Source organism: Vigna unguiculata, chromosome 6, assembly GCF_037176805.1.
Source record: "Vigna unguiculata cultivar grain cowpea cultivar isolate G323 ecotype 2 chromosome 6, ASM3717680v1, whole genome shotgun sequence".
Taxonomy (NCBI): Eukaryota; Viridiplantae; Streptophyta; class Magnoliopsida; order Fabales; family Fabaceae; genus Vigna; species Vigna unguiculata.
In genome coordinates this window covers 39,970,097-40,106,199 of record NC_140797.1, presented here as the reverse complement: position 1 = coordinate 40,106,199, position 136,103 = coordinate 39,970,097, and the positions used below count along the sequence as shown (strand labels likewise).

At 32.1% G+C, this 136,103-nt stretch overlaps 20 protein-coding genes, 2 non-coding genes and 1 pseudogene across 38 annotated transcripts in view; 8 read left to right on the top strand and 15 right to left on the bottom strand.

Moving 5' to 3' along the window:
* The first annotated feature begins 2,801 nt into the window (after positions 1 to 2,801).
* TUBG1 (gamma-tubulin) lies at positions 2,802 to 9,473 on the top strand. Its single transcript, XM_028074485.2, has 12 exons — positions 2,802 to 3,103; positions 3,680 to 3,880; positions 4,698 to 4,809; positions 5,205 to 5,605; positions 5,840 to 5,893; positions 5,969 to 6,073; positions 6,885 to 6,959; positions 7,049 to 7,093; positions 7,271 to 7,399; positions 7,530 to 7,634; positions 7,708 to 7,784; positions 9,115 to 9,473. Exons 1-11 carry the CDS (start codon positions 2,975 to 2,977, stop codon positions 7,774 to 7,776), a joined length of 1,425 nt encoding a protein of 474 aa, XP_027930286.1. The 5' UTR covers positions 2,802 to 2,974; the 3' UTR covers positions 7,777 to 7,784; positions 9,115 to 9,473.
* Positions 9,474 to 11,586: 2,113 nt separating this feature from the next.
* AGP20 (arabinogalactan protein 20) lies at positions 11,587 to 12,615 on the top strand. Its single transcript, XM_028075797.2, has 2 exons — positions 11,587 to 11,921; positions 12,305 to 12,615. The coding sequence occupies exons 1-2, from the start codon at positions 11,795 to 11,797 to the stop codon at positions 12,403 to 12,405; spliced, it is 228 nt and encodes a 75-aa protein (XP_027931598.1). The 5' UTR covers positions 11,587 to 11,794; the 3' UTR covers positions 12,406 to 12,615.
* Positions 12,616 to 14,909: 2,294 nt separating this feature from the next.
* On the bottom strand, positions 14,910 to 18,799 carry LOC114186740 (Mitochondrial substrate carrier family protein). 3 transcript variants are annotated; one of them, XM_028074730.2, is made up of 10 exons: positions 18,500 to 18,797; positions 18,332 to 18,406; positions 18,144 to 18,257; positions 17,490 to 17,549; positions 17,208 to 17,378; positions 17,054 to 17,135; positions 16,748 to 16,839; positions 16,513 to 16,662; positions 15,670 to 15,728; positions 14,910 to 15,558 (listed from the first exon to the last, which is right to left on the bottom strand). In XM_028074730.2, exons 1-10 carry the CDS (start codon positions 18,647 to 18,649, stop codon positions 15,426 to 15,428), a joined length of 1,086 nt encoding a protein of 361 aa, XP_027930531.1. In that variant the 5' UTR covers positions 18,650 to 18,797; the 3' UTR covers positions 14,910 to 15,425. The 3 variants fall into 3 exon arrangements, with proteins under 3 accessions (XP_027930531.1, XP_027930529.1, XP_085530481.1); XM_028074728.2 differs by having other exon boundaries at positions 17,039 to 17,135; positions 18,500 to 18,794; XM_085674355.1 differs by lacking the exon at positions 14,910 to 15,558 and having other exon boundaries at positions 15,687 to 15,899; positions 17,039 to 17,135; positions 18,500 to 18,799.
* A 5,964-nt stretch (positions 18,800 to 24,763) lies between these two features.
* On the bottom strand, positions 24,764 to 25,917 carry LOC114188549 (ethylene-responsive transcription factor CRF5-like). The gene has a single exon (XM_028077122.2). The coding sequence runs from the start codon at positions 25,907 to 25,909 to the stop codon at positions 24,986 to 24,988; it is 924 nt and encodes a 307-aa protein (XP_027932923.1). The 5' UTR covers positions 25,910 to 25,917; the 3' UTR covers positions 24,764 to 24,985.
* A 4,498-nt stretch (positions 25,918 to 30,415) lies between these two features.
* LOC114187739 (ubiquitin-conjugating enzyme E2-17 kDa-like) lies at positions 30,416 to 34,319 on the bottom strand. Its single transcript, XM_028076091.2, has 4 exons — positions 34,084 to 34,319; positions 33,098 to 33,225; positions 31,549 to 31,653; positions 30,416 to 30,854 (listed from the first exon to the last, which is right to left on the bottom strand). Exons 1-4 carry the CDS (start codon positions 34,151 to 34,153, stop codon positions 30,711 to 30,713), a joined length of 447 nt encoding a protein of 148 aa, XP_027931892.1. The 5' UTR covers positions 34,154 to 34,319; the 3' UTR covers positions 30,416 to 30,710.
* A 1,751-nt stretch (positions 34,320 to 36,070) lies between these two features.
* Positions 36,071 to 38,962, bottom strand: LOC114188945 (Late embryogenesis abundant (LEA) hydroxyproline-rich glycoprotein family). The gene is made up of 2 exons (XM_028077621.2): positions 37,783 to 38,962; positions 36,071 to 36,984 (listed from the first exon to the last, which is right to left on the bottom strand). The coding sequence occupies exons 1-2, from the start codon at positions 38,595 to 38,597 to the stop codon at positions 36,969 to 36,971; spliced, it is 831 nt and encodes a 276-aa protein (XP_027933422.1). The 5' UTR covers positions 38,598 to 38,962; the 3' UTR covers positions 36,071 to 36,968.
* Positions 38,963 to 43,604: 4,642 nt separating this feature from the next.
* RRP41 (3'-5'-exoribonuclease family protein) lies at positions 43,605 to 49,185 on the top strand. Of its 3 annotated transcripts, XM_028074774.2 has the most exons (13): positions 43,701 to 43,824; positions 44,660 to 44,678; positions 44,938 to 45,003; positions 45,666 to 45,712; positions 45,797 to 45,857; positions 46,003 to 46,038; positions 46,134 to 46,201; positions 46,919 to 46,997; positions 47,085 to 47,121; positions 47,242 to 47,358; positions 47,481 to 47,566; positions 48,718 to 48,807; positions 48,909 to 49,185. In XM_028074774.2, exons 3-13 carry the CDS (start codon positions 44,950 to 44,952, stop codon positions 48,954 to 48,956), a joined length of 723 nt encoding a protein of 240 aa, XP_027930575.1. In that variant the 5' UTR covers positions 43,701 to 43,824; positions 44,660 to 44,678; positions 44,938 to 44,949; the 3' UTR covers positions 48,957 to 49,185. The 3 variants fall into 3 exon arrangements, with proteins under 3 accessions (XP_027930574.1, XP_027930576.1, XP_027930575.1); XM_028074773.2 differs by having other exon boundaries at positions 43,605 to 43,824; positions 44,660 to 45,003; XM_028074775.2 differs by lacking the exon at positions 44,660 to 44,678 and having other exon boundaries at positions 43,694 to 43,824.
* A 1,391-nt stretch (positions 49,186 to 50,576) lies between these two features.
* Positions 50,577 to 54,645, bottom strand: LOC114189054 (Galactose mutarotase-like superfamily protein). 3 transcript variants are annotated; one of them, XM_028077756.2, is made up of 10 exons: positions 54,087 to 54,645; positions 53,914 to 54,009; positions 53,143 to 53,356; positions 52,916 to 52,990; positions 52,411 to 52,467; positions 52,165 to 52,328; positions 51,872 to 52,006; positions 51,522 to 51,624; positions 51,195 to 51,294; positions 50,577 to 51,111 (listed from the first exon to the last, which is right to left on the bottom strand). In XM_028077756.2, the coding sequence occupies exons 3-10, from the start codon at positions 53,251 to 53,253 to the stop codon at positions 50,903 to 50,905; spliced, it is 954 nt and encodes a 317-aa protein (XP_027933557.1). In that variant the 5' UTR covers positions 53,254 to 53,356; positions 53,914 to 54,009; positions 54,087 to 54,645; the 3' UTR covers positions 50,577 to 50,902. The 3 variants fall into 3 exon arrangements, with proteins under 3 accessions (XP_027933557.1, XP_027933556.1, XP_027933558.1); XM_028077755.2 differs by having other exon boundaries at positions 54,124 to 54,447; XM_028077757.2 differs by lacking the exons at positions 53,914 to 54,009; positions 54,087 to 54,645 and adding an exon at positions 53,549 to 53,580.
* A 5,276-nt stretch (positions 54,646 to 59,921) lies between these two features.
* On the bottom strand, positions 59,922 to 65,958 carry GBF3 (G-box binding factor 3). 5 transcript variants are annotated; one of them, XM_028076332.2, is made up of 13 exons: positions 65,720 to 65,958; positions 63,944 to 64,080; positions 63,801 to 63,863; positions 63,052 to 63,150; positions 62,864 to 62,938; positions 62,453 to 62,494; positions 62,202 to 62,362; positions 61,930 to 61,978; positions 61,746 to 61,794; positions 61,142 to 61,377; positions 60,912 to 60,989; positions 60,595 to 60,720; positions 59,922 to 60,509 (listed from the first exon to the last, which is right to left on the bottom strand). In XM_028076332.2, the coding sequence occupies exons 2-13, from the start codon at positions 64,004 to 64,006 to the stop codon at positions 60,267 to 60,269; spliced, it is 1,284 nt and encodes a 427-aa protein (XP_027932133.1). In that variant the 5' UTR covers positions 64,007 to 64,080; positions 65,720 to 65,958; the 3' UTR covers positions 59,922 to 60,266. The 5 variants fall into 5 exon arrangements, with proteins under 5 accessions (XP_027932133.1, XP_027932135.1, XP_027932136.1 ...); XM_028076334.2 differs by having other exon boundaries at positions 63,055 to 63,150; positions 65,720 to 65,955; XM_028076335.2 differs by having other exon boundaries at positions 61,142 to 61,374; positions 65,720 to 65,954.
* A 12,859-nt stretch (positions 65,959 to 78,817) lies between these two features.
* Positions 78,818 to 82,912, top strand: LOC114188955 (BTB/POZ domain-containing protein POB1-like). The gene is made up of 6 exons (XM_028077634.2): positions 78,818 to 79,171; positions 79,902 to 80,027; positions 81,159 to 81,280; positions 81,354 to 81,417; positions 81,536 to 81,815; positions 81,926 to 82,912. The coding sequence occupies exons 1-6, from the start codon at positions 78,907 to 78,909 to the stop codon at positions 82,731 to 82,733; spliced, it is 1,665 nt and encodes a 554-aa protein (XP_027933435.1). The 5' UTR covers positions 78,818 to 78,906; the 3' UTR covers positions 82,734 to 82,912.
* Positions 82,913 to 84,155: 1,243 nt separating this feature from the next.
* Positions 84,156 to 84,927, top strand: LOC114189097 (eukaryotic translation initiation factor 1A). Its single transcript, XM_028077807.2, has one exon. The coding sequence runs from the start codon at positions 84,301 to 84,303 to the stop codon at positions 84,736 to 84,738; it is 438 nt and encodes a 145-aa protein (XP_027933608.1). The 5' UTR covers positions 84,156 to 84,300; the 3' UTR covers positions 84,739 to 84,927.
* Positions 84,928 to 86,843: 1,916 nt separating this feature from the next.
* LOC114187659 (uncharacterized protein At5g41620-like) lies at positions 86,844 to 89,747 on the bottom strand. Its single transcript, XM_028075966.2, has 3 exons — positions 89,239 to 89,747; positions 88,528 to 88,653; positions 86,844 to 88,435 (listed from the first exon to the last, which is right to left on the bottom strand). Exons 1-3 carry the CDS (start codon positions 89,590 to 89,592, stop codon positions 87,116 to 87,118), a joined length of 1,800 nt encoding a protein of 599 aa, XP_027931767.2. The 5' UTR covers positions 89,593 to 89,747; the 3' UTR covers positions 86,844 to 87,115.
* Positions 89,748 to 91,710: 1,963 nt separating this feature from the next.
* On the bottom strand, positions 91,711 to 94,249 carry LOC114188911 (Actin-like ATPase superfamily protein). Of its 2 annotated transcripts, XM_028077579.2 has the most exons (5): positions 94,147 to 94,248; positions 93,418 to 93,979; positions 92,882 to 93,037; positions 92,430 to 92,793; positions 91,711 to 92,081 (listed from the first exon to the last, which is right to left on the bottom strand). In XM_028077579.2, the coding sequence occupies exons 2-4, from the start codon at positions 93,970 to 93,972 to the stop codon at positions 92,446 to 92,448; spliced, it is 1,059 nt and encodes a 352-aa protein (XP_027933380.1). In that variant the 5' UTR covers positions 93,973 to 93,979; positions 94,147 to 94,248; the 3' UTR covers positions 91,711 to 92,081; positions 92,430 to 92,445. The 2 variants fall into 2 exon arrangements, with proteins under 2 accessions (XP_027933380.1, XP_085530429.1); XM_085674303.1 differs by lacking the exon at positions 91,711 to 92,081 and having other exon boundaries at positions 92,177 to 92,793; positions 94,147 to 94,249.
* A 2,181-nt stretch (positions 94,250 to 96,430) lies between these two features.
* On the bottom strand, positions 96,431 to 100,122 carry HWS (Galactose oxidase/kelch repeat superfamily protein). 6 transcript variants are annotated; one of them, XM_028076824.2, is made up of 3 exons: positions 99,795 to 100,122; positions 99,347 to 99,623; positions 96,431 to 97,880 (listed from the first exon to the last, which is right to left on the bottom strand). In XM_028076824.2, the coding sequence occupies exons 2-3, from the start codon at positions 99,364 to 99,366 to the stop codon at positions 96,647 to 96,649; spliced, it is 1,254 nt and encodes a 417-aa protein (XP_027932625.1). In that variant the 5' UTR covers positions 99,367 to 99,623; positions 99,795 to 100,122; the 3' UTR covers positions 96,431 to 96,646. The 6 variants fall into 6 exon arrangements, with proteins under 6 accessions (XP_027932625.1, XP_027932626.1, XP_085531408.1 ...); XM_028076825.2 differs by having other exon boundaries at positions 99,347 to 99,614; XM_085675282.1 differs by lacking the exon at positions 99,347 to 99,623 and adding an exon at positions 98,007 to 98,842 and having other exon boundaries at positions 99,795 to 100,121.
* Positions 100,123 to 106,642: 6,520 nt separating this feature from the next.
* Positions 106,643 to 108,176, bottom strand: LOC114188985 (Calcium-dependent lipid-binding (CaLB domain) family protein). The gene has a single exon (XM_028077676.2). It carries the CDS (start codon positions 108,032 to 108,034, stop codon positions 107,261 to 107,263), a length of 774 nt encoding a protein of 257 aa, XP_027933477.2. The 5' UTR covers positions 108,035 to 108,176; the 3' UTR covers positions 106,643 to 107,260.
* Positions 108,177 to 110,933: 2,757 nt separating this feature from the next.
* Positions 110,934 to 112,107, top strand: LOC114187338 (basic endochitinase-like). The gene has a single exon (XM_028075564.2). It carries the CDS (start codon positions 110,958 to 110,960, stop codon positions 111,858 to 111,860), a length of 903 nt encoding a protein of 300 aa, XP_027931365.1. The 5' UTR covers positions 110,934 to 110,957; the 3' UTR covers positions 111,861 to 112,107.
* A 31-nt stretch (positions 112,108 to 112,138) lies between these two features.
* Positions 112,139 to 112,210, top strand: TRNAG-UCC (transfer RNA glycine (anticodon UCC)). The gene has a single exon. It is a non-coding gene; the product is annotated as a tRNA-Gly (tRNA).
* Positions 112,211 to 112,322: 112 nt separating this feature from the next.
* Positions 112,323 to 118,070, bottom strand: LOC114186791 (protein ABIL1-like). The gene is made up of 9 exons (XM_028074808.2): positions 117,776 to 118,070; positions 117,527 to 117,609; positions 116,846 to 116,996; positions 116,663 to 116,762; positions 116,473 to 116,565; positions 116,285 to 116,372; positions 116,132 to 116,184; positions 115,924 to 116,030; positions 112,323 to 112,644 (listed from the first exon to the last, which is right to left on the bottom strand). Exons 1-9 carry the CDS (start codon positions 117,830 to 117,832, stop codon positions 112,486 to 112,488), a joined length of 891 nt encoding a protein of 296 aa, XP_027930609.2. The 5' UTR covers positions 117,833 to 118,070; the 3' UTR covers positions 112,323 to 112,485.
* Positions 118,071 to 118,506: 436 nt separating this feature from the next.
* On the top strand, positions 118,507 to 119,890 carry LOC114186792 (uncharacterized). Its single transcript, XM_028074809.2, has 2 exons — positions 118,507 to 119,003; positions 119,224 to 119,890. Exons 1-2 carry the CDS (start codon positions 118,663 to 118,665, stop codon positions 119,624 to 119,626), a joined length of 744 nt encoding a protein of 247 aa, XP_027930610.2. The 5' UTR covers positions 118,507 to 118,662; the 3' UTR covers positions 119,627 to 119,890.
* Positions 119,891 to 119,990: 100 nt separating this feature from the next.
* LOC114186790 (subtilisin-like protease SBT3 pseudogene) lies at positions 119,991 to 122,340 on the bottom strand (annotated as a pseudogene).
* Positions 122,341 to 125,091: 2,751 nt separating this feature from the next.
* LOC114189317 (small nucleolar RNA Z279/snoR105/snoR108) lies at positions 125,092 to 125,196 on the bottom strand. Its single transcript, XR_003605621.2, has one exon. It is a non-coding gene; the product is annotated as a small nucleolar RNA Z279/snoR105/snoR108 (small nucleolar RNA).
* A 2,080-nt stretch (positions 125,197 to 127,276) lies between these two features.
* Positions 127,277 to 131,622, bottom strand: LOC114188018 (uncharacterized). Its single transcript, XM_028076495.2, has 2 exons — positions 131,372 to 131,622; positions 127,277 to 129,342 (listed from the first exon to the last, which is right to left on the bottom strand). The coding sequence occupies exon 2, from the start codon at positions 129,239 to 129,241 to the stop codon at positions 127,412 to 127,414; it is 1,830 nt and encodes a 609-aa protein (XP_027932296.2). The 5' UTR covers positions 129,242 to 129,342; positions 131,372 to 131,622; the 3' UTR covers positions 127,277 to 127,411.
* Positions 131,623 to 135,952: 4,330 nt separating this feature from the next.
* Positions 135,953 to 136,103, bottom strand: part of LOC114187138 (putative F-box protein PP2-B12) — a 1,492-nt gene continuing 1,341 nt past the window's right edge. The window contains exon 3 of the mRNA XM_028075279.2: positions 135,953 to 136,103. This exon is cut by the window's right edge and continues 613 nt beyond it. The gene's annotated coding sequence lies outside the window, so the exon portion shown is untranslated.

Sequence of the window (136,103 nt, the reverse complement as noted above, 5' to 3'; positions counted from 1 at the left end):
GTAATAGAATAAATAAATTTAATGGCATATTAATACATTTAGAACATAATCTATAAAATAATTTAAAAATATATATAAAATAGCTTTTTGAAAGTTAAATTAAAATTAAAATAATAGATTATTACAATTATTTAATATATAAAAAAGTTATATTTTAAAATAATAATATAATAGAATCAATTATTTTACTTAATATTATAATTTAAATGAATTAGTTTTATTTATTTTTTAATAATAATTGTAAATATTTATTTATGTTGTATAATTATTAAGAAAAATCAAAGTTTCAGTTAAACATAAAACCATTGTACCATCTACATAATTCATTATATACTTTCTCTACGCATTTCTTAAGGTAATATTATTATTTTATCTAAATATTTTTTCTATTTTAAAATTTTCTCGTATCATAATAGATCTATCCTTTTTTATCAAGTGGAACAAGGAGGTGTTTATCTCTTTTTAAGCTTTGAGTATTTATGTTCCTACTTCTTCACATAAAAGAAAAAAAAAAATAATGGATGGAAACAAAGAGGGGGTTTATGTCTTTCTAAGTCTTCAGTCTTTAATGTTTCTACTTATTTGTATGGTTAAAATACTCTATTGGTTCTCGTTTTTTTAGCAAAATCTCAATTTGGTTCTCGTATTTTTATTAGTCTCAATTAGGTCCTCATTTTTGTAAATTAGTATCAATTAAGTCCTTTCCGTTAGTAGAGAACTAACACCGTTAAGTAGGTGCCACGTGTCGGCTTCTCGTTTTTTTGAATTTTTTTTTATTTTTTTTATTTTTATTTTTTTTTATTATTTTTTTTTTATTTTTTTAAAAAAAAAATATTTATGCCACGTGTCAAGTTTGTAGTGTGTCACGTGTCAATCTAATATGGTGACACGTGTCAAATTATTGAATGAATCTCAAATTGGTCTTCATATTTGTTAATTTGATTTGATTTCAATCCCAAATTTTTTTAAAATAATTTTAATTTCATGTGCTCCAAATTTAGAACAAATTTAATTTTTTTTATAAATGTAATGATATACTTTTATTACAAGTGATATTTCTATTACATATTTTTAACAACATTTAATTTATTTAAATTTATATTTTACATTAAACTTTATTTAAATTTTATTTTAAAATTATAAATATATAGATTAATAAATTTATATTCGAAATATTTGTATAATATTCAATATCAACAATATTTTAGAGTTGGCTTAAAAATAACAATTTTATAACTTCAAATGTAAAATTTTAAAATAATTTTATAAAAAATTAAAATAAATATATTTAAAATTTTAATATTAAATATAATTAATATTATTAAAATATTTAATGAAAATAATCATAACATTATATAAAAGTAAAATTTGGTCTAAATTTGGAGTGCCTAAAATTAAAATTTTTTAAAAAAATTGGGACTTAAATCAAATCAATTTAACAAATATGAGACCAAATTGAGATTCATACATTAATTTGACACGTATCACCATATATATTAGATTGACACGTGACACACTACAGAAGTGACATGTGGCATAAATATTTAAAAAAAATTAAAAAATCAAAAAAAAATTAAAAATTCAAAAAAAAAAATCAAAAAAAAAAATCAAAAAATTCAAAAAAACGAGAAGCTGACACGAGGCATCTACTTAACAGTGTTAGTTATCTACTAACGGAAATGACTTAATTGATACTAATTTACAAAAATGATGACCTAATTGAGACTAATAAAAATGCGAGGACCAAATTGAGATTCTGCAACAAAAATGAGGACTAACGGAATATTTTAACCTATTTTTATCAACAAAAACCATTTTAATGGTTGCTCAATTAAGCTCTTTGCCCTCTTTATATACAAGTATAACTTATTTTAAATACGTGGAGTTTAAGTATTTACTAGCTAGAATTAGATGGTTTTAAAATGTAACATTTTAGTAAGACTAAATTGTAGTCGTTGGCTTAAAGTTGTCTATAGTGTTGGACTAATATATCTTCTAGAACAACCAAACAGTAAATATTAATAATTATATAATAAATTTTAAATCTATACTATTTCTTGTCTCGATTTAAAAATATTTTGAACTTATATTTTTTAAACTTATATTTTTTTTTGTTTATTTTATTTCTTTATTAATAAAGTTATTCTCCAATTTTTTTTCGACCACGAGAGAAACGGTCAGCAATCTTATTAGAACTTGTTAACAGCAGAAAAGCATACAAAAGACTACATCATGGTTCCAGGACTAAATTATTGAACTTGTCTGAAAAGTAAAAAGGAAAAGTCTATTTTTCACGAATGGTTGTCACATAAAATAAAAGATTACATTTTGAGCAAGAAAGTTAAATTATTTTATCGCAACCGTGTCTGTATTTTGTTAATTTTTTTTTGCTTTTTCAATTTCTTTAAATTCAAATCCTATTCAATCTCTTATTTATTTATTTATTATTATTATTATTATTCTTTAGTTTTAATAAAATAAGATAAAATTTGTCGGTCTTTATAAATTTTACCCTATTCATGCTCTGTTCAAATATTCCTTTTAAAAAAGATTAAATGTATATGTTTCAAATCTCGAACAAAACTTAACTACTAGATTTATATGTATATTAAATTTTATAATAACTCACTTTAAATTTATTTTCAATTCATTACTTATAAAAATATTATATTTTCACCATATAAATTTAACTCTAAATGAAAACGCAAATATTTGTAGAAAAGTATAAAAAGCAAAAGTAATCCAAGAAAGACTCCTTCGAAAATAGAGATGAAATAAAAAAGAAATGTATGTAAAGAAATAAATGGAGAATAGAGTGAGTGAGTGAGTGAGTTGAGTGTTGAGAAAACAAAAAGAAAGGGGGAAAGGAAGATTGGAACCAAAGAAGGCATAATTTTGAATTGATTTGAGGGTCATTCTTGTTTTTGAAAAACATAGTCTTCCCCGCCACCAAACCCTAGCTACCACCGCAAAAATGCCGAGGGAAATCATCACTCTTCAGGTTGGCCAATGTGGGAATCAGATCGGCATGGAGTTCTGGAAGCAACTCTGCCTTGAACATGGTATCAGCAAAGACGGCATCCTCGAAGACTTCGCCACTCAGGTTCAATTTCAAATCTCCATTTTTGTTTCGGTCTTTCAAAACACCGTGCCTTCATTCTTAGGCTAGTGTCCTCTGTCCTGCGCTTGACAGGAAATGTTCGTCAATTGTTAGTTGGGGTGTCCACTCCGTGGATACGTGTGTCTCAGGATGATAGATATTTACCCAATTTCGCCATATTTGCATTTATCTCACTTCTCCAGGGTCCACCTTTGGACTCTGTTGAACTTTTGTTAATTTTGGACTTGGGAGTAGTGCCATTTTTCTTGTTATGGAGAAGGCATTTAAGTATCTTTTTTTTTTTCTTCTTCTCTTACGTTATTTTTAAAATGGGGAACTGGGCATTTTGTTTTTATGTCTTACTGTGGCTGGCTTGCTAAGTTGCTAGTTGCCATGAGCCCTCAAAATTGCATCTGCTAAGTTTTTTTGCTTCCACTTTTATGTGAACTTGATTTAGTTATGAATTTTGATTAGTGGCCGATGAACTATTAGAAGCATTCAATTAGTATGCACCGTTGCCCATCTTGTATTTGGTGGCTATTAGTTCTGCATTTGCTTGTATTAATCAGAATACTGCAGGGAGGTGATCGGAAAGACGTGTTCTTCTACCAAGCCGATGATCAGCATTATATACCACGAGCTCTCCTGATTGACTTGGAGCCAAGAGTAATTAATGGAATTCAAAATAGTGACTACCGAAATCTCTACAATCATGAGAACATTTTTGTCTCAGATCACGGAGGTGGTGCCGGAAACAATTGGGCCAGTGGATATGATCAGGTCTGTTACTGCTTACTGGAGCATTTTGTAATCAAGATTTTCTAACCATTCATTTACTTTGTGTCTTTGTTAACTCAACCCCACAAAACCAAGGTGAGGTTTGCAAGCATACTTTAAATTAAATTGACATGTTTGCACACTCTAAATATAGAGACTCTAAGTACTCTAATATGTTAAAGGGTAGGATTGGGACAAGAAATTAGTGAGTGGTCCGTTAGCGGATGGAACAGAATGTCCAAGAAAGCTCGCTAGGATAGGCTCTAACTTTGCTCTGATACCATGTTAGAAGTGGACTTTAAGCCTAATTCAACCCCACAAAACCGGCTTGGAAGGTGAGGTTTGCAAGCATACTTTAAATTAAATTGATGTGTTTGCACACTCTAAATATAGAGACTTTAAGTACTCTAATATGTTAAAGGGTAGGATTTAAGCCTAACTCAAGCCCCACAAACCGACTTGTAAGGCGAGGTTTGCACCTCACTTATATACTATGAAATAGCCTTAACTCTAGTCGATGTGGGACTTCCAACAATTTAAAAATATTGCTTCCCAAAATACATAATTTTGTTGGCCAAACATCTAGATATGCATAACATTTGTTTTTGTTTTCTATAACTAGCGATTCTCAGATGGTTTGACCTGATGCTGTCAGCCTTATACATAAGTAGTTTACTCTGAACTTGATTTACGCTTTTCCAACAACTTTACAAATGATAACTGACAAGTCTACCACAGGAATCATTTTGACTGTTTTTAAACATTTGGAAGAAGAAGCAAAGTTGTTGTTTAACTAATACGGTTGTTAGTATCTGTCCAGGGACAACATGTTGAAGAAGAAATAATGGACATGATTGATAGAGAAGCAGATGGCAGTGACAGTCTTGAGGGGTTTGTTCTTTGTCATTCAATTGCTGGAGGAACAGGCTCAGGTGTCATTTCCTCTCTTCTTTGCCTGAAAGAATTTTTGAAGTTTCTTCAGTTTCCCCTCTTCTTATTTGAGCATTTGTTTGTCGGCTACATCTGAAAAAGTAAAAGATTTGTGAAATGATCGACTAAATTTGGACCTGCTTCATACACTTTATTAAACTAAACAATCAATTAATTGCACCCTTAAGAGAGGAAATTGAACATTCCACCTTTTAGCTTTTGTCGGGCTAAAATTGCTTATAATACAGTGGTTGGAATTCCTATTTGCCTTTGAAATTTCTACATGTACAAGATGAAAGTTTTTGGAGATTTCTCAAGTATGCCTCACCTGTAGTTTTATTACAATTATTTTTTAATTTCTCTCGTGTACTGAGTACACTTCCTTGCTTGTGTGAAGGTATGGGCTCATACTTGTTGGAGACTCTGAATGACCGTTACAGCAAAAAACTAGTTCAGACATACAGTGTGTTTCCTAACCAAATGGAGACGAGTGATGTGGTGGTCCAGCCATACAATTCACTTTTGACACTCAAGAGACTGACACTTAATGCTGACTGTGTTGTAGTTCTTGACAATACTGCACTAAATAGAATTGCTGTGGAACGGCTTCATTTATCCAACCCTACATTTGCTCAAACAAATTCCTTAGTTTCTACTGTTATGTCTGCAAGTACAACAACTCTTCGTTATCCAGGGTACATGAATAATGACTTGGTTGGCCTTCTTGCCTCTTTGATTCCAACACCAAGATGCCATTTCCTAATGACAGGATATACACCTTTGACAGTGGAACGTCAGGTGAGATAACTGTCAATTTTTTTCCAAAAAAAATTGATTTTGGAGCATCAAAGTTTTCACACAATTTTGTGTCTTAACATGTAAAGATCAGCACAGAAATTATGAATTCATCTCTTCCGCCCTGTTTTACTCTCTTGTAATCTGATTGGTATATGCACCCATTTCTCATGAATGTGATTTTTCCTGTAACACTTCCAGAGAAACATTGAAAAAATTGATGATACTTCCTTGCAGGCTAATGTAATTCGTAAGACTACTGTACTTGACGTTATGAGAAGACTTCTACAGGTATTATGACTTCCTCAGCAGTTAAGCTTCGAAGTGAATGGCTATGTTCTTTACTGACAATTATATTCATGGCAGGCAAAGAATATTATGGTCTCTTCTTATGCTCGGACCAAAGATGCTAGCCAAGCAAAATACATATCAATTCTGAATATCATCCAAGGAGAGGTTGATCCAACTCAGGTAAGCAGAATAATTTTTCAGTATTATCTATACTTCTGAAATTCGCTATTTTGTTAATTGAAACCAAGTTAAACATAGAAAATCATCTTGGCAGCTATTTGCTAACTGCTTTTTTATACCTGTTTTGTAATCTATGTTTTTAATACAAAGAGACATATTTATATGTGTGCTTCTGCTACTGCTGTTTTGTAGTTGAAGTGGTACTTTTCTGCTTCTATTTAAATTAAATGTTTTGCTTCTTCTGTTATAGGAACTGATAGTCAGGAACAGTAATGACAATTATGTGTAAGAAACAGCCGCATTAGAAATTAGTTCTGTATTATGTATTACAAGTTCAAGATGGCAGTTATCTGTAGAAAATAATTGCTAGTAATTGGTTTTGTATTAGAAACTGTTGGGTATAAATTTTGTATTCGGAGTATACATTTAAATAATAGAAACTACTGTCTGTAGGAGGCTTCCGTCTCTGATACAGCAAGTCTATGACTGTAATGTGTGATTTCGATGTTCAATATCATATTTTATACTTCTCACTTGTTCTCTATCACATAAAATCTTAAGCAATTCTGTACTTCAGTAAGAATACATTGAAAAATTAGAAGTACTTTTTTAATAGAAATTATATTAACCGTCCTCTGGTAGGGAGAGCATTTCGAGTTTTGTGCTGATTTGTGTATTTTTGGAAGTTTTTCATCAAGTTCCCGCTTGCCTAGATCGATTTGTTATCATGAAGTATCATATATCTAGTATGTATATATTTGAACAGAGCTATTATACTATGTCGTGATTTTATCTTTCTCCATGGATTTAGGTTCATGAAAGTTTGCAGAGGATACGTGAAAGAAAACTAGTTAACTTTATTGAGTGGGGTCCTGCAAGTATTCAGGTCTGCACAAATTAAAGTGGTGTTTGGGTAATTTGTCTTATATTTAGTTTCATGACAATCTAATATTTCTTTAACTGCATGCCTGGTAGGTTGCTCTATCAAGGAAGTCTCCATATGTTCAAACTGCACATAGGGTGGAACTCTCATCCTTTTTATTTCAGTCTTTTGATGTTTATATTACTTCTCTGCTTTTTTACCTTATTATGATGGAGAAAGATCGATGTACATATTCTTTTTTAAGAATTTTGTTGAGGTTAAAAAGCAAGAAATCGGGTTGTGGAATAACCTATAGGTGCTGCTGCATTTGTTAGGTCAGTGGCCTTATGCTGGCAAGCCATACTAGCATCCGTCATCTTTTCAGTAAAACTCTGAGCCAGTATGAGAAGTTAAGAAAGAAACAAGCCTTTATAGACGCGTACAGGAAGTTCCCAATGTTTGCCGTAAGTGTGACAGTTTCATTTGCATAATCTGATATAAATCTGCAGCTGTTAAATGCTTCTTTGTCTTGTAGCATCTTCACCTAATACTTGACATATCATGTGATGACTGACATCAATAAAAAATGGACAGGATAATGACCTCTCAGAATTTGATGAATCAAGGGACATAATTGAGAGTTTGGTGGATGAATATAAGGCCTGTGAGTCTCCAGATTATATCAAATGGGGAATGGAGGTAGGTTCTCTGCAACCGTCTTACCATTTTAAGCACATCTTGCGAACTGCTAATTATTTACCCTCTGGTTTAGGATCCAAACAACATGCTAACGGGAGAAGGCAATGCTGCAGGATCATTGGATCCAAAATCAGTAGCGTGAAAAACCATGTAAGCTATAATTAAGCTATAATTTAGGCTTTAAGTTTCTGGATTTGGTTTTACTTTCCTTCTCTAGAAAGATAAATCAGACATCCACTTTTTATAAATTTAAGTTCACATTTTTTGACATGAGAATATCTCTTTATTCTTTTTCTCCTTGTGACATGTGGTTTTACCGTTAGCACTTATTTGTTATATTATTTAAAATCCTTGAATTTTTTTAATTGCAATGTTCTTTTTTGCATTAAAGTTTCTGTTATTCATCCTTCGAATCTCTGTTTTTATTATTTTATGTTAAAATGTTTTTTTCTTCCTACAAATTAAATACTTATATTTTCAACTCTAAAGAAAAAATATTTCTTTCCTCTAAATATTTTTATTTGTATATTTAGATTATTATGCATATTTCTCTTGTAATTTTAAATATATCTATTTGTACTTTAAAAAAATCACATATCAATGTTTCGCTCGTTGACAGGAAAATGAAGGTTGAAATTGAATGTTAAACCTGGATAAGTTTAAATGTCTGCCTTCTAGGTTCAATCAGCCAAGAGTAATCTTTTGGTCTGTTTTTCTTCCTGCAGTGTCTTTTACCCTGTGAACTGTGAATGCTTGGTACAGAAATGTTCTGGGTCTATTTTCCATAAAAATAAAATTTTCTTTTCCGTGTTATTTTCTCCAATCTACCTGGCCCCATCACATCTTTTCTCTCCCTGTCTGGCGTGCTTTCTGGAACATCCAAATATTATCATTATAATTGTGTTTGCATATTAAATTTTGCATAATTTTATTATGCACTCTAATTAAAGATATTACTAGTATGTTAAGCAATATATTAGATGTTCATATAAAAGTATGGGATGATGTTAAAGGATTCTAGTTCATCTGATTGAGCAGGGTGTCGTAAATCTCTTTATACCTATTCAATTCATAACCTGGGATGATGTTCAAGTACTTCAAATTATATAAATATTTTTGCATTTGATGTACTTTATGAGATATTTTTCGCACCCATTGAAAAATCCATGTCCTAGTCATTTAAAGTAATACTTTGTATTGTCCTATTACTCCAACTTCTCATCTTTTTGGAGTTTCGACTTAGAAAATTGGAATTTTACAGTGAACAATTTCTAAATATATCGATTTTAAATTTGATTATCTGATCCCCTGACAATGAAACCTTATGCTGTCTGTGCACAAGAAAGTGTCACATCACAGTAACTAATTTTCACTTGAAGTCCAATATTTTGAAAATTTCTTAAATAGGAAAAACCACATCTTTTGGGAATCTTTTGAATACTTGATAGAAAAGTGACGAGCCTGAACCAAATCATTGCAGGTACCAGAAGTGAAGCGTAAAAAAAGGAAATGATTTTTGTGTAAGATCAACAAGGTTTATAATGAAGTTTTCTACCATTTTAGGGATATGAGCTGGTTTGCGGTGTGATTATTTTGGTTTGTATCTGTTTGCTAATCATTTGTGTCCAAGGGAGATTGAGTACAGAATCTCTCTGTATTGGTTAATTTTTAGCAATGTAAATGGTTTGTTGGATGAACGTTTAAATGTTGAGAATTAAGGAACCCAGTTTCATCAACTGGATCTGGCGTGTTTGTTTGGTAATCTTGCTGTTACTTTAACATGAATCTTGATATATTTCAAATAATGTGGCCATAGATTTACACCATTCACGTGGTGCAGAGATTCATCTCTTATACGGTCCCCTTTGAATTGCTTTGGATTCTTCAATTATCGACACAGTGACCTGTGACCTTTGTCTACTAATAAATTAGAGAAAGTGACTTATTGAAAAAAAAAATAAAAAACAACAAATGTATGCATACTCTCTAAGACAACAAAACTGCATTTGGTTACAGATCAAACAAATATGGTAGAACGAAAAATCGGTTTGCCAACTAAGAAAAAAACGTTTTAACATTTAAATAATCTTAATTTTTTGTGAACAGAACAAAACTCTCATTGCACTTGTTAAGATAGCTGACGTGATCAACGGGAAAATGTCTTGCTCTTGGCCTACATAAATCCTTAACTTTTTCTAGGTGTCAAAGTTAGGCTGGGTACACTTGACCTTGAAATGAGTTTTTTTATTTGTTTTTTTTTATTTTATAATGTAAGATTTGACAATCCAAATAATCATAGTTATTTTTTAACCAAAAACATTTTTTTAACATTATTTATTTAAAATTATTTCTTGTGAGAAATAGTTTTATTAAAACCTAAAATAAATTGACCCATTGAGAATGCTGTTATTCTAGTTGCCGTTTGAATTGTTGTGGTGGTCATTTTTATGTAATTTGAACATAAAGGATGTTATTTTGTGCATAGGTGGTCAAAGTATAAATCTTTTTACAAACTTACCTTTGTGGCTTGAGAATGACAACACAAAATTATCTTATTAAACATCCTGAATAATAATTTCACAGGTCCCAACCCCTTTTTTTCCTCTAAACTTCTCCTTGGAAAAAAAAAATCTTAATTTTGAGAAGTACATTCTTATATCTATAACGAATTCTTGTCTTTTGTATTAAAGAGATGTTTAGGTAGAAAATGTTGGGTTGAATGGGAGAAGAAATTAGTTAATGCATCGGAGAAAAAAAATAAATAAATGTGGTGTGAGGCCATAATATTATGATTCATGAACACACGGGATGTTCTGTTTTCATGTTGTGTTCACCTTTAGACACGGATTTAGTTCATCTTCAAACATAATCTCCATTTTTTTTCTCAAACCACACTAACTAATCTAATAACCCTTCCAAACATAATCTCTTTAAACCTTTGGTCCACCCAACTTTCCATTCAAAATATCAATCAATTCGTGGTCCATGGTATCATAAAACTTAAGCTTTTGATTCCTCTTTCTTTCCACCACATATAGTCCATAACAAGTCAAATTTTTAAGAGCTTTCTATTTCACTAGTTTTTATTTTTTAAAAGCCTAAACTATAAACTCACATCACCGTTCATGGTCCTCGAAATCTTCGTCTGATACCTAAATGAATTTTGTTTTATTCAAACTAGATATAACACTACACATGATTATCTCACCAAAGTTCTGATAAATTTGGAATTGAAGTTCCACATTTTATTTGTTTATACAACTCAAACATAAGAACTGTAATACAGTAATCCAAACCTTCGAAGTTCATAGAAAAAGAAATATGTACTATTGTGATAAATGACCTGTTTATTATATGGATATTATCCTTACTGTGTGTTTGCGTTTCTAAAATTGAAACATCAATAATATTATATTTTATTTATAGTGATTTTTGTTGTAAAAAAATATTTAAAAAAAATTAAGTATAAATATAAGACAAAAGTATCATACATGTTAAATATAGAAATGAAGATCTCCATGGATTTTTATTTTAAAAATAAAAGTAGGATATACATCCCTTCATTTTATCCAGTCAAAGTTGTGAAAAACATTGTTAAAAAAAAATACAAAAAAAAAGAAGAAAACCCAACTAACATTAACTATTCAAGTAGTTGACTGTTATTTATTTAATTCCTAGTCAAAACAGTATTGATTGAGATAATAATTGTATAGAAAAAATGTTTCCGATATCAGCTTTCTAAAATTCAAATGGGTAGACAAAGGAATCCAAGAAATTAAAAAGTATATTCCACTTTGTTTTGGCAAACATAGAAGATTAAGTCTAAGACACATGCATGTGGCAACAAAATATAAGAACAAAAAAAAAAACAGAATAAAAAACTGGCACATGGCCTTCTTTGATCCATTTCAAAATAACACAAGAAAAGATGTGTCATAACAGTTGGTGGGTGGTCCCATTACAACATCGAAAGAGAAGGAAGAGAGACACTCAAATCTCTACAAAGATGCCATCATTTTTCATATCTCCTCACTCACTAACTGCTATTCTTTCATATAAAAGTGCTTCCATTTCAGTTTATATTCAACACTTATTAACCTCTTTCTGCTTTTGATTTTGTGTTATAGAAACATACACCCAAGTGAGAGTTTCAAACAAAAATGGCATTTTTCAGAGCAGCTTCTGAAGTTTTGGCGATCTACACTTTTATCTTTGCCATTTTTTCACCTCCTGTTCTTCAAGCACAGACCCTTTCTCTTGCTCCTGCTCCTGCTCCTTCCAGTGATGGTAAAAACCATTGAAACCTTTTTCCTCCTTCTCCATCTGAAAGAATCAGCAATGCAGTGCTGCATTGAATATTGAAATTTTTACATGTCTTTAAGAAACTCGTTTTAGTTCTAGGTTGAATTTGATCTTTCAGATGTGGAAGAAGTAGATGTTGGAATCTAGTTTAGTTGAGGAGATCTAGATCCGAACATGGTCCCTGAATTATCTTACATGTACTTGTTCACCATAGTTTTTTCAGTTGTCATAATGAAATTATTAATGTCAACAATACAGTGAGACATTTGAGTTCGAATTTAGTTTGCATGACATGACATGACATGACATGAAAGTTGGTGAATATGGTGTTTGTTTTTAGCTGATGTTTCTGGGTTTTTGATGTTCAGGTACTTCGATAGACCAGGGAATTGCATATATACTGATGCTTGTGGCGTTGGTGCTGACGTACCTCATCCACCCCTTTGATGCGTTTTCTCATCAGTTATGAATGAATTATATATCTGTAACTGTTTACCGTAGGAATTGAACATAGTAGGAGCTTGCAGAGGTTGAATGTATTACCATGGATAAGGATGTTTGTTCTAGTGAGTGTTTTTTTTTTCTCTTCTAATGTCCCTATTTTACATTCTGTTACCTCTTTGGTTGTTTCTGGTTAATGTTGGATGATTGTTAATGGAGGAAATAGTGTGTTTTGTCAGACCATCATTATCATTTTTTTATTATTATAATTAACAAATCAACATTATATTTAAACATAGTTTAAATTAGCTTCTTTTGCTTGGATAATATTACTTCCCACAATCAGAAAGTACAATAGAAATAACAAATTAAATATTATGTAAAAAAAAATTAGAAATTTATTATTTTGAGGTCTTGGGTTAATTGGGTTAAAAGTAAAGTTAATTCTTAGGTAAATTGAGATAAGGTCACATTCACATCTAAAAAAAAACCATCATGGTGCTTCCTGCTTCCAACAAGTTTCATTTTATCTGTCAAACCTCATTTGAACAGCTTGACTTTGGAGTTTTTGTTGTATGTTCTTCCCACTAACAATAATCATATTCTTCTATGAATTTGGAGTTATAGAATTTGAATTTTAAATAAATAAAATAAAAAATAGCATTTATCCTTTGGTTACATATTCTTTTATTATTTATTTATTTAAAATTTATCTTATTAAAACTCTGTCTTCATACATAAAAAATGTTAATATATTATTCTTAAACATTTTTTTTTTAATTATTCTTAAATTATTAAAGAAGTTGCATAAGAACAAAAGAGAACACTCATGTGGTAGTATATAAGAAGATAAAAGAATGTGTTCCGATATAACCTGAAAAAAAGACATATAAGGCATAATATCTTGAAATTCACTTTGATAAAATACCTTTTTTTATTGGGTATGGCTGCAAATATTCTTCAAATCTTCCTCCAATTAATTAGTCGTATACATTTTCTAGTTAATGGAGGATATAATTTTAACTTCGCACTATTTCATAGTTTTGATTTGAACTTTTTTGTGGATCCGAACAATGAACTACACATTATGCTTTTCAAATAATTTCACGTCAAAAGTCTAACATGCGTGGGTTGGATGGACCAAAAACATAGTTGGTGAAAAATATTACCAAAATAATTTTTTTACTATTAAATTTTGATAACTTTCTATTATAACTTTAAGTGACATCTTCTAAGTGATTTTTCATTTTTCTATTTTTTCATTCTAAATATTTCAAAATCATTTAAAAGATGACATCTTATGTTATAAGAAAAAATTATCAAAATTTAATAGTCAAAATAACATTATCCAAAATATTATTCACAAAATGCATGGATTTGCTTTGAAACAAATTAGTCACGTCATATGAAATAACAATCACCCATGTATTGAAAATTCTAAACTAAAACACAATGTTGGGCTCATATTGAATTAAATACATAATTTTAAGTTTAAGCAACTTTGTTTCTAGGATTCAAAAATTTATATTGAATTCTACTATTAATCTGACAAAAGATTAAAGTAGAATTAAGGTACGGGTAAATATGATGATAAGAAAACATTTAACTTTTTGTGATGATCAAACTTAAGTTCAATATATATTTTAAGGAACCAAAAACAAGCATTATTCATGTTTTTAGAATAAATATGTTCAAACAAACATTTTGCTTCACAATTAATTAGAACTAAAACTAGTTTTACAAAATCAATTTTACACATGCTCACCCAAACACTAAAAAGCGTCATCTTTTCCATTGCCAATTATGTAAATTACATCTTTATTCTTCTTTTTTTCATCATAATTACATGTTGATTCGTTCCATTGATATAATAAGATTTTAAAATCTCTCAATGGATTTACATTTGCGTATGTGTAAGACTGAAGACTTCTATAACACGCGATAACTTTCTATGGTCAGAAATTTTGGTTCAATATCTGAGATAAAATTTTAATATAAATATTTTAGAAAATTCTATAAAATTCATAATACCCAGTCCTTTTATTTGTGATAGTTCAAATCATTCTGACGTAATCTACAATCAAGAATCTAACGAATCTGGTAAACTTGAAAACTTGACAATATTACAAAAATGTAATTCTTGGATAGTCTGTATTTTGAAAAGAATTCATTTCTGCTAGTGACGTTAGAAACATCACCACTGTTAAATTATAAGAAACAAGTTTTGTTGAATGGTTGATTTTTCCCAATTTGTATAACTAATGTTGGGGAAATTATTTGTGTTATGACAATGCATAAGACAAGATCCAAGAAACTCACAGAATAAGAAAGGATATATCACTAAAAATAAAAGGACATGTACATACATTATGTAGTTGCAATACCCAACATTTTAGTACAGCTGAATCACTTTAAATGGGATTCATTCGTCCTAGTTTGTTTCTTAGTTTATACTGTGACATGACATTGAGAATCAATTCCAGAACTGAAGAAAAAAACAGAGACATACAATTCATAGTTTTGACTGGAAACTTAGCCTTCTGACTCGATCAAAACAACCAACGAAAAATGTTTTTTTAAATAATCCGACATGAGTATTTTTCCCTATAAAAGTGCCCTAGTTTACAAAAGTAATTGTCTAAGAAATTGAAATATCGAAAGAATCTTTGCCCATAAAAGTTAATGAATTGGGCTTGTGATAATTCATCAAATACAACAAATCGTGTGAATTTCAATTGAATAAAACAAGACCTATTTTGTATGTGCAAGTTAATCAACTTGCTGATGAAACTGACTGTATCAATTTGTACCATTTGTACAAAGGCATTTATTAACTTTTCTTCTGTGTTGCAATTGAGATCAAAATTATACGTCAAACGTATACAAGGGGGACTACAATTATACCGGTCTGTTCTGTTGCCTCTTGAGCTGAGTTCTTGAAACATCAGGATCATGATTCATTGGGCATGAGATTGCTGTCTTGGATGTAATTAACTACTAAACTAACTTGAAAATTGGAGTTAGAAGCCTACACCAAAGAAATATTTTCTATGAAGTGGGACGTGTATGCTGTAAGCCATACTTGACAACTTCGTAAAAGGAGATAACTATGCCAACCGATGGACCAGCACGTAATACGCGAGGACCAACACCTGTAAATAGTCCTCTTAATCCTCCATCCCTGTCCCAAGAAAGTGTTAGTCCCAAGGTCAGTTAACAAGCCTAAGTCCAAAATTTACCTCTAAAGTAATGTTCAGTCGTACCAATAACATGTTTAGGAAGATGCACATACCTCCAAATCTCAATTAATGTTGTTCTTGTTGTCATCTTTAACGCTCTTTCATGATTCTTCTGAAAAAATGCAAATAAGACCATTTTTTAGAAAGAAAAAAAAAATCAATCATCAAACTATGTATTTTATGAGTGCAAAATAATTCAATGTGTACATTATTCCCCGTTGAAATTTAAATATGGCGATGAGTGGATGGGGGAGAATCACACCAAAACATTGGGAAAATATCCCTGTAAAGAAAATGGTCGATTCTACATTAGGAAACTATCCCTGTAAATAAATTGCCTACTAGCCGTTCATTAAAGATTAGAGTTGCTCGAAAACCATATCAATGGGCAATTATACGACTTTTAAAGTTAATCTTACATATGACCAGAGCTTACTTTAATTTAACAATGGCTAAATATTCTAAATGGGTTGAACTTGCTTAGAATTTTTCATTAAATTTGAAGCCCGACGTCATATGTTCACAAATAATGACAAACAAGAACAGGTGAAAATATGCACATACAGCACATCCAACCCCTTGCAGGGCACTCTAGAAAGAATCAAAAGTCAGTAAAGTTGTAATAAACTTTATAATCTATTTGACATCAAATTCTGATTGATTTCTGAGGCTTGGCTTAGAGGTTTAAAAGCCAAAACAGAATAGCAACACAGGCTGTTTGACTCAGGACAGGAGCTAGCTGGTATTTTCTAAATCATAAATGTCACCTTCAACGAGAACCTAGGTTGATTACTTTTCCTGAAGATGCAAGGTCTAAATTTCTGCCTTTTCTTGGCAGTGGTAGGGTTATTAATGGAATAGAAATTTTATACAAAGTCGGGGCTTTGAGAAATAACCTCTATCTGTCGTCGAGTTTTTGCCACATCTAATGGACATGTGACAGCAGATGCCAAAGTTCCTGCAACAAAACCAGCAGAAAAATTTGCTCCAAGGACAGTGGCTGCACTTTCTTTATCCCCCACTAGGCCCAGAATGTTTTTCCTAATCTGCAAAATAAGTTCCAAAGTTAAGACATAATACCCTAAACAAAAACTAAAAATGAACTCCTCATTATATGTAACAAAATCTCACTGGCTCAAGGGTTGACCAACAAATAGCAGAGAATGGAACATCCCGAGAAAGTTGCGCTCCAAGGCCAGTCCACCAGAAACGGTACCTGTGAACTGTTCAGAAAATGTAATAAGAATAACAAAGAGTCAACCAAAAGAACACAGACATCATGCAGTCCAACAGAAACTGCAAACTTGGTCATTTATACGAGAAAGGTTTATGAAGAAAAGTACGCCTAATCAGTTATCACGTACAAACTCATAAATTAAATGGAGAAAGATTAATCAAAAAAGATGCCAAGAGTACACTAACAGCTTTGAAAAATACTTGTGCCCTTGTCAGGGTGAACGACTCCAAGCAATGTCTTCCACACCCCCGGAGGCTTGCCACTTTGGGTTATTCTAAATGCCTTAAGAATGAAAGAAAACACGTAAGAATAGAAATTCAACATACTCCCAACTTTAGCATTTAAAAATATTACCTGCATGCGAGTCCTTGCTAGTTCTACAGGATAACAAGAAATGCAAGCAAATGAGCGAGCAACTGATCCAGCAAGTAACGGAACATAAGGTGTTAAATTTGGAGCATTCTTTGTTGTAAACTCCTCCATCATGTTGCGTAAAATATCATAACAAGGCATGTAGATTCCAACCTATATGACAGCAGAAAAACACAAGACCATTAACATATATGATATAAGGAGCCTTATAAAGTAAACCGTAAATCATGGAACAGAAAATTCTAAACAAAAAAGATATCTTACAGTTGGTACAGCCAATGCTAAACTTGCACTTGTGCCTCTCCATAGTCTCGTAAAGCCCTCCTGCAAAAGTTAATCCTGTGAACCCTCTATTCGATGCAGACTTGAACAATTACTGCATTTGTGAAAACATGACTTAACGTGCAACCTCTTTACAAACTATTTCATCATAATATTATCAGAAACTTCATGCAAACTAAGGTCTAAGAGGATTATATGCCTAAACTATCAACCAAATTTCCATATTTTGTGCCTTGTCAAAGGCATAACTAGTTAACTAGTTTGACACAGAAATATACTTCTAACTCTATCCCCAAATGTTCTGTGTATCAGTGGTAGTTAGTTACTGTAATGCACAGAATTAGCATTGTCTCCTTCTTTCTCCCTTTAATGAGCAGTACTAAAAAACTCTAAGGAAACATCATTACGCGCAATCAAGGCTGAATGACAACCGACAAGACCACCTACACAACATGTCTTTATGGACGACGCAGTATAAATTTCTGATTTTTCATTATGAGAAAATAATCCGGTATACAGAACTAGTCACTATGTTAACTAATAACTATCTTAACAATGAGAAAATGAAGGTTTGACAAGAGTGGAGGGAAATTTTGCAACCCACCACAACTTAAAACAGCACATAAATGCACTTACATGTCGTATAACTTTGTAAAATACGTCTAATGTCCCTTTATAGGTGTAACACCCAGAAGTACATGGCCGAGATGGCTGGGAGCCAGAAACAGGACACATAACATCTTGTAGCCTCTGAAAATAAACAAAAGTTAAAACTGAACAAAACTCAATCCAGATAAAGAAAATAAACTTTGGATAATCGTTACCGTGTTCGCTTGGAAAGGCGTCATTCGGCAATCACCTTGGTAGGGAACACCTGCAGCCTGTGCTTGTAGTCTTGTCTGAAAGTAGAGTGGTATGTCACCATGACATTTCGTTCATACAATTATATTGGAACTGCTTTTACTAACGAAAACCAAAAAAATAATGGATACCTTGGCAACATCAAGGGGATTAACAAGAATGGCGGACAGGAAGGCGGCACCAGCGGCGGAGAAAGCTCGTTCTTCGATTCTCAGTTGCGTGTCGGAATCGGTATCGATATGTGGTCTTGACATTGGAGAAATTATTTTGGGAATCAACATCAGACACGGCGTAACGATGAATTAGGTTTTTGGTTTCTTCTTGCAGAGAGAAAGAGGGATTCGTGGCGTCAATTTGAGGGCGCCGAACAATACACCAATACACATGCGTGTGAGGCAGCTGTGTGTGGTTTGGACTTGTAGACTCCAAACTAAACCTGTTTTCGGACACGAAAATTCTAGAAACCAAACAAATTCTTTTTTTTTTTTCTATTGTTTTCTTTACAATATTATTCAATTATACTTTGCTGTACGATAAATATGTCCGAACGATTTTATTTCGGAGAGATAAGATAGAAAAATACTCGGATGATATATAAACAGTACTCTTGTATTTTTGTTATGTAAATATTACTGTAAGAAAGAATTTTAAATTTACTAAGGGTAGTCAAATATTTACAGTCAAATAAATATGAATAATATATTTATATTTTATAATAATAAAATGATTCTACACTATCTTTTAATGAAAAATATTCTATATTTTTGAGTTTTTTTAATTTTACGATAACAAATTTAAAAGATTACATAAATAGCTATTTTTAATATTCTATCGGTGCAAAAAAAAATTGTACTGATAATACATATTCACTGAGTTAATTATTTCTTTACACTATAACCTCATGCTAATTGTGATGTATTAACATAAAATAGTGATAGGCACAAATCGTTTTCAATTCAATTATATGATTCTGCGAAAATCTAGATTAAAATTCGATTTGTCGGTTTATTTAATTTTACACTTATTTTAATATATATATATATATATATATATATATATAAAACATTGTATTTTTAAGAAATGTAATATATTAATTAATATTTTTAATTAAATAAATTAAATTTATTTTTATATATTAAATTACTTTAATATAGTTAATAACTGAAAGCTAATTTATGATTATTAATGAATAAATTATAATATAATTATATGATTACATTTTCAAATATAAAATATTATTTTTTAAATTATTTTTAATTTGAAAAAAACTCGGTCCATGCAACCGGTCTGACGGTTCACACTGGATGCACCATAGCGGGCTTTAGCCCTGCCCTGGAGTCTGGCCCGCTTTCCTATTTGATATTAGTTTTCAGCGAAAAGAGGATATATCTAAAAATGTGACTTTTTGCTGTAATGAGACATTGACACTATAGAACATGAAAAGTAGGTGTTGTTGATTAAGCAAATAAAGAAAATAAGTTACCTAATTAGAATATAAGTAAATAAATCACAAAGGATGAACTCATCCCGTTAAGAATGTGATAATGTTAAAAGTGAACATAATCAATCATCTATTTAGGAAACCATGATCACAGATTTAAATTCTGATTTATTTAGTTGATTTTTCATAAAAACTTAAATCATAAAAAATAACATTTATTCTTTTATTATTTAAGAATACCAACCGTGAAAAAAAATGTTTAAAGAAATTAATATGAAAAAACTTGTATAAAGCAAAATTAGTTTAAAAAAGTTATTTGACTTATTTTTATTTTTTCTTTTTTAATATTATTTGTCATACACAGATACTTCAACTTAGATTATTGGTGTCAAATATGCATTTGCGTCTGATATATATGTATATTCGATTCTTTATGATATTTTACCTATATTTATCAATGAAGTATTTAATCTATAAAAAATTATTTTTATAATGATAATAATTTATAATTTTTCATTTATAATTTTAATTTAAATTCACACAATAACAATCGTATATTTACCATGTTTTTAAAAATTACTTTACAATGCATATATTGCATGTCATAACCTACAAACTTTAAAATAAATGTAACCTAATGTCGAACATGTTTTGTATGGAATATACATAATTCATTCATGCATTATAGATATTTATGAATAAATTTGTCATTAGCCATTATATAAGATTTAAATATTATTTAAAAGTATGTGAGTTTTATCTAAATATTTCTGAAAATTTCTTTAATATTTTATCTATATTTATTAATAAAGTATTTAATTTATAAAAAAAATAATATTTTAATGATGATAATAGTTTATATTTTTTATATTGATAACTTTTAATATATATATATAATAATAATTTGGATTTAAACAAAAATAATCGTATATTTATCACATTTATAAATAATTATCATAACTTTTCGATATGCATAATCAATAGTCAATATTTATCCATACATTATAGATATTTATGAATAAATTTTTCATTAATCATTATATAAGATTTAAATATTATTTAAAAAGTATGTAAGTTTTATTTAAATACTCCCAACAACTTCCTCTAAATTCAACCAATTAAATTTAGATAGTCTATGTCCACACAGACTTCGCTAAAATAATACTTTTATTTATCAGAAATTATTATAGACATAATAAAAAAAATCAATAACACGCCATAATAATATATAATTGATAAGATAAAAATTATTCACTCTACATTAACAATACAAATATAATAATCGACTTCTTTTTATATGAATATAGAATTTTCCTTCTCAATAAAATACAAATATTTATTTTCCTGCAGAGTAAAGATATACTTGTGAACACAAGTTGTATTGGAGACAAAGAAATTCTGAATGCACAAGTCCACTTTCTTCATTTCAACGTTTAAGTTCAAAAGCCAAAATATTTTCTTCCGATGAAGGGTCCAACGGGTGGTGGGGCCTGTAAAGTCACTCTGATGATCAAGTCAGTGACAGAGCAATAAATGACAGGAATAATAAACAATAACATGATTTCTTTACCTCGTAAATAGTATTTTTTATACTACTTTAATGAGCCTAATCCTATAGACCTAGGGTTTGCAGTGTTTAATTGGTTTTAGGTTTTATTAAATATGTTTAATTAATTTAATTCTCTTCTTACTGTTCCATCTTTGAACACAAATTTATATAATCCTCATTACAATTTATTAAGCAGAGGCATTCTCTACTCCTGTGCCGAAGTCATTCCGACCTATTCCCTGGTTAGTCACAACATCGTAATATTTTCGCCTGTCTTCACATTGTTTATCTATTTTTGAGAAGTACGCGCAACATGAAGGTTCCTAGGCTAGAGTGTATTCGAACAAACATACTATTGTATGTCAGGGCTGGTTGCTTTGCTTACCAAAGTGAAGTATACTAGGCCTTTCAGGTTGGAACCTCATCAGTGATTCCAAGTATCTTTTTCTCCATATGTACATTTTTATTAAGAATGAGTTTAAAAGTTCAAATAAATTTATTTATGGTGGAATTAAAATTATTAGACTTATTCACTATAAGTTTATTCATTAAAGTCTATAAAATACTGGCAGTATCTTTACGTCTGTTTATCGCAGAAAAATGTTTTCATTATATAAAATGTAAGAAATCAAATAAATAGATGTAAGGAACAAGTGATGATTTTAACTATAGGTCACTTTAAAAGCAGGAAGGAAAAAGCTTGCAGTTGCAGAAGGAGGCATCAGAAAGATGAACAAAAGCAGGAAGGAAAAAACTGTGAATAATAAGAGTCTAATAGAGATATTTTTTATTTTCCTTTTAAAAATATAATATTTGTTAAAAACACTATTTAAAACTAACATTTGGAAGTATATAGTGAAAAAGTTTTAAGTTAACTTATCAAATTTTAATTATGTGATAAATTATTTGTTAAATTAAAGTGATAAACACAATATCTTAATACGATATTATATATAAACTTTAATTTTATCTTATTAAGAGAAATTCGGACCATTTTCAAATTTTAATCTATTTAAAACTCCAGTGTTTTTATTTATGAATTGATTGTTTTAATTATATATTTTTCGTTTCAGTAATTCTGTTTATATTATATCTTAAAATCCATTGAAACTTTCAATCAAAATAAAAAAAATAGTATATTATATTTTCATTGTGTTAATTAGTATTATGTTTTTTGCCTTCTACATCTTTAATCATCTTCCATTTGGTCATTGATATTTTATAGTAATTATTTTTCTATTTGATAATATAAATAGAAGTTAGATTTTCGTATGCGATCATTGTCCTATGCTGATTTTTTTGATCTTTTTCTTTTGGAATTTATGGAATTGTATTTGCAATTTCTTTATTTGACATAATCTTAACTCACATTTACAAAAAGAAATGTTGAAAAAGGATGACATTCAAATATGAAATTTATAGTTATTAAACTTCAATAAAATAAATATTTTAACTGATAAAAACAATATAATTTTTATTTTTAATTTAATCATTTCGAAATACATTATGCTAGTTTAAAATTAATGGAAATATAGAGTCCACTCAAAATGTAAAAGATCAAACAAAAATTATTAAAATTTTAAAAAAATATTAGAATAATAAATTAAATATCGCAAATTATGTGATGGCTAAAATAAATAATATAGTATCAAAGTTTTAAAAACTAATAATAAATTTATTATATATCACTGGCATAAATACGGATATAAACACATACGTTATCATGTATTTTTGTACATATTTTTTTAAATACACAAAATATTATATTAAAAAACATTAATATTTTAATATTATTAAATTAATATAAATGAAAATAACAATTAATTTTTAAAAATTTAATAAATAATTATATCGTAAATTAAAATTACGAAATATAGATAAAAATCGAAAATCTCTTTATAAATCATTCAATCGTTATAAAAGTTATATATTATCACTATTTTATGAAATAAAAATGTTAAAGTAAAATTATATTATAATAATAATGTTTAAGTAAAATTATGTTCAAATAAAGTAAAATTATGTTAAACTTAGACTTGTATTATCTAACAAACAGTAATAAAAGAACATCTTTTATTATCTATTATATTCCAAGTAAAAACCTATTAATTGGTTAACATTAATATTGGTTAAGAACCATGATTTATAAAACAAATATTTCAATGAGGATGAAGAAAAGAAGAATGAGACAGTGTTTGGTGGTTGAGAGATGCTACCTTTGAGAGAAAAGAAGAACGCAAGTTGTGAGTAGCAGAGAGCTGCAGCAGAACAGTGTCATGGAAAAGGAGGAATTGGACATGCTCTTCATTTAATGCTGCTTGCTCTGCATTACACGACAATGAAAAATGCCGTTTTGAAATTTTGACCTAGGCCAGGTGCTACCTTGGGTACTGTCAAAATGGCTCCTCTGTCAACACTAATTATTAACCCTTCATCTTCTCACTCTCTCTTTCCCATTCTTACATACAAATTTATGGACACAGTAAAAGGTGTTTGAAAAAGGACCAATCAGAGGTTTTCATTTTGCATTGCATGAGTATTCTGGTTTTGAACACAACACCTTTGTTTGTGGGCAGGGCATGCAACTTGCTCTGTTCTCTTCTGTTCTTCTGTTCTCCTCTCTTCTGCCCTCATTTAAATCTCACCCCCTTCACATGTACACACAAAAGCACTCACCCGACAGAGAAAAAGTCTGTACCAACCTCAACCTATTTTTTCTCCCTAAACATTTGACCAAACCCAAAATTACTCATTTATAGTTCAAGAAGCGTGCTGTCATTTTTACCATAAACCCAACTCACCAATCTCTTATTTGTCTTACAATTTTAAGATCAAATGTCCACACTTCCCAATACACCGTGATCTTTTTTTGTTTCTAGGCAAAGCTAAGAAATTACTAGTGTATTTGTGCTGGAACCTTTTTTGTAACAAGTGGTTCCTACTGCATTCCATCCACACTCTTTTAAAAATATCATGCTGGTACTCCTCCATCTCCACCTCATGCCGACATTTATCATATCTATTTCAGGTGTACATCATTTTTTAACAGTTGTAAGGTGTCAGTTCACCACATGCCTCTACAAAGTTAATGTCCTCTTCAACACAAGACAAAGCAGAATAGTATCTTTGACAGAAATTCTTATAGCTATATTGATGATTTTTCCTACATCTTTAAGCAAGTTTTGTGAAAGTTAATCTTGCTTACTACCTTCACTTATCCTATTTAAATTGTAGTTAAAATGTCAGACAAAAAGACCATGTTTATTTTATTTCAAAGAAAAGAGGTTTTACCTCCAAAAGTGTAGCCAAAGATTATGTGACTGTGGAATACTTAATGGTCAACCAACACTACATGTGAGACTAAACTTTAGTGCATAAGTGGCAGCCTTTTACAATGCTCCTAATGACTAAACAACAATATTTCACCTATTCTTCAAACTTAATACATGAACATCAAGATATGTTATTCTTCTAATAAAGATCAAGATGTATAAGGGAGTCAAAACTGAAAATCAGAATACTAAGCTGGGTTAAGATTGTTACAGAACAAAATTGGAAGCATACATTCTCTGCATACATTCTCTGATGAGATGTTTCAGTACAACAAAATTGGAAGCATACAATGTCTTAAGGAGGAGAGAGATCATTGAAGTAACTATCTATATCCCAGTTGAATGATTGAAAATTCTCATTGCCAAGAGGGGAAATATCACACAGATTTTCATCAAAATGTTTTACATTAGTGTCAACCATCACATTCATGAAATTGTTTCCAGAATCAAAATCAATGGATGGTGAATATAAATCTAAAAAGGAGAAAGTATCTTCAAAACTTGGATCTTCTATAAACAAACCATCTGTTTCAAAAACTTCTTCTGACACAAGTTTCTCATGTTTCTCATGTTGAAGTCCCAGAACAGAAGTGGGTGAAGACAAATGAGACTCTCTAGTTGAACCAGTCCCACCACTCACATTCTCAACCAAACCACTCCAACTACCTTGAGATTCATCATAACAACCATATTCAAAAGAAACAGCATCCATGTGCATGTCTTCGCTTGTAGGAGTGTTGTGGTGCATGTCTTCCATTGCAGGAGACATGTCCATGTCTTCACTTGTAGGAGGCTTGATAAAATTAGTAAGAGCATGACAACCTCGAAAACTAATTGCTGCTTTGTCGTAAACCATGGCAGCTTCTTCAGCAGTGTCATAAGTTCCTAACCAGATTCTTGATCGCTTGACAGGATCTCTGATTTCTGCCGCCCATCTTCCCCATGGCCTTTGACGAACTCCTCTAAACTTTCTTCTACCAGGCTCTTTAGTTTGTTTCACTGTCACACTGGTGGAAGGTTTCTTCTCCACAATTCTGATCTCATTCACAATCTTCTTTGTCTTAAGAAGGTTAACAAATCCTTCATCTTCATCTTCATCATCTGTGGCATCGGGGTCCTTCATCGAAATCCGAACTACCTTTGGTGTCTGGTTCAAAATGCCATGGTCGACATGCTTGTAAATGACAATTTTCTCCTCACTCAAATTGGATTCTTCCATGGAGTGAATAAGGCAGAGAGAGTCTTAGGGAGGGAGAATTGTACTCCTTTTATGCTCCTTGGTCTCTGAATTTTATATAATTTGTTGTAGATTATGATTTTCAATTTTTTTTATCAAATGGGGAAACTCTACTTGTAATTTTTGTTTTTTTTTGGTTTTTTTTATTTATTTTTTTGAATAAGGTTTCTTTTACTTTTTTTAAACCATTAAGTCAATTTTATTTTAAACTTCACAAAAATGTAACTTTTTTAAACTTAATTACAAATACTATACTGTTAGATGCAATACAAAAATATCTATACTACATATTATATTATCTATACTTCTATAATGTCTATATTTCTATACTATTTTTTTATACAATTCATTTTTTACTCTTATCCTTAAAATATCTATTCTTTTTAAATTTTAGTAATTAATTTACCGATTTTTCCTTTTTATTAATCTTTTTTTAAATTTAATCATTTTTTATTTAATAGCTTTTTTAAATCAACCCTTTATAACCTAAAATAATTATTTACAATAAAATTATAAAAAATACTTTCTTAATTTTTAAATTATATTAATAAAATTAATTTTTTATTATCATATATATATATATATATATATATTGTTATAAAATATAGTTAATAATAAAGAGAAGAAGTAAAGGAAGAACAGAGGATGAGTAGATGGGAAATAATTTCTGTGTATTATTATTGATAGGAAGAATCATATCTATATATACAACATGTGATCTGTAGAGGAGATAAATCAACTAATTAATACAAATATTGACATTAAAAAAAATATATGAATCATATGAGTATCAATCATATCAATTATATGAATAGATCTATCAACTCAACAGATAATCATTAATTCATTATATATATATATATATATATATATATATATATATATATATTAAAATAACCGTTATTTTAAAATACTTTATATAAAATTATCACATATTTCCTTTTTTTTTTCTTTTTTTATATATTTATAATTTTTACTACTAACATTTAGTTACTTCATATTACTACTATTATTTTTCTATTTTATATTAACTTAATCAATTTACATTGTTAACTTATAATACACCTATATATTTATATTTATATATAAAAATACACATAATTTATTTTCATTAATATTATTATCAACTGATTTTAAAATATAAATAAATAATTGTTAATTGATTTTTTTAGAAGTAACCGATATTTCAAATATTTTTGACAAATGACTTTGTTTCCAAGCTTTTCCATAAGATATAAAACTGTTACAAGTTTTCTTTTTTCATATTTTTTATTATATATACCTATATATAAAGATATTTTTTTTTGGAATTCAGATTTCTATTTTCAATTTTACCCTTTAATAAATAACTTTTTTTTTAAATTAAAACAATCATTTTATCATCTTTATCTTCTAAGTGATCGTTTTGTTAAATTTAACTATTTCATTCATTTTCTTTTAAAATAATTATTTTTAAACTAAAATAAGTATTTTAGTCAAAATATTATATGCAAAATGAATAAATAAATATTTATTGTAAAATTAAACATATTATTTATATTTTTTTAAATTAAAAAAAAGTAAACACATGCATATAGCACATGTATTTTCACTAATATTTGTAGTTTTTATTACTAACATTTTGTTACTTCTTACTACTTTTCTCTTATATATTATCTTAATCAATTCACATGTATCATTAACTTATAATACATAGATACTTGTATATAGAGACAATATGTATATACAATTTTTATTCTCACTGTTTTTTTTAAATACAATTGTTAACTAATTTTTTAAAAGTAACAGCTATTTTTAAATCTTTTGTATAAAACTATCACATTTTTTTCATTTCTTTATTATATTTGTAGATTCCAATATTAACACTGGATTACTCATTTATTTCTTAATATTCATTAGTTTACTCTAAGTATTTAAAAGAGACGGATAACAGGATAATGTCTGTATCCACATTTGTTTCTCAATTTTATCCTTTAATTATTTTTTTTGGAACAAAATGATTCTTTTTATACATATTACCTTTTAAGGACGGTTTGTTTAAATTTAATTATTTTCTCAATTTGATCGTTTTTTTATTTAACTATTTTTTAATTAAAAATGATTTCTAAAATAAATAGAAAACTACTTAAAATAAAATTATAAAACATTTATATTTAATTTTTTAATTATAACAATAATAAGAATACTCATTTTTTTATTTTTTATTATCATAAAAAAATAAAGTAAACACATATGCTGGAATATGTTTTCAGTGATATATAATGATATATAAAGGAGATTTCGTTCATTTTTTTTTTAATTTTCTTACTTATATAAAAGTTTTTTTAATTTGAAATAGTTATTTTAAATTTTATCTTTCAAGTTACTGTTCTGTTCCTTTAAACTTAGCCTCTCTTTTTTATTTGGATATTTTTTAATCTTAAATTTTGTTATTTTTTATTATCATTAAACAAAACATGTGTGTTAGTTGTTATATAACAAGTTATTTGATCGGTGTATACATTTTTCCACTTTTAACCTTTAAATAATCATTTTTAAATTAAAATAATAGTTTTACCTTTTACCCTTTAGGTAACAATGTTACCTATTTTTAAGTGATTTTTTTAATTTAATATTTTTTAAACTAAAATAACTCTCTACAGTAAATTTTTAAAAATTATATGTATTTGTTTTTCTAGTTTTAGTAATAATATTTTTTTATCATAAAAAATGGAATGCCTGTGCATTCACTATAATAATAATAATATATATATATATATATATATATTATTCTTTTATTTGTATATACATTATACATGATAGATTTCTTTAAAACATTCAAATATTTGGACTATAATCTAATATTCTTAATATTATAATTATAAATTATTAGCATAAACACAAATGTAATAGTGTTTGTGTACTTATTTTTTAAATATGCATGATATTATATTAGTAGGTGATGAATAATATAATGTTATTAAGTTAATTTACAAAAATAAATTTATATTTATTACAAACAAAGTGAGATGAATGAAAAAAAATAATAGAAAGTAATTATTGATGGACATGTGAAAAAAAAAATGATAGTTTTATAGAAAACATTTAAAATAACTATTAATTTTAAAAAATTTAACAAAATAATTATATTATAAAAATTAAAATTAAAATTAAAATTATAAAATGTCGACAAAAAAAAGAAATCTATTTATATAATTATAGATATTTAAAAAGTTGTAAAAATTTTAAAAATAATATCAATCTCCTAAGTTATATATAAATATCTTATTTACTACGTACATAATAAGATACAAAAATATGTAAAAAAAAAGTACTGTTTACTGAGAAAGAATGGAATGACAATTTCATACCCAAAATTTAAATCTATAATATAGGATTAAATTTGCTAGATCTTTGTTTTGCTCATTATATCAATAATTTAAATTAAAAAGAACTATAAAATCTTAAGAAAAAAACTAATATCAAATTCCTAAGTTGTTTGTGTAGATGATACTAATCTGCTATGTGATAATATATATATATATATATATATATATATATATATATATATATATATATATATATATATATATATATATAATGTTTAGAAAATAAATAAGTTAATTGACAAAAGATGAGCGAATTTGGATCCTCAATGCAAAGGTGAATATTCAAATAGACAATATAGAAATAAATAATTTCATTAGGTTATTCTCTTCTGAGAAAAATAAATAAATTTTATGTATGTACGTATAGTGAGGGATTCGTATTTAAAATTACAAAACAAAATTTACATTAAAATCTTAATTTAATAATTTATTTTTTATTTTATTGAAAAAAGGTATTTAAAATAATTTTATAATTAATAGTTTATAATATTTCATTTTTAATATATTTATTTTCTTTCATGATTAATTTCTTAAAAGATTTGTGTAATTTCAGTTTCAAAACACTGTTTTTTCGGCAATAACAATAGTTATGAATAGTGTGTTTTCTCTGATGATAAATAGTGTTGATAACACTTCAGAAACAATTAATGTGTTTAAAAGTGAACAATTTTATATATAAAAAAAAAGTAAAATTAATATAACATTTTCAGACTATGGTATCGTATAATCAAATAAACAAGTCTTTCCCAACAAAATAAAAATAAATAGAATCACTTTCTGATGATAAATAAATAGACAAGATGATATAACGCGTTCTCTTTCTCGATAGTCAACTCAATGATAGAAATGACCCTCGAAATACTTTGATCCCTGATTTTTGTTCGGATGCGTTTAAAAGTGATTCATGTATTCCTGTAACTTTTGACACACCTTGATATAAAATAGTAAAAATAGTTGTTGGTGTTCGAAACAAAATAAACAAAACTAGGTTAATTTTATAGAAGGGTATCCATGAAACAACTTTTCACGAAACAGAACAGAAGATGATGATTCCATAGTGAATAACACAAATATAGTTTCAGTATATAGCTATTACTACATGTCATAAAGAAGTGAAGAATTGGTAAGGAATCCAAGTTGCAGGAACTAGGAATCATGATAGTATGCAAAGATAAATAATTGTGAGCAGAGTGAAGAATATCAGGAACTGATATTTCCCAGCACTCACAGAAGAAGTTTCATACAAACACACTAAAAATCCTCCCTATTGTCTTCACAGATGTATGTGGGCAACATGAGACCTATCCACGACATAAGTCAACAGCGGGAATGGAAAGATAGATTATACATTAATGTCTTTTAACAAATGGAAGGAACATGTCCTATCCTATAATATAAGGTCTCATTCCAACATACTAGCCCATTGCATACTTCTGAGTCCAGCTCCTAGCAGTTGTCTCATACTTGGACCTGTCTGTCTTGTACATATGAGCAATTTCAGGCACCAAAGGATCATCTGGGTTTGGATCCGTCAATAGGGAGCAGATGGAGAGCAGGACCTGAAAAAGGAAAGACAAACCCTTCCCACCCATTTAAAAAACAGCAATAGTCCAACAGAAACATCGACCATAAATAAAACATTGCAATGGGAGGCCTTCCAATGTTTCTCCCAGAAAAAGTTTCACAACAAGACCACATTAAGAAGTGTTCCTTGTATGATATATAATATTACTAGCCATAACTTAGGTTTTATAAGGTGAAACAGATGCATGCAATAAAATAGTATACTACAAGAATTGCAGGCAGTCCAGACCCCAGAATGTGAAATAGACCCAGCTTATGTTTCATAAGATGAGAAACGAAAGAGTCCACCCTACTCTTGTTGGGTGAAATTTATTAGAAATCATTAAATTTAGTGGATTCCAATTCATGATTTTACAATTTCCAATAAATTTTAACCAATGGCATAAAATGCATTAGAAAGAATATGTTGGTTGCACTTCCCCCATGCCATACATATCCGTCAATATTCTGGATTATGGACGAGATTCTCATATCACACAGACCACAGGTTTGCAACCTTGTACAACACTATGCTAAATTAACTGTTGGATTTCTCTACCAATTATTTGTATATTCTTTGCCTCAGAAATATTTGTGATTATAAGCATTGCTGCTGTATTGCAAAACTTCCTTTCCCTCACAAGTAAAGCCATAGAAGATTAGCATTAAGAAGTTTAGTGCAGTCATAACCTTAGATATTGTCAAGGCAGGGCTCCACTGCTCCTTTAAGATATCAAGACAAATGCTGCCATTGCTGTTGATATTTGGGTGAAAAACTTTTGTCCTGAATGCAACCTGCAAAGAAATAAAGTAGACATACAGAAAAAGAAGGGTTAAAGCATTGAAAAAAAAGGAGCTTTATGTGAATTGGAGGTCACGTCTAAAGAGTAGTGACGGTGAACATAAAAGTAAGTCATTGGAAAAGCTCAATCGATTTTCCTAAAAACAGAAGAGTTTCTAACACTAACTTTCTAAGCAAATAATTCAAATCTAAATTCTGAAATATCAAATAGAAAGAGTAAATCCAGATCACTGAATTAGAGAATTTATTCTGTTCTGTCTTTAAGGTGCAACCACACAATCTTCCTTTAAATGATTTGAAGGTAAAGTTAGAGTAACGATACCAGCCCTCAGTGACAGAAACCACACTAAATTTATTTGCACACATCACCACTCATGGTGAATTGGATGAATAAAGTATGAATTTTATGATTATTGATGAAAAAAATAAAAATGATGATATTTTTATAAAATACAAGCACATGGACAATTATGAAAAGGTAAACTCTCTCCGTTTTCTCTTAAACAGTTACCATTTACACTTTACTCTTTAAAGTACACCCCAACACATTAAGGATCTGGATCTCTCTGGTGGCCAATGGGTTCTCTGAACCAAGAAAAACAGGCTCTTCTGTCGTATAGATATTGAGTAACTACCATTTCCACGGTCATATCTTCTAATACCTCTCTCCCCAACTGCTCTAACCCCAAAATCTTGTCCTTGAAAGTTAATATGTCAACTCCTTTGGTCCCCTCACTATGTTATCCAAAACAACATCCACGACTCCGAGTAGCATTCTCCAAATAGTGGCTACTTTACAGCTTATAATTACAAAATTCATTATTTAGCTAGTTTTTTAAACTTTTTATTACTCACTGAAAGTTTTGGTTTAATGAGGTAGCTCCATCTCTGCAGGTAACTTTTAGAAATTTCAACATGTGAAAACAGTACATAAGCTGCTCCCCAATCAGGAAAACTAATATTTGTTTTTAGCCCAAGCAAGCAAGCGCATATTGTAAACTTCTAGGCAGAAAATAAAACACAAAAACCGAAAAACTAGAATAGTCCATCACATATAAAATAACAGCATTTCCATTAGTAAATGGGAAGGACTCATCAACATCCCAAAAATGCCACCAGACTGTGATTTAGCACATACATCAGTCACTGCCAAAATTCAATATGTCACTAGTATAAACATCTCAGTCAAGGCACTAAAGTTACATTGTGACAAGATTTTAACAGCACAGCGAAGGAAGTATGCTTGCATGTTTGAAATAAAAAACACAAATATCTTTAAAAAAAAATCATAAAATCTATTCAACAAATGGTAGAACAATCTAAAATTCAGGACAAATAAAAAATGTAACCATATAAACGGAAAAAGTCCACTATTCTCCAAGCATAGATATAATAAAGGCAGAATTGTTGAAATTGTATTGAGCAGGACGCTAATACCTTGGGTGGCTTGAATGGATAATCAGGAGGAAAATGAATAGTGACTAGAAAAACACCCCCAGCATAAGGACTGTCAGGGGGTCCCATTATAGTTGCTTGCCAATGAAACATGTCTTCTGCTACGGGACCTGGGAAGGTAATAATCATTAGAAAACAATAAAACATTAAATTTCAAATATAGAATCAGAAAATGGTGTATAATGTGTAACAGACTAAAGAGTGGAGCTTAAATAAAATTTTCAAATATACACAGACTTGCAACTTACCTCCGCTTGTTTGATAAATACATTCTTCACCTCAGATAATAACATATCAGTCATATATAATCATAAAATGAGAGTTATCTTCCAATGCATTCAACAACCAAAGCAGAGATAATCATAACAGTATCACCATCTACAATCTATGATAGTTCTTGCAAATCCATAACTCGAGAGTCTCACACTTTGGAGAGAATCTCAATTAACAGAAAGCAATAGAGATTCTAACAGTCTCGGCGTTTGCACTTTAAATGCAGGATTAGCTTAGTAGAAGGAACAACACAAAGGGGATTTAATTTAAAATCGAGACCTATTAATAAAAAAAATTAAGGAATAAAAAACTTATGAATCGTTCGTTATTAATTATGGCCCTTAACCAAGAAAGGCTTCTGACTAGCAGAAAAGTCTCACAAGATACAGTATTGAGAATAATCTTCAAAGGTCACGCCCAGGGATGAGAAGCTCGTAAAAAATATTTCATCCTACCACCTCAAAAATTGTAAATTTATTACATTCACACACGTAAGCCACCATCTAGTAACTATAACAAAATCCAGACAAACCCATGAAACAAAGAGGGAAAGAAAAAAAGAAAACAACGACCCAGATACTTGTAAATTCCAAAACTCATAGATCGAGCAACATAGGAAGCTTAATTAAAGTTTGACGTCGATACAACGAGAAAAGGGGCAAAAAAGAAAAGGAATTGGGTGAAAGAAATTGTACCGGCACTGCAAGAGGTTGGAGGGTCTTTCTGGAGGTCCTTGAGCTCCTTCAGAATCCGCTTAGAGGCCATGGAAAAAGAACAGAAGAAGATTCGCGTTCGATCTACGAAGAAAAAAAGGAAGCGTTGCAGAGAGAGAAAGAGAGAGAAGCCCCTCTTGAACGAAACAAAGGAGGAAGAGAAAACCAAACCAAGTTGCAGATATGACTAAGTAAGGAAAGAGACAATAATTATACAATAGAAATCTAAAATCGCAATCCATTTTTACTAATCTTGCGCGGACAACAAAACACAGACCCGTGTTTTTTTTCCTTTTAATGTTTAAGGTTTTTTTTATATTTATTTTTGGGAAGAGTTTATTGTTTTCATTTTCTTTTTCTGCTTTCATCTTTTTTTATTTGTTTTCATTTAATGCTTTAATAGTTTTTAATTATATTATTTGTTTTAATCACTTACTTTAACTTTGTATAGTATTTTTCTTTCCACTCATATGTATAAAAATAAATTTATGATTGAAAAAAATAATAATAATCCAGACTATATTTAAATTTTAAAATAATTGATAAATATAAAATATTTTAAAAAATAATGGAATTACTGCTCACGCATTTTTTACCAGGCTACGCATGAGTGATATTGGATTGGGTTTAAATTCTTAATTGTAGTTAGGTTAACGTTTTCATATCCCAAAGAAAATATATATATATATATATATATATATATATATATATATATATATATATATATATTTTTCAATTGAAAGACAAAGACAGGAAAATTATTTTGGTTTAAATTCACTCCTATAGTTTCTAGAATATGTAATTTATAGTTACTTACTCATTTGTAAAATTAAGTAATTTTAGTTTATAATTAATATATATTTCAATTGTGAAAAAATATATTAACATATTTATTAAATAATATGTATTACATTTTTTTTAATTGTTATCATTATTATTTTTTATATATAAGTATATACATATTTAATTTATTGTCATTAAATAAATAATTAAAAATTGACCAAAATTATTTTATTTAAAAAAATTAGAGAAACAAATTTTTAGTTGAAATTTTATTGATACTAAAATCACACATTCGCAAAACGCATGAAAGTTTAAAAAAATCAAAATAACATTATTGTAGGTGTGTTAAATTTATTAATAATTTTAGTTTACGCTAAAGATCCTTTAACTGCAATTATTAGTGTCATAGGGAGCATCAAAATTAGTTTTGGTCCCAATGTAAAAAAAAAAATAGTGTTGAATTGTTGGAGTATATTTATAAAATTAAGTTGATGTTATTCATGTGTTCTTAATTGACGTTATATTTTACTTCCTTCATTTTAAAGTAATAATTATTACACAGTAATTAAAATAAAAGGTCAGTTTATCCGAATTTAAAAAACAAACATCGTCAACTTTTCCATTTTTCTAGTGAGTGACTTTCACTCTTTGTTTTTTTGTAGAAAGTGGCATTTTTGAATGACATTTTTTGTCAATAGCTTCTTTAATTATTAATTTAACCTTGAAAAGTGGGTTAAAAAAATAAACTAGTCCATGGTAGTGTAGTTTTTATCCAAATTTCTATTATTTTCAAACCTAAATTAAAAGATACTAGAACACAAGTACATTGAGCAAACAAGTTTTCTTTGCTAATAATATATTTTGGAAGAAATTATAATAAAAATACTTTTATTACATAACATCTTATGTTTGGCACGCCCGTTTTCTGATTTCTGTATTACATAAAATAAATGTTTATTTTATATAATTAAATTTTATAATAATAAGTAATGTTATTTGAAAAAACAGTTTTTTTTCTTAGTTTGAAAAGGTCCAACTACAGTTCCTATAACTGGTTGCCTGGTCTATATTGAAATGTAAAGCATAAGAAGGATTCCATGTTTTGTTCTCTTTACCTCAAGTAGAAGTAATGCAACAAATGAAATGCAAATTAGATAAACAATCATTTTGCTTTTGCTTCAATTCACTCACATTATTATTGCTTCTTCTTTTTTCCGATTTGGGACTTTGATACACTATTGTGCTCAAACAACCACCCAAATTTCTTTACATGTGCTTCAAGTTCCACATCGCTATCCCAACAAATTCTTGTTTCTCCACTCCCTTTCTATCCACTCACATAATTTTGTCTAATTTTCTATGGGAAAAGTTAAGGAAGAGAAAACAACACATGCAAGTTGCGGCAGCATGGCCTAATACCTAGTTTTTTATAAAGGAAAAAATATTCATGCATATGCAGAACCATGACAGGGAAATTAAACCCAAAATGCATTATTACTTTACACCAAAATAATTAGGCACAGGGTAGCTTTGGCCTTTAAGTTCCCTTTCTACCTTTGTTTACCAAAGAGAATGATACGTTACGTTACACCTTAAAAAGCTACCATTGCTGATACCTAATTTGCCACTCATTTCTAGTTACTCTCTACTTAATTTACAATAGGGAAAAACTGAGTTACTTCACTGATGCAGGGTGCTCCATCACACTGTGGTTTTCTTCTGAGTCACAAAAGAACAAACACAGTGAACATTTTCTCGAGTACTTTATGATTCCTATCACCAACCACACAAAAAAAGAACAATAAATGTTTTCATAAATACAAGGTGGACTTATGTGCATCCCACTTCGCAATGGAGAGAACCAGCAGCGAGTTAAACTGCTGCAGAAGAGACCCTTTTTCTATTTTCTAAGCAAAGAATATTACATTTCCTTTTTACATTTTATTCTTCCTTTACTTTTATAAAGTGAAAAAAAGAAATAAAAAAAAAAATTAGATACAAGTGAACCATATCTTGATCACCTCTAAATCGCACGCAGTGGACATATCAATCCGCCATTTGTATAGAACACATCTCCAACCAACTCATCGTATTTTGATCCTGTGGTCCATTCAAAGCGAAGCAACAACATCAATTCGAATAATCACATTCAGACACCACAAATAGAAACAGACACCACCAAAATCCAAATTCAATAGCCACATTCAAGAACCCTACCCTATTGCCAGTCAGAAACAAATGAAATATCAAAATCCATCACATACACCTAATGCAAGAAAAATAACAGCTGACCATTAATTTGGATTGCAGATTCATGAAAAACAACTTTTACGCTTTTAAACAATCTACAAACTCCACCCTAGCCTCGTAAATTTTGTATTCTGGTGAATGATAACTATACTAAATACAGAAATACATAATTTTGTGTTAGTGTAGCGGCACAGCTCATGAGATTCATGACATAGCAGTGGGGACCGGTTTGAGAAGTCTTGAACAAAACCAAAAAGAAACCCATGTCTTCAATGATGTTTTTGGTTTTCTATTATAGACAAAAGCTACGTGTGAGTCATGTTATTGTACTAGCATCTACACTAAGAATTAACCCACGTAACAAGTACACTGAAAAACTGTGATCCATAAACATGCATTTTTACGGTGTCTTAAGATATATAGGTTTAAAACAGAGACACCCATTTGAGAAACTAAGATATTTGAATAGATGGCTTTTTTCCTGGTATATAGAGTGATGAAATTTCTGATAACTGCAAAACATAGTTATCTGATATAAATGTGCCACACCATGACGCTATGCTAGAACTTCACAGCAATTAAGAAACCAGTAGGAACATGGGTGGGTGGGTGGTAGCAAGCATTAAAGAAGTGAGTAGTGTAGGTTACCATTGGAGGAGAGTGATGGAGCAAAGGGGAGGGTCTCCGTTTTCAAGTCTCCTCATGGTGACACCTCCGCATACGACAGTGACGGCGATGGAGGGTGAGTTCCAACCCTGCAAGCCCACACTGGTTTTGGTTCGAATCTCCACAGTGGGGGTCAACGCTTTGCTCTCCACCGCGCCCTTAAGCTTTCTCCTCAGCCTATCGTCCAGTGCAAGCTTCGTCACTTTCGTCGCCGCCTTCACCTGCGCCAAGCCCTGCTGCTCCACCACGAACCCCGCCACCTTCGACGACCCCAGACTCAGGTTCCCGTCATCCGCCGACACCTCCACCTTGCTCTGCCCGAAGTGCCACGACATCTTCCCACTCCGGTTCCGCACCTCCACCCGCGCCGTCGTGTCGGCGTCGAGGTAGGCCCCGTCGTTGGTGTTGGAGACGTTGAGCTTGGGGACGCGGAAGGAGCTGAGGCGGAACTTCGGCAGGGCGGGGTCGTACAAGAGGTAGAAGACGGCGGCGGCGATGACGAGGAAGAGGAAGATGACGATGAAGAGGATGCAGAAGGTGCAGCAGCATACGCGGCAGCAGCGCCGGCGGCGCTTTGGTCTCGGCCGGAAGGAGGGTGGGAGAGCGGCCTTTCGCAGCGGCCCAGGCGCCGGTTGGAACTGGTGGTCCCGGTAGGCGGGGGGTTTCTGTAGTGTTGGTCTGGGTTGAGAGGTGGGGTCTCCTCCATAACCGGGGGGTTTGGGTAGAGGCTGTTCGGGTTTGGGTTGATGATCGGGGGGGTTCTGCGGCGGTGTTTGGGGTGCGGCGGATTGTTCCATGGTGGAGGGAGTGAGAAGAATGAGAATATTGTGGAAGGAAATGAATCAATTGGGCAATGTGATGGAAGATGAGTGGTGTTTGAGAATGTAGATGAATGCAGAGGTAACAGAAAGATTGAAGGTGATGGACATGTTTGTGAGTTTGGTGTGGTGAAGATTGAAGATGATGAAAATGCAGGTAGGGGAATTGAAGATGAAGAATGTTGTTGGATCTGAAGGGAGAGAGAAGCGGGAGTGAGTATATGGAAAAGGTAAGGTTGTGGAGTAATCAGAGGCTGAAAATGAGCGCCGTTTTTTGTTTGGTATGATGAGCATTACACAGGTGCACTGTCACAACCCACACCACAACGCTCATTTTCTCCACGTCCTACTTTCCTTCTTAGGCTTAATCACTTCCGAGATTCCATGCACCTTCTAAGAACAAAAGTACAAACAAATACATTCTCGTAGATTTGTTCCAACTATGTTATATGTCAATCCCCCAACCCTGTCTGGACTGAAGTCCACGTGGATTCATTCACAAGAACCATCGACTATACATCTCTACTCCTACTCACTCTTCCATTCCATCTTAAGAATACATTAATTTACAGTAGCTAAAATAATTACTCAGTCTATAATTCTCGTAAAAATATTTTTTTCATTTTAACTCCTTCGTGTTTTCTAATTCTTCTATATTAATTTAACACTATGAACACAATTATGAGAGGTTAATTAATTAAAATATCTTCTAAATAATTTCAAAGGAAAATTTGTCATGAATTTGTTGATGATAAGTAAATTGATTTGTTAATAAACACCAAGAACAACAACATTTCAAATAATTAATAAGAAAAAAACTCAAAAAATTATACAAAAATATTTTATATTGGTTTAATTATTTTTGAATCTATATTCAATTAATTCAGACAATTTAAGTTTAACTTTGTTCATTCAGATCTTGAAACATTCAATTATAATAAAGACTTGTGTAAATAGATTAAAAGAATCAATTACATTAGTAATATATAAAAATAAAGCATGCAAAACTTAAAAACTAAAAATTAAATATAATAAATTATATACATATATTTAAAATAATTATAAATTGTGATCATATAATCAATTATTTTGGGAAACCATCACTGTTAAACAAATGACGCATTACATTGATTATGAAATTGATGTTGTTTAAGAAGATGTAATAATTTGAACACACATAAATCGATTGTACCATGACTTATTTAATATTGAAAGATTAATTATTGTTGAACAAAAAATTTGACATCGGTTCTGTTTGTTACAATTGATATAATATGTAGATGAAATATGTTATATATCATATCGGTTTTAAGCTTATCAAATGTGATATTTCCTGTTTTCTTCGAAAAAACAACAAATGTTCGTAATATCATGTTGTAATCAAATTTACACAAATTTCAGATGGCATGAAATTAAAATATTTTATGCGTTGATGTAGTAAATCCTAAAGTTTTACTTAAAAATCAATACTTTTCATAATTTACGATAAAATACTTCAAATGTCCAAATAAAACATTATGATAAAAATAATGAAAATGATTTTTTATGTTGCAAAAATATTTTGTCTACTTGTTATGAAAATTTGTAAGAGTGTCTATTCCAATAATATTTCATTTTCAGGAAGTGTGTGTGTCTGTGTGTGCGTGCGTGTGGGGTGGAGGCAATATAAGGTATGAGTTGAGGTTTAAGGTTAATGATTTATTCATTCTAATAGAGGACTAAATGAATTGATGATTTATCTTAAAACCTCATTATCGGTTCCACGATAGGTATTAATGTTCTGAAATCAAGTAAGTTGAATAACATGGTTAGAATCATTCACTCATTATCTTAGATGGTGGAAAACGAAATAAGTATTTAAATTGTCTTAATTATGAGTGTCAAAGCGAGGTTGGAGTTTTCAACCCGCCAGCTCGTTTTGGCCCAATTTGCCTAACCTGTCAAAATGGCGGCTAAAAGTGGGAAACCCCGCCCTTGGCTTGTTGATCTTTTTCTAAATTATTTCTAATTTTAAAAATTAAAATAATTAAAAAATTAAAATTTATATATCATATTTTTATATGAATGTAAATATGCAATAATATTAAAATTTTAAATCATTAATACTTACAAATTATATTTTAATTATTAGTTATAATAAAATAGTTTAACATGTAAATATAATAATTATTTTAATTTATTTGATTAAAGATATTAATTATTTAATTAAAAGTTTAGAAAATATTTGTATGATTAAATATGTTATAAATACTTATTTAGAAGTATGTATAAAAAAAATTTATAAATAAAAAAGATAAATGATAGATCAACCCGTCAGCCCGTCGACCTGTCATGTGGTGGAATGGGTTACAGCTTCTGGTTCATTTTTAGTGGCAAGCCAGCCCGATCCGACCTATTTTTGACGGGCCAAAAATAGGATGGACAAAAATTGACAAAACTTGTTCATTTCGCCACCCTATATGTATTAATTATTTTACAATATATCATAAAAGAGAGTTAATCATTAACATTTTCATATTATTAGTAATTCAGTGTAAAGATGACAAATAAACTTGTCCCGTGAGTATTGCCCGGACTCGTCCTTGTTTTGATGGAAAATCCCCGCATTGACTGGGTATGGGTATGAGGAATCTTCGACCTTTTGAATTGGGTATGAGGATGGGTATGGGGATGTATATATTCTCGCCATAATATCCGTCCTCGTTTAAATTATTAAAATATTCACATTAATTAAGTAACCATATATTTATTTACTTTTTATTTTTTATTTTTTCTAATTATTTGTTTTGTCATGAAACTCATTCGTATCTCCAATATATTTTTCATCTTATCATAACATTTATGTAATTATGTTAAAATGATGTATGTCAATTAAAAAAAAATTATGTCTCACATTTGAATATGTCTATTATTTTTTAATATTTTTATTTATTATATATTTTCCTTTCCCATGAGAATGTTTAATATTCTCATTTTAAGTATTTAATATCATAGCTTTTATTTATTATGTAATATAAAAAAATTTACTTATTATTATTAATTTTTGTTTTATTTAAAGAATTTTTTTTGTTTCGCTAAAATAATTTTTGTTATTTATCAACCATTGAGTATATATGTTGATATTTGAAAAATTTTCTTAGATCTCTAAGATATTTTTCATCTTATCATACCCTTAATTATATATTTATTTTTCTTTGTGCGATTTCTTTCAATAGTCTCTCAAATTGTGTAAAAGACACACATTTGTTAATTTTTTGATATATTTATTTGTTGTTTATTTCATCATGGTAAAATACTATTTTGATATATTTTATATAATTATTTTTTATTTTTTAACTCGTTATCAATCATATTGTAATTTTTCACTATCATAATTGTATAAATAACTTTTATTTACTACAATATAAAAATTTAATGTAATTGTCATGAGTTTTTTTTAACATCCAACATATATTGGAGTTCAAGAGATACAATATACATGTTAACATTTTACATTTTATTATTCTGTTTATTATTTGTTCTTTGTGTCATTTTGATGAAGTGATGTATTATAACTTGTATTAGTGTATAAAAAAGCATTCATTAGAATTAAAAAATTGATGTAAACAAACATTTAAAATACATTTTAATTTGAATGTTTTTTTTTTTCCTTTTATATTTAAAAAAAAATATTTTTAAATTTTATCAACTAGGTTTCATTAATGTTTGCAAATTTAATAAATATTTTTGATTCTCATGAAATGAAATTTTATTTGGTATTATAATCCAAAATGTAAACAATTATAATTTATTTTAAAGTATTTGATATCAAATAAATAATCATCCTCCTAATATTATTGAATATTTGATAGTATTGTGTTTCTTTTACCATAATTTTTATTTTATTTTATCAAAATTAATTAAAATTAATATTTAAGTAATAAGAAGACAAATACGAATATGGGTACGAGATTATATTCATCACCCGATGAAAATATGAGGATGTGATAAAAGTTTGATACCCATTGAATTTTGGTATGGGATGATGATACATTTTTTCTACAAAAATGAGTATGTAACAGCGAAATCCGTCACTGTCCCACCCTGTCTCATTGTCATCCCTAATTCAATGTATTACCTATTTCCATGAATAAAAAACTTAAAACAAGTTATGGTTTATGATGTAGTACCACATTTTTTATTACATCATTTCTTTCATAATCGAAATAATATCTTGTTATTCTCTATTTTGCTTGTGCATTTAGAAACACGTATTTTAATTTAATATTATCAATTATTCTAAAATTAATAAATTAATTTGTTCGCAAAATATATGGTTAACTTAATTATTATTATAGTTTTAATATTTTTTAGAAAATTTTTAATTTTGATTCTTATATTTTGCAAAAATTAGTAATTTTATTTTTTATTATCTTTTTTACACATTTTTAGTCCTATATTTTGTCAAATTAGTAAATTTGACACAACTAAATTTCAAAACAAAAATGTGTTCTATTAAATACTTACAAAAAATAATAATAATTTACTAAAAATAAGAGAAAGTTAATTTAATACACAAAAATTTATTCTTTTAGCAAGGTAAGAAAATGTTTTTAAAATAAAGATTAAATAATATTACAAATAATTTAAAGTATTACATTTTAAAAAAATGAATATTCAAAATTGCTAAAATTTTACAATATAGGAATTAAAATTGAAAAAAATAGAGATCAAAATTGCAGATATTAAATATAAAAACCAAAGTTGCACAGAATTGAAAATTTTGCTATAAAATAAAAAAATAAGTTTTTATTTTTATGTTAAGTACGAATGTATTTTTTTTTAATTTTAAAAATATCTAAATATATTGGAATTTGATTTAAAACTATTTTAACTTCATTTTAATAATCACATTTTTTATTTTGGGGTTCACATTTTAAATCAAAAACGCAAAACACCCGCCCGCACAAATCCTTTTTCTCTGGTCCTTTATTTCCTTTTCGTTTACCAACACTAAAATGAATCCTTTCCCTGTAGGCCCAAATGGTTCAAACCGGGTTCAGTGCAGCTGCTATTTTTATTTTATTTTTCTAAAAAAATCAAATTTAAACAACGAACAGCAGAACCCTGCCTATACTACACTGGTTTGCAGTGCGTAAACCAACTCCCGTTCTCGCCGGCGCCGCACACAGCGTCACAGCCACAGCCACATCTCGCCTTCAGTCAGGTACTTTTCCTTCTCTTTCTTGGTCATCAAAGTTCAAACCCTTTCAATGTTTGCTTTGTCGCGTGTATTGCTTTGCAGTGTCACCACTCACCACTCATTCCTTTTTCTGTTAAACTCGTAAACTTTGCTATGCTTTTCTAATTTAATCAATTCAACACTTACAACCAAGAATAATGGAGTTTACGACCGCTTTGTGTAAGCTTCTAACATTGAACTTCAAACATTGAACTCCTATTCTATATCGTTCTCTCAATCAAACGTATAACCCTTCCTTCCTTGCCCTTTGTATCGATCTCACAAAAATTCTTATAAAAACGCCTGCATCTTGAAATTCTATACCGCCCAACCATAATTTTTTTTTTCAGCATCACCGGAGAGTCACTAAAATCATTGCTCTATGGTATTAGTTTATTAGACTGGCAACACTGTCCTTCTCATATATAATTGACTCAAGTATCTCTTCAGCAACTCTTAAACTAAAAGCTTGCTCATTCTCCTTTAGAAATGTGCTGAAATTCGGGGAGTGCTTGAATAAAATAAAGATAATAATATCGTGCAGATATGAATTTGCTTCCTGAACCCCTTTACAATATCTTTCTGTCCGTGGTGTACTTTTCTCTTTTTCTTTGCTTGCATTTAGAATAATAGTATTGTTATTTTGTTCAAATGCATTGTTATTTTGTTGTTTGCTAATTTCTAATATTGATTTCTGCTATATTATTTACCTAATGCCCCACTCATAGGGCAAATGTTTGTTGTTTTGTCTATATGATATTCATTCAAAGTTCAGATTGATTGATTTTTTGTAACCTTATTTCACCCTTATTTTTTGTAGAGCAACTGGAGTTGGTTCTGTATGTTTTCAATTGAGCTTTGTTATTTATGCGAACTCTCTGGAACTCTCTGGCACCTCTCACTGAATCACCCGCTAACTACTGCCAACGCAAACTTTTAAATGGCTCAGATTCTGTGAAATCTCACCATATTAACTTTTTGAATAGAAGATATCAATTTTTTTTTCTGAAGCCAAGAACGTAAAGCAAAACAAAACAACTCAAAACAACTCCAGCTGCATATGTCTCATCTTTGTCTCTCCTTTTTGTCTCTGCATAGATTGACTTGAGGATGGAATACGTCAGCCCAGAAGGACTTCGCCTGGATGGTCGCCGACCCATGGAGGTACAGCTATTATATTTTTTCTTGGGCTTTTTTTCCTCCTTTTTTCTTCATTTAATATTCATTCCAAAAAAGGTTCCTTTAGATCTGTCAAAAATACTCATGAAGCATATGAAATGCGGAGTGTTAATAAAGAATAACATCCTACACAAATTCTTACATAGTCATGAATTACTGAAGCTTTATGTTAAGTAGTATATATAAGATCTGTAGATAGTACTGCATATGGGTTATACGTAGATGTGCCATGCCATGGGTAAGGAAAATGTGTAAGGGCACAGTTTCTAACCCTAAGGATGCCTAACTGACCTTTTTTAGTGAGATATATGAAATTGGTCCTATTAGAAAGTGAGGTAACAGAAAGAATTCAGCCCTATTTGACAGCTGTGATTTGTACATGATTTTGGGATTCAACTATTCAAAATGAGATGTACATTAGAGGATAAGGTGAAGTTATTACTGTTTAGTAAAAAAATAGTAGTTAGGAGTGTGATAAAATATATCTACGTGTATAAGCAACTATGAAGTTATTAAAATCTCAATGACTATTACTGCACTTTATCCTCTAAAGTGCTATTCCTTCACTGTTATGATTTTATATTTCTTTTTTATTGATCTTAACTTTTTCTTTCCTCCTTATGGTATATCCTTATGGTATATCCTAGATGCGACAGATTCGTGCAGAGATTGGTGCTGTATCCAAAGCAGATGGGTAAATGAATTTTAACTTTTTAGAAAATTAAGTTGTGTTTTCATATGAAGCATTTTTTGACCGGTTTTTTCATTTTGAAACCAGTTCTGCCATATTTGAGATGGGTAATACCAAAGTTATTGCTGCTGTTTATGGCCCTAGAGAGGTACTGTTTAATTATTTACCTTGCTTATGAAAATTTGTCTATGTAATTTAAGGATTGGTAACTCTTTTTTATGTGTTAGTTGGGTTTAAACATTTAAGAAAGCTTTGATGTGTAGTTGAGCTTTAGTAACCTCTCTGTCTTTCAGGTGCAAAATAGGAGCCAAATAAGCAACCATGCTCTGGTAGTTTTTCTTTTCTTTTTCAATTTATGTTGTGTTTATTTATATGCATTGTAACAAAACCTTAATTGTTGCTTATGTGCGATGTATGTCTGTAGGTTCGGTGTGAGTACAGCATGGCTAATTTTAGCACTGGAGATCGCATGAGGAAAGCAAAGGGTGACAGGTTTTGTTCATTTACTTGCATTTGTTTAACTTCCTATTTGTTTGGCCTCTCGCTTTATTTTTTATATATTCATAGTTTTATACTTGTTAAAATTATATTGGAGCATAGAATACAAGGATGACAGTGAATGTTGCATTAGTAGAATCTATCTTAAGAGTGCCTTGTAATTGTAAATTGGACATTTTTATCTTTTTAACGAGGTAAGAATTTAATTGCAATAATGGTGATGCATGTTTAGACTTTTAGACTATAAATTTTGATTATTAATTAGTAATATATATATATATATATTGCATTTCTTCATGTAATACAGTATAACTTTTTTTATATTGTATTCACATTTTTCGTTGTAACAACTATCTTGATATCCACTAACTTTAGTGTTTTTGGGGTTTTTAGATTGCTGACTACATGCTCAACAATGGGTTATGTATCATAAAACAGTGAAAAGCAAACCCCAAGCGCCCTTACTGCCCTTTCTCATTTTTAATCTTTTCTACAAGCTTAACTTTCGTGAGTAAACTTTGGCCAAAATTCACTGAGTAGTTTTGAATGACTTAACCATCAATGTTTGCAGATATAAATGTTATCCAGTTTTGCTTCTCCTTCATAGTTTTAATATGGTTCCCATTGTAAGGTTCTCTTACAGAAGGATAATAGGACGACCTCTTGTTTTTTACTACTTCTTTAGTGTATTGAAGTTTTCTCATGCTGCAGGAGATCAACAGAAATTTCTCTGGTTATTCGGCAAACCATGGAAGCATCTATATTGACACATCTATTGCCTCGATCTCAGGTTTATTACACATTTAGAACTTATTTTGTATAAATGTGTATTGCCTTCCCTTAGCCCCCCGTAATGTTTTAGTTATTAAATTTGCAGATAGATATATATGTTCAAGTTCTCCAAGCAGATGGAGGTAACTAAGACCTGATAATGGGATCTTGTGATTCTCTTCTCTCATTGCAATTTTACTTTCTCTCTTTTACTCATTTAATATGTCTATTAATTTTGGGTGATGTTGACATGTCTTTTATAGGAACTAGATCTGCTTGTATAAATGCTGCAACTTTGGCCCTTGCCGATGCTGGGATTCCTATGCGTGATCTTGTAACTTCCTGTAGTGCCGGATACCTTAACAGCACAAGTCTGCTTGGTATATTTCTTTTTACTCGAAATCTGAACTGGCTAAATGCAAGTGTGGTGTGTCTGTTTTCTTTCTGTCAACTTCTGATGCATGGGCTGTCCTAAATATTAAAGGTTTCTGAATGTGTACAGATTTGAACTATGTAGAAGACAGTGCTGGAGGTCCCGATGTAACCCTAGGAATTCTGCCAAAGTTGGATAAAGTGACACTGCTTCAGGTTAATTCATGTCTCATTATTTCCTCTGTATCTACTGTGTAGTGAACCAAGTAAAGTAGTTAAAGAGAAAGGAAAACTTTTATGCTTCCTCCTGACTGTTTGGCCTAATTATGGTGTGTATTGCTTGTATATTATGCTAATGTGTATCATCCACACTGCCTCTTATTAACCTTTTTCTTGGGCCCTTGAGCATCTTGTTTCAAGTATTGCTCTCTCAGTCATTGGTACTCACGTAGTAAAGAGTCTGGTGGTGTTGAAGATGTAATCCCTCTCCTTCCTTCAAAAATTGTTCTCATTATCTGACTTGAAAGATTTTGAAGGGAACACTAAAGTTTAACCCTTGATTAGTCAAGGGAGTAGGTGCATGTTCGGAAACCCCTAAAAGAAGCTTATCTAAGCTCGCCTCAGATTTAACAACCTGATAGTTGCAGTACACATGAATCTGTTTTTCAAATATTTGTTTTTTAATCAACAGATATATCTTCGTTCTATAATGCATCCATCACTTTAGAGAAGTCAAATTCAAATCTTCATATTTTACTTCTTACGAAGGTTCTTGATTGAGTGATTTGCTGTTGTACCCCTTGATTGGTGTTAGACAAATGTTCTTTTTAGTCTGAGTTAATGTTTGATCAAGTGTAACTTAATTTTCCCTAGGATCATACTTGTTAACTCTTTATTTGGAATTCCAGTTTGGCATCTTTTATTTTCTTAGTTGCAGATCTGTTGTTGGTTCTTTAAATTTGGACTGAAGAAAAATACTAGCAATATACTTGATATATTCTTTCCGCCACGTTATTATAGGACGAAATTCATGTATGATCCACAAAAGAGAGGGAGACACTTCATTTAGTGGCGTTGGCATGAATTTCATCCAATGACAGTTTATCAGTTAATTTATTGCTACCATTCCTCTTAGATTGATATTATGAAGTTACATTGGTTTCGAACACGTGCCACTATGTAAAGGCTGGTTGAGATTATGAACCTTCAAAACTTTAATCAGAAATTTACTGCTATCATTATTATGAAAAGCTCTTTTGTAATCCAGCTTATTTCTTTCGTTCACTCCCTGCCATATTCCGTAGTTTTAATGGAAAAGCTCTTAGTTCAATTTTATTTGCACTAATATCTGTTGTTACTGTCTATAGATGGATTCTAAACTACCAATTGACATTTTGGAAAATGTTATGCAACTGGCAATTGAAGGCTGCAAAGCAATAGCAAACTACATTCGAGAAGTAAGAAGCTGTTGACACTTTTTGTGATTATACTAAGAGGAGTCAAAACATGTTTTACATTAATTTCACTGCTTGAATCCTGTTTTTCTGTTGGTTGGCAGATTTTGCTGGAGAACACAAAGCAACTAGAGTATCGACGAGGTGTATAGTTTTTATAGCAGAAATGATGTTTCCTCTGTGCTTCCATTATTTGTTGGTTTATGCTAGCGCATGATGCTATGATTATTATTGCCTGTGGTCATGGTTTTCCAGATTTGTAGGTCCGTTCTTTCAGCATTTGTGTTTTTTTTCGTTATGGATGAGAATTCTCTTGTATTTACGTGAAACAATTTTGTTTTTAGCATACAGTGCTGAATAAAACGGAAATTTGTGGTAGAATTTGTTTCTCATTTCTGTCAACTTATCACTTTGACTAAAAGGTAACAAATTTATGATTTATTTTGGGACCACTTTCTGAATTTCCACCAATCCCCCAAAATTAGACATGTAGAATGGAACTAATGATCTGACACTTCAACGAATGAAGAATTAATAATCGAAGTTAGGATCAAAATAATTAGTGGGTTGGTTGAGTGTGTGTACATGGTGGTTGCATCCTCAGAACAAAGCAATAGCATCAGTATTGACAATTTAATTGCTAACTAATTTCAATGGTTAGTTTCCTAAATTTCCTTTCTGGGTACGATAATATTTGATAAAATAGCATGGGTGTTAAATGATTGTATAGCAGTTAAAGTCTTAATAGAGCGAGTTAAACTGATTAATTATGAAAATATAAAAAGTAAATAATTGATAGTAATTTCAAAATCTTGATAAATATGAAGTAGTTTAGTTAAGTTAACATATTTTATTTCTTTTAAACAAGTATGCTAAAGCAGAATACGGAAGTTTTTTTTTATTTCAAAATGAAGTCTAGTAATACACATTTAGAAAAAGAAAAAAAGAAGTATTTGAAGTAATAAAATTATATGGAAAAAAATATAATTTCAGACAAAATTAACCTGAAAGTTGATAATCCAGAAAATTTTATGATTATTTCTATGGTAATGGAAAGTCTTTTGAAGCATCTGTGTTTTTTTTTGGTGGTGGTTGAGTTTGTTTTTAATTAATACTACACTACATTAAAAATTATATTATCATACTAAATGTTTATAAAAAAAAAGTAAGCTACGAAGTTATGAGAATTATGAATAGAAATATAACGACAATATAATTGAACACATGATTTTTACTTTTTAAAAGAAACCACTAGTAAAGGATAAAAAGAATTAAGATAATTATGAGTGCAGATGAACATACGAAAATCACTTAAAAAAAAGTAAATACCGATTTATAGTTTGATTAACCAACCACAATGTCTCATCTCAGCAATTTCAACCTTTTAATGCACACCCATTGGTCCCATTTGTACAATGCAGGAGAAGATATTGCTTTTTGACGCACCACTTTTGACCCACTTTATTGAATACAAACATGAATTCAATTACATCACAGTCAACATCAGGATTCTTGACAATGTCATTCAATTGTAAATATCATTTATAATAAAAATATTGACTTCTAGAAAAGTCATTTATAGTATAATTCAGTCAATTAATCATGAAACGAAAACAGTGATAGTATACAAAAGTTATGTGGGAAGTTATTAAATTATGCACGTATCACTGTAAAACAGAAAATACCAAAAAAAGATGCATGATCACATTGTCCACTAACCACTCGTTTTATCTCTGTCATAAGATGCAGATCATAGCCGTAACCATCCAATATAAGCAAATTGGAAAACGAAAGCTAAATTATCCATGCCGTGGAACATATCATAAAATCCATGGAGAGAATAATAAACTTGGCAATTACACAACAAATCTAACACTTAAAGAAGCAGCATCCATAGCAGAACAGAAGGAACCAACTAACTAATGAAAAAGCCATTCTCACAAAAAACATAGGCCTCTCTAAAGCACTATTTCTAGCCTAAGATCACAACAACATAAAACCTGAGATTCCTACTAAACAACACTATTTCTACAACTAGATGCTGCTACATTGCTGGATGCAGTAGCAGCAATAACTCAGACCCATTTTGTACAATTCCTCAAAGACCACTTCTGTCAAGACCAAGACGGTCACTGCAAAAACTTGATGCCACAACCGATAGCTGCAGCCGGCCGGTCCATTCCTCTCCCGGCTTCAAGCTCACCGGTTTCTCTATCACCGCCCCGTCAACACAAAGCATCTGTTTGTACTCTTCATCACCGAAATCCACCATTGATTTTGACTTCTTCTCCCATGGATTCCACACAGCTGAACACACCATAAAAGTTAAGATGAAAAAGGACTGCCATTAAATTTGTTTGTGGAAAAAATTTGGTACTCATAGAGCTTACCAACATCAGGGAGACCTTCCTTCCTTATGACAAATGTTCGCTTCTTCTCATGATCTAGCACTGCAATTATGTTTGGAGAGCTAAGATAAACTCGATCCACCTGCCATATGGATATTTAAAACCTCTTCATTAGCCTTCATTGTGTCAAAACCAAAAGACTTTAGTGGATATTGTATGTGATTGACAAACTGCAGCATAGGCCAGGAATATAGTGCCATAGTGATATAGTGCTATAGTTACCTCAACCTGAAGCAATAGCTTAAATTGCAGCATGGAACTATAGATATCTACATTTTGTTAACATCAACATAACCTAGAAGGATTTACCTCAGATTCAAATGTTATTGCATCTCCTTGTTCTGTAAATCGTTCTTTTTTGAAAAGGTTGTCTAGGTAATCCAGTGTCTCCAGACCTTCAATCCTTATCTCACTATACAAAATTGTTAATGTGACGTTAATAATGATTGCAATCTTAAAATAAAACTCCCTGTTCTAAAACAATCCAAAGAGGGGTAGTTCAAATAAAAATATATAAACAAGTATCTATATAGGCAAGAGCATTGCAAACAGCGTTCCAGCAGTCAATTTACTATGGAAAAGAAAAATGATGGTTGGACATGATCCCACACGCTCAGAAAAGGGAATGAAGACCAAGTTCAACAAGGAATTATCCATACCTAATGTCAGAAACCAATAAGTATGTGTGATATGCGAATGAGAAACTAAATGGCTTGCCATTTATATTCCTGACTCTAGATATCAAAGACAGGTCCCCATCTGCCGCAAGAGACACCCGAAGACGGAATTCAAAACTGGTACAATTATTAAACAATCGTTAGATTACCACTGCTTGAAATTTACTGCCAAAAACAGGAGAAAGTAATATCAAGTGCATATATGTCAGATTCAAATGATCAAACACATGGAGAGCAGATATCCCAGTTATACTGTCGCACCATGCCATTCATACCTGTGTGGCCAGCACTTCATATCTTCTTCAGATGATTTTAGCACCAGGTCAATGAAGGATTTCCCACTGGAATCATTTCCAGGAAGAGGAGGAGGATTTTCATCAATTGCCCACATTCTATTTCTTGCAAAACCATGCTGCTCCAGCGATCCACAGTTTCCAAACTGTCAAAAAAATTCAGCTCAAGATATGTAACTATGCATGTTATAACTTATACAAAATGAACGTACAAAGGAGTAAGCTTGCCTGTGGAAAACACATCGGAATTCCTCCCCGGATTGCTTTTGGAGCCTTGAAAATTGCCTACAATCAATGGAAAATGGAACAAAATAGTTTAGTAATTAATTACTACTTGTCTCTTTAAAAGGTATAATTGATTAAAGTTCTATGTTCCTACAAAATCATCAGTCAACAAGTTGGTTTTCCCGTCAAAGTTTTTCATTATACCAGTATTCAACTCCAGTGGTTCCAAAGAACAAAATCACTACAATGTACCCTTCTTCCCTGTTTGATGGACAGCATAGAATACTATGATTCATCAAAATCCAAACTTTCTTAAATTTATTGATTATTCGGGCCAATGCCCTTCACATACCAGTTGCAATATAATGCAGATTATCCCAAAATGAAAATTTTCAGATAGCAGGATTATGAAATGTTGACATATTTTCCTTATCAGCGCTGACAACTAACAAAATTCATATAATTTGAAAAATACAGATCGATTTTCAATCAAAATTGAAAGACATACCTTGCTGCTTGTGAATAGAAGTTCTTCCCCATGCTCATTCCGCCATGAAGTGACCTGCGCCCCATGTAAGCTTACCTAATTTCAAGAGAAAAACAGTTAATCCAAGTAATCATACTAATTAAATTACTCAAACTAGAAATATCCTTACAAAGCAAAATATCCATATCATAACTTCACCAAATGTTAAATTAAAACCGATACAAATTTTGTAACGAACAAGTTCTCACCCTAGCTGAAGAACCCCTTGGGGTCCGAAGCAGAACTTGATCAATTCCATTCCAGTCCTTGGTAATTTCAGTTGCTGCTCTATAGTCCCATACGGCTGCAGAATGCCCCATTCAAATTAGTGCAGATCCTAAACTTCTTCAGCAAAATCCTATTAAGCTTCTCAAATTCGGAACATGCAAATGCCAGAGGATTGAAGGGGTCTCCACCTCACACCTATAGCGTAACAAATAAGTGAATTAGCCTCCTCATCAGTTACAGCCAAAATCCCAACACCCAATTTCACTCAAAATTTCTTCTCGCTGGTATGATTCAGATCTACGGAACCATAAACCTATTTAAACAAGAATCAGGAATGTGTGATAGAATTCCATGAAAACTCCAGAAAGCCAAGAGCAGAAACATTACACTGAACATTTGGCAATTGAATACCAATCTACCTGGCACACATCCAAACATGTCCTTAAAACTTGTCAGATTTACAGCAGAAAAAGACAATTTAAACACTGAAAAAACTCTGAAAGATTAAAAAACATAATAATTATCAGTAAATAAATAAATCACGCACACATACATACATATACATACACACACATACATATATTACAGCTGTAATAAAACTAAAATTTTCTGTAATAATATAAGCAGAATACAATAACCATAATTTCTTCGGGAAAATTCGCTTGCGGAAGAAAGACCAAATACTAAAAACTCAAGAGAATACTGAATAACAAATCTCCCATTAACCAAACACTGGTAATAAGTGTACTTACTTCAACAATCCGGAATCAGGAATTCTGAGTCTAAACCGACACCAGGTCTTGGATGCAGAGAGAAGCAGCAGTGGGAGCCAGAATAATGCATGACCTCTGTGAAATGAGTTAAGAAAATTCACACATCCAATGACACGAGGCAGCACATGTTCATCGAGTACATAGATACATACATGACGAAGAAGAAGCGTTCAAAAAGTTGAAAGGTACCCTTTTCTTAGAAGTATGCATTCAAGACCATACTTGCAATTGAATCAAGAAAAGTTTAAAACTTTCAACAACCCCAAGATTTGAAAAACCAAAAACTACAGCAAATGGTAGGTGGCAATGTTGTGTGAGGGCGCGATAAAACTTTTACAGAAGCTTAAGATAAGGAGCAAAAACCGGTGTTGTAAATTCTGTGTCTGTTGGCTGCTGAAGAGATCTGGTTCTTGGACGTGGAGATACGAGAAGTAAATGTACACATGTACAAACCGTCAAAAATTTTGAACATTTTCTTAATGTCAATTAAACTATAATAATTCTGTGTACAAGATTTAAAACCAGAGTAAAATATACACCATTCCAGGACAGGGTTGAAAGCTACTTTTTCTTTGGACTGTGGTGGAGAGAATCAACAATCACACAAAAAACACAGCACAACACAATGGAGGGTGATGGATGAATCCATCTCAATATGAAAACCAAAGTAAATAACAATAAATAAAAAAAAAAACACTTGTGTCTTAAACACAGAACACACAACACAGAGGCATCACATCACTTCAGCATACTATTATAAGGGCATGCGTAGATGTTCGGTATTTCTTCCAATGAGGTGTGCAAAATGGATTTGTCACCGCAATCCCGGGCTTATCTTTCAATTTCTCTTTCTTTTTTCTTTTAGCACGGAAACACTTACAATTTTCCTTTTTTTAATATACTGAGAGACAGGGCACACAAAACAGAAATTGAAATTCCCACAATAAAAAATTTTAGTCTAATAAATTGTCATTATCTTATTAGTATGACAATAATATTAATAATAATAATCATTATTATTATTATTACTACTATTATTTCGCCACGGCTGTTCCATTAAGAGGATAAGGGCAAAGAAAAGTCCATGGAATTTCAGACTCTGCATCACCGTTAGTATTTTGAACTTTTAAGTTACAATTATTCATACAATATATTGTTTTATTGTTTTGTGATATTGTCTTCATTATCTTTTTCACTGTGCACATTTGTTTTCTTTCCTGTCTCTTTCAATCATGATTACATACACATTTTTTGCATTTTATTACTAAAATCATTTTTTTATATTTTAACCTTTTCAATTTTTACGTTCTACAGTAAACCATTGCATTAATGATTGAGGTTTAATATTTTTAAAAACAAAAACCTTGAACTATTTAATTTTTAAGCTGGACTCTTAAATTAAAAATTATAATTGATTCTTTGATCTTCTGCAACTTATACAGGTGTACCTGAAATTATTTTAATCGAAACAAAATATTGTTTTTCTTTGCCTTCGAACCCGTAAATTAACTTGAACTCACTTAATAAGTTCGCAAAATATAAAAGGCATGACTAATTAAACAGCTTAAAGACATGATTAACTTTTTTATAAGTGTAGATAAGCTATTATTATATGATAAGCTTGATGTATTCATCTATATTTGATTTTATATGAAAAACCCATTTTCATTTATCATTTTAAAAGCGAAAAATCTTATTTATCTATTTTTAAAATTTTAAAAACATCAAATATTAATCTTGAGTCATGTCGTTATCTTTACTGATATTTAATAAGTTGGTACAAAGAGTGGTCAATTTATTAATCATTCGAGAAAAATATTGTATTGGAAGAAAGACATAAATTTTATTTCTGAATTTATATGTCACCTTAATAAAATGAATAGATACAAAAGAATGGAAGTAATACTACTTTTATTTATGGTAATTGATCATCACGGTTCATGAGATATATTGGGTAAAGATAAATATTTTAGAGGTTTGGGTTTATTGTTGTTTGAATATAGTTTTGATGAAAATAATGAAACAAGCTTTTACTGTGTGCGACGATTTGAAAGGCAGAAGACCAATGGGAGGAGTTTAAATTGTAGAATGATGATTTTGAAAAGGAAAACTTTAGGAGCATCTTGATGTGGGTGTTGAAGATTCTTCATGTGAGTGTTGAAGACTCTGAATAAAAAAAGCAAACTTTAAAAAATAAGAAATGTAACACATTCCTTGGATAGTCATTGAAGATGAAAGTGTTGGATTAACCGTGAAATAAAAGCATGTGTTGGGATGTTGCACGTGTTGAGGAATGGGCGTAGCAAACTACCTTGTGATGTATCCAACTACCACCGCCCCACACATCCTCATCCTTAATGTCCACTAATCAACGACATTGCTTTCCATACTTGTCACATCTCTCACACCACCACACCCACACAAAATCCTCAATCCTCACTTAACATCTATCATCCATTTCCAATGCCTCAATAATCACCAATATAGTACCTAAATATAAGTTTCTATATCATTTAGGAATAGATTGTAAATGATAATTTAAATATTATTTCTTTTATATTTTTTTTTCGAACACATTTTAAAGATAAAATTATGATGAAGTTTCACATTTCAAAGCAGACTATAATCTGAATGTTGGTGAATTACCTAACATATTACTCGACAAACTTGATATTGAAAATTATATTATTTGTGTTAAATATTGAAGTTGTTTGTGAAAACAAAAACTCTCTTAATCTTTGACTTAATTTTGTATTGATACATCCAATAATTTCACATTACTTAATAGTCGAGGTTCAAAGTAATTTAAATAACTTTTCTTTCTTATTCTCCAATTTTTTTAATGACAAAACTGTGAAGAAGTTTGAGACTTTGAATCAAATAATATTTTTAATGCGATTATTGAAACTAAGATTGGAACATATATAATTTATATTAATTTATATGTGGTAAATTTAATTTTTAGTAGATATAAAATCTCTAAAATTAATTCATGTAAAAGAGTTTAGGACAATTCATGTAACCTATTCAACCAAATGAACTAGATTCCATTGACGTAGTCTAAATGCATACATATACTTTGGTTATTATATTCATTAGTTTTATTATTCGTTTATTTGGCTACACGGGACCTAATGTATTGAGGTCAGTGCACATGTTCTAGATCTAAGATCAGTTGTTATTCAACTTCCGAAAATTCAAATATGAATATGAATTTAAATCTCATGTTAAATAAAAAAGGCTAAATAATATCCAAAAAAATAAAATCTATAAATTTGTTATCTTAAAACTTTAAATTGAAAATAATATCAATTCTAAAAAAAATAGAATAATACCACACCTTTATGTATAATTATTTCACTTTATTCGACAAACACGTGTATAAGAAGTTTAGACCTAAATTACAACCAAAATTAAGAATTTTGAAGAACTATTTTAATTTTATTACACACTTTTCCATGATTAATGTCATAAAGATATGAAATAGTGAGCCACATTAAAGAAGGGAACACCTGAAATGGGATAAATGCAATGTGGGCACTGGGAACATCTATGGGCTTAAATTAAAATAATAATAAGCTGGACCAATTTGACCATTAAAATAGTCTACAATTGGACCCAATTCAGGCCTGGAGGCCTGTGCTACGTTACTCCCAGTCATCAATAGTACACAAATCTTGAAACTCTAAATGTGATGAAAATAAATCTTTTATATATTAAAATTGACTTAATTTATAGAAATTATTTTATATTATTTATCTAAAATTTAAATTTTAACTTATACATGTTAAGAATTCAAGTGACTTGAAAGTATAAGAACGAATAAGATAATTATTATACAAATAGAGTAATAATTTTATTTTTTTAAAATTTTGAATTAAAAGTGATATTTTCTTCTCTTATATAAACTTATCTTATCCATAACTTATTAATACCATATCTTCTTAATATATGTTTTTATTTACTCAAAACTCTTAATAGGTTATAAGATTCTTTTAACTTCTTTTAAACAAAGATTAATATACCGTTCAAACTTTTTAGTTCTCGATACATAAATTTATTCTCTTAATGTTTTTAATTTAAAATGAGGTTCTGAGTTCTTATATATAGATTTATCCATGATTTCTTTCCTCAAAAAAACCTCTCAATACATAAATAGTCTAGTTTATCATTAACTTCTATTCACTTCATTTTATTTGTACTTAATGTATGTTTACTCAAAACCCTCAATAATTTATGAAATTCTTACAAAGGGAGCTTAATCTATCATTCCAACTTTTTAGTTCTTAATTACTTGAAAATAAATATCTTTTATTTATAATATTTTTCACTATTTCTTATTTATCTACTTATTTTGATGCTTTGAATACTCTTTTCATCACTCTAGTTTTGAGTGCAATGGATTTTCACCTATATTAGTTATCATCTGCAGTTATCAAACTACTTCTTCAAGCTACAGTGTAAATATTTACTTTAATAATTCACAGCTATTTAATTTTTCTAACAAAATATGTGTTCTTTATTAATCAGAGTTCAAAGTTATAAAGAAAACAGCTATATTTATTTTTCATGCACTATGGGAAAACACTTGTTATTTTCATTAGCTTTGCATTTGATTTGTTATAAACTCTATTAATTTTATCCTAAAGGAACTGAAGTAAAGAAAAACACATTCAAATTATTATTGGTTTCGATATTTAAATTACGGATTCTAAAATGATGTGACACGTATTGCACTCAAGTCTGAAATTTGTAAAACTAATCTGATATTTGAAAAACTGAAGAACTGAAGATATTAGAATTACACTTTTTAGCACGAATCTGAAATATGAACAAATCATTTAGCAACTAAATCTATTGCTTACTACTTTGTAGTTCAACAATAATGGTAATGGCATGTACAATGCTAATTTTGGGGACAATACAGCTATGGTGATTTCTTTTGGAAGAGAAGTTGAACTATGCTCTAGAACTCACTAAATTTTGGTCATATACTGTTTGAGGCTAGCCTTATTTGCAGAGAAAGTTAGATCCTGTTTCCAATTTCAAGCTTTCCCTAGTAAATGAACAGGAAAATAGAAGTGGTGAAGTGCTTTTGTAGTGCATATGTTGATTATTGGGACAAACTTTGTCTGCAAACAATTCTTTTTTATTTTCACTAGCCAACATATTGACTTTCCCTCCCCCTCCCCACTTTTTCCTTTCTTTCAACAAACTTTCTTTTCGTGTTTCTAAAAAAGTGGCAGACACGTTTGCATCCCCTGGATCTATCCTTGATTCTCGATAAATGCAAAACAAAGGGATAATGTTATTTATGCATCACTATCTTACAACATATTGTTGTACAATGAATAGAGGTGCAGCAGGAGAACATAACAGAACTGTGAAATGATGTAATAAAGAGAGATACTCAGAAAAAGAGTTAAAAACAAAGGTTGAGTAGGCATCCCTCAACTTAAATAAAAGTAGAACAGTTAATCCATGTTTACTACCTAAGATTTGGTGTTTTCCACTACATCTAATATTGTTTATAAAATTGTCGGTGCGTAATTCTATATTTGTTTGTTCTTTTCTTCAACACAATTACTATTTTAGCCAACATATGGCATAACTTCTCCATACTTTACATAGTGCTTCCATGCATTTCTTTTTTAATCCTATTAAAATCTTTGAAAGATAAGAACAGACTGAAATATAGCCATCATAACGTGTATGGCTACCATATTTTTCTCTTAAATATAGCCATCAAATCCAAACACTAACTTAAATAATAGACTGTCTAATAAAATCAACACATTCATCAAATACCCTATAGCCAACCCGTGTGAAAAGGTGTGTAGCAACAAACTCATAATGAAAAACTAATGAATGGATTTAATTACTTTAAAATGAAAGAGCACACTCTAAAATATGAAATGCAGATGCTATCAGTACATTTATGAGTGGAGTAAAAAATGATTGACATTGCCGTTATGAGTTGGTATCACAAACCAGAATAACATTATATCAATTATATCAGATACCATCGGGAACTCCACACCAATAGTTAATGATACAAACACAATTATGCATCGGTTCAACAACCCTCTCCAAACTGAAATCTCTAGTTCTCTTGTTCATTTTACAAACTTAGTCATTCACTTTTGTCAAATCTAATAGTAACAGAGATTTTGTCCTAGGTAAACTGACAAGCAATGAATTAGTTCTGATTTTGATGGATTTAGATACTAAAATTCAGCTGATCCATCCCTCTGGAAACTGTTAGCGGTAATTTTGGACTTGTAATATGCCAAAACCACCTGATCAGCCAGTACAATTACTGGCTTTCTGTATCAACCAGCTGCCACAGCATCAGCTCTAGGACTTGTGTCCAGTAGTTGATGCAGCTTTGCACCAGAGTTTGGTTTATTTTCACAAAAATCATTCTCATCCTCCATAGTTCTATCGTTGGAACTGGAATTATTATTAACTCTAGATAGTAAGTTTTCTGTGCTTACAGGTGTAGCCCTCTCGCTGTCAATTATGTTCAAAGTTATCTCTTGTGTTTGTCCCAGTCGAGCAATTTTAAGTTTTTCCTGAGTCAAAGACAGGATGACATTCAGCATTAAGAAGTAACACAATGAAATGCATGTGAAATGAGGAATAGCTAGTCAAGAGTACCCTTAATGTTGCATTTTCCACCCTCATTTTTTCGGAACTTTCAGTCAGTCGATTTAGTTCTGATTTCAGTGTCTCATTCTCAGAATTCAAGGCATCAACTTTTCGTGCCAGTTCTTCGGTTTCAGCCTGAGCAGCAGGAATGTGAGCATTAGTCACAAGTCCATAGAATACAATCTTTACTTTTGTTTTTCTGGAGGACAGGAATCACGTGCAACAAATGTACAAGGGTGTGATATCAATTATGATTTTTAAATTGACAACCGAAGAAGTAATAAAAGGTTTACAATGTTTTTGACAAAAACCCACAATATTTATACCTGCTTCCGTAGTCTGGACCTTCTAGCGGATTCTCGGTTAGATTGTTTCCGCCTCTCTCGTTTCAGCTCGCGCTCATTCTACATAAACACATCATACCCACAAGAATTACTTTAGTGTCAGCAAAAGACGAGGATACCGCATTATTATTACATGTCATACACATGTACATGTATATAAACGTGCTATATGTGATCTGAACAGCTAGGATGATTATATATGCTGAGCATACCTGTAACCAAGCTTCTGCAGGCAATACAGAAGGTTGTGGTGCACTTGTGGCATTTGCTTTAGAATGAACACTGGAGGGATTTCTCAGCTCCAGCACAGTGGTCATACCTGAAGAAACTACAGGTCCAACTATTGTTCCTGCAACACTGGCGGGGGCAACTGCCACGATCTTATTAGAAGCTGCAATATCTTTGGAAATGGGACTGCTTTGTATCTCAGTTTTTCCTTCTCCATCTGCTAGTACAGTGCAGAAAAGAAGAACCATCAACAACACAGATTATGTTCGGAACCTACTCTAAACTTCGGATGCCTGTACTTAAAATAACACACTTTGGCTTGTGAGACATTTCAATAGCAATTGCAATTTGCAACCATGGGACACCAATACCCCATACCACATTTATCACACTAATGGCAAGTTGAAATCCTTGGCAATTTCACCTTGATGAAAAAAATATTTAACAACAGCATTTAATTATGAAGATTCAACTGAATAAACAGATTTAACACCATGTGTAGAGTGTCACAACAGAAGAATAGTCGTGATCTCAGGACAACTCTATTATTCATCAAGATGTGACACTTGGTGAAGAACAGAGTCATACCAGTGGTTGGTGTTCCCCCACGGCTTCTTTTCCTTCTTGTTGGATTAGCCTGAGCATAAGATGGGCAAATATCATATTTTGATGTTTCAATTTAGTCAAGCCATTTTAAAAATAGACTACAGTGAATAATTTCAAATGGTCAACAAAGTGCAGAAAATAATGCTAATTGCAAGTAAGTTCTCACCCCTGAAGTGTTGCCATCACTTCCATCACTGGAACCCTCAGTATCCACACTGTTCACATCATCAGTAAATTATTCAGTCATCCACAAGACTCCCTTACATAATCAATTCATGGACCACTATTATAGGCAGAGAGAGAAAGTATTTTTACTCAGTTAAGAGTATCAAACGACAGATTTTCCCCTCTCCACCACTCCCAACACGTGGGAGATGTCTAGAAACTCAGATAGAATGCCTTAAAATATTCATACAAAAAGAGGACAGATCAACAAACCTCGGTGACAGCCTGTTTTCACCTCCACGCTCTGCACTTTCAGCATGGCCATTGCCTATTGACATAGCAAGTCCATCAAACTCCTTCAATTTCTTCATTAAACCCTGATCATTATTTCCTGATGATTTGGGTGGTGTCTCTATGCTTAAAGGAGTCACAGCCTGCATTGTTACACCAATTTCAAACCAATCATAAATTGATAGTACTCAAGGACTTGGTAAGAGTTGGTCTCGGATGAAATTAAAACTTACAGCAGGTGAAGACGGAACTCCTTGACTATGTGTATGTGGCCCCTATATTTTGTACATAAAACTCATAAGAACATGCTTCAAAATTCCAACCAAAAGAAGCATACTACTTAGGAGGAAACGCCTTTTATTAGCCATTTTATACGCTAAAAGAATCAAGATATTATTATATTAAGGTTATAATAGCATGGAGAGGTTAAGCAGCCAGGTGCAAACAACTGTGAGATTACTAAGGGCCAACAGAAACAGCAGAATCACATCTCGCTATATTCTTAACATCTTTTATCCTTCCATTTTCAATACATGATAAGTACACCCATTCACAGACCAGAGAAAGAACACTAGTTCCAATAAGAGAAAGGTTAATTAAACAAGCATAAAAGACAAAAGTAAATTGCAAGAATGCTAGCTTACAATAGGAACTGCAGGGTAAACCCCTCCATGTGAATAAATTGCTGCATAAGGAGGCCCATAAGGTGGCATCATAGGCTGGAAGAAATAATATGTCAGCAAGTTACTCAGCCTTGTCATCTAGGATACATACAAACATGCAAAAAACAAAGAATCTTATCCACAAACAAATGATTGCATTGAGATACTACTACCTGTGGTGGACCCCACATGTATGGGTGAGGAGCGTGACCAGAAGCCACAGCCGAGTTGTAGTATGGTGGCATGGTGACTCTTGGCCCATAATATGCCTGGAGATATATAGCAGACATTTTAAATCATAAAAAAGCATCTATTCCCTAATTAGAGGGCAAATATGCTAGAAAACATGCATAAAGAATAGATTTGGAAGAGATAAAACTTAATAGCCTCATACCATCAAAGCACGTCTAATCCTAGATATTAACCAAAATCAGTGGCAATTCAGGGCATAATTTGAGTTTGACATTGTTTATGGGAACATATTGATGGTATATCACAAATACAGAATAGGTAACAAAAAGGACCAAAGGAATGGCCCTATAATACTAATATTCATAGAGAATGATCAATAATTCACAATAGGGAAATAAACAGCTTTTATCTGTTCAATGCTTCGTCCAGTGAAAAAACAAAAATGGAAATACAGAAACAGTACTTTTAAATGTAAGATTTCAAATATGGAGGAAATAAGACAATGAAGACATGTTCTCCAGGTTGTCAGTGTTAAGACAAAATCATTGGCAAAAAATCTTCAAAGAGAGCAAAGAAGCCAGTAGACAATCAAATAATTGACTTTGTTAGAATAGTACAGCTTAAACCACTAAAATTTGAGGGTATTCGTTTGCATTGAAGCTAGCTAACAAGAAACTAATTGACTACTTCTGTCACCAACAGTAATTCAAAGAAAAAGGTAGGTAACCTGCATGGCTGCCCAATCAGGATATACATGAATATTGGGCTGGTTGGTCTGATTGGCCTGATCCTGTTCACAAGTTTAAACAGTATTAAAATTCAAGTTTGTTACAAATTTGTCAAGAACCAGATACACCCTCATTAACTCACCATTGTTACAGGTGAAGAAGGCTTTTCAGTCTTGGTAGATTTTTCTTCCTCATTGTTTCCCATTGTACACTCCAAATAGAGAGCACTAAGCCAAATAATGTATAAGGAGCTTTCCTACTTCTGGAAAGATATCTGAACTGCATTAACAGGAGGCATGTCAGCTTGTTAATTGATATCAGCCAGAAAATGTCCCAAAGAAATTAATAACTTTCATTTAAAATCTACATATCATCCACTATATTGTTGGCAACCAAGATAATACAATGTTTACTGATTATAAACGGTTTATTGTTGTAGATAAGTTATACATGAAAGTATATAAAACAATAGCAAAGGCAAGGGAAGATTCCAGCAATTCCATAGCAATTTCAAATTAGTACATGATAAATCAAGTTATGAAAGGGGGAAGGGACTACACAAAGATGCAGGACTAACAAACATCATTATTACACCGAAGGAATTGATGTTTTAAAAGTTATAACACCAGCTGGAGATCTGATTCACTGTATAAAAACTACATATCAGTACACAGATTCCACCACAAACAAATAGTGCAGTACAATTTCTGCTGTCTAGTTTACCTTCTAAGCTAAAATAAGATAGCACCCAAAAAAAATTATAATTTCCTGGTCGGAAAACCGAATGGGTTAATTTCCGTCTCCAATATAACCTTCGGATTAGATTTAACGAATCTCAAGTGAAAAATCTAGAACCCTCCAAAGATGACCATCCTGATATAGCTAAAGAATTCAGAAGTGAAAAATCTAGAACCCTCCAAAGATGACCATCCTGATATAGCTAAAGAATTCAGGATAGGTGAAACACGTCTCAAAACATGTCAGTATAACAGACTGATCTATACCGACGAGAAGTTCAACAGCGGAAAAAAATGAGATGATTTCATAATCAATTAGAGATGAAGAGGTAAATGCTTAAGGAGCAGAGGGGGACCTAAAGATACTACTGGGCCATCAGAGAAGGTACCAACACACAGTTCAACTTTTCTGGCTCTTTGTTTTGGAGAAAGTGAGATTTCAGAACTACTTTTAGGAAAGGCTGCAGTATTAATGGTAAGCTACAGATAGATAATTCAATCCAGAGTAGACGCAAGAGTCAAACACAGAACGGTAAGGGTCAATTCTGTCTTTTGAGCACTCCACAAGCCGTATGGAAAAGGAAGAACACACGCAACAGACCATGCTATAATCCCTCCCAGCAACACAACCCCTAGCTAAATGACAAAATTACCCTTCCAAATCAAACATTTTTCATTTTCACACGAATCAAGGAAGCTGAGAAAACGAGTGAAACTCCTTAATTAGCCAGTATTTTAGCCCCGATCCAGACACCCTCTTCAGTTACAAGAAAACGAATTTCACAAAAATAGCATGAGGCCAAAAAAAGAAAATAACATCCACGTGAAATAAAAAACGCTTCACTGAGCAAATCAACACAAAGAAAGCACACAGACTCCAAACTCTCGCGGATGCAAAACGAGATCCAGATGAACCCCAATTCTAACCCTCTTGTTTATGTAGGCAAAAAATCAAATGAAAAAAAATAAAAACAGAAAATTCACGGTATCTTCAAATACTCTTAGTGTTTCCAATGAACAAAAATCTAAACTTAAAAGCATATAATCTGTTCTTCAATCTACTCAGTCTCCAATCATGAAACTTCAAATTTTCACGCATACATTCAATTTTCACATCCCCAACACAGAAAAACATTAAAAATCAAAACTTTCTACCAAGGGCACTGCAGAATTCCACATACCTCACCAGATAACCAATTGGCCAATTGTTATCCTCACTCACCGAGCCAAGAAAAAAAAAAAACATAAAAACACAATGGAAAACACTCCTGATAGCTCAAGTATCCAAAAAAAGAAGAAGGGTCAAGGTATGGAGAAAGAATTAATTGAGATGGTAAGTGTGCATTTTCTCTCTCTAAAAAACGAGGGAAACAGCAGTGTGCCTTGACACAAAGATGGGGTATGGTGGTGGTGGTGACAAGAAGGGAAGGTAGGAGCGCGAAGGCGAAGTCCACGTCACCTCACACGTGTCGTATGTGGAATTGGGCGTATACATAGAGTAGAGCGTATATACGGTGTGGGTGTGGTGGTTGGTTGAGGTGGCCATTTGTTTATTCCAACGTCACCATAGCCGTACACGTGGTGGTCGTAGAATCCATCTACGCGTCTTGTGCTAGGGTCCAGCCTAGCTAAGCCACACCGCACCCTCTTGTCATGTGCCTTACGTGCCCTCTCAGATTCACGTTATCAATTATATTAATTTATTATTAATACTTTCATTTCAATTAAACTAAATTGAATAGGTCATTTGGAATCCACCAGTAGCCACCTATGCTCAATTTTTCTCACTCTTCTAAGGAGAGATTACTGTTTCTGATATTTTGCTTACTTTTTTCCTCACACAAGTGCACCATATCTTCTTTCTTTCTTTTCTTTTTAACCCCTTTTCAAAGCCTTTAGGTCTAACCTATGGTAAAGCCCGCAAATTTTTTTAATTCGCTTTCATCAGCAACCAAAGTTAGGGTTGCAGAGGTGGCAACTTTGTCTTTTCATGGTTAATAATAATACCCAGAAACTGCCATGTTTTCACCATTAATTTAACCGGTTCTTCATAACTCTATTCTGATGTTGGTGGTGGAACTGAAAGGTGCAGAATCATATATACATGGCTAATGAGATCCCAGAAATAAAAAGTAGCATCAATTATACAACACTCTATTCTCTCTCTGTAGTGGGTCTGAATCCTGAGCAAAAGTTGTTATCCTCTGTACTAATAGATTTGTAAGAGGCAGAGTTTCATTTAATTATATAATAAAAATTGATATGATTTTTTTTTTATGAATATGTTTGTTGAAATTAAAAAATGTATGTATGATTAAAAATATTACAGTAACTACTACGGGTGAATTTATAAATACAAATAGATGTTAAACTAATTTTCAATTTACTCATGCTGTGAAGTGTCAACGGTGATAAATATATGGTGACAAATATAAAAGTGTTTATTTATTAACAAAATAAATAAATGTAAATAAAATTTTAAATTATCAAAAAAATAGAACTGCAAGTTTGTGTACTACCAGTAAGAAAAAATATATGTAAGTTTTAAGATAAAATGAAATTATATCGATAATTAATATTAGAGGAGCTAAAAGACTTTAGTGAAAAAAAACTCAGTTACAAACATATATTAATAGTTTAAAAATATATAATAAATGGATTAAAATTATATAAAATATGATTGATTTTTGTCGATTTGCTCAAATACGATGAATTAAAAAAGTACAGATTTGTTTTTTTAAGTCCAACATTTCTTGTCTTTTATTTGAAAGAAAAAAAAAACAAAAAGTTTAACTATGTTATCGAAACATGAATATTTATGTGATGGAATATTCTTTACAAAATTATATATATATATATATATATATATATATATATATATATATATATAAATGGTAGTATAAAAGTGATGGAATAAAACAAATCGTAAATTTGTTTGAGAATTACTAAAATTGTGTCATTCACTTAATATAATAAAATGTATTATTTTTGAATTGCAAATTTCTTTGAAATATATAAATTAAAAGATCTTATTTGTATTTTCACCCTCAACCTATAATATCTAAGTACGGTGTTGTATATAACCCACTTATTTCAATAATATTTATAATTATTATTGATTGTTTTATCTTTTAAAATGCATTTTTTTAATGTCAAAATAAATATGAAAAAAAAAAAACAATCTGGATTTAAAACCAATTTTCAACGTACTCAATTACGGAGGAAACTATTGCCGTTAAAGGGGTTTGACCCAAAAATCAATATTTATCCACAATAATTTATAAGAATAATTACAAATGTGGATATTTTATTATCCAGCTATTTCATATATGTAGTTTACCATGAAAATTACTGTATATAACTAACTGTTATTTTAATACTAATGCTAAAAATAAGGGCCAATTACAGAGAAAATGTGTGTTTTACGTATCATGATTTAAGTGCTTGCGATTTAAAAATTCTGAGAAATTTGATGAAACAATCTAAGAGCATTACTATATAAAGAGATAAGTGTTTATTCTAATTTTATCTTTAATTATTATTTTAAAAATTAATTACTTTTTAAATAATTTATCTTTAATTATTATTATTTTAAAATTATTTTAAATAAAAAATATTTTTTATATATTTTTTATTTTTCTAATTTTACATTTAATAATTTTAAAAATTAATTATATATATTTTATCGATCTTAACTCAAAAATTTTATGCGCCTGTAATAATAAAATCAATTTATAACTACTACTCATTTTGTGATTAAATTAAATATATAAATATAAATACTAAATCTAAACAAGTGGGTACATTTTTTTTTTAATTCAAATAATTTTATACAAAAACTACTGGTATCATTTGAGTATATAAAATGTAGAAACTACTGCGAATAATTAAAATAGAAAAAGTAATTAATTTGGATAATTTTTATATAAGTATATAAAATAATTGGATGGTGTTCTTTTCAATGTTATCACATTTCTCTTATTTGTTTTACGTTAAATTTCTTTAACTATTCTACACGCTTTTAAAGTTTTGTCTTGGGTTGGCTATATTTTTAGCCCTAGCCAAATCCTCAAGTTTTTCTTCTAAAGGATCGAATCAAATAAATGATTGGCTAATTAAAATTAATATCAAATTATCAACTTATTAAAATCCTCAAATTCCCGCGTTTTCACTAAACTAATAAAATAACCCAAAATATATCTTATTTATTTATTTTTATATCAATTTCTCATGTTCAAATTATCACGGTATAAGTCCACAAAATAATTAACAATGACAAAATACCTAATTTTCTTTATCCAATTCATTTTTTTCCTGATTAAATTCATTAAAAAATTATTTTATTAAAAATATATTTTAATAGATTTGGATTTCAATATAATCTAAATTTTATATATTTTATGGATTGGATATCTATTATCTAAATTAAGATTTTTAAATATGGATAATCCAAATTTTCAATTTAAAATTTTAATTGAGTTAGGCTAAAAGTTTAGATGGATTAGGCTAAATTCAAACTCAGACGATCATTGCTCGATGACCTGTACAAATCAGGTAGGTCTGACGATCCTGAAGTATCGGGTGAGCCCGACGACCAAAACGGGTTGGGCAAGCCCGACGACTCAAATGAGTCATCGGGTCTGACAACTTTGAATGGATTGGGTAGGCCCAAAGACACGAGCAGGCTAGGCGACCTCAACGAACGAAACGAGTTGGTTGGTCCGACAACCCGAAAAAGTCGAGCGGGCCCGATGACCCGAATGGACTAGGCTGACCCGATGACTTGGACGGGTCTTGCTCAACAATCTGTATGGACTGCGTAGGCCCGACGATCATAATGAGTCGAGCAGGCCCGACGACCTAGACAGACTGAGTCAGCCCAACAACCAGGACAAACTGAGTCGGTTTGACAACTCGGACGAGTCGTGCTAGACGACCTGTACGGATCATGTAGGCTTGATGATCTTAACGGACCAAGCAGACTCGACGAATCGACCGTGTGAGGTCGGGCCAGCACGACAACTTGACCATGTCGGGCCAACTCGACGACCTAGACGAGTCGACTTGTCGACCTAGGCGGGACTTTTTTGTCTTGTGGGCTTTTTGGCCCTAGCCTCGTGAGTTTGGCCAAATTAACAGCTCTAACCAAATTGTATCGTAACGACCTTAAGGACGTGAGTTTTAGAAATTTAAATTTAAATTTCTTTTATGAAAAATGGATTATGAATTTTGAACTTGATTCAAATATTTAAACTAATTTAAATTTTGATCCAAATATTTAGATTTAAATTTTAAAAAAAATCTAAACTAATTTTGCTGAAAAAATAGATTTAGATCGAAAATTTGATTCAATTATTTAGATATAAAAAAAAGATGTGAATTGAATTAAAAATTGAATCAATCACCATTCTCGAGAGTACATTTCCAATCATTTGAGTATCATGCTTCATTTGTTTTTTGATTTTTACTAAGGATCATGTGATTCTACGCTCAACAAAAGAAAATAATTCAAAAACAATAAAAAAGTTAGGTTTACTTGTAAAGAAGATAAACTTTTCGTCTAATAATAATTACAGATTCAAAACGATGCAGTCGTAAAGGTAAACAAAAATAAAAATTTTAAAAATAAAATAAAGATACGTATAATGAATATTGTGATATTTCGAAGCAAGTCAACACAATTGAAAGCTGAATGGTAGAAGACGTATGAAGTAGTTGAAAAAAATTGTAAAATGTTACCAACAAGTCTATCAAAGAAAGCTCACGATCACTCTAAAACAATATTTCATAAGTTTATTAAAAAAACATCGTGCTGGAAGCGTATACATACACTTTATTCTCAAAATGAACATAAATATCTTAGGATGTAATCTTCATACACGATGTTTTAATTTAATATTTTCTTTTATTATTCCTTAATGAGATTGCATGAGATAATTATTGCATTTCAATTATTGTTCATCTTGAAATTTAGTATATTTCCATCAGGATATTAATTTTAAATATATTTCAAAGACTTTTAAAAAATATACATATTTAAATTATAAATTAAATTTATTTTTAATTTCTAAATTTTGCAAAATTAATTATTAAAAACAAATTTAATCCTTAAATTATTTAAAAATTCAAGTCTGAAATAATATCAGACGTTAAATATGTTGAAATAAATTATTTTAATCAGTCTAAAAATAAAAAAAAAGAAACGTTTTTAAAATATTTTATAATTCTCTTGGTAAAAAGTTAAGAAAAAACAATTCACCTTTAAGACTACTTTTATGTTTTCTTAAACTTCGTTTTCATTTTTATAAATAAGGCTAATATTATTATCTTAGCTATTTAAAGTAAAAAAGAAAACCACATCAAATTATTTTGTTATTATATAATAAAAAAGTATGAATCATAAGAATTTGACATATGGAAGGTTGAAAATGGTGACAGAGAAATATAGTATAGAATTTTGTAGCGATCCATGTCATGTGTGATGTCTGACACATCTGTCCATTGACTCACCAACAAGCAGTTTCCACCTTCTATTCCAACTCATTCACACGTGTCCTCCTTCCAAAACCAAACCCTGGGACCCACTCCTTCCAACATCACAATCACACTGTGTTTGCCACCCAAGCCCCATGCTCAATATAATCAAATTCACCTAATTCACTTTAACTGTTCAAGTAAAAAGTTAATACCTAGCAATAAATAAATAAAAATTTAACCCTTTTTACTAAATTTAGAATAATATATTTGTCAAATTAAGCTACCTTCGATAAAACCCTTTTATATGATTCAATATTTTGTTTCCTTTGAAATTAATGCATTATCACCTAATTTTTATTGAATTTTCTTAACTCATTACTTAATTACTTAGCAAGAAAGTCTTACAAGAAAATCCAATGAAACAATTAAAATTATTTATTAAATTTTATTTACCGTCTAGTTATAATAAATATAATAAATGGTTAAATATATTTTAAATTTTTTAATTTTTAATAACATTAAAATTAATTATTTTTTAAAATTTTATACTAATTTAGTCATTTAAATATGAAAATTTAGTTATTTTAATCAATTTTTTTTAAATTTATTTAATATTTTAAAAATGTTTCATAATAACATTTGAGGTTTTTATCTAAACATAATTTTATTTTAATTTTAACTGAAAAAATGTATTTAAAATGTTAAATTAACAAAATTTAATTAAAAAAAGTAAATCTACTTATTTTAAAATATAAAGAATTAAATTGATTTAAAATTTTTAAAAATAAACTAATTTTTATTTTTATTAAAAAATAAATATAAAAATATATTTAATTCTGAAATAAATCTTTAATACTTTTACAGTGTGGTAAAATTTTAATTTAAATTTAAAAAACGTAGAAAAATAAGTGGGGTTTGCGAGGCTGTGCGGGGACAACATGAAACAGAGGTTGCGTAGCCAGCTGAGAACCACCTAGATTTTGGTTTCTCTAGATAACTCTTTTAAGTCACCCACGCCACGCGTCACTTTCATCAACGTGTTACCATGTGCTCTCCAATATTTTTACTCTGTACAAGCCTGATTCGTAAACAGAAAATAAAAAGTAAAATTAGAATTCACTTTATTAAAAAGTGAAAAGTAATATTAAATATTTTTGCCCCAGACATATCAACACATGATTTAATTAAAACTATAAGTCATTTGGTGAGTTTCAATTACAATCCAAATACGTATTAATTGTTAAACTTTTCAGGATTTTTAATTTTTTTTTAAGTAATTGTGTTGAAGATTAGATAAAAAAGAAATATAGAGGTGTATATTGTAACATCTCATTTAATAGTTTTTCAAACTATCAAATAAAACATTATATTATGATTAATCACAGCAGATAGTAAAGAAAGCAACATTAAAAAATATATAGCTGATACAGTCATCCAAAAACATATCCTATGAATTTGCGATGAAGAACATAGGTATTCAAATACAAACTAAAACATCTCAAAACTACTCATCGATCACTCAGCTCTATCACATAACTACTCATCGATCACTCAGCTCCTGCTAGAGGGAGGGACATCACCATCTGGACTCGGCCCTGCTCACACCAACAGTGGGTGATCATAGCAAGGAGAAACATAAAGAAAGCAGACATGAACAATAAGGGTGAGCAAACTGAGATTTGAGCGAAAAACATACAATTCATATCGAAAACATCAATCACAAACATATCACAATTATACATAAAATTCTAGACTCAATATCCGGATTGTGTAAGTGACATTGGAGCTCTTGGTGGCTTGCACCTGTGAAGGTTCCCAAACTCTGTAGAGTTTGAACACAAGGGGTTATCACCCAACCTCTCACAGGGTAAATCCCCTTCGCGTCTAAGGCTCTATCGAGTCCAAAGACTAGGACCTTCTGCTACTCCTCACGACATAATCCATTCTACTCTACGTGAGCATGAATGATTATTGGAGTTTCAGGATGCCAACCAATACGGATTCCTCATGTCCTTACACACACTAACAAACTCTTATGAATTTCCCTTGAAACTCCATTATAACACAACTTCTCATCTTTCACGGATCATAAATTTTCACTAAGTTATAGCACATTTCAAGCATACAGGAGAGCATCTACACATAATTATAACACTTCATATCAATTTGTAAGACCCGGAAAAATTAAATAGTTATTTAATTAATTATTTAATTAGGACGGGTAATGAGAATATTCAAAGTAATAAATGTGGAGAACTATGATGTGGAAAAGTACTAGTTCAAGTGGTTGAGAGTACCTTCTTGTGTGTGAGGACTTGGGTTCAAGTCCTATGTGTGCCATTTAGGTGTTATTTAAATTACGTGTTTTTGTGTGTTTATATAGTGAATGCGTAGGGATGATGATAAATCCTTAAAACTGTGGGAGTCATCATGAAACATGTGTTGGTTGAATGGTTTGGCATTGGTTTGGTATGTGCATGAGTATGGGTTCAAACCTTGTTGAGAACTAAATAGTTTTCTTTTTGCTAAAGTTCCTTTGAGCATGAATATGAAAGGATTGGGAAACCTAGCAGATACTGGAGAGGCAATGAGGAGGGGGCTGAAAAATAATGGGTGATAACCATTGAATGGTCTTAATCACATTTTATTTAATAAAATTCGTTTTAGAAAAATAGAGAATAATTAGGGCACATTAAGCTTGGGAGAGAAGAGAGAAGGAGAGGAAAACTCAGTCTGTGAAAGGCGCAAAGAACTTTGAGAGCGAGAAAGGAAAATTCTGGTGCGTGGAGGGGGCCAGCGAGAGAAGAATAAGAGTGGTTCTTTTAGCAAAGGGAAAAGGTGTGCAAGGAGAGTAGGAATCTCATTTTGGAGCGCGAATTCCAGGTAAGGGGAGTTGCTTTGCGTGTTTTCCTTAGTTTTATCAATTACATCGTACTTCATGATCGAAATTGCATGAAACCTGTCTGTTTGCGCACTGTTTCGTTGAAGTTTCTGGGTTTTTCCCAGAAATCGCCTGGCGGTTCAATCCCCACCGCCAGGCGGCACATCAGAGATGAATGCTGGTTCTTGTTTTGGTTTGAACCGCCTGGCAGCGATGAATTCCTGCCAGGCGGTGTGACTCCGTTCGCGGTCTTTGTTGATGTTTATTGCAATTCGTGTAAGTGTGTATAGGTTTTCTGTGATTGGTGTTAGTGGGTTCTATGGGATATCTTTGTTGGACCGAAATGGATGATCAAATTGCGGGATGGCAAGGGTTGAAGGATGATCTTGTGGGAATTGATTTAGGTTGCACACGAGGGTGAATATAGAGTCGCTGTTATGAAACGAAAATTGAGAGTAGAAAGCTAGTATGTAGTGCGGGTATGGTTGCTCCTTGATGATTGAAATTGGTCGGGATGGAAACTGGGGAAATGGGTTGAGTACGTGATAGAAATGGAGGATCCTGTGTAGCTGCAGAGCACTGGTGTACCGCCTGGCGGCGCACTGCTTGCCGCCAGGCGACGACGGTTGCATATGCGACATTTGCGTGATTGAAAGAAGGGTAAGGGAATGGGATTGAGTACAACTGGGGTGAGTGATGCTTTTAGACAGATATTGATAAACCTGTGATATGTGGATAACCTGTAATATAGAATTAAGGAAGTTGAATTAAGTTTGATAGTATGAACATAATATGGTAAGATTGTAGGTAAGTGTGGTACTGTGCTAAAGCAAATTGAGTGGAGAGGGTAGTACGGGAAAATGTACTATGCAGCTGTTATTAGGAAATAGAAGAGCTTATGGTATGATGTTGGAAGAAATTTGTGCATTGTAGGCGTGATAGTAAGTTTGGAAGGGAAGTATAGGTACTGCGATTCACCAAGAGGTTAGCCAGGAAACCAGAATGAGGGTGGAGTTAATCAATATTGCTTGGGCTACCTTGGGGGGGAGTATATAGACATAGGAGTATGGTTATGAGTAATTCCATTGATTGTGGTATGGTTGGGTAACTTTGCATAATGTACTGATGAATAGGAAGAGTGATACTTATGGTAATATTCTAGTAGGAACAAAATCAGTGAGTGTGCCAAAAATCAGCTGCTGGAGGCTTCTGGTATGGCGCCTGGCGGTCGGTTGATAACCGCCAGGCGATAGCCTTAGCGTGAGAGAGTTTGCACTGAGCAGGCGCCTGGTGGCACGGTGTGCTCCGCTAGGCGGTGACGAGAAAACAATGGGTCTGGGAGAACGCTAGCGCCTGGCGGTGAGTGAATACCGCTAGGCGGTCTGGAACAGTTTCGCCTGGTGGCGAGTGGGCCGAGCCAGGCGGTAACGTTGTTGTTCTTTGCTTCCTGGTGTGTTGTTTTAACTGACAATGATGCTTTGCTTGGATCGGGACATGCTGTGCCATGAGCGGGTAGGTTCATGGATGGTGTGACATGTGATGATATGAGCGGGGAGGTTCATATCAAGTTACTCTCACGTGGGGATACGAGCGAGGTAGGTTCGTATGTTCCGTGCTCACGTTGAGAGATGCCACGTGCGGGGAGGTACGAGGGCTGGTGGATCACATGTGTTGGACTACGGGCGGGTAGGTCCGTAGAGCAGGACTACGAGCGGGGAGGTTCGTAGAGGCAGGACCACGAGCGGGCAGGTTCGTGTGAGCATCAAATTCCCGAGTCCAAGGCTAACAAATTGTATGATTTGGAGACTGATAAGTCTTGGGGTTAGGGTCTTGGCCAAGAATTATAGATAATGAATAAGATGGGTAAACGATCTATCTTGTGTTTATATGCTTGTTATTTTATTTTCTCAGCTCACCCTTTCTGTTTGTGTTTGGCGATGATCGTGTGATTCGTACACGGGAGCAGATGTTGATACAAGTGGTGCTGAGGATGTTCAGATGGCGGAGTGAGGGCTAGCATGGGATTAGAGCTAGAGTTTTACTCATATGTATTTTATATTTTAAATGCAAATTTTGGGAACTTGTAACATTTTATGAATTCAGTTATGAGTTTTGGCGCGCTATCTTAATAAATTGAAATTTTCCCGCGTTGGGATTTTTATCGAGATGGCTATTAATGCAATTATTTATTTTAATATTTATTTTTAAGTAATATTCCCTAGGGATGTTACACAATTCACTCATTAAAACAGAACTCCAAGCCATCCACTGCAGGGACCCTCGCCCAAGCTAGAAAATCCGGCCTAGGCGAGAGACCGTCTCGCTCAGGCGAGTCCACCTCGCCTAGGCTAGGCGAGACTCTAACAGTGGCGAAAATTAAAAACCCGAGCGAACTCTCGCTCAGGCTAGGCTGGTTCGCTTAGACGAGGGCAACTCTCGCTTAAGCGACTCCAGCTCGCCTAGGCGAGACTTCGCGCAAGAACATGGGTGATTTCCTTGATAGTCTCGCTCAGGCGAGAGTCACTCGCCCAGGCGAAAATATCAGTTTTCAAGCCTGTTCTTACATGCAAGAGTGTGGATTCATCCCCAGATCATCAACAAACAATAATCACACAATTAGATCATCAATTGACTAATTATACATGCAATTCAGACTTATCAAGACATAATCTAACTGAATTGGGTAAAAGTTCGTTGACTCCCCCCACCTTTGGAATTTCCACTAGGATTGACTCCTCAACCAAAGAGAATACCTCAAACTCCCACCTAAGGCACTGAATTATAATTGCAACTGGTGAGAACATATTCTACTACCATCCAGAATGCTGGAATTACTTAGAATTCGAAAATCAGAATATGAGGGGGATACAAGTTGACTTACGCGTAGGAAAGGGAGACTCAGCTTAGGGGAAGTGATTCTGATCTTGCTTCAGCCCTAAATTCTGCAACAAGGAAGAGAATTAGGCCTACTGCAACAAATTTTAGGGTGAATTTGGTGGAGAGAAGGCAGAGAAGGAGTAAGGGAAGAAGATGGTGTTAGGGAGAGGGAGTGAGTTCTGTTTTTGTGAAGTGGCGGCAGAGAAGGTTCTCACATGTTTGAGTAATAAGGTATACTTTCAAACATGTAAATTTTATCTTTTTGGAATAATTTTATTTTTGAAGTTATCGTTATTAACTAATTGGAATAAAAAAAAATTAAAACTATTACCTTTTAAATTTACATCACTATTGTATTTATGTTACATATTCATTAAGCATCTTGAATTTAAAGTAGGAGGACTTTACCCATTCCCCTCTTTGCCTAAGCTTGGCGTTGGAAGATCGTGTATTGATTGTCTTAGCCTTTTGGGCCAAATTTTTAAATCAAACCCATATTGATAAAGGCTGCAGCCTATATCCAGTAAAAGACACAGAAACTTTAGCCTGGGAAATTGTTAAATACTCCTCTTAATAAGAATGCATTTTTATCTTCTTTGTATCATAATTAATTCAATTAATATTAAAACGTTACTTTCTAACTTAATGAATTGGTTTAATTACTTTTAAGTTAATGTGTACTGAATTCTTTATATGATACCGTTTAAAAAGCTTATCTTATTGCTCAAATATACTACAAATTAAAATCTTGTAATTTTAAAATTTTTATTCAAAATATTAAAAGTTAATATTTTAGAATTAGAAAATTAAAATTAAGATATTAAAAATATTTTATATTTGTTACAATTTATATATATATATATATATATATATATATATATATATATTATATAAAATAATAAATTCTTGTAACATATCTCTCTTTTTATATATATAAATATATATATATATATATATATATATATATATATATATATATTATTTTTATAATTATTGAAAATTTTGGATATACGTAATATTTTATACTATAATTATATTATATGATTTATAATATTTTGTACTATAATTTATTACTCTTAAAATTTCATAAATTCGTATTTCTATAAAATTCATATCAAATTTTACTATACTTTTAAGATTTTATAAGTTAATATTTCTACAAAATTCATATCAAATTCTAAAAGTTACGAGTCTTAAGATTTCGTTCATATTTCTATAAAATTTATATCAAATTATACGTATTAATATGTAAACTTAAATAAATATTTACCAAACAATGTCATGTTTCACTTTATAGATAAATATATTTCTCAAATAAATGTTTCCACGTCAGTTTGCTGCATAAAAAATTCATTCTGTAAATAATACAGTCTAAGAGATATTTTGTTTTAAGAGAAAAAAGATGAACGAAGATGGAAGTCATTAGTTAAAAAATGAATTCACATAAAATTAAAAAAGAAAAAAAAAATCCCAAAAACAATATGAAAATGGGTTTGTGTGTATATTTCTTTTAGATTAAAAGAAATTAATTTTACTTTTTCCTTTCATTTTCTTCTAAGAAGATTTTATTAAAAGAACAAACCAAACATATCCTTACTTTTTAATACCACAAGATAAAAAAAAACGCATCTTTAAGATAGTGAAATGGGATATAAATAACGGTAAATAATCATATTAAAAATGTTTATAACTCACATCTACATTTTTCCTTTCCATAAAAGTCAACCACATAAAAAATACATAATATTTTAGTTACAAAATATTATATAAAAAAATAATAATTTCAGTTAAAAGGGTGAAGACATGAGAGGTAACAATTTAACAAGTATTATACTAAAAAAAACTAAAATATGAAATCAAACAGAATTAATTATTCATGCCAAGCTGCCTCACAACGTGTGGATTTATGTTGTTGTAACAAAAGTTAATGAAATAAAAATAAATAGAAATATATTATGCTTAGTTTTTTTGTTTTACTTCACAACCATTCATTTACATAGGGCTTGCATTGCATTGAGTTTGCATGTAACTTCTCTTCTCCATCATTTTTTTTGTTCCTTCCTTCTTCCTCCTTTCTCTGCTTGCTTGCAGTTGCAGAGGTAGGAGGGGTGGTTGTGTTGTGTGGGTTAGAGGATGAAGGATTTCAATTTGGATTTTTTTGATCCAGGAACGGCAATGGAGTCCTCCTCCTCTCCCGATTACTCTCGCAGTGCTTCCTCTTCCGATGCCGATTTTGGATTCGCGTTCAACGATAGTAATTTTTCCGACAGAATCCTTCACATTGAAATCATGGATGACCTCGTTGAGGAGGCCTCACCTAATTTTGAGGGTTGCACCACAATTCTCGACTGGGCTCGCCACCGCAAAAGGAGGCGTGAGGATGTCAAGAAGGATAATGGTATATTCACTATTTTCCCCATTTCTTCTCTTTCATTTCTTCACAAACCAATTGGGGGAAAACACAACATTAAGAGATAAAAAGAAAAAAATGTTTGGCGTTGATTTCGTGACCCTGGTTGATTTGGAAATTACGAATATCCTTTTCTTGTTGTTTATGTCGTTTCATCTTCTAAAATTTGAACTTTTCTTATTTGGGCTACGTTATGATGTACACGTTTAATTTATGAAAAAAAAAATGCATTTTAACACCATTTTGTTTCACATTATGTTATAGGCAATGGTAAACTTGTACTACTATAACTGCAATATCAAGTTTTTAAAGAATCGATGCATTATTTATTCTAACTTGACTGAAAGAAAAAATATCGTAATGAAATGCGGGATAGGGTGACTAAAATGTAAAGATAAAGTAGTTTGATTATTTTTGTAATTAAGTTGTTTTTTAATCATTGTGAAAAAATAATTAAACTTCACTTATTTGGAATTAAATGAGTAAAAAAAGTATTGTGATTCCTGTAGAAGTGGAAGCCTTTTTTTCACTCTATATTTTTTTGTTACAAGTCTATTTTTTTTTTTTTACTTGCATAAGCCTCATGAATAAGCTTTGTATCTTGCAATAGAAGACAAGGTAACTAACTTTTTTTATTACGCACATGTATTTTTTTCCTCTATATATGTGTTAATCTTTTTTCCTGTCATTCATTACACATGTTCTCTTTCGCTTGTAGTTGTTGATCTTACTTTGCCCGACGAGCAAATTTTGAACGAGAATCAACCTGATATGGATGACTTTATATCCCCTGAAAATCAAGATGAAGAGGCAATTGCTATGGGTGAAGAGTCTTCCTCTTCAGGTATTTGAACATTAAAAAAAAAAATTCTAAAATCTAACTTTTTAATGATAGTTATTAAAATATATTGTACCATGGTTATCAAATTATTCACGACATCAATTGTACTTATTGCATGGTTTTGTCTTACGTCAAGGGGTGAATGAAACATATTAATTTATCGATTGACTATAATTATGTTATATTTTTGCAAACCGTTGGTTTTATTGTTGCTCTAAGCATTTAGATCATAGAGCAAAGTTGTCTGAGACCAAACACAACCTAAATTCAAATTTATATATTTTAAATTTTAACTAAAGAGAAAAGTATGATGGTATTCTATGGGATTTTTGTATTTCTAAATTGCAAATGATGTCGCAATTTCTGATACCATGAACAAATAAAGACTGATTTATTTTAGTGTTGAAACCAGATTCCAAGAACAAAAAAATAGAAAAAAAACTTGTTTTTTCCTTTTTCCCTTTAGAAATGAAGTTTCACTTATCCTAATGATTCTTAATATACTTCTTCCATTGTTTACTTTGTAGTTTAACGTTTTGCAGTTTTTCAACAGACAACTACAAATCTCTCTTATTATCATTAGCATACTTCCTTGGTCGCTTAGTGTTTTAATTTTTTTTAATCCGATTACATTTGTATGAATAATAATGCTCCATTATGATTGTACGACATGATTTTAGTTTTTTTTTCATGCATTAGGTAGAATACATAATCCTCCAATGTGATTTATTCACGCTGATTTTCACAAAAATCTAAAGTTTCGATACAATTCATGATTTAAAATTTATAATTACTATGAAAAATTGGATGAACTTGTATAATGCTATTTATTCCACCCACATCTTCCGTATTATTTATTTATTGATTTCATCTGTTAATGTTTATTGAATCTTGTTTTTCTTTGGTTTGAAAGTCGAGTGTTTTCTCAAAGAAATTCTTGAATGCATAAGATAATTATGCCTCAAAAAAACATATATTTGAAAACATAAATTAGTATGTACAGGAAGTCATATACTTAACAAGCAAAAACAATCACACAAAAAAATGAATTTTTTTTCTTACAATAATAAAATATATATTTCCTTGAAGTTGTGAGTTCTTCTTAATGATTTGAATTTGTTATTATTAACATAGGTGATGAACTCACAAATATCAATGATTCAAATTGGAATATGGATTGCTCTACAGTTGTGAGAGTTAGAACACTACACATCAGCTCTCCTATCTTGGCAGCTAAAAGTCCTTTCTTCTACAAGGTATAAAAACATTTTTTATAAATTAATTTTAAAAATTATGCTAAAAATATATTGAATTATGTATATTCTGCAGCTTTTCTCAAACGGAATGAAGGAATCAGAGCAGAGACATGTCACTCTGAGAATTAATGTTTCTGGTATTAATATTAATATGCATATACATATACACACACATTACTTTATTATATATATTTATCATAGTTTTTTTGTCCAATTATCACCGTATAAATGTCGAGTTTCATTTGCATATTGCAGAGGAAGCTGCTCTTATGGAACTTCTAAATTTTATGTATAGCAATACCTTGAACGTTTCTTCAGCCCTTGAAATATTAGATGTGTTGATGGCCGCTGACAAATTCGAAGTTGCTTCTTGCATGAAGTTTTGTAGTCGATTATTGCGAATTATACCCATGACACCCGAGTCTGCATTGCTTTACCTTGAGCTTCCTTCTAGTGTCTTAATGGCCGATGCAGTTCAACCATTGACCGATGCAGCAAAGCAGTATCTTGTTGATCGATACAAAGATATAACAAAGTAAGTTTTTTCCCTTTTTGTGTAACTTAATTGCATGACATAATAAACTATATCTGACGTTATATATGAACTCTTGATTTTAATCATTGATAAGTTTGATGTACGAGCAGGTATCAGGAGGAGGTTTTGAGCTTGCCTTTGGTAGGAATAGAAGCAATATTATCTAGTGATGAACTCCAGGTTGCATCAGAGGATGTTGTATATGACTTTGTGTTGAAGTGGGTTAGAACACAGTACCCAAAACTAGATGAAAGGAGAGAAGTTTTGGGTACACAACTTGCTCGTTTAATTCGTTTCCCTTACATGACCTGTAGAAAGCTTAAGAAAGTGTTAACGTGTAATGACTTCGACCAAAATGTTGCATCCAAGCTTGTTCTTGAAGCGCTTTTTTTCAAGGCAGAGGCTCCTCATCGCCAGCGGATACTAGCTGCCGATTCTGCTTCCTACAGACTTTTTGTGGAGCGAGCATATAAGTATCGCCCTGTGAAGGTGGTGGAATTTGAACTTCCAAGACAACAATGTGTGGTTTATTTGGATCTGAAGAGGGAAGAGTGTGCGAATTTGTTCCCATCTGGGCGAGTTTATTCTCAGGCATTCCATTTGGGTGGACAAGGGTTCTTCTTATCAGCACACTGCAACATGGACCAACAAAGCTCTTTCCATTGCTTTGGTTTGTTTCTAGGAATGCAGGAAAAAGGCTCAACTAGCTTTGCGATTGATTATGAGTTTGCTGCCAGGTCAAGGCCAACAGAGGAATTTGTTAGCAAGTATAAAGGAAATTATGTATTCACAGGAGGAAAAGCTGTTGGATATAGAAACTTGTTTGCTATTCCATGGACAACATTCATGGCTGAAGATAGTTTATACTTTATCAATGGTATTCTCCACCTTAGAGCTGAACTTACCATCAGGCATTGACATGGATTCTCATATTTGTAAATTATTTTCTTTTAGCTCCTAGCTTTTTAATCTTTTTTTCATGTTTCTCATCCTTATGCTAATTTGTTGTAATATTGGCTAATACCGAGATAATGTGTATTAGGTGATTAGTGCTACATGAGATCAAATGAATGATCAGATTTGTGTTTTTTCTTTCACCTAAGAGTTTGATTAGTTTATACAATATATTGCTTTTGGGTGGTTTCATTTTAACAAAAAAGAAAGTTAATTATGTACTTTTAAATAATTTCTTTTGCTGGATAAAGGTAAAATGACATTGAAGAAATGAAATAAATGAAAAGGGAATCAAGGGTGATAATATTATTATCTTTTAAAATATATTTTCTGATATAAATTAGTTCAAAAACACATATTTAGATGTAATTAAAAAAAGCGTGTATATGATGAAGAAGGCGTGGTGGAAGAGTTTGAGCAAAGTGTATTATGGAATAAATGTTAACGATATAAGAAAAGCATTTTTGGTGCGGTTCACCAGGTATCCATGGACATAAAATCCTATTCTATCTCTTGCTAGAAACGAAAGGAATGAAGTGGAAATTTGGTATTTTGTTAGGATATGGAATTGGAATCAAGTTCTCAATCAACCATTTCAGATAATCAAATAATGAATAAGTTCCAGGTATATCACCTTTTAACCTTTCCTCAGAATAATGACTTTTTCAAATGCCAAAAAACCTTGCATTGCTTTCTTTTTCGAAATTTATTAATTTGAGTACTTGTTATTTACATTTTATTCATAACAGAAAGCAATAACTAAAAAGAAAAAAAGTATTTTATTTTATTCATAACATAAAGAGTTTGTATATTGTTATTCAATTACTTCTGGTGTGTGTGTGTGTTTTTTTTTTTAATTTATAAAACTATTTTGTATGAATTCTACCTATTTGACCGTATAACTTTTTTTTTACAATAGGTCTGTGTTAAAACTAAAATCTACAAAGAAATAGCAAAAAATTTTCATACAAAATATTTAATATTTGACAACTTAATAAAATGTCTGAGATGAATAAAGTCTTATGAATTGGGCTGGACCGTGGAGTAGTTTTTGTCAGGCCTTGTATTCTACGTTCATATAAAGTAAACTATCTATAACTTTACTAATTAAAATTAATTAATATAAATTAAATAATAGAAAATGAGATGTAATCAATTAAATATTTTTAGAAGACATCATTAAACAAGTAAAAAATACTTAAAATTTACGATATTTAATTAAAATAGAGTGAGATAATAATGTAGAGAATATTGGAATAATATCGCAAAAAAAAAAAAAAAAAATTAGGGCGGTACACGTTTGAGTTGGAAGTGTAGATGGAGAAAGAGGAAAATGAAGCAGGGAAGCGAGGTTTGGGGAATATATAAAAAGGAAAGAATAGGGTGAGATTAAAATCAGAACACAACACCACAACACCACACGGCACTCACTTTATTTCTGTGGTGTGTTGGGAGGAGAAGGGAGGAAAGGGAAGGAACGAAATCGATAGAGAGATAAGAGAGGGGTTAGGGTTAGGGTTGGGTTTTTAGGATGCCGAAGAACAAGGGAAAGGGAGGTAAGAACAGGAAGAGGGGAAAGAACGAAGCGGACGACGAGAAGAGAGAGTTGGTGTTCAAGGAGGACGGCCAGGAGTACGCGCAGGTCCTCCGCATGCTCGGAAACGGTCGCTGTGAGGCCATGTGCATCGACGGCACCAAACGCCTCTGCCACATCCGCGGCAAGATGCACAAGAAGGTCTGGATCGCCGCCGGTGACATCATCCTCGTCGGCCTCCGGGACTACCAGGACGACAAGGCTGACGTCATCCTCAAGTACATGCCCGACGAGGCCAGGCTCCTCAAGGCCTACGGCGAGCTCCCCGACACCACGCGCCTCAACGAGGGCATTGGCGCCGGCTTGGACGAGGAGGACGATGCCACCGCCAACGACTACATCGAGTTCGAGGACGAGGACATCGATAAAATCTAATCTCCACCGCCATCAAGTTATTGTTATCTATATAATAATATATCTCTAGAATCTGTACTTGTATTTCTATTTGCTTCCTTGCATCTCGCGTCACTTTACATCTCGGTGTTGGATTTTATTTTATCATGCGCTATTGTTCAATAACTCGGATATTTTCGACTGTCATGTCATCCCATTTTTGTTTCGTTATTATTGTGCTACTGTTGCCGCTGCTATGTATTTCATTTGCATGCTGTTTAATCAGTGCTTCGTGGATTGGATTGTTAGTGCAAAATATAATTGGAAAAAAGTTGAAGGGTTCCGTTTGCTGTTTTCCTTGACCTGCTAAAGGTTTTACTTGCTTTTTTTGCTGTGCGATCTTTGATATTCTGATGAAATGGGCGGATAAACTTAGCTTTCGTGGCCGTGACTATGGTTGCAGAGCCGCTCAATTCACGGTGGTGGATTTTTTTTAAAACCCTGTTCCTGATTATTGCTTTTCCTTTTTTTTTTTCTAATGTTCTCTGTAGTTATGGTTTTGTGTGATTGTTGTTTCAGTCACTTGCTTAGGTTTTTGGATGTCTGATAAAGAGTACAATTGAATGGTAGAAGGGATGAAATGGAATAAATTGTGTTCCATTCCATACTTCCCAATATTGAAGATTCTTAACTATTTTATCCCTTTGTATCTATCATTCAATTAGAGCCTTGGGCTCTGTTTTCATAGACTTCTTTTTGTATATGGCTTACAGATCCATTAAAGTAGAGCATATATTATAAGTTAGATTATGGATAGTCACTCATGTAAGACTGTATATCTGTCTGTTACATTTTTCTATCTTTTGGCTTCACCTTTCTGTCAGTATGTGGGTTCCATGCCACAAGCTTATATTTTTGTTTTATAGGTTATGTGAATATTTTTTGATGTTAGAATTCTAAAAATTTCTTTACTTAGAAGGGCTCAGTACAGCATGTATCATGGCTGTGTGATGATCTGAACATGTCAAGACAATGCTTCTAACTGCATTTGTGTTTACTCCCTTGTCTTATTTTCTTCCTCATCATAGGTCTGTGCAGTACTCTTTTAATCTATTAAACATATAGTTCTTGTTGGCAAAGCCTTATAGAATGTCTCAACACAGGTAAGGTTTGTCAGTTGGATTCTGAGTATATCATGGAAGAAAATTTAGAATATTATTATCCTGATTGAAATCTTGTGTCAAGACTCGTGTAATAGGTTGATCATTTACTTTTTGAAGCTTCATCGTAAAACTAAAAGAAAAACATTTTCTTATCAAAATAAAGAAGTCCCTCTGACATTATTTTTCTAAAGGTTCAGTGGTGAACTTGTGATGGGTTTTCACGAGTGGGTATTCAAAAAGCAAAGAGACGGACGCTCCGATTTTCATCTTGAACTATATTGTTTTTCCATTTATTTATTATACATATCGTTTATCTTGTGCCTATCCATCATTCTGATTTATTCCATATTAATTTAGTTTTCGACACATAATATAGATAACCGAGTTTCACCAACACGTCGCCAAAGAAATGAGTAATTACTTAAAATTATTCTTTCCTCTGAAATTGTACATTTCACGTTAACTTGCCTACTTTTTTAGTATGACAACAATTTGCAGAAATAGATATTCACTTTCAAATTGAGGGTGTACACACACCCACACATAATTTTGTTATACATTCTAAACTGATTGGGGTAAAGTCTATTACTATTGAATTCAATTGTGTTATTTCTTTATTCTAGATTCTAGATTGTGTTATTGGTTTATGTTTGTCTGTGCTCAAATTTCCTAACATTGGAATTCTTATCTCTTCAAATGAAAGAGGAAGATTTTTAAATAAGGGTTTTAAATATTAAGGGATTAAAATGGTACATGTACACACAACTAAAAGTTGACAAACAATACTAATTGCTTTTTGGCAAAAGATAAAAAAAAGCAATGTCAAAATGAATGCAGGCAGCATTCTGTCTTTCTGATACATTGGGACAACCTCCTGGTACGAACCAACTGTATTTTATAGGCAGTCGCTTGATAAATAAATTTTAATGTTCTTTAACTAAAGTGTGAATATGTTATAGTTATAAGAATTAAGTAGGAACAAACCGTATGTCTGGACACGTTAACTCCACGTAAAAATCATGTTAATTTTGTCAAAAGACGCAGGCATAAGCTACTGCTTTTTGCTTCAATATGGACGCACGTATAATCTAGTCTAAGAAACGTGGAATAAAACACTCCATGAAACTAGATATAAACTACGGTTATGGACTCTACAATGATCTTCATCCATTCAACCGTGTAAAATTCCTACGATTCGATCGATAGCTGCTACAAAAATAGGTTAATTGTGGAAATAGAGTGATATGCAGTGTGCCTCATGAGAGTGCGATACCATGGCAACTACTCACACTGCTATGTTTCTGATTACAAACTTGTCTGGCAGAAGGAAATGAGGTTTTGTTAATGGTAGCTCTAGAGCGGGATTTCTGCCTCTCCATCCTTGCTTCAAGCAGTTTTTCCATCAACGTGTCATTGTCTTCCCTGAAAATACTCTCTGGATAAACCCTATCATTGCCTTCAGAAGACAAGGAACTGTTTCTAACTCCATGACTTGAATTCATTCTCTTTGTCCACAACAATGTATTACTTTCTGCTGGACCTTGTGTTGCTTCACAAACAGTAGATGTCCCAGGGGTATTAAAAAGAGCTGTGCTGTCATTTTCATCACATGACAGATTCTTCATCACACCTGCTTGCAACTCACAACACTCCTCAATGATTTCCTTCGACTGAACATGTTTCCTCATAGAGTTCTGCCTTCCTTTCTTTTCTCTATCAACCTCTGCACTATTGTTGTTGTTCATTTTGGAGCCATGTTTGTCGAGTCCTCTGTCTGCACCCTTTTTCTGCTCTAAAATTTTTTCCTTTGTGGACAAGTTACTGTATCTTCTCGAGTTAACAGACCTTTTTGCATGAAGAAATGTTTCAATATCAACACCTAACTTGTCTACAATTGATGAATCTATCTCTGGGAGATCATGGCCATCTTGAACTAACCTCATTTGCTTGCGCTCATCAAGCCAAGCATCTGACAGATGCAGTATTAACCTATCATGGCTATTATCCCCTTTAACCTGAGCTTGACCCTGCTCAGAATTATCATGCACAAGAGAACGTACCTCATATTCATAATCTGTTATTCCTTTGGCAAAATCATCACACAAATTCTCTAAAAGGATCCTTGTTTTTCTCTCTTTTTCAAGATCTCTCAAAGAACCACTGAATGAAGACTTCACTTCAGAAAGCTCCCTGGCCAGCCTCCGATGCAAGCTTTCTGAATGCTTTCTTAACCTCCTTTCATCTTCTATCTCTTTCATGACAGATTGAATTACAGCTTTAATTTTATCATGCTCTTTGCCCTTCCTAACAATCTTCTCCTCAGTTCTTTGCTTTATTAAGTTCTCCATTTCATGCTTATTCAATTGTTTTTCTTGTTGTAGCTCTTTAACCTGTGCCCGAGAAAGATCTAGTTCCATCTTCAGGGCCTTCACTACTGATAGGTTTGATGCATGCTGTTCTTCAAGACACCAAATATGGTTGAGTACCTTGAGTAACTCTCTGGACGTTTTAGGGTTGCGACTTGACTCTGTAATCCAACTCTTGAAGTCTACGGACTTAATAGGATGATTATACACCTGTTTTTAGCAAATTTCATATTCCTTAAAAATGTCATAGAAAAACTAATAGAACTGCTCAGTATTTGAATGGAATAAACGCACACACTTACTTGCATTGAGCGACAGTGACAAGGAGGAGATACAGGCTGTTCAGTGCGACCATTCCTTTTAGCTGATCTATGGTGCTGAACCAGTGATGTTCCAACATGTCCTGTCAAGCGCGTAGCAGATGCTGGCTGCAATGAGGAACAAAGCAATGGTTAGCAATCTGAACATATAAAATGCCATAAATAAGAAAATGGATTGGAATAGAAGCATTTCAACAGAAACTAAAATGAAGCCGATAGAACAAACCAACAAATTCGAAAACCACATTTTGGGGAATGAAGAAAAAGTCTAAACAATTTTTTTTCTATCCAACAAAAAAACTAAGAAATATATAATAAACAAAGACTAGTCACTAACTTTTAAGGCCAAAGCTAAAAGTTTTCCCATTTTAGGTGAAACATAACAATGGGAAGAAATTTACCAAAGGAATATTTTGTAAAAATGTTAAAGGTAACATGACAGATGGGACACTCTACCCGCCCATTGGAACATTTCTGGAACTAAAAACAGGAGACAGCAAGAGGTGATGAAAGGAAAAGGAACAACAACAGAAGAAAAAAAAACAGAGACAGTAGTATAGAAGCAAATCATATATGAAAAACAAAACTGAAAACCTGTTTCAAGTAGGAAAAACCCATTACAGCTTAATGATGCAGAAACAAGGAAAGTATAAGGAGATGCAAGAGAAGGTGAGATAATTAGACCTCACTCACCTGGGACAAATGTTTAAGATTTGGAACCTTGAGAAGTGTGTCCCTACGGTGACGGCGAGGCTTGTTCATTTTGGGAAGTGGGGCATGTTGGTGGGGCTGAATTTGCCACAGTTTGGCGCAGAGTTTTCTGGCAGAGAGTGTTGTTGTGCTGGGAAAGTTGAGGAACTCTTCAACCCGGTTTTTGTTTTTGCTGCTTCTGTTGTTACCATTATTGTCATTCCTCTGAGAGGGAAACTCAAGTCTCCATGTGGGTGGGGGAGTTGAAGGCCCTCTTCTTTTCCCCACAACAACCCCACCTTTCAACTTTTCCGCCATTAACACTTCCCTTTTCTCACCTTTTTCTCTTCTTTCCATCTTTATACTCCTTGCAACTCTTCAATTCAAATTGTAAGCTTCCTTTTTTATTCCTTTTTATAAAAATGAAGTTTTTTCTTCTCGTTTCTTCTTTGAAACCTGACAGTGCTGTGTCACCCTCAAAATCACCAAGCAAACTCCAACCAGAAGTAAACTGTGAGTGTAAGTTACAAAGTCTGTTTTCTCATCTCTCCCAGACATTCATCCACGTCAACACATGATTCAGACATGGGTCCACTTTCATTGGGCCCTTATCCCAACACCTTAATTTTGTCGTCCTTCTGTCTTGTCTCCTCACTAAATTATTGTCACTTCCTTTTTTTTTTTCTTTCCTTTTATTCACATTTCAGTCCTCGATCTTTATCACTTAAATCTAAATTATAAAAAGGAGAACAAAATTACGCTTAACGTAAGAGGAAAAAGATCATATGATTTTGTCAAGTTATGCTATTGTCTAACATCTTTTATTTAACGTGAAATGCCATGTCAAATTATGTCAACCTTATTTTTCTCTAAAAATGTTATTATGGCATGTATAAAAAAATCACAGCCTCCTTATGAAAGTGTTAGGGCACCATCATCATAGCTTTGAACGACAAACAAAACAAGCAAAGGGCGGAAAGAAAAAAAAGAAAAGAAAAGGCAAAAAGCCTAAATTTAAGAGGTTGAAAAAAACTTGGACCAGAAAAGAAAGGTGAAAATTTGAAATTTGTGATTTTGCTTTCTTTCATGACAAGCTAACCTAAGCTAAGCCTACAAAAATGTACTATCTATAAGACCACAAGGGCCATGAATCTGTTGAAGAATCTATATTATGCATGTAATTATGACTAAATATGTGATGAAGTGTATTAAGCATGCGGTTTATGGGATGTCGCAAATTGCAGCGTGCAGTGACGATGAATCTTTGGGCTCCATCAACAATACAAACAAAGGGGCCACAGATGAGTGTGGGACTTATTGTCCATTATGAACATTCAAGTAAGCTTGTGGTCCATCTTTCCTCCCTCTCACGCCATGTCTGGGAGTTTATTCCTGCGCTATTATTTTTCAGTTATTTGTACCTATTCCATACCAGAACTTCATTTAAAAGTAAAAAAGCAAGTTCAACTCTGTTGAATACTTTTTGGGAAAATGGAACTAAGACTTCCTTTCCCATACTTCAATAGTTGGGGTTAACCATGCATCATTAAAGGGCGTTATGACAGGTTTCATTACAATTTTAGTCCATGCACAAGTGTGCCATTGCCCTTGGGGCAAGACCTTCACTTTGCTTTTTTTGTCTTTCAATCAGACAAATATATGTTCACCTATTGGTTTATTGTACTGCAATAGGTGTTAAATGCATTTAATTGAATTTGGTACATGACACCCAAGTCACTACTTATTGGTAAATATCAGTCTGCATATCTTTTCTATCTTTTCTGAGACCAGATATATGCATATGAGATTTTAAGTTTAACTTAATCATACAAAATTAATTTATAAGATGAATTTGTTTCTCTTTATATACTGAAATTTGACTCTGCATGTCAGGTTTAAGTTGAATGGTGGTGAGTGCCGCAGCTTAATCTGCATAACTGCAGGATATATGCCTTTTTATGCTTGGGAATCAAATAACAGGCGACTTAAAACACCTTTAGATTATGCGGGGTTGTGCTTGTTTTCCAAATCCTTCGACAGTGATAAATGAATTTAGCACATAAAAAAAATAGTTATACTTTGAGAAAGTATTCTTATTTCCACTTTAAATCTCAAAATCATTACTTTATGTAAATCAACAGGAAAATTAATAATTCAGATCAGCCAAGCCTTTAAGTTTAAATGGGCCAAATATTCTCTTCAAATGCTACTTTGGAAATAACTATTACTTTGGACTAGTACTTTCTTAATAACCAGACTTGAAAATTCTCAAAGACAGGGCTTATAAAAAAAATTGTAGAAAATTCATCCTACTTTTTGCATCGATCATGCCAAGGTAACTCGAGGTAATACAAGATGTTTGCCAAAGATCGATCTCATCACTTGACATGCTGAAAATGGTACCGAGTTTCATAATTTTAAAGTGCTTGTCACCAATGAAGTATGTAGAGGCAATCTTGACCTGCAGGCAATACATGACAAAGATTGAAGATTGGCTACCTTAATGAAAATAGACATATTACACGGACAAGTTTAGACAAACTGTATGTCCTACAAGGAACTGTTAAGTCACTTGAACAAGGACTCACTGTAAAAGCTTTACACTGACTTTGGTACAAAGCCAGTGTCATTGTTAGACCATGGTACACCCTGGCGTGTATGCCACTGTTGCAGAACCACTGAATAATACTACAACAAAATATCAAACACATTTACGTGTTTTTTCATACATAAATTTACTGTGCCAATAACTCATAACCTTGAGCTTGAAGGAGGTTAATTTGTGAATACCAAGCAGTCGCATGTTTTTCTTGTACTAAGTTACCAATGAGCACTCAGAATCAAACCTGTGGGGTGAGAAAGAAAAAGAAATTCCTCAAACAATGAAACACGCAATATTCAAATATATTGCTATCTTTTGACAGATTTAGTAGCAAAGAAATAGTAACAAAATAGGTAGTCTATTAAAAAAAATACTTTGAAAAGGATTAAACATTGTCACATTCTGAATTGAAACAATGTTGGCTAACTTTTGTGTTGAATACAAAAGTTTATTACCACATAGTCTAGCAAAATCAGTTGCAAAATTACAATCAATTTTACAAAATCTGAAATACTCACTCAAATACATGCTAAATATACTACACTAAAGGTCTGATTAAGTGCACAACAGTACAGTACAAGAATGACTGCACCTCAAAGATTGACAAATCAAATGTTCTTCTCTGCAAGCCCATTCAATTTTTCCAAATTTGCTTCTCTCCATATTGCTTTCACTTCATCTGTCCGAAACCGCTGGGTGAATGTTGAATCCTCTAGTGAAGTTGATGCACCATGAGCATATTCAAGGAGACCAGTATAAGCTATCATTGCTCCATTGTCAATGCAATACCGATCATCAGTGGCAAACAATCTTCCACCACGTTCAGAGCACATGATTCTCATCATCTCTTGCAACCGCTCATTGCAACCTACACCACCAACTATAAGAACATCTTTTGTGTCACAATGAGCCATAGCTCGCTCAGTGATCTCCACAAGCATAGCAAACAGTGTCTCCTGCAACATACTATAACACATCAACATACAGATTCATCATTCATCAATTTATATAACAGAAAAGGGTCGGCACACAAATTAAATGCACCTGCAAAGAGTAGCACAAATCTGCAGGCGTGCACTCATTATTCTTTAGCTTTTCTTCAGCAGTTGCTTCAATATAGCTCAAGATCCCACTAAAAGATACATCCATCCCTTTGACAACATAGGGCAGGTCTATAAACTTCTCTCCTTTTTTTGCAAGCTAAAGGATAACAAAACTACATAAGCCAACTAGTGATACATTCCCAAAGGTAAGACAATTCCAATAAAAAAAATAACATAAATAGTCCATACATCATACCCTTCACATTGCACAAACTATATATAAACACATTCAACCTAGATTAGATAAATTTCTCCATGTGTACTTAATAAAAAAAATATATGTACTTAATATATGATCTTAAATATTCTCTCACTTAACTTTTGCAAAAGATCTAGCTGACTAAATTGACTTTAAATTGTAAGAAAAAACCCAATTCATTCTCATTTTTTTTCCTCGTAAAAGCACTCACATTCATCTTCTTCCCTTAAAGCATTTAGGGATAAGTTTATTCAAACAAGGATTTAGTAGAGTAGAACCTGCTCAATGTTATATCCGGGGCTTGGATCATTGGAAAGAGTCAAGACCCTTGCAAAGCGATCCAAGCAATTTCCCACAGCAATATCAATGGTCTCTCCAAAGATTCTATAACGCCCCTCACTGTAAGCAATGACTTGAGTGTTGCCACCACTGACATACAAGACAACAGGGTCATCAGCACCGGTTACAATCCTTCCCATCTCAATGTGTGCCACACAGTGATTAACACCAACAATTGGCTTCTTCCAAAGCTGTGAGAGCACACGAACAACAATAGCAGAGACTTGCAGAGGAGCTCCCATGCCAGGACCCTTGGTGTAGCAGAGACAGTCAATTTCCTGAGGAGTGACCTTTGCAGTTTCCAAAGCGGATTTGACAAGGGGAAGAACATGCTGGAGATGGTGTTGTGCTGTCTCTCTGGGGAGAAAGCCTTGACCAGGAGGAGTGATGTATGTGTGGCGTGGGTTTGACAGAATAGTGCCATCTAAGGTCACCACACCAACACCAATCTTGTTTGCTGAACCCTCAAACCCCAAAGCTATCATTCTCTTCATCTTCACTCTGAGATGAAGAAAATTAAAAAAGAAAAAAAAAATCGATAACGACTATGACTAGGTTCTGTGATTACGAATTCCAAAAGAAAAAGAGAGGGAAAATTTAAGAGTTTTTCAGTGCAAAGTGTAGAGAAAAGATGAGAAATTGAGATGGTAGGGGAAGAAACGCATTACCTGAAGCAGTCGGCAGTTTAGGATAACTGCTCCTTAAACTTCGGAATCGAATGAGAGGGTTTATGTTCGTGTTTCCTTGTACGTTTTTTTTTTTTTTCCCTCTTTTTCCTCGTTGGAACTAATTAGATTCTACTTGGGCTTCATTCGGCCCGACAAATTGGTGGGCTCTTGATCAAGCTTTGTCTTTTGTGTACAATTGGACAAATTTTCATTTTTGGGATAAATAGAACCTATACAGAATGTTTTTTTTTCATTTTTTTGTTAAATTATTATTTGTATTTAAAATAACATATTTATTAAATTGCAGTAATTTCCAATATTGTGAAATTTGTTTTAGTTTACTTGAGGAGAACAAACTTATTCTAATTGAATCTTTGGAACCATTATCGCCAGTTAGGAAAATGAAAATGAAAATAGAAAGAGACGTGTATCTTGAATGTGAGTGCAAAGGATATATCAGTGTTTGAAAAAAAAAAAGAAGATAATCATGTCCTTAGAAAGAAAAAGGAATGCATAGTATATATAGCAAGAAGGGAGTGTAAATAGTAAATTTGGATTCAGGTTAAACCCACAGAATAGCCGTATAACTTGAAAAACTAACTAAACAAAAAATAAGATAAAATATAGTTAGTGGAAAAAAATTGAGTTTGTTTTGTATTTTACTATATGAAATTTCATATTTTTTATTTTTTATTCATATATATATATATTAATGTTTTGTTGGGATTTTTATTTAAACTCAATCTACTCTTGAATATGTTAAATAATTATGTTTTAATTATTTTGGTGATTTGCGTATCTACTGAGTTTATGAATTTTACGAAATGGTTGCAATTTACAAAAAAATAGGATGTATTTAAGATTTAAACATTTCAGACATTATTTTCGAAGCCTCCGGGTGTAAACTCAAATATTGAATGAACAAAACTATAAACAATATCCATGTAGTAAATTAAACTATTTCAATATTTTATAAACACTTTAATAAGGGAAAAACTATTAAAAATCTTGTATAACAATTTTTTCTTTAACAAATTAATATAATATATTTTATGCAAACGTTTACAAATATTTATTTGAAATAATTGTATTTATATATAACAAATTGTAAATGATTTTTATATAAAGGTGACAAAGCAAACTCAATGAGTTAACTTAGCAAATGACTCTCATCAAATGATGACAAAGCTTATACAATCTCAAATAATTTGTAAAAATGTTTAAAATAGTTTTACAAAATGTTTCAAGAACATTATAAAACATTATATCATGTAATAATTGATTATCATTTATATGAATGAGTTATGGATTAAACAGCACAATTGAAGAAATTTTTTTAAAAAGATTAATGGGGTGGGTTTTATTCTTAAATTGGGTGCAAACCTATTCATGCTGCGCTCAACTTTATAAGGGTGGTGGCAATATAAAATGATATTGATAAAGTAGTAAAATAGTTTCCATAAATTGGAATAGGACGTGACGCATGTGTTGTGCTACTACTAACATCTCTACCGTTGTGTGTGTATCCATCATACTCAATTCTTCTACATTATTATAACCCACTTTCATGCTCATTCTGAATGAATGCAACTCATATCTAAAAAAGCATGTTTCTTCATTCCTTTATTTAACCTTTTTATGTCACATCTTCACCAGAGAAAACCCAACTTTCCCAAAACACTCGTGGACCTCACTTATCCCTCACAACTCCTAAACCACTTTTATTTTCCCAACTTTTCTAATCTCCCAAAAATATAATTAGTCTTGTATGGACGACACACGACACACTCAATAGCACGTAATCTTAGCCTAGCATGTCCATTGGTGAGCCAATAAGTCAAAACTTAGTTAAGGATACCTATAAAACCTTCCATAAATGTCTATTCGATATTATTAATGAGCCTCAAAGTTTAGTTAACAAACAACTCTTCCTTTTCTTCAGGGTCTACACCAAAACAAGACAAACCAACTGAATAATATAACCCTAACCATGAAGAGATTTTAATAGCATGTCTTGAAAATTTTGACTCGGTTCAACTTTTCAAAACTACAGCAACGAAGACAGTCTAAATACTCGTTCAGAAATTGACAAAATAAAATGAATGTAATTCCATCATAGACTAAACATAAAACAGCTCTACGAGGAAATGTTATGTTGGTCCGGATTTGTGTATGCATTATACATTTCAATAAAGAATTGGAGAAGGTTGCAATTGTTATTGGAGAAAGTTCATGAATAGAAATAAAAAGAAAAAAAAGTTAAACAAATATATATATATATATATATATATATATATATATATATGGCTGTGGTATTTTCAAATGCTATTAATAATATTCCCGTATCCATGAATAAGCAGTTTTATCAGGAAGAACATTTTGCTGTATGAACTGTGAAAACACTGAAATCATAAGAAATTTGTACTTGAAGAACAATGGAAGAAAATGAGCAGAAACCTTGGACACAATTCTCAGTAGTAGCTGCTGATAGTAAGGAGAACTAGGGAGCTATTTCAAGTCTAGGCTCAAAGCAAAAGCCAGTAAAAAGCTGCAGCGGGAATCGTTTTGTGACAGGGCACTTCTGAGACCATTTCCATTGTTTATGGTTGGTGTCAAATATGAGAAGCGCCGGAGCTCCATAACTCTGAATGTATATCAGATCATCTGCACCACTGCTAGCAAAAACATCATCAAACTCTCCAAAGCCTTGGAAGAATTTGTGGGGCATTCGAGCAATTTCTTCCCAAGTCTTATCATTTAGAAGCCAAATACCAATTCCTTTTATTATGTCTGGTCGATCTGGTTTGCCAATTCCTCCCACCATCACAAGTTTCTCCTTCAGATTCATCAGACGGCCACAAGTTAGAGAACATGGTACTGGAATAAAGCTCCTTGTCAAGCTACCCTGAGAAGAACGGTTAGACATGTTATAAGAAATTAGGGCATGGCGATTTTCCGGTTGGCCACCCCCAGTTGAATAAACTAGAAAGTATAGCATCCCATTGCATATAACACTCTCATCACCACCTCTCCACCCCATCAAAACTTCTGTTAAAGTGGTCACCCAGGTTGTGTTTACTGAATTGTATATATGAATTGAGATATCCCACTGGAAAAAGTTCTCAGGAACTTGTTTAGATTTTACAATTGCCACAGAATAAATGTGAGATTCCCTGTTCACTGATATTGCCAATGCACTGTAATCAGAAAATTTCAAACCAGGAGGCTCCTCGAGCTTCTTGTAGGTCTTGGTGATTGGGTTGCAGATGCATAACTCACTTCTGCTGTCATTGTCCATGAAGCAGACCATGCCAATTGATGAAGCAATGAACCAATTTGATGTTCCAATGCATGGAAGTTCAATGCTATACCATTTACGGAAAACAGGATCAAAAGCATAACCAATTGGTTCATCAGAGCTTGTAAACATAAAGTACCATGGCTTCTGCGGTAGAACGTGTGAAAGGTTCCATAAAAACCTCTCTGAATTAACAATTTCATGCCATCTCTTGGACACACAACCAGCTCTGAAAATGCTTGCAACAGGTAGATAGGCTAGGATTCGTTCCAACAAGTCATCAGGCAAAATGACATCCAAAGAAACAGCAGTTGCATCTTTGTCACCTTCCTCACCAACTTCTAGAAATGAATCAAACACTCCATTCTCCCTCTGTCTGTCATCATAGTGACTTATCCAAGATGTTTCTCCCGCCATAGCAGTTGGGAGGAAAGACCTGGTGAGTACAGTAAAGCACAAAAGGAAAAAGAGATGATTATTAAAGCTTCCTGAAATCAAATAAAAAAAGCACGTGGATTTTTTCATCTAAGGATATACTAGATCATGGAAATATGCATCCTACTTAAAAATTGGACCAAGGTGAAGCACTTTATGGCTTATGGGAAAAGCCAAGCCCTTTCAGATCATCCAACCAACAATACCAGTAACGCAACATACAAAAGCAAGGTAGTTAAAATCAGGAATTTAACTTAAATTGAGAAGGCAGGTAAAATTCCCAAAATGATTTCTAGGATTTTACAAAATTCATAATGCATATTCATAATCCATATTACATAAATGCCAGGCATCATATTCTATAGTTATACCCATAATATAATAAAAAACAGTCCACAATTCCAAAACACAAGTAAACAACGCATCACATGGCATAAGCTTAAACACCAAAAGCAATTCTCTAATTCTAGAATCTAGACGTCTTATCTAAGTTATGTCACATTGTAATCATAAGGATCCACCACTTGATCCTCGTCTTTAACACCCCCTGCACTTCTAAATTGTGAACAAGGTAACAGAATGAATGGTTAGTATGTGGCTGTGTTGCTAGGAATTTAACTAAAAAGAACTGGGAAGAGAGGATTGGCACTTTTGGGATTGAAATTGAGATTTTAAAACGAATTTCACTGAGATTGAATTGCTGACAGGGATGAAAATCATGACGCAGTGGAATTCTACAATAGAATCTGCATTTAAACTGCAATGCAAAGAACATCATAAGAAAAATAGAAAATCAATAAAATTTTGCCTTCCCAGACCAAGTAATCAAAGGATCCTGGAAACACAAGAAGGAAGGGCAGAAGATGATGGCAGCAAGAGGATTCATTTCCTTTTAATAAATCAAGTACTGCCAAAGGAGAGGAGCAGTTGAAGGGACAGATGGCCATCAACTATCCTCCTTTTCTGTAATTTAGAAATTCACATGGTAAAGATGTACATCAGTTACTACAGTAGAAAAATCTGGTACCGTTTTTACATGCTACGACGCAAGAACTTACAACAGAAGATTATGACTAAATACAAATCATGATATGAAATCCCAAACTAGGAAAACTACTTCAATTTATTTCATCTTTGAAAAAATTATTGTGAATAAATTGAATAAAAATAGTTGTTAGCTGCAATCTACATAAGCAAACATAGCAGGGTAAAGCAAAGCAAAATACAGGATGAAATGGGAGAAATTAGAAACATATAACAAGTTTAAAAAAACCTAACTTCAGATATGCTACTATGTTCAGCTCCCGGAAAAAAATAAATTACACTCAAAATTCCCATGCTTCCAGATTATATCAGACATTACTATGGAATCAAATTAACAACATGCTTGATACAAAGGAGAAATTCTATCAAACATAAAAATACCAAAGTTTCAACCAATGTAATGAATCCTCAAAACCGAAATACCTCAGAAGCTGAACAAGCATTTATCAGAAAAAGAAAACGATGGTAAAGCCAACATTTTTAACAGCAACTCCGCCAACGACAGCCCGTTGATCGAAAAACAAAATCTTTTCTCCACAAAATCAACATTGAATACAAAACAACTCTCCGTAACCATCAAGCCCTAAGAAGGGGTTGTTGGGAAGACGAATACTAATAAAGAACAAGGGTTGGGATGGAAATCAAATGGTGAAAATACCCATAAAAGATAACCCGAGAACCCGCCTCGATCCTGACAAAACTGACAATAAAGATAACCTGAGCTGATATCAAATTATTGAAACACAGACAGATCAACAAAGACAGAGATGCATCAAGAGAAGATAACAAAAATCAGTTTTTTTTTTTCATTTTTCTTTAAACAAGAGCAAAAAAGATAACATTTTTAGAATTAGTAGCCGAAACCCGTTACCTGGTTTGAAATAGTCGAACAGTGTGAGTGGGTGTGAGAGGTTGAATGAGGCACACCACACCACACTACACTACAGCAGCGGGTTTATGGGGAAGAGGAAAAAATGGAGAAAAAGAAAGAAAAAATGTTGGCGCAATTGAAGGGATTGAGTAAGAGATGAGGGTGAGTTTTCCTTCAAATGGAAGAACAGAGAAATGGGTTGCTCTAGATTTAGTTGATAAACAAGGCCAAGCAACACCCAACACATTGAACCCAAGACACACAACACAACACAGCACTCGAGAGAGAAAGAGAAAAAAGAGAAGTGTTTTATTTATTTATATTTTATGTTTGCGTTCTTTTTGGTTTCTTTTTTGATACGACAAAAACGACAGGCAGGTAATGAAGTGAGGAAGAGGTTTCTCTATATACTCTATGCACTATAGGAATAGGAATAGGATTGCTGCTTGCTTTTCTTTTCTGCAGAGAGAGAAGCGCGTCACGGCGCGTGTCTCTCCTTTTAATGCTTCCATTACACAATGGTTGAAGGGTTGAGTTGAGGGGTTCGGTAATTAATATCCCATTATTGTTATTTATTTTAATTTGGTCAATTAAATTGATAAAGTACTGCTGCTGTATGATGTGTTTTTCTATTTAGTTGATTTTTAAAACCGAACAGGTTGAAGAGGAATCGTTGTCGTAATTTGATTTTTTTTTTTAATTTGATCTTAATTAATTAATGTCTCTAAGGATTGCTCTTACAAGTTACATGCTACTTAAACATAATTAACAATTTAAACTTAATTTTGAAATATTTATGATGTTACTTACAAATCTATTGTATGTTTTCATCTTACAAATAAGGAAATACAAAAGTTTTAGTTTTAAATTAAGGTTTTCTTTTTGTTTTAATGTTAATATTTTACACGTGACGATGAACTCGCGTAACTGTTCCGATTTTACCATCTACTATTTAGGTTTCTAGTTTTTGACATTAATATCCCTTTCTCTCTTTACATTTTTAACTTTATCATCAATTCTGGTAAGAATATATTAAAAATATCTGAATTTCCGTAATTGAACCACTGCAAAAACTCACCATTTATAAAATCGAGTTTCGAACTTATTTTCCCTTTAAAATAAGGATGAAATTTTTTTCAAAGATATTTGATGATGGACTCAGAACCACAATTATTCCTCGTCCAACGAATAATAAAAATATATACCAGTTTCGTATATATATATTTGGAACTAACACAAGTTGACCAAGGAAACATATTTAAAATGTAGAAAATTAAAAAAGTGAGAGTCATAAAGGTAATGAAACAAAACTAATAAATAGATTTAATTTCTATATTTGTTGCTGCACCTGGGGCTGTTGTGCCAGGTGCTAAAGCGTGGGTATTTTGTATCCATTGAACAAATATCGGTTGTAATTGTATAGCAGTATCTGAAAACATATCTTGAGGGCGTTCTAATGCGCTCATAGTATCATTATGAATATACAAACCAAAACTGTGAAAACCTAAAAAGATACATGCCCAGTTAAGATGTGATATGATTGAATCACGATGTCTAAGGACACGATCTAATAGATCGTTGTATCGAATATATATATATATATATATATATATATATATATATATATATATATTATTTTAACGGTTACTTTTATAGATAAATGTTATTTTTCTAAATAAGTAAATGTTTTTTAATTAAATTATTTATTATTTATCTTCTTTCTCTTACCTAATAATTACAACATGTCTAAAATAAGTAAATAAATCATAATTAAAATATTTTGTAGTCTTAAGATATGTATTATTTTTTAGAAATATTGCTGTTTATGAGATTCAGAAAAGAAAAAAAAACAGATTATTAGTTGAACTCAGTTTGATGAATTATTGTATTTTGAGAAAGAAAAGTATACTATTTTGTTTCATCTTGGATGTAATAAGGATCTATTATTTCTAAGAACAGCGTTTGGTTTATTTTAGCCTAAACTTTTTCTAATATTTTTCATTAATAACTTTTATTTTGTATTATTACTATTTGCTATGAAAATGATTATAGAGTAAAGTGTTGGATAATGGTCACCTTCACCCCCTGTGTACGCACCCAACATGTGGCATCATAGTTTATATTTTGAGTTGAGTCATTCAAGTTATTCCCTTTTAATTAATACTTTCATTTTTTTTTCTAAACCAAGCTTTCAATTTAACCATTTAAATTAACTCAGCTTGTTCGGTTGGTGGTCTGGTATGTTTTTTCTGGTCATTTTACTTCATCATTTTATTAAAGAAATTAACATAATAATAAAAAGTAAGAAAAATTAAAGTTTTCATAATAAAATATGAAATAAGGTAACTAATTTAGTAGCTTGACTAAATTATTGGAGGAATAAATTATTGAACCCTAGTTTGATGTCAGAAATGGGATAAAGCTAACAAAAAAATGAAAGGGTTGAAGATTAGTTTTGTTTGTTTGTTTTAATTTTGTTGGAAGCATGAAGTCATATTCAAGTTGCCATATGTATAGGTTGTTCCATACTACACTCTTCACTCTTTTCTCTCAGTCTGAGAGATATGCTTTGCCAACTTCCACACATTTCCTTAAATTCCACTATCACCCTTTTCTTTTCTTTTTTCTTTATTTTCCAACTTCATTTTTATTGCCCTTTTTAGTTTTAAGACCTTAAATAAGGGTGTGGGCTTGAATTATGGTCTTTGGGGCCTCTATCTCATCTTTAACTTTCTTTCCAAACCACTCCTCTAATTTATTATATTTTCTCAAAGTTCCCATAGCTTGAAATTGAGTACAAGCATTGGGCACATAGGTAATGTAATATTGGCTCTTGTCCTCTTTATAAATTATAAATGGATACGTAACAAATTTGTTTAAATTATAAGATTATATATTCAATTTAAATCCGTGGATAACTATGTTTACAGGTACATTTTTTTTTTTGTTATCATTATTGTATTTTTCATAGGAAACAGTTTTACTTAAACAATATTAATTAAGTATGAATGAACAAAAGTTTCTCCATATGGTTAAACCTAATATTAGTGGTTAAACGTAAAATCAGTGGTTGACTAGAAAATTGAGACCGAACAATCTATATCATTGTACTTGGTGATTTAATTACATGTTTTGGCGTTTTTCTTGACACTTGTACAGTTATTTGGTGAATTATGAAAATCAACTTAAATTATCTATTTAAATAAACATGAGATTTATCTTAAATTAAAATTATCATAGTTTTACACCGTACATTTTAAAATTGTTGAATTGAATATTTATTATTGGATAAAAATTATAGCTATATAATATTTTCTACTTCAAAAGATAGTTGTCTATACGTCATAATTCAATTATATCTTCCGTTTTAGAAAAAAAAATTTAAAAACTTAAGCCGGGTTTAAAACATGTTTATTTCAATGGGAAAAAAAAAGTTAAGTAATGTTTAAAACATGTTTCTGTAAATTTACTAAATAATATCCACGCGCAATGAAACTTGTTCAGCAACAATCATTCATATTAGAACATTCTCCTCATTTTCCCGATTTTGTACATATGCAAACTCAAGTCAACTAGTCAACTGAAAAAAAAAGTTTATAACAGAAAATTAAATTAACAATTATTATACAAAGAAATTGGGTGAACATTGTTAATTTTCCGTTACAAATGTCAACCAAACAACAACAAAAATCTGCAGTTAGTCATCAATCAATAATGATGGATATGAGTATTGTATTATATTATATTAGGTTAAAGCTCACACTTTAGTTATTTTTGCTTAAAAAATATATGCAATGAAAGGAAGAAAAGGTGAAGAATTTGTGAAAAAGGGTGTTTATAGTGGCAGCACCACTATAGCTGAAGGTTCTTGTAGGCGAAGCCACCTTGCACACACTAAATAAGGTTTCACTTCTAATATTTTATTCAAAACCTTTTCTTCAATATCTCATTTAAACTTGTCATTCATTCATTTGTTCTCTTAGATTTATCAATTTCTCAAGCAAGACCTACCAAACATAGAGACCATGGCCAAACATTGAAAATGATGTTTCCTGTTTTAGGTTAATGTCACTATAACTCATGCAATTACATATTCATGCACTTCATCATTTTGCTCCATAACATTTTCAACCCACCACTTATTTACTTACTTCTCTGCTTTGTCCCTTTCACCCATATTCCTAAGATTTAAAACCCACACTTGCCCACACACATCTTTGTCCACACGATGTGGTACTAGATTTCATTTCTAGAGAGTATGACTATAAATAAATTATTAGAAAAAAACAAAATTAAACATGAATACAATGGAATAAAGGAGGGACGGTAAGAAAAAGCAGAGTTACGGAGGCCAATGTGAATATAAACGGACGGTAAGAAAAAGACAACAATTTTTTTTTTTTTTTTAACAATGTTTCTCTTTATTTTTTCACTGCAACTAAAACTATTAAAAAAATATTCATAAGAAAACTACAAAAAGATTAAAGGAAAAAAGTAGTACTCAGACCTTGTTTCTAGCTCCTCCCTCCAAGTTGATGTCTTAAGATCAGACAAAACGTTAGGACTGTAATTTGGTGGGTGCATTAGCGTTGTCTGCACAGTTAAGACAAAAAGTTGTTTAATTTAGGTCAATGATATGAAAAGAATTTGCATCTGTTAGGTTTGTTTTTAGTGTAAAAAACATTAAATTTTATGGTCATTAAAAATAATATTTTTAACACGGGTTAAAACAAAAATTAAACTTTCCACGTTAAGAATATTTAGGATCATTTAACTTTAAAAGTACTATTTTTTAGACGATGAATAAAAAAAAAAATCTTCTTAGAACTAGGTAGGAACATTCTGAATATATTCAAAATAAATAAAAATAATAAATATCACATTTTTTTATTTATTATTAAGATGTTAAATCTAATTTCGATTAGTTGTTTAGATCCATTTCTAATTATTATAAGAGAGCATTTTTATTTAACTTTGTAGTTTGACGTATAAAGTTAAATAGACTAAGTGTTTGACTAGGTGATTAAACTTATTTTTCGATTATTATAAGAGAACATTTTTATTTAATTTTATAGATAACAAACTAAGATTAAGGTTCAATTTTGATTTTATTTTCTGAATTTTGTCTAACATTAATATACATTTAAAAAGTGAATTATGATATTGCTTTAAGACCTTTAAACTATTGTTAATTGTATAAGTTTCTTTGTGCAAATGGAACATTATTTAGAAAAAGAAATAGATGGTTGTTTACTCTCCACAAAGAATTTAAGAAAAAAAAAAGCAAGAAAATAAAGAAAAAGCATGTAGGAACATAGATTTCAGGAATATAGATTTTAGGTAAACATAGGATATATAGTCAACGTTACACAAAATATGAAAAAAATTGTTAAAGTACACGTATAATCAGTATTCATAATTAATTATAGTGGGTCTTAATTACTTACGGATGTTTTATTTTTTTTCTATTTTTATGCTACAATAATACTAAATAATTAACAAATAATATAAAATTAAAGTATGACTAAAAAATATATTTAATTTTAAACTTGTTTTCACTCTTTTACTTTGTTTAAACAACTTCACTTATTCCTTCTTCTTTTTTTATATTTTATTTCATTTTCCATACACTTTTTCAAACAAAAATATAAGAGACAATTTTTAGTGTGTGAATAAATAAAAAAAAAACCCAACTTGGAAAAGTTAAATTATTTAAACACATACTTATCATAATTATATATGCAAAAATATAAGAGTAAGATAATATTATTTAAATTTAATATAAAAATCTTAGTTATCATATTAAATTTTCCGTAACACAATTATATCACGTAAGATATTCGTTATAAAAATTCACATAAATTGAAACAATTTAAACCTCACTGGTAACTTTCGAATTATTAAAAATTAACATGCAATTAAGGAATGAAAATTATCCTGGTCATGATAGTTCATAAATAATTAAGATAATTCTTTGAATATATTCGGTATATGAATCTCCATCAACTTTTAAGCTAAAATAAATTTGAATCTAAGTGATTTAAAAGTTAAAAACTTAAATGTCTCTTATAATTGGTGGCTTCATTACTCATACTTAAATTTACTTAAATTATAACGAACAATTAAAAGATTCTCATTATTATAAAATTTACTTAAATTTCACAACCATCGTACAAATACCAAGGGTTTTAAATCACCCACAAAATTACATTTTTACATTCAGGTAGATAGATATTCAATCACCAATCCATATGAATTTAAGATTTAAAGAAAGAAATTGGAAAAAAAAAGCTTAAATTTCGACACCTGGGGATTTATCGAAGTCTTGAAAAAGAAACAATGAAACAAAGAATACCCAAAACTAAATCATCACTCTCAAAAAATAAAAATCTACCCATAAGAAAACAGCATACAATCAATTTAAAACTAAAACACCATATAAACTCATATATTACAACAACCGCGACATGCGTGTTGAAGGATAAGAGAGAGAAAAGTTACTCAAGATATTCCACAAGTTATGCTAAATAAAACTCTGAAAACAGGAAAGAAGGAAGTAACGAGTGAATTTCAATAATATAGTCGTTATAAAACGTTAACAGTCATTTAATTATAAAACAGAAGTTACAATAAGTTTTTTGAATTTAACAACAACAAATTTAGAAGTCAACAAATATATCAAAATAGTCAATAGTATACACTAATAATACATACTCATTAGTATATGTAAGTTACCAAATTTTTTCATCAGTTGAGTACTTTACCTTTCTTTCGGGTTAGAAAAATAAATTCTAAAAAGATTACATCTTGATGAACTTAATTGGAATGTTCAATTAAAATTAGTTAGACATAAAACTTATAATTATTTTTGAAAATTATTTAGGATTGATTGTAACGAAGTTACTATATCTCGTACGGGTTAAATTATTAGTTTTCAAAAGGTGTTTTGAACGCATTACTAAGGAAAACCTACAACGAAGTTCTCCAAGTTAATTGGCATACGTCAAGATTTTCGTTTCTTCCAAAAGTAGGCACAATTTTTTTTTAATGAAATTCATTAGATACCGTCATACATAATTAGAATGTGATTAACTTAATTCTTACCACACATTTGTATTAAAACGTATATTTTTATTGAAAAGATGAAAATGGTTAAGACGTTCGTTGACCTTTAATTTGTACTTGTTCAGTACTCGTTTCTTGGTAGGATAAGCAATTGATTTCAGAACTTTAATTGACCATTACAACCGTGATTTTAAACTTCTTACATAAAAAAATAGAAACTAAGAAAGGAATAAAGAATATCCTTTTTCCTTGGGAATTTTACGTAATTTTGAAATTTGGAATTGACAAGAAAGTATAGGATCCTACCAACAAGGGAGTTGGATACGAGAAATGAGAATGGGGAAAGAAGAAAAGAGAAAAGAAGAGAAAGAAAAGAAAGCAGAGTGGAGTTCTTGGTTGGATTACCTTTCTGGAGTGTTATTGGTTGGACTGAATTGTTCGTCAACACTCCCTTGACTAACCAAACAGCACAAGAATCCCGAAGCCGACAATGTCAACCCTTTATTTCCCGTCAATTCCCTCACTCCGTTCCAATCCCTCAACGTAACCGTTCTCGGCGACGAAGAAGACGACGCCGTCGATGACTCCCCTTCCCCCTCCTCCGTGCAAGAATTCTCGCAAGATTCGCTCGACAACGCTTCCTCTTCCTTCGATTTATCTTCCGCCGTCTTTCTCGGCCGCTGCTGTATGTTCTCTCCCATCAGGTCGCGGTACCCTATCGCCGAAATCCTCTCCAACGCGGGGAAGCCGGACCCGTCCATCACCATGGCGCCAATGTTCATCACGCCATGGAACCTCCCCGACGGCCGCCGGAGCTGGAAGGCGCTGAAGCACGGCGTCGACATGTCGACGTCGCGGGAGAGAATGTTGCTGATGAGGAACCGCAGGGTGCCGACGAGGTGGTCGCGGAAGGTGCCGACGGCGTAGATGGCAATGCAGATACTGGAGGTGTCGCCGGCGAGAAACTCCGGCGACACGCGGAAGAGGAACTTGTCGTTCCAGGTAGGGTTGTGGCCACCGAGCTTGTCAACGCGTGTTCTGAGTTTCGTGTCGGGGTGGATCCACGTGACGGCGTAGGTTTGGAGACTTCGCCGAGGAGACGAAGGCGGCTTCAAGCCCTGCGCGGAGATCAAGTTGATCTCCAATACTTGATGCGTCTTCGCCGGCGTCGGCATTCCTCTCTCTTTCTCTGTAGAACCTTCCTTACCACAACATCTCTATTCTTTCTTGGGACTTGGGAACGGTCGTGATGAGGCAAGAAAGAACAAACGGTTGTGATTCCGGCGGAAAGAGACGCCTAATGGGTTTTTCTGAGAGGGAAAGGTAAAACCCGTTGGTTATAATTGGGTTTTGTTTTTTGTAGTCGTTATTGGTTAGGGTAAAAAACGTAAATATTGGCTTAACTGGAGTGGCGTTAGGGTGAGGTTGTAACTTGTAAGTGAAAGCCGCGCGTCATTGCTAGCCAGTTAATAACTAAGCTCTAACTATAAGAAAGCCTCCCCATAATACAGTTATTATGGATTTTTTATTTTATTTTAATAAAATATTATTATTTTCTCTTTTGCGCTTTAGCTACTTTTTCTTCTTATAAAAAAATAAAATAAACAAATAAATTAGTTGTAAGTTAACAATTTTTTAGGGAATTAATTTACAACTGTGTACTTTTATCTACTGCATTTTTCATTTTTTTTTGTCCTATTTGTTCAAAAATCATAATTAAAATTTTCAATGTGATATTTTTAACGCATGAACATAAAGAGTCGTGTAATATTAGATAATATAATTTTAAATATGGGGTTCATATTATATTGCTTAACAACACAATAACACATGAAATATGTGCATCCCTAACACAGCTAAGATTAGTTTCCATATTTTTTTTATCTCCATCACTTTCTTACTTTTACTTTTGTAAAAAATAATTCCGAAGATTGCAATTGGTTAATTTTATGACGATTTTTGTTATTTCTTTTAAAATATTCATACATTTGGTCTTTATGAACAATTCTTACATTTTTCTGTTAATACACGTAAAGTAATCTTTTGTTTTTTTTTTATGTTCTAATGTACAAATTGTATGGTAAAAACTAAAATATATTAAAAAATGTACATGTAATCACTGAAGGTTGTGTAAGTATATGAAATTAATAAAAACTTTTTTAGTTAAGAGCAACACAAAAATAAGTAAAAATTTGCTTATTATACTTAATTTGTCTATCCTAACAGCGAACTGTTAAATTGATTTGATCACGTTCCGTTACAATTGTTTTTCATTTTCATTTCATCTTATTTCTTTCAATAGATCCAAAATAGTTAAAAAGATTCATAAATGTAGACAATATGAAGAGTGGAGAGGCTTACCATGTTTAATCGATGATGATAATGCATTACATTTTTTTTTTCAAAGTAAATAATCTCTTGCTAAACGAAAGTCTTATCATATTTAATCAAAATTCACACTTGCTTTGACAATCCTTCCAACTCTTGTAAGCCCTATTTCTAGGAAGAATTTTGGGTCTCTTATTCTAAGTGTATTTAATATATTAACTTCCAAAACACTTTATAGTCAATTTTTTTTTTTTTATACTTCTTGTATCTTTTAAACTCGTTCTTAGGGAGAAGGAAGTAGTGACGAAAATAGTTAAACCCGTTTTTTCATTTGTCCTACTGAATAGCACGATATGCTACAATTTTAAAAACATGTAACTTTAAGACAGAGTTAATAATATAAAACATATCAATTTAATTACATAAATAACATAATTTTAAAATATACATAAAAATCAACATCACCTGTATGATAGAGCAGAAAACTGTAATAATCAAATCAAAACCTGTTAGAGACAATAACTGGTTATTTTCTCCCAAGCTAACGCATGTTTTGGGTACACACAAGAATTCTACTTTTGTTTTCCTTTTTTTTATGTGACATTATACATTTGTTTTCGAATCTTGTAAGTTATTCTTCTTTCTACATTATTGTCTTCTAAACCAACAAATCTACTTAAATATAATTATTACAATGTGCGACTCACGGATTACATTCTTTTTATCGTAATGCACATTGTGGTTATAGAAAGATGAATGATGAATGATAAGAATTTCGATAAATAATTTTTTTCCTCTAAAATACTTAAAGTTGATTTTTTGTTTTTATTTTTATTTTTTTTATCCAATTTGAGTGCGTATAATTTTCATGCACTGGCTTTTCCAGATTTTAATAGAACACTTTTAAAATTAAGAAGATCTAAAACGAACAAAAAAAATTTAGGATGAAAAACTATATCTTAAAGTTTTTAGAAGGATGACAAGTATATTTATGTTATTGTGTGAGAATTTTCTGGTAACAAAAGAAGGGTGCATAATATCAAACGCTCTTTTTCCTTTTTATCATACTTTAATTTCTTTTATTTTCCTATTATCTTCTTATTTTCTTTTCTAATTTCAAAAAGCGTTGTAAAAAACAATAAAGTAGCATTATTAAAGGGGAGTAGATAGATTACAATGCAACTAAATATTATACTATGAAACATTTTTTTTTTTCGTAAATGAATTACAACAATTAAATATTATATAAATACAGAATATGAAAACAGGGTAAGAGTCTGAATAAAGAATCCCCACATACCCAAATAAAGAACATAATTATAAATGTAATGCCAGTGCTTTACAAATCAAGAAATTGTTTGATATAAAACTAAGAATTGTTGATATATATGAAGAAATGCTATTAAAATGAACAGATTCGATTTAAAACGAGATTTAGACAAACAAACATTACTTTAACTTGTTTTGCCCATGATGTTTGTCTTCAGTCACGTCGTGGCACTTGCCGACACATCGTTTGAGATAACGACGCTGACCCAGCTCACTGTTCATTTCCTTTTATATATCTATATACTGTTAAAACAACAATTAATTTGAAAAAAATGCATAAATACAATAAAAGACATAAATTAAGTCCAAGACGTAAAATTGATTATGGATTTGTATGCAATGATTGCGCAACTGCATGGTACGTGACGTGTAATAAAACATTTATGGAGGCTCTATAAATAGGTTCCTAACTTGATCGATGCACATCAAGCTAAAACTGCAATGGGCAATAAAACACAAAAAGTTCCAATTCTCTTTCTCTTGAATTTTCTTGCATTGGTTTTCAGAACCAATGCAGGAGGAGACACAGTGATTTACTGGGGCCAGAACGAGACAGAGGGTTCATTAACCGAAACATGCAACTCTGGACTGTACAACATTGTGAACATAGCGTTTCTTGCAAGATTTGGCGGCGGGCGTAAACCCGAAATCAACCTTGCAGGTCACTGCGACCCTGCATCAAACGGTTGTAAATTTTTGAGCACAGACATAAAGAATTGCCAGAAGAGAGGCATCAAGGTGATCCTCTCAATCGGGGGTGGTGAGCCAGGGTACTCCTTGTCATCCGCCGGAGATGCTACAAACGTGGCAGATTTCATATGGAACAACTTCTTGGGAGGGGAATCTAGGAGAAGACCACTGGGTGATGCAGTGTTGGATGGTGTAGATTTCGACATTGAAGTTGGTGGTGGTGAAGCCTTCTACGCGGTGCTTGCAAGGAGACTCTCTCGGCACAGCAGAGGAGGGGGAAGAAAAGTGTACCTAACAGCAGCACCACAGTGTCCCTTCCCTGATGAACACCAGAATGGAGCACTGTCAACAGGGCTATTTGACTTTGTTTGGGTTCAGTTTTACAACAACGATTGTCAGTTTGACTCCGGTGACCCCAGCAAGTTCCAGAATTCGTGGAAGCAGTGGGTGTCGTCCATTAAGGCTAGGAAAATTTATTTGGGTCTTCCTGCATCTCCATCAGCAGCTGGTAGCGGCTTTGTGCCGACACAAACAGTGATAAGGGAAGTGTTGCCTTTTGTCAAAAGATCGCGCAAGTATGGTGGAGTAATGCTTTGGGATCGCTCCGCTGATAAGCAAACCGGATTTTCCAGAACCATCAAGGGCAGTGTTTGAGGTTTGCACAAAAACCAAGTTTGAAGTTTAGCTCCTTCACTTGTGTTGTTGAATTCTGTTTCCTCGTAAAAGTGAATAAAAAACGATCCAAATAAAGGGGCAAGTGTGTATGTACTACATAGATTAAGGACGTAGAAGGTCTTCATGATGCTTGAAAGAGTTGTTGATTCAATTTGAAACCATGCATGTAATGTTGTCTAGTCTATAAAATGATGTTGATACGCAATTTGTGTTGTAATTGTGTATAATCTTTCTGTAGATATGTTAAGCAACAAAAAGCGTTTGTAGTCCAACGGTTAGGATAATTGCCTTCCAAGCAATAGACCCGGGTTCGACTCCCGGCAAACGCAAGTGTTTTTGTTTTTGTTGGATAATCGAATTTTTTTTGTGATGGCTCTTTTGCTAATAATAAGTAATAACAAAACGCAGACAAGAAAATACGGCTACTGTGATACATTGTCATTATTCAGAGACTATAACTGGAAACATAGATTAAGGTAATTCTGTTTATTAGTAGAAGCACGGTGAAAGAAGAGAATTAAGCATTTGGGTATATCAAAGTTGTTTTCTTAACTCTCTTTTATCTGAAAAAGAAAGAAAATGACATAGTTTGTCATGAGAGGTATCATAACACAGAACTGGTCTTCAACTTAGGTGCCTTTTGCTTGATAAAGAGAGTCGATAGCACACTTTTACTGCGACTGTGAACTTGGGCAGCCTCACGTCCATTTCGATCGTCAAAGGATCCAAATTTTGTCAATGGTTTGGAACCCTTCAATGCATCCTGCACACACAGAATCATCACTAACTTTGCCGAAGTTATGCCAAAAACAACTAAGAAAAAATCATCCTTCAACTAGTTAGCTAGCTGGGATACATTCTCCACAATTTCTGATGCATTGGTTGATGGAATATCTAATGCTATGTAGAAGTCAAACAAAGATTTTTCCACAGTCGCTGTGAAAACAACCCCACAAAATTGAAGAAGGGAAAAAGCATAATTCAATCAAGTGGTGTGGATCTATAGCAGAAGTTGTTGGGAATTTTAGGGCTTTTGATAATATGAGAGATATAAGAGATATATGTGATATGTTATACGGAGGAACATGTTTTTGTATTTTATTGATATACTCTATATATAGAGCAAAATATAACAAATATCAAGTATAAAATATTTATAATATCTCACTCCTAATCTAAAATAATAACAAATTTCTAAAACTGACACATATCTCTAAAACTGAAATATTTTCTAAAAATTAATTTAAATAAAAAAGATATTAAGTAATATTCTCAACATTCCTCCTTGCTTAATATCTGTTTATTTTATATCTTCAGATTTGATTCTCCATCTTTTGATGCTTGATTTTCTCCTCTTTTTGTGTTTGCAATATTTGTTTTTCTCCTTCTTCCATGGCATCACATCTTTCTTCAATTTGGCATCATCCTTCATATTTCTTCTTATATCAGCATCATCTTCTTTTTCTTTGTTCGGTGTGGATTTCATTGGAGTGGCATTGGACCTTTTGTGAATATTAAAATGTGAACCTCCATCTACTTTCTTCACTTGGACATCTACTTTCTTCCAAAGATATTTATCTTCTAATTTTGATCATTCTTTCATGTTCACTTTCTTTGTATCAAATTCCTCCTTCATAAAATCCAGCGCAAATCTTTTGTCTTTCATGTGGACTTTAAATACCTCTATGTTGTTTGCATTTTTGATCACACATACTTTATTTTCAAAGGAGACCTTATAACCTTTCTCTAACAATTGAGCAACACTTAACAAATTCTGGGTAATCTCAGGAACATATAAGACATCAAAAATTAATTTGATACCTGAATGAGTTTTAATTGAAACTGTTCCTGTACCTTTCACAGCAAGTTGTTCTCCATTCCCAATTCTTACCTTGGAAATATTTGATTTATTCAGCTCCTTGAAAATTTCTCTATCATGAGTCATATGGTTTGTGCAACCACTATCTATAATCCAATCTTTTGAAGATTGGTTGGTTGTGACACATGATATTGTAAAAAGTAGATCTTCCTCTGATTTATCCTCATCTGATTTATTCTCCACAATTTGAACATCTTCTTCAGAATCTTTAGATTTGCATACCTTTTCCACATGTCCCAATTGACCACATTTGTGACATTTGACATCTGACCTCCACCAACACCAATTGGGTTGATGACCTTTTCTCTTGCAATGGGGACAAGATGGAAAAACCTGTGTGTTGTTGTATTTGCTCCTAATATTTTTCTTGACTATGAGAGCATTATCTTTCGTGTAATTTAAATTACCTTCAACCGCCTCATGATCTTCTCTCATCAATCTTCGTTGTTCTTGTGCTTGCAAGGCATGTATCACCTCTGTAAAGGTGATTGTAGACAAATCTTTTGTGTTTTCTAAGGAAGCAATAGATGCCTCATATCTTTCCGGCACCGTCACCAGAATTTTCTCAACGAGTCTGGAATCTGAAAACTCCTTTCCCAACAATTTTATCTTGTTGGCAATACCCAACAATTTGTTTGAGTATTCTTTAATCATCTCTGACTCTTTCATTCTTTGCATCTCAAACTCCCTTATCAAGTTCAAAACTTTCATGCCTCGAATCTTCTCGTTCCCTTCATATTCTGCTTTCAAGTATTCCCATATTTCTTTGGGAGACTTTAAAGTCATGATCCTGGTCATAATCATTTGTGAAACACCTGCGAACAAGCATGATTTTGCCTTTGCCTTTCTCGTTTTCTTTTCTTTATGCGCTTTCATTTGAGCCATGGTTGGATTTTCAGACAAGGGAACATCATCTTCCTCCACAACTTCCCATAGATCTAGCCCCTCTAGATATGTTTGCATCCTTACCGCCCATAGATCATAGCTTTCACCATCAAAGAGTGGAATAGCGACGTGTGACATATTTCCTTCCATTCTATCGGCAGTAAGAACAATGGCTCTTGATACCAGTTGTTGGGAATTTTAGGGCTTTTGATAATATGAGAGATATAAGAGATATATGTGATATGTTATACGGAGGAACATGTTTTTGTATTTTATTGATATACTCTATATATAGAGCAAAATATAACAAATATCAAGTATAAAATATTTATAATATCTCACTCCTAATCTAAAATAATAACAAATTTCTAAAACTGACACATATCTCTAAAACTGAAATATTTTCTAAAAATTAATTTAAATAAAAAAGATATTAAGTAATATTCTCAACAGAAGTTTCCTTTTTCCTTTGGAATAAATTATGCATGCTATATTGAAACCAATTTAATATTTGAATCAATCAATCAATCAAAGATTAATTTTGGCTTGCATCCATTCACACTTTAAGTTTATTATATTGTACAAGGACTACATATTCATCAGAAGTAACTAAATAAGATCAAATAGATAAGGCAAATATAGGATCAAATGCCCAATGGACAGATCAAAACTATTTGCTTTTTAAATCAAAGATTACTGTTGATACTAGCTTGGCTGGGAATTTGCGATTTCAAAATATTTTTACTGGATCAACATTCTGCTGAAATTTTTAAATTCAATGGACTCTTGAAGATGAACTTCTGTAATGGATCTCAGCATGATGAACAAAATGGAACATGAACATTCATCTTTAAATAGTATTGTTCTGTAAAAAAGTATTGAGTGAGTAAGTTACTGGTGCAACGAACTCCAAAATGAAGCTGCTAGCAAAATTATCAATGACCCTTCCCCTTAGTACATTAGTTTTTTTATGTATCAAAATTACCAACGAGAACAATCAAATACCCTCATATATCATCAATTAGAAGCATTATTCTGTTCTAGAAAAGGAACTTCTATCTGAATCTTTATTCAAGTGCAAAATCCAAACTACGCTCCCCTGACAGATTATGTCAAAGATATTGCCTAGAAATATTAAACAAAGATAAACAGTTTTCCAAACACACGAAATCAAATAAGAGCAGATAAGTCAATTATAATCAAATCCCATTTGACTATTCCATCAAATATGGCACCACACTACCATGCATTTGAACTTCCTGATGAAAACAAAGTTACCTCGTCTGTGACACCAAAAGTTTGGGTGGCAGCTCTAGATGTAAGAGTTCCATTTGTTAAGTGGAGTTGTGCTGCTGAGGGTTTCATCCATGCACGCTCTTCATTATCTACAGTGACAAGCTAATGTATTTAAACACGGAAAACATAACCAATGCTTGCTTAGTGTAACTGAATTATGTGCTACAAAGGATACAACTATTCAGCATACCTAGAAGGTGGAAAACTCCAGAGGTCTTGGCAGAAAATTTGGAGTCCTTGGGGCTGCAAAAATGGATGTGTTAAAATAGTGAAAAAGCACTCATTGATGGAGTGAATAGCAAATAAAGCAACGAGCCTACACAGGCCAAAATTGTAAGCTTACTTTTTTGAAGTGCGGGAAGTCGTTTTTTTTAAGGTAGACTTAGTTTCTGATGCTAAATGCCATGAAAGAGTTTTTGAAATAGGGGTACCTAGGTACAATCATAATACATATTCAGTTGAAGGAGAAAAGGAGAAAGGTGGAGAACATACATCAAAGCCAAAAGCTCCAGAAGGGACATTTTCACAGACCTGAAGAAGGAAGACGATTTCTGGTTCGATATAGATTTTGTCTTGCATTAATCTGTCTGTGTGAGCTGAAATGTACCTTTTTATTCACAGAATCTAGCTTGCGTTGTTAAGAAGAAAACAAGAATCATAAGTAAACGAAAATCTGTAGAGTGAATGGTTAATTCTGGAGAAAAAAAACAGTTAGGCCTACTTGGCAAAATGTAATGCTTATGATGTCTGGGAACGAAAGCTAACAACTGCTGCTGCCGAAGGCCCTCTCTATCAGTGTAAACATGACATGTAAGAAGTTTCTGCATTTTTGCATATATCTCACTTCAAATCCACTTGAAATTTATTTATTTCGAAATGATACGTAAAAAATATTTCTAATTACCTGATTCAACATAGAGACCTTCAAGTCCATGGTTGATACGTCCAAGGTTTGCTTCTCAAGAAGGTCGGTTAACTTGTAAGCAACAGTTCCCAGATGATCAACAGCATTGACAAGAGCTCTTACAGCATAATCTTTGAGGTTGTCAAGTACCCTGTTGCAGAAATAAAACAAAACGGAGTTTGTTTGGGTAAATCCATGCAGTTAAAATACAGAAGAACAATTAGCTGACAGACACAACACAACCATACATTTTAAGAATCATTACAAGTTTTTCTGCACATATACAACAACGCAAATACTTCAGTCAGATCAGAGATCAATAGAAATTACTTAAACAGTAACGAGTCTTAACCAACGTTCATCAGGTGTCCACTTTAAGACCATTAAAAATTTGTTATCAGAAATAATCGAATTAATTTTCTTAGTAGTCTCAATTTAAAGATCCGTTTTCTTGTTTACAGCATTTTGTTATATCCATCCACAATTCCACATAAAGCAAAACACACATCTAGCATTTGTTGAAAACTTTAACGCACAAATATAGAAAATTTCAGCCATAACACTGAGAGCCTTGCAAGAAACTAGCAAAAGTACTTCAAGAAATCACTAATTGTAAAAATGAGGTATGTTTGCATTCCAGAGCAACAAACTAAAATACCCATTAACAAAAAGTACCCTTACACTTGTTTTTTATCACTATGGAGATAAGATTTCTCGCAGTACTCTGCAGCAGAATAGAGTTGAGGCCTCAGATTCTTAAGTTCCTGAAATGGCAGTATCAGGAGGATCAGCACCCAGCAACTAGAATAAGTATTAATTCTTTGTGGAGAGATTAGAGGTTTGTGGTTATGAATTTGAACACAAGTGAAAGAATTGTAACAGGGACGGTAATGTAGTTTAGTAAGTGAGAATAGTGATAGATCTGATGACCTGCAAGGCGAAGATGAATCCCTTGCTGTGCTCCATGGGAACCACGTCCAAGGTCATGGCGCAATGTTCAATCAGAAAACTACAACACTAATGGTAGTTAAGTATTTGTTTGGTTCCTTGAGAAAAACAAGAAAGGAGGATCAAATTCAAGAACTGAAGAGAGAGTGAGTGAGAAGGAAGAAGACAAGACAGTCAAATTCCAAAGGCAACATGTCACTCATTTCATTGCATCTGAAAATCATCCAACACACATAATTAATTAAGAATTATTATGTTCTTTGTTGTAAGGGAAACGACAATTTTCCAAAGACATTCATGCCCTTGGCTGTGTTATTCCATTTTTAAATCTACACTCCTCCTCACACTTCTCTTAAGTTATAAACACCCTTTTATCCCACCTTATAAGTTACTATAAAAGACACATTATTTTAGTAAAAAAATATTATCTCGAATTTAATTTTTGATTAACCATTCTAATTTCTTTATTCTCTATAAACAAATTCACCCCCTTAAAGCCTTTTTTAAACTAATACAAAAGTACATAAAATGAAAAAATGAAGAAGAAGAAGAAGAAGGGAATATGCTCTCAACTAGTGCCAAGGCACCTAACCCAAAGATTCCAATCTCTCCTAAAGGATTATTCTTGGGTTATTTCTCTGTCACACCCACGCCACAAGGTGACATTTTTGAAGCTTTTTTATTTTAGTAACATAGCCTATGGAAAAGTAGAAAGAAAATCCAAATCCAACCAATCACACACTTTTCCCACTTAATAACTCCACACATCTAATCTTGTTTTCTTTTTTTCAACTCCCTTTTTCTTTTCTTCTCATGCAGCAACCACATTTTATTCTTTCACTTTCGTCGCAGAAATCCCACCCATCACCATGTCTCTTCTCATCCATTGCTCGGAACCGTTCTTGGTCACCAAAATTGTGCACTACCTTAACCCTAGACCCAGTAAGCTCTACAACTTTAAACCGCTCACAAAGGGCAAGACAATTGGGTTAAAAGTAAGTTGCAAAGTTAAGGATTATGGGGTTTTGGGTTTGGATCAGAATTTTAGTTCGTATGGTTACTTTTCGGCTCTGGTAAAGAGAGGGAACAAAGAGGAAGAAGAAGAAAAAGAAAAACAAGAATATTACGTGAATTTGGGGCATGCTCTTCGGGCTCTGAGGGAGGACTTCCCTGCCCTCTTCCACAGAGAACTCTCCTTCGACATCTACAGGTTCCAGTTTCTTTCTTTTCTCAATTTTATTTTATTTCAGACATAGTTGTACTTGTGATTTTAATTGTCTTACGTACAATTGTAATAATCGAGGACCAAGAATGTAAGTAACTAAACATTTATTTTATTTGCATGGTGTTTATTTTTGTTTATTTACCTGCTTTCTTTGTTTATTGGATTGGAAGTTTTCTGTGTCTACAAACATATCTGTTTCTTTCAGGGATGATATTGTACTCAAAGATCCTCTGAACACGTTCGTTGGCATCGAGAGTTACAAAACAATCTTCTGGGCTCTACGATTTCATGGCAGGATGTTTTTCAAGGCTTTGTGGATTGACTTATCCAGCGTGTGGCAGCCTGCTGAGAATGTCATTATGGTTCGGTGGACTGTTCATGGAATCTCACGAGGTCCATGGGAGAACCGTGGGAGGTTTGATGGAACCTCTGAGTATAAACTCGACAAGAATGGCAAGATTTTCCAACACCGTGTTGACAATATTGCTCCCAACACACGTCCTAAATTTCAAGTGCTGCGTGTAGAAGAATTGCTTCAGTCTATATGCTGCCCCTCTACTGCAAGACCAACTTGTTTTGAAACATCCTCGTCTACAAAGAGAACTTGATGTCTTGTTTCTCAAGTTCTTCCAAACAGTTTTGCAGTAAATAATGATTGGCAGAGTAAATACACATTGAGCTACTTGCATGGCATGAACTTTGAAATTTTCCCAATTGGTCATGCGGTGCTCAAATCTACTGGTATGGACCAATAGGGCCTTAATTGGGTTGTAATTGGTTGGGCTTGAAACTGGAGTATACTGTATATAAGTTGTATATACATTAATAATACGATTGCAGGTTCATATATATCATCATCATCGCTTATATAAGTACTTCATGTGTTTTTATTCTGATTTTCAGTATTGTAGAGTAAGATAATTACCAGCTAAAAAAGATAATCAATGATATGTTGATATTATTAGAACGCAGAGATTGATATTGATGAGTGGAATATAAGGTGAAGTTAAATCCGAGTTTAGGGGTTGAAGACGAAGTTGGTAGGTACAACCACAAGGGGACTCCGAACAACGTGCGTTCCTGTTTCTTCAACCCATTCCAATGAACCAAAAGCCACTGCATTTTCCTTCTTCATTTCAGACTTCAACGTCAAACTGAATTTCCGTTTCTCATATTTTGCCTTGAAGACCAACCTATTGGGAGAAACTGAGATTTGCGTGCCATTAGAGGAACTCACACGTGCCGTGTAAGCAGCTGGACCATCTCCAACGTACGTCACACTTCTCCGGAATTTTCTCTCCACTGTCACACTCTGGTCAGCAGAAAAAGCCACGAAAGAGGGATAATTGACGTCGTAAGATGGGCTTGAGCAATTGTAGGCCTTTGATCTGGTAATGGCCAAGATTTGGGCCTGGGTGAAATTCATGGCACAGAGGAGGTTAACATAGTCTTGAGGGGTGGTGTCATAAACCAAACCTGGGTCAAGCGCACGGTTGGGGTCGATAAGGCCAGCGCCCATGGCCAGAGGAGAAGCCCGTGGAGAGAGCTCTCCATTTTCTTCGATGGGCTTTCCAGAGTTATCCAGTGGGCTGGCCGTAGTTATCAACGCGGACCTAACAGCCGAAGCACTCCACTCGGGGTGTGCACTCCGCAACAGAGCCACCACCCCGGAAGCATGAGGACAAGCCATCGAAGTCCCAGACAACAAATTGTATTCATTATTTAATACCACGTTTGGGCCAATTTGGGCCGCAGGCAAATCCGGAACCCAAGCCGCCAAAATCGACGACCCCGGGGCCATAATGTCGGGCTTCAATACCCACGGACACTCCCAAGACGGGCCTCTGGAACTGTAACTGGCCACCGTTGGAGCCCGTTTGGTTCCGACGAACGTTTCTTGAAACTTTATGGTGGCGGAAGCGGGTTGAGTGGCGCGTGCGTATTCGATCACATTTTTGCCATGGTGAGGGCTAATAACAAGGCCCGGAAACGTCATTTTTCCCGTTTCAAACAGAGTGGGATCACTGGATATAAACACAGCTCCATACACTGCAGACAGTGACACTTGCTGAATCTGCTGGTTAACATCCATAACAGAATCGCATATGACGACGCTGCCACGCGCCACTTGCGACAACAGTGTAGAAGAGTCACATGCGGAAGCGTCGTTATGGTAAACCAGAGGAAGGTTATTCACCGTGGCACTTGCAGGGAACAGAGTCCACCCGGAAAACCTCTTCCCGTTGCCCAGAATTAACGTGCCGCCAAAAGAGCGCTCTGTGTTGCTCGCTCCAACCGTTAAAACCCACGGAATCCCGTTATGTATGGACCCCAGTGACGGACCTGCGTTTCCGGCAGAAGCTGAAACCACGATGCCTTTCTCCAACGCAGAGAAAGCGGCGATTGCGACAGGATCCTCGTACAGGGGCACCATATCCAAACCCATTGAAATGGAAATAACGTCAACTCCGTCAGCGATTGCCTGGTCCAGACCTGCGAGCATGTCCGAGGCAAACGCGCCTTGGGCCCACGAAACCTTGTACATCGCAATTTTAGCACGTGGCGCAATTCCTCTTGCGGTGCCCTTTGCGTATCCGAAATACGACGCGCCCCTCACGTAGTTCCCCGCCACCGTGGACGCGGTGTGGGTCCCGTGTCCCATGCTATCTCTAACGGAGTTGGAGCCAATTTTGGTGTCGTCGTCATCACCGTCGTGCGCTGCGAGAAGGCCTTTGTTGAAGTACCTTGCGCCTATGAGTTTGGAGTTACAGAGGGAGGGGTCAAAGCGTTGACCACCCTGACACTTTCCCTTCCATTTTGGAGGAGTTTGAGTTACCATGCCATCGTCTTTGAAGCTGTCGCTCTCGGGCCAGATTCCGGAATCGACGACGCCAACGACGACGTTTTGGCCGTAGTTGGACGCTGGCCAGAGGCCGTGAGAGACGTTGAGAGAGAGGAAGGTGTAGGAAGCGGTGGTGTCAAGAGTGGCTGCTCTGTCTCTGTATGCTGAGATGAAACCTGGTGTTTCTTTCAGACTCTGTAACTGCTGTGGTGACAACGCAGCGCTGAAACCGTGAAGTGCGTTTTCGTAAGAGTACAAAATGCTACTGTTAACGTGTTCAGTGGCGGAGTCCAGAGAAGTAACGGTGGATGAATACCAATGGCGTTGCGAGGTGAAAACTCTGGGCATGTAAGACTCGTCCATGTGAACTACATACGTAACTGCCTTTGAATTGCATTGCCATAGCAAACACACGATCGAGAGATGAACAATAACGTTTGATAAACAAAATGTATTCACGTTCTTCATTGTCTTGGACATGCACCAGAATGAGGTCACCATAACATATTATCACTCTGTTTTGATGCATGAAATAATTCTATACATTTGAAGTGTTTCTTTATTTCAAGTACTGCCTTTTTATTGGTAGAATTTGATTAGTAGTTCTTTGATGAGTGTTAGGAAGTAGTGAAAGAGTCTCGGGAAGAAAAGGATGCATTAATCATATAACCAAAGGCCAAATGAATCAGAAGCTCAATGAATGGAAAAGTCATGCACTGCTTTCATGTTTCTAAAGGTCAGAAGTTTGATTTGAAAATTAGCTTTTGGTATGATCCTTGGGTACTTAGGCTATTGTGTAATAATATATATCATTTTGTGAGTATCCATGGATGGTTCTTAATGTAGAAATAATGATGTTTGAAGAGTTGGTAAAAGACATTTGGAGAGTCTGATTGGTAACTTAACTTCTCTCACTCTGATGTATGCCTTAAAAATTTAAGGCATGGGACCTTGAAGTGGTTTTATGTTAGGTGTCTTCACAGTTTTGATGGAGGGACACTGATTAAGGTTCCGTTTTGTAAAAAAATTGCGGACAAATCCAGATTGTTTTTAACTTTTGTTTCTTTATTCTGTCATGCATTGTTGTATTTTTGGTGGCTCATAAATTTTTGTAAATTGATCTTTGCAGAAAAGAAAAACACACGAAAAAACATAATATCATTAAGTGAAAACATATTTTAATTCAAAATGTAAGTACGTAAAAAAAGTTAAAAGTATAAGTAAAGCAACCTAAGTTTTCTTAATTTTGAAAAATTGAATTTATCTTAGCTAGTGGATGACTCGCCTAACGAGTCTATAGAACTTTAGAAATCTTACATATATTAGTTTGAACTATAAGTTACCACTAGTGTTTTTATCTCTTTTCATATATATATATATATATATATATATATATATATATATATATATATATATATATATATATATATATATATATATATATATATTTCAATTCTAAAAAAAATAGTATAATGAATCGATATGATCAAACTGATGTATCCAACTTTTTAAAAGTCACCACACAAGTCATATTACAACATCTTCATTCAACATATCATATAAATTTCAACAATTTTCAAATAGCTTAAATTAAGCATGGTGATCACAACATTTCTACTAGATTCAACTAGATCTCCTTATTAGGACTGAGTTTCTTGATCCCATTAGACTTCTAAAAGTCTTCACTCACACAAAATGCAATATTTGTACATGAAAAACTCATATCAACAATTTGAACATGTATCCTAACAATTTTAAACAAATAAAGATTCATTTTGAATTCTTTTGAATCACATGCAATGCTTCTAGAGTACATGCATGTAAAATTTTTTAAAATTGATTTAAGAGATGAACTTACTCAAAGAAGATTTTGATTGACTAAAATTGTCCTATTCTACGTTAGGTTCTCTATGATAGTATGTGATCTTCAAAAGATAATTATAACATAAATTTAGAGAGAATGTATTCATAAGATAAATAAGATAGTTTTATAGAAATAGTAGTCTTTATAAAATGAAATCCAATTTCTTGGCTCATTAGGTGAATTGCTAAGCACAATTCATTTTATTATAATCTAGAGAGTTAGTGGTTGTTAGGTCATTTAGCGAGTTTGGTCTTACTTGACAAATTATTTTGTTATAAGCTTATAATACTTGCTCATTAAACGAGCCAAACTTCTTGCTTAACAAATTTTTTTAATTAAAATTCAAAGTACTCAGAAGGGATTGATTGATGAGTGAGTCAAGTGTTTGCTAGACTAATATACCTTTACAAATATTTCACTAGATGAATAACTAAACAAGCCTTAATTTTTGAAAACCTTAAAATTGTTACACTAGAAGAGCTTAAGTGCTCACTAAGTGATAGGAAAAATATTGTATATAAAAGTCAATTGTTGAGATTTAAAATAAAAATATGCGAAATAGTGATAAAACAAAACTAAAGCACGTATCATAATCTATAGTGAGATGTTGATTTGATATATATTTGATGTAAATGTAGTTGTTTCCTAAAAAAGATGTTATCTTTAGATGTTGTATTGTATAAAGATTTTAAGAATGAGATTATTCTGATTTTACTGATGATGAACTCACATCACATAAAAAAGATATTGATTAATGAAATTCGATAGATATTTTTATTACTTACTTACTATATAAACAAATAATCATGCCTAATAAGTCATAAACTCTATGGAAGATTCTAGGATGAAATCTCCTTATATGCATTTGCGATGGAAGTATAATAGATGTGAAACTTTTGATTTTGATGATAGTAAATCACTGGATATAAAACATTTGATTTTAATTGTTTGTGATCAATGTTTTTTACATGATTATATGTGATGTGAAATGATTAAATTAAAATATAAGATATTTTAAAAACTACTAATTTATAAAAATAAATTTACCATATTTTGATGTCTGTATGCCAAATATAACTACAAATGATAATATGATATTTGGGAAAACAATATGGTATTCAATAATATTATAAATTTAAGAAAGAATAATTTACTTTAATATATATATATATTCTTAATTCTGAATTTTAATTGAACATAACCAACAGAAACATATTTATGAATTACAAAATAAACTACTAATATTGTACCCATCAAAGGTCTTAAAATAATAATACAAATATTTTAAAACAACAATATATTAAAACAAAAATTCTAAAATAAATGCTACAAATAAATATTTGTAATAAACTTATCCTCCTGGCATAGGGATCAGAATAAAAATTGGAGGGTGCTCAATTGTCGTAACCAGGCTTTGGGGCGAACACCCAACTCGCATAAACTTTGCGAGCCCAAACCACTCCTCATATCCCATTAACTGCCTGAAGTATCATACCTTAACAATTTCATCTTAGCTATTTATATAAAAGAAGTTAGTTTTATTTCATATTGTGTTACGATGTGGGACTTAAGTCATACCCAGACGATCTATTTAGCATTCCAGGTTGAGGAAACTCACTTTCGTCTAATATCAATCTACTACTGATTTATCCAACTTTCCATTTGGATGACTAAGGCTTTGCGCTAAAATGTTAGTTCAGATGAGTTTCCCGTAAATGGGGACCAGGTATTTATGTGATGAAGGATTTGATGGTATTTATAGTGTAAGTATAATAGTGTAGTGCTCCGGTTAAATATAAAATTTCATCTTATGAATATGTAATATGTTCAATAAAATGCAAAGTATCGATGCAACACTCCAAATTTAGTTAGAAAATCATACCAATGGTACAGAACTTATATATTATACCTATAGTACAATATATAAGTTATGTTCTTTGTTGTGTTGGTAGTACCAGATAATTTGAAGAATTATATTTCTGTATAGAATAATTCAATCCATGAAAATACTAACCTTTTCATTGGTTTTATTCATTATGATTCTGTTTTAATGATGTATATATGGTGTTCTTGTTTTGAAGGTTACAATTTATTACTGTAAAAGCTGGCAGCAGAACAATAATGGCGCTTTGATCACTGTACCCATGACCAAAAAAGACAATGGTGATCCCATTCTTCTTACATTTTAATGGGATAAGGAAGATTGTGTTTCCTAGTACATGTTTGGTATGATCCAATGTGATTTACACTATACTGCACACTGCATTGCATGCCTGCATATCGTGATCAATTGTATGTGCAATTCATCAATTGTGAAAATGGATTGCTCTGACTTATTTCAACTTATTTAAGTTCTCTCATCGTGTTTGGTTCGATAAGAAAAAGTGAAAGCAAAAATATTCTGTGAAGACATTTTATTAGAAGTAATGCTATTGACCTTACTACTACTTATAAATAAAACCCACACTGCACGTGGTTCTATCGACATGTATTAAATTAGATGCAAAAAATATGAAGAGTGGCTAACTTAATTGATAAAAGTCTAAAACTACCAAAATGACCATCATTTGATAGTGTCAGAGCTTAAGAGGACTGTTATTTGATTCTGCAAAAGCTAAAATAAATACATTTATAAACACAACTACCCTAACTTTGATCTGGTCATATTTCTGTCATGTGCACCTGCGAACTGTGATGTGATCACATGTTCTGAAGGATTGCTCTCTCCTTTTTTGACTTTGACAGAAGATGCTCTTGTTGCCCTAATGATAACAAAAAATAAACGAAGATTTGGTGATTGGGAAAATGAAATGCCACCGTTGAAATTATGTGGCTGTAAAAAGTGACCCTTAAACCAGCACAGAACGAAGTCTGCTCAGTAAATAATTAATGCGCTTTGCTACCAAAGCAGATGAACTTCAATGCATGCAGACTAGGAATAAGAAAACCTAGGTAGTAGCTGCAATTTATCCAATCCAACCGTTATAAAAGCAATTCAGAAAACATAACATAATATATATATATATATATATATATATATATATATATATATATATATATATATATATATAAAGATGCACTGGGCAATAACTACCAAGAACTGGCCAGATGGGAAGCAATTAGAATCAAATCTCTAGTAACATCTTCCATACACCGTTCGGCCAGAAGAGAAAAAACATCGAAGTATATATGGATTTCTCGTGTAAACGCCATTAAAAATGTGTTACCATGGCAGTACCTAACTCTGTAGATCAGTTTTCTTGGCCTAACCATTCCGCTAGAGTGAATGTCTTTCCAAATCAATAAAGAAATATATGTAACATTTCAAGACAACCAAGAGAACTACAATTGAAAGATTGAAAATCAAGAAGAATTTTGATTAAAAATGATATCTACCAGTTCAGATTACTTTCCCCAACTTTTCGTCGTGAAATTATGATACAATATAGAGACCAGATTCAAACCGGCAAGCCAATTTTCTAACATTAATCAATTATTACGCCAAATGAGAAAACAGGGATACAGACAGGTCGCCAACATTTTACGAAAACCTTGGCAAAAACTAATGGATTCTTATTTTGTCATTGACAGGTTCAGAATACATTTAAATTACAATACAGACAACATTACTTCTATTGCAGAATGTCCCTGAAACAAAAAGATATTTCAAACAAGTAAGCAAATTCTTCAAATGGGCATTGTGCATTTCTTTTGAGAATGTCCTAACATGTGACAGCGGCCACATTGGACAACTCTTTTGGGACGCTTAAAATTCTCCACTCGTAGAACCTTCTTTTTAGGCCTCCCAGGTGGCCGGCGAGTCTTTGGTGGGTGGATTATAATATCAACCCTTGCCCCTCCTCCACCTTCAGCTCCTTCTCCCTGATCTCTCCATTGGCTCTTATCTGGTATAGGATTAATCATCTGAGAGTAGGTCATTCTGTAACTCTGTACAGTGAAGCATGGTTCAGCAAACATATGGGCATTGTGTCCACAAGAGATAAGTGCAGCAGCAGCATGGGCACAAGGTAATCCATAAAGCTGCCAACGGCGACAAGAGCACTCACGACTCCGTATATCTACAATATTGGTCCTCTCAGTGGACACAATTTCAAACTCAACTTCATTTGCCCGGAGAACTTGATAGCAATGAGCATCGGCAATTGCCTCCAAAATTCGCTTCTCCGCTGATGGTACAAGAATTGATGTCCACCTCATGCCCATATCCTGCCGATCACTAAACCAAGATACCATCTGCTGGCGGATGTGTTCCATCATCTGAACTATAGGGAGCTCATGACATTCAAGGGCCCAGTTATACAATAATTCTGTTACTCCAAGTGTGAAATGGCCATATCGAACACCATCAAAGTATGCCACAGCCCAAAGATAGGGAGGAAATTGTTGAAACCATGATATAACGTCTTGTGAAATTTCCATCATCTCAGTAATCTTGCTTTCAAATTCAGCAGCAGTAAGCGCATAAACAGCATTCCAAAAGATGTTTACCAACTTTGTGTTTTTAAATGTATCACGAAAATTTTCACTGACAAAACGCAGACAAAAACCGTGTGAAGCACTGGGAAAATGTGTTTCTACCGCCTCCACCAAGCCTCTTTGCCTTTCAGATAGTATTGTCAGCCTAGGCATGTTTTCTGTGTTCACTCCTAGAAGTTTGCGTAACTCTGACATGAACCACATCCAATTATCATCACTTTCAGTATCAACAACAGCAATAGCCAAAGGAAACAGCGCATCATCTGCATCAACAGCTGCTGCACAAAGCAGTGTACCTAGGTACTTTCCTTTAAGATGTGCTCGGTCAAGTTCTACAAGTGGCCTACAAGCATTTATAAATCCATAAATTGATGCACGATAAGAAATAAACAGTCTTTGAAAACAATTTTCTTGTCCAGTGGCAACAACAGATGCAATGCTACCAGGGTTGGTTTTCCTTATTTGTTCGCAGTAAGCAGGGAGAAGACGATAACCCTCTTCAAATGTCCCATGAAGGGCAGCCATGCTACGTTCCTTCCCCCGCCAAGCTTGCATGTAAGAAACAGCAACTCCATGCTGATCACGAATATCTTGCAGTATTTCCCTTGGTTTGTATTGTGGATTATCTCGAATGCGTGCTTCAACAGATCTTGCAACCCAACCTACTGATGCCTGCTGATGATGAAGATTCTGAACTCCCTCACAAGTATGCTCTCCTTGTAGTGTTCTTACAGTAAAAGTTGGAACACCAGGACACTTTGCAACATGGACACGCCATGGGCACCCTTCTTTGGAGCATTTTGCTATAAAACGACTGCGATCAGACTTAACTATCCGAAGATCAAAATGCATGGCAATGGCAATATCTTTCAGTGTTCTTCGGCAGGTTTCCACATCTGGAAACTCTTGCCCAATGACTAATGGCTGCTCTGCTACAGTAACAGTACTAACAGATGTGTTGTCTAAAACTAAAGAATGATTAGCCATATATCCAGCAAAACAAGGAAAGAGCAATGTCATTTGACTCTACGGGTTTCCATCATATTTGTGAATTATCAAGGGCTTCCAAGGATGGGAACTGAAAAATGTCATTATATCAAACTTCCGACCAACTAATGATTCTGCAATAAATAAAAGAAAGAATGGTTAAATTTTATATACAGTTCAGAATGAAAAGTCACTGAAACAAAATGGAAATTTGGGATTGCTGTACCAGTCAAATACATACAAGCTGTAAATACAGTAAGTAGCTAACTGATAATAAATGTTCAATAATTAAATTATTCAAATGCAAATAATTGCAGAAGGAGGAAAAAGTGAAAAGACCCATCAGAAGACTTAGAATATATAAATCTACAAACTTATGCACTAATGCAGGAGTTTTTAAATACATATATCTTGCTCAATCTGAACACTGTGAGGCTGCCTACAAAAGGGGAGTTGCAGAAGTAGAACATTGAACTCTGGCATAAAATCAATAAGTTCTTTGATATTATAAGTAACCAAAGGAACATAATTTGAAACTAAGCACTTCTTCATGAAATAAAATTAGGAAAAGGAGATGCCAGGATAGTGCCCTAGTCCAAGATAGGGGAAGCTCCCGAACTCAAAGAACACTTACAACCTATCATTCCAAGGTAATGAGTGGGAGCTTGAGCCTATAACCTATCAAATACAAGACTTTGTCTTACTCCACTTGACCAACACCTCGAGAATTGAACTAAGTCTTTTTTTATTAGTATGAAAATCAATTGATTTGGTTAATCGATTTCCAATCATTATGATTTCAAAGTTTTGTAAAACCCACCATACGTGAGTCTGCATAACTCAATACAAGGAAAAGATTACACAAATGAAACAAGACATGAGTGCAACATGCTACAAAGAAACAGACAACAAAATAATTAGAAGATGATTCTAGTTCTCTATCCCTCTAACTTAATTTTGTTGGAAGCCTTCTCTTTCATGTTCTTATTAATATGAGAGATGATGAAAATGATATATTTAAGGTGCCAGTGAAAGGGGATTGAAATCAAACATTACCTGAATGATACAATTGTAGGATTATATCTAAATTTTATTTTAGTGCCATGATCACAATTCAAAGGTTGCCAGACACTAATGGTTGCTGGTGAAAAAGATGTCTGTATCAGAAACCAAAAAAATGTTAATTTTAATCTTTGTGGTTGCTACGGAACTCATTCAACTGCATTTATCCACAACACAAACTGCATTGTTTCTACACCATCATGTAATTGATTATAGCCTATGGAAAAATCCACATTTCTGAAGAATACTACTTTGAGTATGCCACTTTTGCCAATGACCTGCCTAAACATCCCAAATGGTTGATTGGTCCTGCACACAGTCCCAGTGATTAATTCATAAAAGCTTGTTGCCTGCACAGGACCACTTCATCGTATTTACATTCTCAGGAAATATAAGAGGACATCACCGCAGCCGGAAAATCCTTTAAAACAAACCAAAACAGAACAAAAAACCCAGTGAGCTCTAATCGGTCTACCCCTCTCAGGCACTAAACCAAATAACACTTTCATCTCTGTACTTAGCAGTAGTAACTGCGCCTATTTGGATCCAGAAACTGAGGTTATGGGTTTTTATTTGCTCCTGTATTTCATATGATGATTCTCTTTTGAAGAAGCAAACAGCGCCAACATACAAAACAGCAGCATAAAACCCACGTATAACATAGTCTCTTGATAACATATCCGAGAGATTCGTATTCAAGCTTCAAATGAAGGCGTCACACTCAGGAAACAAGGACCACATTGCTCACCTAGGTCATACATCAAACCACGACCGCAACTGCTAACACTCCTTTCGGATCCAAACATTTGCAATCAGGAAAATTCAATTTCTGAATTCGTAATCTAAATTTCGTAAACTACGAGGTCGGATTTCCCTTTGGTTTAGGCAATTCAGAGAAAGCGACCAATATAGAGACAGCAGTATTTAATAAAATTGATTTTTATTTTTGGCAGAAAGGAAATCGAAACATCCCGAAGCAGAAAGCTAATTGGGGATATGAAGCAAAGCAAGAAGTGGAGGAAGGAAGGGACTTCGGCTGAAAACATGCGTAGACAATTATTGGGAAAAGAAAAAAAGAAAAAACAGAGAGAGAAAGAGTACCTTAGTTCGCTTACACTTGTTGGTGTTTGAAATTCACGGTTTGTGCTACAGTTGTTGCTGCTGTTTCTCCTTTTCCTCCTTCTCCTTCCTCTTGTCGTGGTTTTAGCTTCGGCCTCTTGAATTTGAGGAGATGGTGGACCGTAGTAAAACAAATTTCTGTTTCTTTTTGTTCTTCCCTGCTTTTGTTTTCCTTTTCTTTTTCTTTTTCTTTGATTTCCGTTCCAGAGTAGGGTACTACAAATTTGCAAAAATGTTTCTATCTACTATCATTTTTCTTATTTCAAGTGCTACCACACATGACTCATTTTTATATTATTAATTTATCTCATAAATTCAAAATAAATCATTATCCGTGGTGAAATAATCATAAAAACTCATTATTTAACTCTGCTTTAGAATTGTAAATTTTGAAACCGGTTTTTCCTCAATCCAAAATCAAAATTCGTAGGACCAAATTGTTACTAGTATTTTTTGCGTCATATATTTGTTTTATACAAATAAAATTCATAATAAATAAATATTTTAAACACATTAATTATAGTATGACTAAAATCTATAAAAATAAATAATTTTAATATATAAATTATTATTATTTTAAAATTTATGGTAAATAACTGGCATTGTGATGCAATTGTTATTTTAAAATATTGATCAAATCTTTAAAAATAATATTGAAATTTAAGTTAGACTGGAAATATTTAAAGTGATAGATTGAAAAAAAATAAGAACTTAAATAGAAAAATGGATTAATATTAAAAGCATAAGAAAATATGCTTCTGTGAGAATATATTTAAATTTTAAAGATAATATATATATATATATATATATATATATATATATATATATATATATATATATATATATATATATATATATATATATATATATATATATATGTAGTCGGTTTTCTCTTCTTCTTCTTTTTCAGTTTAAGTTTCTCAAACCATTTAATTGATTTTAAACGCACATCAAACACATCAGAAACGTCCTTATGTTTTACATAAAGAAAAAAAAATCAGAAAGTATTTAACTTTTGAAGATAAAATGTATATTTGAAATTGATTTATAATACTAGGTCATAACTTAATTACCTGTTGTGTTGACTAAAAATACAAAAGAATATCTATAAATTTAATTTGTTGGGGATTTCCTTTTTTTGCCTATTTTTCGATTTTACTCTTTGAATAAAAATAATTTAAATTAACATAATTAATTTATCAATATTAATGGTTAAATGACCATTCTTTTCAACTTTAACCATTTTTTGAATTGATATTTTTTAAAACCTTATCATTTTTAGTTAAAAAATTATCCACAAAATAAAAAAATATTAATGATACAATTATAAAATTTATTCATATATATTTAATTTTATAATTATAATAATAACAATAACAATAATTTTACTGCGTTTTATTATCATAAAATCACAAAAATCACAAAAGCATGTGTTGTCAGTAATATTAAGATAGAATTACTTTTGTAACCGTTAGATAACACTTGCACACATTTTATACATTTTATGTCATCTTGTCCCTATATAATAAGTATAAATTAATTATTTTACTTTTAAAATTTCATAATTATTTTTTGAAATTTTTTTTGAGAATGAATAAAACTTATAAAATCATTTGTGTGAAATATACCTCATCTTATTAATTTAAATAGAGTTAAGATTGTTCACCGTAATTTTGTTGAAACCGTAAGATTATTAAGATATATGTTGATGTTCAAAGTGTTTTCTGATGAAAGTTATTCTTATAATAACTTATGTCTGAATTGAATCCCAACATCATATAATTTTGATTTCTCTCATTTTGAAAATTTGTATAGTTATACACTCGTTACTCTTCTTTGTGTATATTTGAATGTATGTATTTTGTTCTAAAATCACATGTTAGAACGTACTAAATTATCAATTAAGTTTATGTTGTGTGTTTTTTTGGAATATGGTCTTGATCAAAAGGAATATTGTTGTTTTGATCCAATTAGTAAAAAATGTTAATAAATAATTGTATGTCTTACATCATGATAAGGAATGAAATCTTCAAGTGATGTGAATTTGAAGACAAATTATTTTTGAGAACAGGAGTATGATAGACCGTGCGGTTCTTAATTAAAAATTTTGAAGGGACAAAATTTATATATTTAATCATTGTCACTAATATAGTTTTGAGGTTACATTCAATATGGAATCCATTTTAAATAAAGTTTTTTAATTTCATTTGATATTCACATATTTGAAAATATTTTTTTGTAATAAGTTCCAAATAATTAATAGGAAACTTCTCATTCGTAACTCTTTGAATAGTAAAAAAGGTTCATCTAATTCACCAATTAAATAATTAGTATCATGCTTGTGAAAATATGTGAATAAGTAAATTTGTATTGTTTTCATCTTCACCACTACATTCCTTTTATCACCTTAAAAAAATAATGTATTATTTTATTCTTCATCAATATACCAATTTAAAAGAAAATCTACAATAATCAAGTAATCGCAGTTAAAAATTGGTTATAAAAACACATATAATACATAACTTTTTTGTCTATATTCATAAAAAAATATACAAAAAACTCATGAGATGGAAAAAATATTAAATATTAAATTAATATTTCATTATCAAGAAAGAGTGTTAATTTTTTATCTTAGAAGATGGAAGAGAACTGGTAAAAAATAAAAATAGAAAAAATGAATTTGATTCTAACTTTCTATTTGTTTCTTTCAAAAACAAAAGAAGATATACAACGGTGGAACATAAAGTGAGAAACCTAAAATACAATAACAGAGAACAAAGAAAATATATCAATTTTTTTTATTATATATTATATATTTTATTATTTATTAACATTGAACATTATATTTTATAAAAATAAAAATAAAATTAATCTACTTTAATTTTCATTAAGATAATATATACTATATCGTGGGACTATGCCTCCTTGTAACACTACTAGCATCTACCACTCATCATAACATATTATATTCTAAACCTCAAATGGTACAAATTTGAGAATAAATTATCTTAAAAAAAGAGGGTGTGATAGAGGATTATCTCCTAAACATGTATAAGAAAAACTTGGAGAAGAACATTTGCAATTCAAAGATCCATGACAAGGTCATAGATCAAAACCCTTGTGCGTGGAGCTTATAACATTTCATGAAGAATGAAACTTAAAGAACACGAAGATCATTAACACATTTAAAGAATAGTTTTTAAAAAGATAATTTATGTTTTTATGTTCTTGAGTTTGTGATTTCTTCTAAAAATTAGTTTATGTATGTATGTATTTGAACTTTGAGCTTTATTTTAGAGATTTAAAGTTTTCTTTAACTTTAACTAATATAGATACTTTTAATCATATATTCAATTTTATTTATTAAATAAGGATTATTTTTGTCCTTATGATGAATCTTCGCTTAACTTATTAATTTATTAGATTGTTATATCCTCTATTATTTTTTTTTCGCATTCTTTTTTTATTAGCTTCAGAAGATATTATACTCTTTTATAACTAATATTGGAAATGTATTCTTTGTATTCTTTTGTTCTCTTTGATATTTTTTTTTTCATTTTTTATTTTATCTTACAATCTTGTCTCGTTTGGCTATTAGCCTATATCTAACTTCTATGGTTTTTTTTTCACTATCTAACTCTTTTCGTCTCTTTCTTCCCCCTTCCAATGGGATGCTTAATGTTTTTATAGAGTCTTGAGAGAATTTACGCTACTCATAATTTTGGGAGATCGTGTTTTTACTTATAGTATTGCTACATACCTTGATCACCAAACTACTAGATTATACCAATACTACTATTTGCGTAGCAATTCACTAACCTCACTGACCGACATCTAGAACAATTTTATATTCTTTTTGTTAAATTTCTTTTAAGTAACTTATTTATTTGTTCATTTCCAACTTCTAAAAACATTCTAATTTACTTGTTTATGCAAATTTTGTAGTTCTTGTTTATATTTAAAATTTAATTTTCTTTATAATAATTTATTGAAAGAAACATATAAATTTTTTCTTTAATTATATTTAAAATAAAAATCAACTTTATATAGAACCACACCTTAGTATTTGAAAATTTTATACTCTTATAAGTTATAAAGATCTTATAATTTTATAAAATAACGAATGAAATCTATATTTTTATAGTTAAAAAATGAATATAAATATATATATTTAATCTCTATTAAAAAAATGTTAATTAAATTGGTCCATGTAGGAAATTTAAAGTATTCAAAATGAAAATTTTAAAATTTGCTAGGATTGAAAAGAAATAAAAATACCAGTAAAATTATTAAGGGGTATCTATTAATATTTTATTCTTTTAATATCTTTAAAAAATGCTGATATTTTTTATGATTCTTTTTTCTATTATCATCTGATAATATCTTTCATAACTATTTACTCTTTTTTTTCTAAAAATGTTTTCCTAAAAATATAAAAGCTAATGTTTTTAAGACTATTTTATTTTTATACATATTATCAAATAGTATAGTGTAAAAAAAAAACCATATCTTCTCGAAAGACAATGTTGTTCTAATTATTAATAGTCTTCCAATCACGAGATCTTAAAATCATTTGTGAATCAATTAATCAAAAAGTCTAAACAATTTTTTCATAGATTTTTTTATATATTTGATTAAAGAAATCTCATCGGCTAAAAATACAAATCACTCTAGTTATAGTTTCTAAACTGAGCTTGCTTATTTGAATCGTTAT

What these genes read in the sequence shown, in the direction of transcription:
- TUBG1 (XM_028074485.2), top strand. Translation starts at nt 2,975, where the DNA reads ATGCCGAGGGAAATCATCACTCTTCAGGTTGGCCAATGTGGGAATCAG. An exon ending in GGGGTCCTGCAAGTATTCAG is followed by an intron (nt 6,960 to 7,048) that starts GTCTGCACAAAT and finishes CATGCCTGGTAG; the next exon opens with GTTGCTCTATCAAGGAAGTC. An exon ending in GGAAGTTCCCAATGTTTGCC is followed by an intron (nt 7,400 to 7,529) that starts GTAAGTGTGACA and finishes AAAAATGGACAG; the next exon opens with GATAATGACCTCTCAGAATT.
- AGP20 (XM_028075797.2), top strand. Translation starts at nt 11,795, where the DNA reads ATGGCATTTTTCAGAGCAGCTTCTGAAGTTTTGGCGATCTACACTTTT. An exon ending in TCCTGCTCCTTCCAGTGATG is followed by an intron (nt 11,922 to 12,304) that starts GTAAAAACCATT and finishes TTTGATGTTCAG; the next exon opens with GTACTTCGATAGACCAGGGA.
- LOC114186740 (XM_028074728.2), bottom strand. Translation starts at nt 18,649, where the DNA reads ATGTTGATTCCCAAAATAATTTCTCCAATGTCAAGACCACATATCGAT. An exon ending in ATCCCCTTGATGTTGCCAAG is followed by an intron (nt 18,407 to 18,499) that starts GTATCCATTATT and finishes CTCTACTTTCAG; the next exon opens with ACAAGACTACAAGCACAGGC. An exon ending in ACATTAATTGAGATTTGGAG is followed by an intron (nt 15,559 to 15,669) that starts GTATGTGCATCT and finishes TTCTTGGGACAG; the next exon opens with GGATGGAGGATTAAGAGGAC.
- LOC114188549 (XM_028077122.2), bottom strand. Translation starts at nt 25,909, where the DNA reads ATGGAAGAATCCAATTTGAGTGAGGAGAAAATTGTCATTTACAAGCAT.
- LOC114187739 (XM_028076091.2), bottom strand. Translation starts at nt 34,153, where the DNA reads ATGGCCTCTAAGCGGATTCTGAAGGAGCTCAAGGACCTCCAGAAAGAC. An exon ending in TCCAACCTCTTGCAGTGCCG is followed by an intron (nt 33,226 to 34,083) that starts GTACAATTTCTT and finishes TTACCTTCCCAG; the next exon opens with GTCCCGTAGCAGAAGACATG. An exon ending in CTGCCTTGACAATATCTAAG is followed by an intron (nt 30,855 to 31,548) that starts GTTATGACTGCA and finishes TTCCTTTTTCAG; the next exon opens with GTCCTGCTCTCCATCTGCTC.
- LOC114188945 (XM_028077621.2), bottom strand. Translation starts at nt 38,597, where the DNA reads ATGGAACAATCCGCCGCACCCCAAACACCGCCGCAGAACCCCCCCGAT.
- RRP41 (XM_028074773.2), top strand. Translation starts at nt 44,950, where the DNA reads ATGGAATACGTCAGCCCAGAAGGACTTCGCCTGGATGGTCGCCGACCC. An exon ending in AGGAAAGCAAAGGGTGACAG is followed by an intron (nt 46,202 to 46,918) that starts GTTTTGTTCATT and finishes CTCATGCTGCAG; the next exon opens with GAGATCAACAGAAATTTCTC. An exon ending in ATAAAGTGACACTGCTTCAG is followed by an intron (nt 47,567 to 48,717) that starts GTTAATTCATGT and finishes TACTGTCTATAG; the next exon opens with ATGGATTCTAAACTACCAAT.
- LOC114189054 (XM_028077756.2), bottom strand. Translation starts at nt 53,253, where the DNA reads ATGGGGCATTCTGCAGCCGTATGGGACTATAGAGCAGCAACTGAAATT. An exon ending in CAAGGGGTTCTTCAGCTAGG is followed by an intron (nt 52,991 to 53,142) that starts GTGAGAACTTGT and finishes TCTTGAAATTAG; the next exon opens with GTAAGCTTACATGGGGCGCA. An exon ending in CAATAACATTTGAATCTGAG is followed by an intron (nt 51,295 to 51,521) that starts GTAAATCCTTCT and finishes TCCATATGGCAG; the next exon opens with GTGGATCGAGTTTATCTTAG.
- GBF3 (XM_028076332.2), bottom strand. Translation starts at nt 64,006, where the DNA reads ATGGGAAACAATGAGGAAGAAAAATCTACCAAGACTGAAAAGCCTTCT. An exon ending in TGTGGGGTCCACCACAGGTA is followed by an intron (nt 62,939 to 63,051) that starts GTAGTATCTCAA and finishes TATTTCTTCCAG; the next exon opens with CCTATGATGCCACCTTATGG. An exon ending in GAGTTCCGTCTTCACCTGCT is followed by an intron (nt 62,363 to 62,452) that starts GTAAGTTTTAAT and finishes GTAACAATGCAG; the next exon opens with GCTGTGACTCCTTTAAGCAT.
- LOC114188955 (XM_028077634.2), top strand. Translation starts at nt 78,907, where the DNA reads ATGAAGGATTTCAATTTGGATTTTTTTGATCCAGGAACGGCAATGGAG. An exon ending in AAAGTCCTTTCTTCTACAAG is followed by an intron (nt 81,281 to 81,353) that starts GTATAAAAACAT and finishes TATATTCTGCAG; the next exon opens with CTTTTCTCAAACGGAATGAA. An exon ending in CGATACAAAGATATAACAAA is followed by an intron (nt 81,816 to 81,925) that starts GTAAGTTTTTTC and finishes ATGTACGAGCAG; the next exon opens with GTATCAGGAGGAGGTTTTGA.
- LOC114189097 (XM_028077807.2), top strand. Translation starts at nt 84,301, where the DNA reads ATGCCGAAGAACAAGGGAAAGGGAGGTAAGAACAGGAAGAGGGGAAAG.
- LOC114187659 (XM_028075966.2), bottom strand. Translation starts at nt 89,592, where the DNA reads ATGGAAAGAAGAGAAAAAGGTGAGAAAAGGGAAGTGTTAATGGCGGAA. An exon ending in ATCTTAAACATTTGTCCCAG is followed by an intron (nt 88,654 to 89,238) that starts GTGAGTGAGGTC and finishes TCCTCATTGCAG; the next exon opens with CCAGCATCTGCTACGCGCTT. An exon ending in GTCACTGTCGCTCAATGCAA is followed by an intron (nt 88,436 to 88,527) that starts GTAAGTGTGTGC and finishes TGCTAAAAACAG; the next exon opens with GTGTATAATCATCCTATTAA.
- LOC114188911 (XM_085674303.1), bottom strand. Translation starts at nt 93,972, where the DNA reads ATGAAGAGAATGATAGCTTTGGGGTTTGAGGGTTCAGCAAACAAGATT. An exon ending in CCGGATATAACATTGAGCAG is followed by an intron (nt 93,038 to 93,417) that starts GTTCTACTCTAC and finishes GTTATCCTTTAG; the next exon opens with CTTGCAAAAAAAGGAGAGAA. An exon ending in ATTTGTGCTACTCTTTGCAG is followed by an intron (nt 92,794 to 92,881) that starts GTGCATTTAATT and finishes AGTATGTTGCAG; the next exon opens with GAGACACTGTTTGCTATGCT.
- HWS (XM_028076824.2), bottom strand. Translation starts at nt 99,366, where the DNA reads ATGCTTGTTCAGCTTCTGAG. An exon ending in ATGCTTGTTCAGCTTCTGAG is followed by an intron (nt 97,881 to 99,346) that starts GTATTTCGGTTT and finishes TGTACTCACCAG; the next exon opens with GTCTTTCCTCCCAACTGCTA.
- LOC114188985 (XM_028077676.2), bottom strand. Translation starts at nt 108,034, where the DNA reads ATGCCGACGCCGGCGAAGACGCATCAAGTATTGGAGATCAACTTGATC.
- LOC114187338 (XM_028075564.2), top strand. Translation starts at nt 110,958, where the DNA reads ATGGGCAATAAAACACAAAAAGTTCCAATTCTCTTTCTCTTGAATTTT.
- LOC114186791 (XM_028074808.2), bottom strand. Translation starts at nt 117,832, where the DNA reads ATGACCTTGGACGTGGTTCCCATGGAGCACAGCAAGGGATTCATCTTC. An exon ending in TAAGCATTACATTTTGCCAA is followed by an intron (nt 116,566 to 116,662) that starts GTAGGCCTAACT and finishes AACGCAAGCTAG; the next exon opens with ATTCTGTGAATAAAAAGGTA. An exon ending in TGGAGTTTTCCACCTTCTAG is followed by an intron (nt 116,031 to 116,131) that starts GTATGCTGAATA and finishes TTGTCACTGTAG; the next exon opens with ATAATGAAGAGCGTGCATGG.
- LOC114186792 (XM_028074809.2), top strand. Translation starts at nt 118,663, where the DNA reads ATGTCTCTTCTCATCCATTGCTCGGAACCGTTCTTGGTCACCAAAATT. An exon ending in CTCTCCTTCGACATCTACAG is followed by an intron (nt 119,004 to 119,223) that starts GTTCCAGTTTCT and finishes TGTTTCTTTCAG; the next exon opens with GGATGATATTGTACTCAAAG.
- LOC114188018 (XM_028076495.2), bottom strand. Translation starts at nt 129,241, where the DNA reads ATGACATTGCTCTTTCCTTGTTTTGCTGGATATATGGCTAATCATTCT.